The sequence below is a fragment of the Homalodisca vitripennis genome, chromosome 1, assembly GCF_021130785.1.
Source record: "Homalodisca vitripennis isolate AUS2020 chromosome 1, UT_GWSS_2.1, whole genome shotgun sequence".
NCBI lineage: Eukaryota > Metazoa > Arthropoda > Insecta > Hemiptera > Cicadellidae > Homalodisca > Homalodisca vitripennis.
This window is the reverse complement of record NC_060207.1, coordinates 135,861,168-135,984,503: the sequence shown is the minus strand read 5'-3', so window position 1 is coordinate 135,984,503 and position 123,336 is coordinate 135,861,168. Positions and strand designations below refer to the sequence as shown.

General features: G+C 33.6%; 3 protein-coding genes across 10 annotated transcripts in view; 2 read left to right on the top strand and 1 right to left on the bottom strand.

The window, feature by feature from the left end:
- LOC124371848 (zinc transporter 7) overlaps positions 1–7,950 on the top strand; it is an 11,980-nt gene extending 4,030 nt beyond the window's left edge. The window contains exon 2 of the mRNA XM_046830211.1: positions 6,453–7,950. Within this exon, the coding sequence (XP_046686167.1) occupies positions 6,480–7,541 (1,062 nt within the window). The 5' untranslated portion in view covers positions 6,453–6,479 and the 3' untranslated portion in view covers positions 7,542–7,950. The remainder of the gene's footprint in view (positions 1–6,452) is intronic.
- Positions 7,951–29,789: 21,839 nt separating this feature from the next.
- LOC124371808 (ribosome-binding protein 1) lies at positions 29,790–109,818 on the bottom strand. 8 transcript variants are annotated; one of them, XM_046830169.1, is made up of 18 exons: positions 109,662–109,818; positions 95,345–95,674; positions 90,733–90,894; positions 83,807–84,365; positions 78,043–78,188; positions 77,288–77,542; positions 76,840–76,989; positions 69,481–69,624; positions 68,262–68,435; positions 61,503–61,660; positions 60,146–60,854; positions 59,118–59,213; positions 57,383–57,475; positions 53,867–54,145; positions 52,988–53,152; positions 46,895–46,927; positions 45,328–45,367; positions 29,790–33,652 (listed from the first exon to the last, which is right to left on the bottom strand). In XM_046830169.1, exons 2-18 carry the CDS (start codon positions 95,669–95,671, stop codon positions 33,555–33,557), a joined length of 3,588 nt encoding a protein of 1,195 aa, XP_046686125.1. In that variant the 5' UTR covers positions 95,672–95,674; positions 109,662–109,818; the 3' UTR covers positions 29,790–33,554. The 8 variants fall into 8 exon arrangements, with proteins under 8 accessions (XP_046686125.1, XP_046686132.1, XP_046686120.1 ...); XM_046830176.1 differs by having other exon boundaries at positions 109,574–109,808; XM_046830164.1 differs by having other exon boundaries at positions 109,638–109,808.
- On the top strand, positions 104,865–105,761 carry LOC124353320 (tigger transposable element-derived protein 6-like). The gene has a single exon (XM_046803202.1). It carries the CDS (start codon positions 105,045–105,047, stop codon positions 105,759–105,761), a length of 717 nt encoding a protein of 238 aa, XP_046659158.1. The 5' UTR covers positions 104,865–105,044.
- Positions 109,819–123,336: the final 13,518 nt, after the last annotated feature.

The window sequence follows — 123,336 nt, the reverse complement described above, 5'->3', positions numbered from 1 at the left end:
GAGATTGCTTTGATAACTGAAGAAATGTTAGGCAACTCTGTCGAATCTATTTTACACAAGATTGGCTCATTTTCAAACCGTAGAAGGAACACAGTTCGAACAATTGCTTTGACACCAAATGCAGGTAAAAACGTTTGTTGTAAGACTTTTCTAACAGCATACATTATTTTTTATTTTGTAATAAGAAATCAATAACATAAGTATTTCCATAATTGTACTGTAATAAAAACTGGCAAATTTGTGCTAATAGAACCAGCTTAAAATGAAATTTTTGTTTTATTTAATTGAACATTTAAAAAAATGCTAAAAAATTAGTGTAACACATTTTGTGGCAAGAACCATGTTAAAATTACATTGCTGAACATCAGTAAATTTTCAATACTAAAAATGCTTATTTTCTGATAGAATAATTCCCTTGAGATGCGGTTTGTGGCATTCAATTCAGTAAGCTATTACCTTTAAAATTATATATCACAAGGTATAGGCTTCCATTAAGAATATTCACGATACCCTCGGCAGGACGTCCCCCCGTTGGTTGTGACATAACAAAACATTGTTCCAAAAAGTAGTATGCCCAATCTCTATCACGATTGTAAGAGGTTTTCAAATTTATATTTAAATTATTAAAGGATATATTTGGGTGTTTCCAGACATAATATACACCCTGTATTATATATATATATATATATATATATATATATATATATAGGCCAAAAGTATTTATAATCGATAGTTTAGATATTAATAGTTGATTCGATTGTCGTGGTGGCTCTTGATTATACTGCAGCCCAAAATATAGTTGGAAATTAAGTTATAGAGTAAAAAAAATGCAAATTAATACTTCGGTAACATAAAACCTCTATTCATCTTTATGCGAAGTAGTACTTATTCAACAATCTTCTGACACAAACCAACCTATATAAAAATAGAATATGAAACAGAATCTAGGAATAATATCTAATTACCCACTTTACCCATCTTTAATGATCTAGAACTACTGTTAATATTTTTTTTTATAGTGAAGCCTACTTTCAAAGACTGTCTAAAACTTCCATCTACAGATAACGATGTTATGGCGGGAAGGGATATTCTTGATTATCTAGAATTCTTTTTCCTTCACAATCCTTCCATCGTCAAAAATAAACTTTAAACAAAGAAGGGATATTCAATATGAATGTTTAAGTTCAGCTCTAGTTCATCTTCTGCTTAGTACATCTGAAATTGTATACTGCCACAACTTGGCTTGTGAAATCTGGAGTCAGTGTTTGAAGAGATCCAAAAAAAGTCCATGATGAAGAAAGCTGAAAATGAACTCTTTGCATTATTTTCATATCAGAGACATCTAGACTACAAAATCAAGTGTAATCTAGATTAAGAAGTGTTCTCATTATCTTTATCTTGTTTGCAGATGAAATGGAGCCAAACTCAACATTCACATAAAATTTCTTTGTCGATTTAAGTTAACTCAGACATTGCTTTGAGAGTTAAAAGAATCATATCAAACAAGGTTACAGATTTTTTAGTAGACGATGATCTGCCAGTGCATGTGTTATCACCATACATTTGTTGTAACATTACAAAAGTTTTACTTGTAGATTTTCTAAGTTTGAAAAGAAATTTGGCTGCAGTTCTGAATTGGGCCACTATAACAATTGAATATAATATACAGGGTGTCCTGTAACTCTGTGGACAAAGGTATACAACGTTATTGCTCAGGTCGACAAACATATTTCACCATATGAACATGGGTCTCCAATGCTTATTTTCCCGTCTGTCTATGTTTTTATTAAAACAATAGTATCTCGAAAACCAATGAATTAAATATTACCAAATTTGGCTAAAATGTTTATGATAACAGGACCAATTACCAAAAAATATCATGAAATTATCTTTGGTATTTTAAAAATGGCGGCAATAAGAAATTTTAAACTTTGAATTTCCTAAAATTCAGCATTTTTTCAAGAACTAAAAGAATAACAATTTTTAGAGGATATTATCCCAAATCTAATGACACCAAAATTATTTAAATTTAATTATAAATAATTAATTTAGAGCAGATTTACAGTACCAAAACATAGCCCACATTGAGAGCTGCCATTTATTCACTTTTTTATATTGTTGGCTATTCACTGAGAACCTCAATGTGGGTCTTGTCTTGTTGCAGTAAAATTTCTCTAAATCAGTTATTTAGTATTCGATTTAAATGATGTTAGTATCATTAGATTTGTGATAATATCCTCTAAAAACTGTTATTCTTGTAATTATTGAGAAAAACTGCTGGTTTTTAAGATACTAAAAGTTTTAATGGCTACCATTTTGAAATACTAAAGATAATTTAATGATTTTTTTTGTAATTGGTCTTGTTATCATAAAAATTTGAACCAAATTTGGTATAATTAAACTTATTAGTTTTTAAGATATTAAGTTTTTGTTAAAAAAACATATAGACAAACAGACTGGAAACTAAACATCAGAGGCCCATGTTAATATGGTGAAGTATGTTTGTCTTGACCTTAGCAATAACATGATATACCTTTGTCCAGAGAATTAGGGGACATCCTATATATCAAACTACATCAGGATCATTCCATATCAAATCAATCAATCAATGGTCTGGACCTTGACCTCTCAGATTTTGATGATTTTGTTGTATGGAAGTTGAACCTTAAAGAAGACAAATATGCAAAAATGTTGTACCTTGATTAAAATGCAAGTAGATATTGTATACAAAATTAGCCTATTGCAATATTATCCTCAAGGTACCACTTAAGGAAAATTTTTGCATAACTTTACTGAACATGACCTCCAGAGTCCTTGTTCTATGCTACATAACATGGCTTGTGGGTGGAAACGATAACTGTCCTAATAAAGCCCCAGAAAGGAGTCATTCTGTGTGAAATCAACACACTTAAAATGTTGTGAATTTTTTAATGTTCAAGGGGTCTTCAAAGGGCCTTTTTTTAATCTTCAATGGAATTGCATACAAACTGGCCACCGAACCTAGCCAAGACGTTTATAAGATAATTTTTTTTGTCACTCCCTATCAAGTCAACACAGGGTATAAACATGACCACCTCAGAATTTGATGAAATTTGGTATTAAGGTAGTCCTTATACATATTAGGAAAATTACCATTTTCCCTGAAATCCTTAAAAGTTACGGCTATGTCAAGTTTCTCAAAATCCACGAATACCTAGTATGACATTTTTACAAAAACTTGTAAACACCCTTTCTTAAATTGTTATTTAACTATGAACCCATTAGCCTCCCACTTTGAAATTTTGAGAATCACTTGCCAAAACTATAAACTATTTATAGACATTTTTTTAAACATTTTCAAAAATACACTTTTTGAGAAAATTGAAATAAACAATTTGATTTTTCAAAAATACTTTTTATGACAAGGTATGTGTTGTGTTGTTAAAATAAAGAAAATTAAACAGCAAGTAAAATGACATCACTCCCATCTGTCTAGCTCAATTAGGAGAAAAGGTATGGTGTTTCAAAATATGTTGGTTGTGGTTTTTTGGTGCATTTTGAGAAACTTGACATAGCCGTGACTTTTAAGGATTTCAGGGAAAATGGTAATTTTCCAAAAACGAGGTGTGTTCAAAAAGTATTGCGAATTTCGTGTATTTTCAAAAATTATTTATTTATTCGTGAATATCTATTTTGTCCCCTTCAAAGTAATCCCCCTGGGATATTATACACTTGTGCCAACGTTTTTTCCAATCTCCAAAGCACTTCAAAGAATCATTTTTTTGTATCTTGTCCAGCTCCTCCTTTGATGCCGTCTCTATCTCGTCAATCGTGGCGTAGTGTCGTCCTTTCATGGGCCTCTTCAGTTTCGGGAACAAGAAAAAGTCATAGGGGGCCAGATCTGGGGAATACGGTGGCTGCGGTATCATTAGTGTGTTGTTTTTGGCCAAGAAGTCGCGTACAAGCAGCGATTTGTGAGCAGGGGCGTTATCGTGGTGCAAAAGCCAATTTTTGTTTTTCCACAAATTCGGGCGTATCTGGCGGATTGCGCATAACTTGCAGGTAATATTCCTTATTCACCGTTCTACCTTGTGGCAAGAACTCATGATGCACCATGCCCCTGCAATCGAAGAAAACTGTAAGCAAAACTTTCACATTCGATGAACTTGGCATGCTTTTTTCGGTCTTGGTTGGTGCGGCAGCTTCCATTGAGATGATTGAGCTTTGGTTTCCACGTCATAACCATAAACCAATGATCCGTCACCAGTTTGACTCTCTGGAGCAAATTCAGGTTGTCGTGGACAGATTCCAACATCTCATTAGCAATGTTCATGCGATGCTGTTTTTGATCGAAATTGAGCAATTTTGGTACGAATTTTGCGGCGACCCGTCTCATGACCAAATAATCGATTAAAATGGAGTGGCATGAGCCAATCGATATGCCTAGGTCCTCAGCAATTTCTCTAACGGTGATTCGACGATTGGCCAATACCATTTTCTTCACTTCATAAATTTTTTCGTCTGTTGTTGAAGTGCTCGGGCGTCCGGCACACTCTTCGTCGTTCACATCTTCTCGGCCTTCTGAAAACATTTTGTACCACCGATAAACGTTGCTTTTGTCCAAAGTAGCTTCTCCGTATGCCACAGTCAACATTCGGAATGCATCCGCGCACTTAATTTCGTTTTTCACACAAAATTTGATACAGGTTCTTTTGTTCCATTTTTTTGAATCGGTAAAAATTGAAGACGAACCAAAACACATGTAAGCAAAGCAGCTGTCAACAATTAACTGAACATTCAAAACGGCCGAAATTGTCAACATAAGTGAGAGACATATGTACCAACATAACGCCACAAAAAAAATCAAAATTCGAATATACGTAACCCGTGAAAATTCAAAATTCGCGATACATTTTTGAACACACCTTGTATGTATAAGGACTACATTAATAACAAATTTCATCACATTCTGAGGTGGTCATGTTTATACCCTTCGTTGATTTGATGTGGAATGACCAAAAAAATGATCTTATAAACGTCTTGGCTAGGTTCGGTGGCCAGCTTGGTATGCAATTCCATTTCAATATCGCAACCGTTAAAACTTTTTAAAAATTCACAACTCCATTAATTATAAACATGAGAAACAAAAACAAAATAGTGTTGTGGAATTCTTATAAGATTTACTAAGTATGTAATAAGCAATTTTTATTATCTCAAACGGTTTTTGTGACATTGAGTACATATTAATCCTATAAGAACTTTTCTATCACCCACAATTGGCAATAAAAATGCTGAAACAAGTTTAAAGTTGGTACAAAAATTGACTTTGACTAAGATTGTTGGCCAGCTTGGTACGCAATTTCTTTCCATTATGGTGGACTCTGGAACAATAAAACAATTCACAACTGTATTTTTCAAATTAACCAATTTACTTTTTCAGTTACAAAACCTACTCTAATTGAAACAGAAAGACATTTTATTATAACAGTAAAAAGGAAAATTGGTATATTTGTTCTCACATTTTTATTATTATGCTATTTCCTGTAAATATTTCATACAAAATTATGTACAGCACAACCATATTGAAACAACATAAGTATCATTGTACAATTGAGTAATTTTGACAATTTTCCTACTTTTCACTAAATTAATAACAATAACTATTGTGAGTAAATTCTCCCTCTCATTCTCCTGCTTCTTGTTAATATCTAAGGGAGTTCTTGAAAGTCTTGATTAGTCTGTGAGCCTATCTGTACAGGCATATTTGTGATCCTAATGGACAGAAATAATCAGGCCAGAAAGTATCTTTTTCTTAAAAACAATACTCAAAACGTTCTATAACAATTTTTTTTAATATTTGTGAAGTAGCTTGTTTCCCAACTGTAGTAAGAACACTAGGTTGAACTATAAATCAAACAGAAGAAATAATCAAAATGCATTGAGTGAACAAGTAAATTGTGTTCAAAATAATAATGTCAGGAAGAACTTGCGAGATTGAGAAACTCAAATTTTATTTTACCGAATAAAAACTCCCAGTGAATAACTTTGAATGTGGCTAAACGTAAACAGTCACAAAAAGAAAGAACGGGTATTAGATACCAAGCAGAAGGCGTAGGCCTAAAACATATGTGTTTTTAATTTACTAATCAAAAGTATTGAATTTACTAAACATGTGGCTAAAATTTGATTTATTTGTTGAACAATTCCACTTTGTTAAAAATTACAAAATACTAATTGTTCCATATTACTTTAAATTACAAATGGTCTAGCCTAGCTTAGTTAACAAAATTAATGTTCAGAAGCATAATTCCATTATTTAGTAAGTTATTTCTTTCTTTTTTGTGCTTACAAAACATCCAGAGCTATACTAGAATATTTATTTTGGCATTCATTTTATGTTTATTTAAAAAATAAGAATAACTAAAGATCCAAATTTAAATGTTACAACTAAATTATTTGTATTGTTTTTACAGTTGAGCTTCACCTCACGGATAGATAAGATGCTACCTCTTACCCACAAGGATGCTTCACGTTCAATAGGCTACAAAGTGAAAGAAAAAGTGCAAGGATGGATGAGACTCATATTTTCAGATAGAAATTCAAGGAACCTATTTTTATTTCTCATATTAAATTTATCGTTTGCCTTTGTGGAACTGTGTTATGGCGTGTGGACAAATAGTTTAGGTTTAATATCAGACTCGTTTCATATGTTTTTTGACTGCACAGGGTTATTAGCTGGTCTTGCAGCATCTGTTATAACTAAATGGAAAGCCAACGACAAGTACTCATACGGTTATGTCAGGGCAGAAGTGTTAGCTGGATTCGTGAATGGCTTGTTTCTCCTTTTCATTGCGTTTTTCATAATGTCAGAAGCGGTAGAGCGAGCAATAGAACCACCCGAGGTGAAACACGAGAGGTTGTTTGTGGTTTCAGTGCTAGGTCTTCTTGTAAATTTGGTGGGGATCTACGCCTTCCAACACGGGCATGGCCACTCGCATGGAGGAGGTTCACACGGACACTCTCATGGAAGCTCGAGTCATGGCCACTCGCACGGTAGCCACTCTGTGCTCCTGGGGAACTCACACGGACACGAACACTCACATGAGCTGAGTAGCGGAAACTCCCAGATCATGAAAGGAGTGTTCCTCCATATTTTGGCCGACACTCTCGGCAGTGTGGGGGTTATCGTATCTGCAGTTCTCATGCAGATGTTCGGCTGGATGATCGCTGACCCAATTTGTTCCATGTTCATCGCCATCCTGATAGCTATAAGTGTGTTAGCACTCATCAAGGAGTCTGTACAGATCCTGATGCAGAGACAGCCTCCAGCACTGGACCACGTGTTGCCACAATGCTACCAGAAGGTGATGCAGTTGGCTGGAGTCTACAGTATTCAAGAGCCACACTTTTGGACTCTCTGCAGTGAAGTGTATGTTGGCGCTCTAAAGCTGGAGGTTTCCAAGGCAGCTGATCCAAAGCATGTGGTTAGCCACACTCACATGATCTTTGCAGCGGCTGGGGTTCGTCAACTTTATGTCCAACTCGACTATTCTCCCATGTGATCTTCCAAGCCAAACCTGACGTCACCACCACAGTGTCCGGAATGTATGCACAAGCTTCTCCATAGGAAAGCCTCCAAGTATTTGTGTACTACTCTGGTCAAATCTTTCTTCAACAACAACAGTAAATCTTGTAACCTTCAAGATATTTAAGTACAGTGTTTATGTATAAAAACGCTACACATTTCTGTAGCAGTTTAAGTGTGTGACACATTTAACATTAAATTGTATATGGGTTATGTTCAGATTTTAAACAGTATGCTAAAATGTGGATTAACTGTGATAGAAAATGTTACAAATATTTCAACTCATTATGCTGCATCATTCCTATTAACTATAAGCATTTCTGGTAGTGAAGCTAATTAGTATAATGGTTCTACTGCTAACTTTTCAATAAAGAATTACTAGTATATATTTCATAGTGTTTTACAGCCCTCCATTATTTTGTATGCTCGTGTAGCAAAATCAGTCTTTCTTCAAGAATATGAAAACATGAAAAAATGTTATATGATATTAAAATAGTTTTTATGGAATAATATTTAATTCTGTAAATAGAAATTAATAAAAAATATTAATTAGTAATCAGAGTCCAATACTTAATCATAGAAAACTATTTCATATGAATAAGATGATTATATAAGTACAAAATACATTTTTCTGTACTAATAATTTACTTTTACAGTGATGTAACATAGAACATAAAAAATATAAATTATTCTATATTTTTATTGTTTTAGTCTGTTCAAAATAATGAATTAGCTTCGTGTGCCAAAAAACAAAGCTAATGTGTAATTTTTTCTGGCATATTTTAAATTTTCTCATATTTAACCTCAATATTAGAAATTACAGATTACAATATGTCTACTTTAACCAAAACCAAATTAAAGCAACTTATAGTTAAAATTATAAAAATGTAATCCATTAACCCTTAGCGAGCCACAAATAAATAACCAAAACTACTCCTAAGAGCCATACGCCTTAAAAATAAAAAAATTCCCACATACCATAACCAATTTTTTTTTATAATTCTTATAACATAAGAGGTCAAAAAAAATCAACAAAATATTTTTTTTCACTCTTTATTGGTAATTTACAGCTAAAAAATGGGAAAATCATAATTTCACTGAAATATTTAATTTTGACATTCTATGTGTTCATGTATAAAATTAACAATAGTTGAACACAATAATTGTTATATTTTACAAAAAACAAGCATATAGTAATTTGTATTTAGAGAAAATATAAAGAATATAGTAAAAATTTATATATATACAAATTAAATAAAAGCAATGAACTAAAAAAAAAAACTTGACAATAAAGCCCTACATCACGATAATAATACATAAACTACACTGCAAATTGATCAAAAATATTGATTAACATCAAAATTGAAAAGATAAATACGCGGATCGAAAATGGAAGGGCGAATAAACATCTAACCTCACGGAAGGCTACAGGCGGACTGAGCGTGCGTCAGTAGACGTCGTTGGCTCTGCAGGAGACTATGAACATCCGGCCGCCCGCTATTTTGTCGATCGAACAAGAGCCGTGACCTTCAAAATAGACACGAACGGTTGTCTCTTGTTTAGATAAACCTTGTTTAACAGTTTTACTAAGTTTGTTACCCAGAAATGCTTTTAAATAATATTAAAATAAAAAATTGATTTTGCGTCAGTGGACGTCGTTGGCTTTTAGCGCTAGTTTAGGCATGACGTCTAGTAACGTCATGGGCTCGGTAAGGGTTAAGTTTTTAAATTAATATTCTAATTTAAATCGAGTATTGTAATCAAAGGAGATTTAAAAATATGTTAAGGATTAAATTTATAATTTAAAATACTATGTTCTGATTTTTTATGAGAAAATAACTTTCATACCTTAATCTTTGTACAATGAATTGAATTTTTTAACCATCATAATCTGTATAGAAACAGCATCTAATTGATAACATTGTCAGTCAGCCCACAGAGGGATTTGTAACTTCAATTTATGATAATTAAACTAATTCTTGAATGGTTTAAGCTTGACAATTAGCAATTAAATAAACCATTCCAAAATGTGGCAAAAACTTCTATCTGAAAATGCTACACAGTATTGTGTATTGCTAATGGTTAACTGGATAAATTTGTGGTCAGCATGAAGATCATTCCGTTTGACCTTCTTAGGTGGATCTGTCTCCTAAATTCACAGAAGCACCATGCAGTCAATGAGTGGATGGTAATTGCTAAGTCACTTGTATTTTGGTCATCATTAATTAAATCATACTGGACCTGTTACTGCAATAGTCTTGCAGTTTAAATTTATTGTATTTTGGCCTGAAAAGTAATTTATGTTTCATAAATTTATATGAGTTACAATGCTTCATGAAAATAAATAATTATTACTTTACAATTGACGCTAAAGAATTAATAAGTGTTTGTATTTACAACCAAAAGTAGCAAATTTTTAAAGTGATGCAGAGTTAAAATAGTTTCAGGATATTAGCTGTATGTTGATTTCTGACACAAATGTATAATACAAGTAAACAAATACTTTTATTCGACATTTAGTAAATCTTTTTAAATTAACAATAAAATAAGTTTGTACTATATATCAAATATGTGATAAGACAATTCTCAGTTTATTTTGTTAAGTTTTAAAATAATATGTACGAGTATTTGTTTTTGAGTCATTGCATTTAATATTGTTACAGTTGAATATAAACTTGATAGGATTATAGAGGCATTTTTGTTTGACTTTTCTTTTTGGCAGTCCTAACTAGAGGTGTGCCAGGTTCGGAGATAGTTCCGCGAGATAGTTCCAGTTCCATGCGTTCTGTTCCGACTGTGCTTATCTACTTATTTCAGTTTCTGTCCGACTTTGTTCCGGTACAATATAATACTACATTCCGATATTTGAATTTTATACACAGTCTCACTGCTCATGTGGTTTTCATGCATCATAGATACACAGTTCCATAAAATTAAACTTTGTGAAAGCTTAAATTCGCAAATATCAATTTGAATTCTAAATCCACTCATAAAAACTACTATCAGTGTAGGTGATAAAAGTAAACTACCCAATTTAATCAAAGACGATTAATTCAAACAACATCAAACATATTAAGACATTTTTTTATTGGTAGAGAGAGCCTTAAACTATACTTGTGTGAAAATGCAGTTTGGTAAAGTTCATTCCTTAAGTCCAGGGACACTAAAAGTTACATATGTATTAGTTGTTAACGTATAAAATAATAATGATTTGAATTTACCAATAAAAATAATTAAGTACCGCAATTACAACAAATTGTATTTACTAAGAAATACTAAAAAGAAACCAAAATTTATTCAATAGTTTAAAATTACACTTAATTTGAATCTTAGCAACGTCGAATTCCGTCACAAAATCCTATTTAATATTTAACACCACTAACAAAACGCCACTGACCAAAGTGTTCAATCAAGAGACTGTACAGACTGATAGAATAAATGACACAACAAAGTCTAAACAGTCTGGTTCAGCGATAGGTTGATACATGAAAATATTGTGGTTGCCTGGAATCCAGAGCGGAACTGGAACATTTACCAGCGTAGTCGTTCCGCCGGAACGCCCTGAACTATTTGGCACACCTAGTAAACCGTCCAGACGGGACATAGAGTCCCGAGTTTAATAGACCCGGAACACCAGGAACTACTAGGAACTAAACCTGTTCCAACGGGACATGGGAGTTCTGAAGAAATGAACTGTTCCAGGTCAGTTCCAGTTGCAGAACATTCCGATGGAAATGTTCCAGTTCTGTTGGCACATCTCTATTCCTAACAGTGAGCCTAGCAATTGGAGTTTAGGTTTGTAAAAAACTGAGTTGAAAATTAATCTTATGTCTGAAGTTTTAAAGATAAATCAGACATTATTAGAACAATTTGACAAATGTTTGTGATAATATTCCATGTTGCTATGAAGTATAATGGTTCCATTTATATGATTGAGTGGTGTTATGTCAATAACTTGCAATTTTATAAGTAATATACATACTTGTATTATTATTACATTAAATGCTTAAAGATCGCAACATAATAATAACAATATTTTCTTTGAGTGTAGAAACTGTTATACTATGTTTATTGTTATTTGCACATCTGGTGAAATAAAAGAGAAAAAACAAAGATTTAGGTTATTGTAAAATTGTTTAATCAAACAATTTGAAGTAAATTGTAAATGATAGTATTTGCAAAATGAAGATAAGAATGATTCCTGTTTGTGGAAATGGCAGGGATAATTAATTGGGTTTTAAAATAAGCCACCAATATTAACTTTCCTTCATCATGTGGATATTTATTATCCAGCACATTGACTTGAATGTTCTTATTATATTTTAATTCATAATACATTTACATCCATAATATATTATAATTTGAAGTTCTCATTGCAGGTTTTATACAGAATAAAATAATAATATGTGTTTACTTAAGTTTGTTATTTATTTTTTCTAGAGAATATTTTTTGTAAAATAAGTGTTGTTTTGTGTTTATAATTTACATAACTTCTTGTCATACACTATTAAATAATATAGAATCAAAACCGCCAAGTGTAAATGAAAGAACTTAAATATTTTTACCTATTTATTTTGATAGAGGACCTTCAGGTGGTGCAATTGATTTTCAGTTGGAATTATTTTGTCTTTAAATTTTAACAAAATTTGTGGCCACAGTTCCTTAAGATACCTTTTCTGAAAACAACAAAATATAAGAATTTGTTGATCATTCCATAAGGAGTTGTAGGCATTAATGCATAATTTAGGGGGTTTTGAAACAGTATCAGGCTGAAATAAAATTTGTTGAAGGCAAGGATATGAAATATTTAGTATGTATGTACAAAAATATTAGAGGGAATTACATGTTTTTAAAAATATTTAATTATGTTTCATTAAAAACAATTAATTTCCTTGTGTTCACTACCAAGGGTTACTGTAGCACTGTGTGGGTGTCAAACAATATCAGTTACTATGTTACTTGGTAGTGAAAGTGTTAATATTGTATACTATTGCTAGAACAGTGTTGAAATTATCTACCAAACCTTACAATAGCATTGTCTAGTGTGTGACACATTAGTCACGTGTTGCTCGATAATCAAAGTGGGTAGAAATATTTTGAATTATCACAATTCAAAACCATTTGCATCACCTTAAAACAGGTTTTGTATAAGTTTTATTTAAAGTTTTGTTAAATATATGTTTGTTTTTCTTTTAAATTTTATTTTAGTGGTATTTTATTTTTGATGTACACTACTTTTTATGTATATGTATAATTTATAAACAATATGTTTCTGTGCCAGTAACATTCCTTTTGGTATAATGAAAAAAGATGTTTTAAGATTTTGGTTGTATTGTGATTTTTAAGTAAAAGATATTAAATGTTAGTGTTTTGTTTAATTTGTATCCAATGTTTTTAAGCTGCTTTGTCTTCATCTGAACTGCGAAACCTTAATTCATAGTAAATTGATTGTACAGGTTAAAACCTCAGTGAACAAAATTCTGAAAAGAAGATGGTTGTCAGTTATATAGTTCACACTTGATGAGTCTGGTATGTAAAATTTTTAAACATGACTTGTGTTGATGTTAGTTTACTTGGAACTGATGAGACAGGAGACTAAACTAAGTCAAGACACCGGTCAGTAAAACCAGAACTTAGATTCAATCAGTACTTGTGAATTAACGTCAGAACTTGAACATATATGGTATTCGGAACAGTTAAGCTACGAAAAGAGCATTAAGGCACTTATAAGACATATATTATCGCTAGGTAAAAACAGTCCAAAATTTTAGTATTATTAACTCCTTAACAGGACCTTCTTGGAATTATGTTGTCTGTCTGTGTGATAACTCTAGATATAAAGTTTCTAGAGACTAAACTTTGTTTCCTCTTGATCCAAGAGAGAGCACTATTTATTTTGGAGACAAAAGTCAGTCAGTCTATCTGCCTGCTTCTCTGTGCCTTTGAACCAGTATCAGGGCCTAAACATATGTTTAAGATGAGAGTATGAAAATTTTACAGTATGTGTATACAACGTGTGGATAATAATGTCACCGGATTGTTTACAGAGTGCGTTGATAGCAAATTTAAAGTCAGTCGGCTGATTGTTTGTGTAGTTTGCGAACAATGGCTCTTCACACATGGTTGATCGTCTGATCTCATGTTAGAACAAAGAGAGTTAAAAATTATATGGTTTAAAATCACGGTTACATCCAAACCTCGACTGAACTAATATTGTATGCAGACGGCTGATATCCTTTTACACGTCACTTCATCGTCAGTAGCATTAGTAGAACGACGGCTGGTGGAAATCGCATAAGGTTTTTTAATCTCTTTTAAGCTTTAGTTCTTGGCTATGCCGGCTAGTATGGGTCACATAGTTGCTATTCTGGCCATATGATTGGACCTCCTCGGTATTTGAATCAGTTATATCTTAGACAGCCATGATTATATATACTAGTCAACGGAAGAGGACTATTTCACCAGTTATCCGATCAACTAATCGATCAGTGACTTCCCTGCACACATGATTGGTTGGACAATTCAAACTGCCCAATCCAAATCGTCCATCTAAACGTTACGTGTTTGATGCATGCAATTAAAGGCAAGTTTAAAGGATTGTTGAATTGAAAAACACACATGTGTAGATATATTTAGGCAATATTTTATAAGTCCTCTCACACTTAATAAAATGAAGGTTATACTTTAGGATTGGCATGACAAAGGGATTATTAAACCAAGCATCTCGGAAAACTCATCTCGAGCTTTTTAACATAAAAAGCTATTAGTGAATTATACTAAAATTAACAAGATATTCAAAACATTAACTTTCCTTTAGGCGACTGATAAAATTATTATCTAGATCTAAACGATGATCAGTATATTAAATCGTTAATGTTAATAAATATTTTGCAGTACCGTACCATATATTGAGGGATTTTCTTCTCTCTGGAAAGTATGTTTACATGTTCTTTTTTATATATATATTTAGGTAGTGCTGTCTTCAAATGTTTTAAATACGCTGTGACAAAAAGAGGAAAACTTAAAACAATAATTGTGCGATTTGTTGTGATATTAACAGAATGGCACATGTTGAAAATTTTATTGTTAAAGGCAAATAACAAAAAAATTTCATTGTTATAAAAAATGTACAAAAGATTAACTATTTTAAAATACTATTCCAACCTAACTTTTTTCAATGCAATTTGTCAATATACAAGTACTTTAAAGATTTCTTGTATAAGCCGAGAGTGACATACAGTATTGTCAGTTGAGAGGCATCAGCTGTTTGGACAATTTTGTTGCTCCTGGATTTTATGACTACTGGTTTTTTGTTATTTGACTGTAAAAATGTTCAACATGCACCATGTTATTAATATTACAGCAAATCACACAATTATTCTGTTTAGTTTTCCTGTTATTAGTCATAACATACCTACGTGCAAAGTTTAGTATCTATAGGTTTTTAATAGTTCTAGAGATATTTTTTATAACAAATAGAAAACTACGTCTAACGGCTAAAATACACATTTCTTGACGTATTGTTATAGGACATTTATTGATTGAAATTATGGTTACTATCTGCCACAGTTTTCTTTACCCTTTTCTGAACACCCTGCATATGGACGAGTGAATACAAAAATTCTTTTCAAAGATTAAAGGAACTGTAACGAATCCCTAATATAGAAGTTGGCAGGTCTTATATAACAGTTTATTGTATAATGTCATATGCTAGCGGAATATAGGAGGTTGCGTATTACAGAAAAATTATGAAAAAGAATTGTTACCTATAGCCTATATTCTAGGAAGTTTACTGAGGCCAAGCTAAAATATACTGTTTATGAAAAAGAAGCATTAGCAGCCATATTATGAATTGAGAAATGATGTGAGTTTTAGAAGTACAAAGTTTTAACTCATCGCCAATTAATCAAGGTTTGTCTATGTTCTTGAACATAAACGCAAATTTGGTAGATTCGCCCGTTGGATTCGAAGCATGGGTATCACCATGATGGTATAAGCCATAATAATATAACAGGAAAAAAATATGTTAGTTACATGCAACGATTTTATAGCAGTAAATAATCTGATTTACTGTCCACATTTATCAAATTTCAATGTTTTTGTACCATCTTTAGAACAATTTATATAAGTGTTATTTACGTTCAACATGAAGTATTAGAAGAGGAAATCATATCAGAAACAAACTCTGATAGGGACTTTCCAATCATTAGTGCCCAAAGAATATAAAGATCAATAAATGGTGTTTTAACTGACACTCAGTATATTAAAATAACATTTGATTCTGACAGTTTACACGAAAAATTATTGCTGAATTATGTTAGGATGAGAGTAGAACCATACATGATTCAGGTAAAGCAATGTTATCGGTGCTTGTTGCTAATTCACCCTGCAATAACACTAGAATATGCAGATATTGAATTGAAGCTCGCCATGCAGATGCTTGTGTACTCCCCAGAGATGCGTCCTCTGTAGTGGTCCTCATAGCAGCAACTCAAAACAATGATCAGAATTCATTAGGCAAAAAACATCAAGGAAAGAATGAGTACACCTGTGATGTCACTGTCATTGACACACTGCTAGTCAATTATTCCCCATTACATATAAGAAACATTTCTCAGCCAAGAAAAGAACATAAGCACAGGTGGCCTTTTACAACACCTCAGCAAATAGTGAATCTGCTTTCCCAAGCCTGCCCACACCAATTCATACCTCTTACAGTCTTAGTAATCAATTCATAGAAATGATAAACCGATACTTGCCCTTACAAGGTCAAGAAGAGCTAGATAGTTCTCTTCACCCTAGTTACTCCAATGTTTATAGTGTAGGTACTAAACCCAGGGGTAACAAGCCCTAGACTACAGAAACCTAGAAGTTTAAATATAACACTTCCTAAAGAAAACTTTACTAACCCAGGTAACCCCTTAAGTAAACCAAAAGAGATTACCATTAACGAGGAGGACAAAACAAGACTAAAAAATTTATTAAATTTTCAACTTGATGAAATAAGGCAAACATTAAAAGCTGTACTTTTACAAACAAAAAGCAATTATATATATTCATAATGTCTTGTATTAATAAAAGTGAAACTTTTCAAAACAACAAATCAATTATAACTATCTTCATCAGTTTTAAACTAACAAAACTAATTAATTTAGTAGAGTATATGTTTTAAATAACTAACAATGGAAATACACGATTTGAAAGTATTTCAGTAGAATGGCAGGTCATTGAAACCTAAATTAATTAATTTGTTACTTTTCAAAGCAGGGCATTCATGTTGGTGCTATACAAGAAACTTGGCTAACTGATCAAGATAAGTTGATTGGTAATAATTATTATATTTTAAGACTAGACAGATTTGACAGATAAGGTGGCATAGCTCTTATCTACTCATTAAGGGGACCTGTCAGTGCCTATCTCGCCCATGTTAAATTACACATTATTGTGGTACACTTTTCTCAGCAACTAATGCATAAAACCTCATGAAATTTTAACCTGATGTCGTATAGTTCTTTAAAAATAATAATAAGGAATATAAATAGTTTTGGTAGCATGGGTTTTTTTTAATGTCATGTATTTTATATCAAATAAATAAATCAATACAATTAAATTGAAAACTCTTTATAAAAACTTCATATTTATTCAAATCTTCTAGAAAAAGCTTATTATTGTTGCTAATAATACTATAAATAACTTGTGAAAAGTTTCATAAAAAAAACCAATAAATATTTTAGGAAATATTGGTACCTAAGTAATAAAATACACAACTTTCGGAAATTCAAAAATAAAAAAAATTATTGATTATAACTCACAATAATCGCACTTATATCCACTAATGAGCACCATATCCATAGTCTGGATCATCGGATACTTGTTCATTGTCTTGAAGTCTTCTTTTTACATTTAGTCTTGCCGCACGAGCCCTCTTTTTTCAATTTCTTTCATAGCCTGTTCAGCTTCGTAGACCCGTTTCAAATCTTGACGTTTTAGTCCCACAATACAGTTTGCACCAGATTTTCCACATACCTTTTCCATAACTTTTGCCTTTCCTAAAACTCCCTCATTATAAGATATAACAGCATCATACACTCCATTTTTCAATGTTTCTAATCCAACAAAATTATTTTTTGAAACTCGCGTCCAAATCATATTATTGAATGATTCATTCTGATTTTGTGTTTTTCCATGGACACATTTTTTTAGCAAGGTAGGATTAGCTAAGTCTTGATAGATGGGCTTGATTACTTCCATGATTGTAGATGGTATATTGTTCTTGGTAATGGTGGTTCAACATTCAATTCTTTACTTCGATTATACTTACACCACGAAGTTGTGCCTGCTGGGCATAGGCCGTGCTGAGGTTTGTCTGCAGTAGACAACTTATGAAAAAAAGTAGCCCATACTGCTTGTTTCATCTTATCTACATCATCACAGTTCTGTCTAATGGCTGTTCCATAATAAGTTTGTAGCTCTGTTATTATATTATCAGTCAACCTCCCTTTTCCTGATAAAGGCTTGCCATCGGGTAATGTTAACACCCTTGTACTCTTCGGAGCCTACCACCCATACGTTTCTGGATATGTCCAATACATTCAAGTTTCTGTATTGTAATATCAGGTCCATACGGTTTACTATTGTTTACAACCTCAAAGGCTTTTACTGTCTCCGTCGCCTAAGTAATTCACATAACGTGTAGGAATATTACCTTTGTCAGAGCGCTCATATATTTTGACAACACCATTTATTTCCATCCCTCCACTGGGTTCCTCTATAATTAGCAAGGACATCCTTCATGGCTAAGAACTTGCTTACCCCTTACAAATATTGCAATACTTAGACATACACTCAACATCAAGTACCTTACTCGTATCTACACTTGTCACGGTGACCACACCATTCAATGATGAGTGACCTCTCTTCTGCCAGGTTCCGTCGAATATTACGCTAAGATCACTGTTATCGTCATTTTCATTTACAGCTTCTCTTTTTGCAATTTGCATGCTTTCTTTAGCTACTTCAGAAATACATTTACTCAGTTCTTTATTGTAACTATCAAATCTCAAGGGGGGTTGGGGTAAGTTCATTACCGAACAAAATGTCTGTGCCGCTGAACGTCCTTTGCCGATACTTCTCATCGCATACACTAACCTAATGTTGTTTTCAAAACAACCACTTTCAATTTTTTCAGAAGTCATAAAATCTACATTAGCATCACAGTTATTGCATATGAGTGATAATCTAGGACACTATTCCTTTCCGTTTTTCTGGATATTCAAACAGTTCTAATGAAAGTTCAGAGAAAACACTGATTACAAACCGCAAATTTTTGACAGTTGTTTGTTTAGTATTGAAATATTTACTAAAACATTACCATCCTTGAAATTATGTCCATAATACTCAGGCTCTTCTGCACATAGTTTTAATATTCTTGAGCTTCTTTGCTGAAGAACTTGGTATACTAGGCCTACCTTCATTGACAGGCATAGGCCTATTGCTATGAAAAGATTCACTGCTAGTAGAGCTACTTACATTATTTGAAGAAGAACAACTTTTTACACTATTATTTACAACACTACTATTTACACTATTATTTACAATACTACTATTTGTTTTAGTTTTTGAAATATTACGCCTTTTTCCAAACTTTTTTAGTCTAGCCATCTCTCAAAAAACACTAAGACAATAAACAGTAAATATTATTCAAAACAACAATTTGACTTACAATTTTGAGGTTATGTTTGCTAACTGGATTGTAGCTGAAATAAAAACAGCTGATTGCAATGATCCAAAAAATGCTTTATGTAGATTTCATCCATAACACTGTATACTATATGAAGTGGCCAACATATGTCATTTTCGGCTTCGTGTACTCTTAGTAATAAAAACTAATTTTTAATGTGAATAAGTGCACAGAATAACATGTTTTTGGTATCAATGTATTCAGGAAGAGCTACTGAATTAAAATAAGTAAAAAAAATTTTTTTGTTTTAAATTTGTTTTTTCACTGACAGGTCCCCTTAAGCAATATCTACTCAATTAATTAGAGAAATAAATACAGAATCTACCCAACCCCTTAGTATAATTACTACGAATTTGATATATACAATTAAAATCATAAACTTGTATATCACCAATAAGCAAATAAACCAGCATTTTTTTGTTTGAAAATATATTCATGATGGCAAGGAATATACTATTCTTTGCGGAGATTTCAATGTCCATCACCCCTTTTGGGGTTGCAGTAAAGCTAACACTATGGGTAATGATATACACAACTATTACAATAATTATTTATTCATACTTGCAAACTCAAATGTCCCACCACAACTCCAGCTTTACACCAACAACAATCTGTTGTAAATTTAACGTTTGTTACTCCTAAATTGTATACAATCATGCTTAGTACAGGATCCAGTAGAAAGTGATCATTTTCCAATTACAATGAGCTTCCAAATTAATCATATATATTCTTATATAAATCCACTGAGGTCAACTAGAAATGTACGTAAAGCTGATTGGGAAATGTATACAAAATACATAGAAACGGTTTTAAGTTAATATCCTAGACCATTTATCTTTACAAATAACAGAATTATACAACTTGATGAATGGGGCAATAAGAATTGCTACTCCTTATGAAAAGAACTCCACGTTACAGGAAAATTGAATTTTGTTACCAAAAACGCTGGACTGAACAATGTTCAAAGCAGTGGCTCATCGAAAGCTGTCTTAAAAAAAATTAAACATAATATGACTGAACTTAACTATAGAAGTTACCAAATTGCTTAACTCAAGGCTAATGCTAGCGAAAAACAAGGATTGGCTAATCTATGCAACTGTGGCAGTCCGAAATTAGTGCGTAATGCACGCTTTTCCTAATTCTCATCGTTGGCGGTAGCCCTGGTTAGAGTCCCGCGAAAGTATCGTGACTCTCAATGTATATCCCACTGACGGCCAATATATGAAGAATGCATCAGAAAGCTATCTGCTACGGAAGTGCAGTTAGTCCGCGATCTGTAGAATAAGTACATAGACACCAGCACCTTCACCTACAGTACCTAGTACAGAATACGAGCACAATTGGTGTTATCAATTACTGGCTCCTAAATATTTTGTTGCAGCCTTTAATATAAGCAAGAATCAAGCAAGCATCACGACAAAACACTACGGAGTAAATAAACGCACGAAAGGCTGTGGTTCTTCACGTGTTCGTTAGATTATAATCAGTTTTGATCTCCAATTCTTGCAAACAACTATCCGACACTGATTGCGGCAGCGCTCGCGTGAGCTCTTGTACCCGTTGAGACACGATTTTTCAGTCAGACACAAAACTTGCAATTTTTGCTGGTGTAAACGCAGTTCAGTTGAGGTTTGGATGTGACCGCGATATCAAAACGTAACATCACTCTCTTTGTTTTAACCTATATAATCTGATGACCAATCAAAACGTGTGCGAGGAGCAATCAATCATTCATAGAACAACCGAGGTCTCGACCGCGATACAAGTGGTAAGTGGTGGGCGGTGAGCGCTGGATCGAGCAGCGACTTAAAGTTTATTGTTTGTGTTGTACATATGGGGAACACTCACGACAGACATGAGTGGCACCACACGTTTCTGTCGAATGTTTCTCCTGCCGCTCAGCCCTCAGCTCATTCTGACATTGCTGTGCAACGTGACGGACGCTCACGAGCGTTTCTTGGCTTTACTTGTTATAGCTTACCCACTATTTTCTTCAAAAGGCATTTAATCAGGCCTGGTAAAAATCGAACTGTAATTCCGATATACTAAAAACGGGTATGTCAATCCGTCAAACATATATTATTCAACAAACCGAACTATTAAGCCTGTTTATAACTCCACTTCGAGGACTGAATAATACTTAAATATATAAAACCCGTTCGTATAGAAATCACTACCGATCTGCCGTTTAATGCGTATCGCTCGTTTAGTTACCGTAGTACGGAACGGTTGGGCGATTTTAAATTGTACAATGCATTGTTACGTGTTTTTTTTTTTTTTTTTTTTTTTTTTTTTTTTTTTTTTTTTTTTTTTTTTTTTTTTTTTTTTGAGGGGGCTTGTCACGGCACAGGAGTAGAACTAACCAAGACAAACTCCACTACACTAGTAGAGGCAACCCTAAGACAAAGTTAGCGAACATATGTCGATCTTCATTCATAATTTCATGTCACATATAATACGATTTTTCGAGATTAATAAATTCTTGATTCACGAAGCTGTCAAATTATGATTTTACAAGTTCTTGGAGACGGAAAATTTGTTTTTGTAACTTTCCCGGTTCTCAGAAAAATTCTCGGTCCGTTAAATTCCAGGTTTCTCAGTCGGGTGGCCACCCTGAACTTACAATTTTAATCCCTGTCATAGAAAGCCCTGATATTTTACCCTTACAAATCCAAGGTTTCTGTATCAGGGCCACATGAAAATCTTCTGACAGAAAGCGTCTGTAGAACACAGCTGAAGCAGCTTTATTGTGCTGCAGATTGAACTGAAGGAACTTGACCCCCCATGATCAGCCTCCCCACCCCGCGTCCTCAGCTGGACCTGCTCTATACCAACGAACACCTTCCAGTTCCTCCCTTTAAGAGTAGCTGAAGACTGCTCATCAACCAGAATCACCATAGTTCTGGAACCTCCAATGTGGACATCTCCAACAACCTTCCAGTCAGACACGGAGATCCCAACATTCTGCATACCAATGGCCCCAAGAATGGTCGCAGAGTCCTTCCCAGCCATAGGATCGTCGACCCTGAGAAAGACCTTGATAGATCTTATGAGTTCTTTATAGTGCCCACAAACTACAATAGCTCAAACCCCTTTTCTCATAAGGAATTGGGGCTGTATTTTATTAACTTTTTGGCAGCACAAATGGCAGGTACAAACGATAAGGATAAACTACCCCAGGAGGGTAGGTTACTCGGGACTGAATCCCTCCCTTCAGCTTCGGCTGTTGGCCGCTCCATGGATTCTGGGGGGAGCAAACCTGCGAGGAGTGATAAGAGAAAGCAAGAATTAGAACGCAGGAAGAAGGAGGAGGAGAAAAGAAGGGCAGAGATGGAACGAAAGAGGAAATAGAGAAGGAGAAATATGAAAGAGAATTGTTGGAAGAACAGAGAAGAAGAAAAAGTATAGTTAGATCACCAATTCAGGTGGAAAGGTTGCAAGCACCTGAGAGAATGGAAGGAGTTGAGCATAGTATAATACCAAGTGAAGAAGGAGAAGGAAATAAAGGAGAGGATGAGGGAGAGTCGGAGGCTGAGAGAGAGAAAAGAACTCCAAGTGAAGCGGAGATAAGAGAAATAGAGAGAAGAGCAAGAGAAAGAAGAAGATTAAAGGAAGGAGGAGGATTGACTCAGACAGAGTCGGAAACAGCAGATTCAGATAAAGAATTCAATAGAAGAAGGAAAAGAAGAGAGGGAGTGGATAGCCTGATAGGAGGAGAAAGTAAAGATAACTTGGTGGCCATTGAAGAGACAATAGACAGATGGTTTAAAGCTACCAGAGCAAAAACCAAGGGCATAAGTATGGCCGTAGAAACTAAGTTAATTGGATACTTAAGAGTGATAAAGAATAGTGTGGAGAAAGAAAAAATGGAGAGAGAGAGAATCAGAGGAAGAATTGAAGGAAGAGAAGAAGTAATAAAGATGATTAGAGAAGCGAGTTTGGAAAAGAGAAGAGAAATCAGAGAAGGAAGCATAATGGGAGAAACAGATGTGAAACAGAAGGAGGGAGAATGAAATATGCGGGAAAGTTGAAAGAAGGACTAAAGAAAGAAAAGATACCGAAAGTAAGTGGAGTAAAGAGAGTGGTAAATGAAGCACGGATTGTACTGATAAGGAAGGACGGTGTTGAAAGTGAAGCCGTAAAGGAGGATGTTAAAACAGCAGTTGATCCAAGACAACTGGGACTAAGAGTGAAAAGAGTAGGTAAGGTAAGAAATGGGATAATGGTGGAAGTGGAGAGTGAGAAAGATAAAGAAATACTGATGACTAACAAGAATTTAAGAAGCAAAGGATTAAAGATCGAAGAGCCAAAGAGTAAACTACCACTTTTGATGATATATGATGTGGAGCAGGGGATGAAAGATGAAGAGATAGTGGAGACCATATACAGGAGTAACATGGAAGAAAGCAACATAAGATAGGAAGAGTTGGTGAATGGATTTAAAATCAAGCACAGGATGAGAAGGAAAGGAGGAGAGGGCAAAGGAGTGAGGCGGTTGGAGAACTTAATAGTGGAGTGCACGGGAAAGATAAGAAACTTCTTAAGACAGAGAGACAGGATTTATATCAATTGGAGCAGTTGCAGAGTAAAGGATTATATTGATATAGTAAGATGTTTCCAGTGTCAGAGGTACGGACATGTTGCCAAATATTGTAAAGACACGGAACCTACTTGTGGGCACTGCAGTGGTAAACACAGCACGAGAGAGTGCAAGGAGGGAAGAGATAAAATGAGATGTTGTAATTGTGAAAGAGAGGGAAGAGGAGGTGATGGACATACGGTAAGATGGAAGGAGTGTGGAGTCTATGAGAGAGTCTTAAGAAACTACTTGAGTGGTATCAGTTATGAGAGTTAAAATAGGGCAAATTAATGTTGGAAGAAGCCTGAAGTGGTCGGAAGGAGTAGAAAAACAAGTGGCTGAAAAGGATTTGGACATTATATGCATACAAGAACCATACACGGTGAGAGGCAAGGCAAAGTTTGGCGGAGGAGGGATGATATATCAAGATGAGAGAGAAGGAGTGACAAAAGCTGCTATAGTGGTAAGAAGCAGGACATTGGAAGTTGATGAACCGGGGTGAAATAGAAAAAGATTGTGTAAGTATAAATGTGGAAGATGGAGAGACAAAGATGACAGTGGTAAGCCTTTACTGTAGTCCGGATATATTGAAGAGAAATTGAGGAAGTTAGAAAGGATAAAGAGAGGAGGGAGAAAGATTATATGCTGTGCTGACATAAATGCGAAATCGGAGAAGTGGTTTAGTGGGAGGACTGATGGGAGAAGAGAAAAAGTGGAAGAATACATGGAAATGATGCAGATGGACAGCTGTAATAGAGAGATGGAATGGAGGACCTTTGAGGATAGTAGAGGGAGGAGCTCAAATATTGATATTACGATGGTGACAAATAACGTGATTGATAAGGTGAATTAATGGGAGGTAGTGGAGGAGTTGGTGGCTGATCATAGAATGATAGTCATGAAGTATGAAGATATAATGAGAGTAATAGAAGGAGACAGAGGAGAAAATAACATGAGGCCGAAAATATATAATCTAAGAAAGGCGAGATGGGGAATGCTGACAAGAGATCTAAGAATCATGAATGAATCCCTGATGGATAATACTATGGATGGGAAAGATGTAAATGAATATGTTGATATAATGCAAAAGGAGATTGTAAGAGCTTGTGACAGGGCAATACCGTTAAGTACGGGGAAGGAAAAGATGGTAGAATGGTGGACGGAGGAGATTGGAAGAAGATAGAAGGATGTATAATAGAGAAAGGAATAAATATATAGAAGAAATAAGAAAGGAAAAGATGAAGCTATGGGAGAAGATGGTGGAAGAAGGGGAAGACGACCCATGGGGAAGGATGTATAAAATAATTATGAAGAAAGAGAAAGTGGCAACGAAATTGATAAGTTTGAAAAAGGAAGATGGCAAATATACGAAGGATGTGAGAGACACAATGGAATATATGCTGGAGAAGTTAATTCCAGAAGATGATGAAGAGGCAGATACAGAAGGACAAAAGGAACTAAGGAGGAGATATGAGGAGGATGGTGAAGGAGAGGATGAAAGAGAATTTGTGATGGAGGAGCTAAATGTAGCAGTTAAAAGAATAAAGAACAAAAAAGCACCAGGTATAGATGGAATTAAAGGTGAGATAATAAAGAGAGAATACGAGACAATAAAAGAGTGTGTGCTAAGAGCTATGAACAAGATGATGAGGCAAGAGATCTTTCCGGATGCTTGGAAAGAGGGAAATCTAAAAGTGTTCATAAAAGGTAAAGGTCAAGACGAAGCTGAGGTGAGATCTTATAGACCCGTGACGCTGCTGCCCGTCCGTACTGGGCAAAGTGGCAGAAAGGATGATTGCGAATAGATTGGGGAGAAGATTGAGAGAGGAGGGGAAACTGAGCTTGGAACAATATGGATACAGAGAAGGAGTGGGGACAATAGATGTGCTGAGAAGGCTGAGAGAAGAGATTGAGGAGACGGAGGAGAAGATAGCGTTAGGAGTATTTATGGATATAACGGGGGCCTTTGATGGTGCGTGGTGGCCCAGTATAATAGAACAGCTCAGGGTATGGAATTGCCCAAGAAATATAATAAGAATGATAAGAAGTTATTTCTCTGAAAGAAGGCTGAGTTTTGTGCAATTGAAGACGAAGGTGGGAAAGGTGTTGAAGAGAGGGTCCCCCCAGGGATCGGTTCTCGGACCACTCCTATGGGCGGTACTTTTTGATAGCTTACTCAAACTTGATCTGGGTGAGGGGGTGAACATCTTAGCGTATGCGGATGATGCTCTTGTGCTGGTAAGAGGAAATAGCAGGAGGAAGGTGGAAGCAGACGAAGACAACAATAGAGAACTTTGGAATGGTTAAAAGAAAGTAAACTGATGTTATCGGAACAAAAGACTGTGGCAGTTGCGTTGAAAGGGAAGATGGAAAGAAGACCGGTGATTGAGGTAGATGGAAAAAGAATAAAAACGGAAACAAAGACGAAGTATCTGGGAGTGGTGATTGAAGAAGGAATGAGATATAAAGAGCACTTAACACAGACAAGACAAAAAGTAATAAATATGATGGGAGTACGAGACAATAAAAGAGTGTGTGCTAAGAGCTATGAACAAGATGATGAGGCAAGAGATCTTTCCGGATGCTTGGAAAGAGGGAAATTTAAAAAGTGTTCATAAAAGGTAAAGGTAAAGACGAAGACAGCAATGGATGGCAGCTGAGATGGCACCTAAAGGCGGATAAGGGTCTACCTAATTCGCAAATGATGACTATATATAAAGGTGTGTTTGAACCCGTAATGCTGTATGGTTGCGAACTGTGGGGGGAAAAGATGAAAAAGAAAGATTTAGCAAGAATCAGATCAATGCAAAGGTCGATGATCTTGAGAGCGATCAAGAGGTACTCCACAGTATCGCATGAGGCAGCAAGGGTTGTAGCAGGAATAATGCCGATTGATTTAACAATTAAGATCAGAACAGAAACAAGAAGAGTAAAAGAAGAAGGAGGTGATGTGGAAAGAGCGAAGAAAGAGTGGAAAGAAGTGGTGATAGGTGAGTGGCAACAAAGATGGGAGAGAACGGAGAAGGGAAGAGAGACATATAGATATTTCCCGGAGGTAAGAGAAAGACTAAGTATGAAGATAAGTCTCAATCACTATTTGGTGCAAAGTGTGACAGGACATGGAAATTACAAGGAAAAATTGTTGAAGTTTAGATTGAGCGAGACAGATAGATGTAGATGTGGGGAGATAGAGAATGCCTGGCATGTTATAAAAGATTGTGAAAGATACAGAGAGGAAAGGCAGGAACTAGTAAGAAAATTGCAAGAAAGAAGATTGGATTTTGAGAGAGAGAATTTGGTAAAAGAAGAAGAAGAAGTGAGGAAGTATTTTAAAGAGATGGTAACAAGAATCGGAAGAAGGAGGGAGAAAGAAGATGATAAAGGAAGATGAATGAAAGAAAGATGAGAGAGAGCAATTGAAACAATTGGAAAGAAATTCTAAATTAAAGAAGCAAAATTTCGATGATCTCAGGCACAAAGGGTGTCAGGGGGAGGGGACACGGGGTAGGAGGAAAATGAAGGAAAACTGGGAGAAAATGAGGAAGAATAAAACGGGTCCGCGTGAAAAGCAGCGCCTCTCGAAATAGGCCTTAGGCCTCGCGGAGAGGGGTGGTGGTGAGGCTGCTGGGCTACGCCCAATAAACCCGTGCCCACAGACTACACCTATCACCCTTGGGCCACCGACCCCCAGCTTCGGAGCCAGACCCCGCAGCCAATCTCTGGTCTCATCTTTGTCACTCAGCATAACGATAGGTCCCCTTTCAGGAAAGTACATCTTAAACTGCAGGCACACACCCTCTGCTGAGAGTACCTCTTCAAGGATGCGCCCCCACCACCAGTTCTATCTGCTCTGGAGGTGCGGTAGGGCGCCTCTTCGGCAGGGGTTTCTCCGCCGATGAACCGCCCAAGCACCCTCTCTTCCCACTCGGAGCAGAGTCAGTACCTACAATTATCCCCGGTGTTAACTCCCTCTGCTTCCTCAGTCTTTTCCTTTCGTTGGCTGACTTCTTGCCCTTTTGTCTCCTCCATTCACTATCCGGAAGTCAGGTGCCATCAGCTTTCTTTTGCTCCATTGCCCACCGCTTATGCAATTTGAAAGGAGCTTGAGGTTGTAATCCAGTTCACATGCTTCAGGAACTGTGGCCGTGGATTCGACCTCCGCATCTGCACCACCAACTGTTAAATCGTCGTCGATGGTAGTTGTGCATGATGAACAAGCAGACATCCAAAGCCATGTTGCCGAATGCTACTGCCTGTTACAAACATTCCAGATCAAGATCTGTTGGGGCTCGCCCAGTCAGAGCACCGCATGACCAGGTAAGCCTATTTACATTTGGGGGTCACCCAACTCCCAAGGGCACTGTTCGTGACGCACAACTCCTTGCGCCCCCTTAGGCACGGGTCACTTCACACTGTAGGATTGGGGGCCTCGAGTCAAAATAATTTGTTTGGTACGATTCCGGACAGACCAGCAAAAACTGGTCATACCTGGCCTAGCACCACTACTGCGCGGTGCGGAGAGCCGTCACCACGCAGAGTGCACATTCAGGGTACTAACCTGGATCCTGGGGTCTAGTTAATGCAGTGCCCAACCGTTGCAACGGTTCGGATCTCCCATTGGTCTTCAACTTTAATACGTTAAAAAATATAAAATGATTCGTTCATTGTTATCCATTCCACATTTTAAATGTTTAAATATTTTTCTACTGGATTTGCTAATTTATTAAAATATATTTAAACAGTGAGGAGAGAAACCATGCAGGTTTGGCAGCAAAAGTGGGTTGAGGGTACAGACGGTCATTGGACCTTTTATCTCATCAGAGACCTGAATGCCTAAATGAACCGCGGTGGTGTGCGTACAATTCATTCTTCGAGTGCAGGTATTTCACAGAGCACAAGAGAACGCTTGTCTCCATTAACGGTGATGTCTCTGCAGAAATCGTTGTGGGGTAATTCTGCAAAGCGAGGACGCATGAACCGTACTGAGATGCTGTATTATAATTTTGTATGTACTGAGAATTTATCTACCACGAATATCGCTGAGTTTATGTACTTACAGTGTTTAGGAAACATGTCTTAAAATCTGAAAACATCCTTTATGGCAAAACAAAGTTCCCAAATCATTTTCCTAATAAAACTACTTCCCTTTAAATTGTCCTTAATCTTGGCTCCACGAGGTAAGTATGATTACTATGAATGTTGATGAACCCGTCATGATAACGAGACATTAATAAAATAAAACTGCTTCACCAGAAGGATTAAGCTTGTGTAACTTCATTGGTGGCTTTATCATCAAAAACAAAAACTTAATTACATTAATTAATTACTGTACAATACGTTAGTTTTAATATTAATAAGAAGTTCTCAGCTTGATAACTATCACAATATACCAAATTAATATTTATGGACACAGCTCGTGTGATGGCTTTGTGGCTGAGACAAGGCAATTTGCCGAACGGATATCACCACACTTGTAATAGAAATCGGGCACATATAAAAAAAAAAAATCAGAAGTGTTCATTTACAATTGTTTTATCGTAATATTCTATATTACTATTGGTACAGTATAGCGAAACAAATGTACATGACATTTTGTGTTTAATGCATTATGAGGGACCATGACATTTTCATAACCCATCATTGAGTACTAGTCTTAATAATAAAAGTCTTTGTGACATCTAACGGTGATTTTTTTTAACTTTTTCATTCACCTTGATAGTATTAATACAATATATTATCTAGCGGCAATGCATATATACATTTTTAGTACATATGTTTGATGTGTTTCTTCTTCTTGGTCAAGTACTGTCCAAGTACGCACTTGGGTACAACAGTCAAATGTATGGAATACGATAGGCACAATCAATAAAGGGTTTAACAGGTGTGTCTTAATAAATAAACCACAATTTTTATAAATAATTACTTTTTATTTACGAAGTTCATTACAAATGTATTCTATTATTGGATAAAAACATTGTATTGTATAAATTTTACTAAAAGGAACATTACGATGTGCATACAGACTAAATAATAACATTGCATATTAATATGATACGTAACTGTACTGAATTAAAACCGATGTTACATGTAAATATTTCAATTTAATGATAAAACCACTGTTTGGTTACGAAAAACAGGAATATGTCAGCGGATGCTGTTAACAGAAATGTAAATTTTTTCAAATCACAGTAATATCTTGTGGCAGTGTATATTACATCACTGCGTTTACTGCCTTTTTCTTTAATATTCACTAATGGTTATTTCTATAAGTTCCTGAATTATAAAAGCTTACTATTGGAATAAATGTTATAAGATAATGGGCAAAAATACAAAAAGCTGTTATAAAAGTTGCTTTTCATTACAACCATTCACATTACAGAGGAAACCCCCAGGTTCAAAACTACAACTCAAATACGAACAGAAGTTCAAAATTCATAAAATAGGTATTGTTGTTAGTTGATCAGTAGCCACAATGTTGTTGAGAGAATCCACAACCAAATTTGAACTAGAGTTTAGATGCAAATAAATTGTAAACATCACAAATCTTCATATCTATTAAACAAATATTTATATATATATAAATCTAAAACCAAAATAATTTACAACAATGAATTTATAAATATAGATTTTAAATAAAACTGGTAATAATAATAATAACACAAAAAATATTGACTGCACCATAAATAATCCCTTTCTGATTTTTTAAACAATAATATTGCTATAAAATATTTATTACTACAATTATATATCTAAAGATGAGTATGTTACAGTTTGACAATCACAAAAAATATAATTTTAAAATTTGATAGTTAAAAAAAAACAATATAGATTAGTGTAATAGTAAAACAATAAATAAATATAAAATTACACGAGTTTAACTTGATTAATATTTCTCAATAGATGAGTAACAACGAAGCTACCTTGCTTTCACTTTACATATTCAAGACTAAAACGTGTTTCCTTATAAACAAAATAAATCAACTGAAATAGTAAATCTATAATAAAATTTGTTCACAAAAAGTTTATGTTGCCTAAGTAAAAACTATTACAGTATTATCATTAACATAAATAAATAAATTTAAAAGCAAAACTTCAATGAGTAAAATATAAAACTGCACTATTTCTTAATAACTAAACTTATGGCTTCAAAAAGCATTCATACAACAGCATAACTAAACTTATGGCTTCAAAAAGCATTCATACAACAGCATAGCTCTGAAATGCATCTGTCTAACTAAAAAAGATATAAAATATTGTAATTAGCGCAATAGCATCATGAAAAAAATATAATGTATACAAATTCAACTGATTTAATTTTAATTAATAAATTACAACAGTTCTAGCTTTAATTAATATAACAGTGATAAAAAATTAGAAAATATCATTACATTTTAAATTGGAATACAGTGATTAATCAATGTTTTTGTGGTTTTTGTGGTGAAAAGTGGAAATACATTCATAGTGAATGCATCCAATAAAGCAAATAAGCTACAAATTAACTATGAATAATTTCACCCCCATTTTGAAGTGTTTAATTGGACTCTAGACGATCAATCAGTTAGGTAATATCAGTAGTGAAATTGACAATAATGTCAATGTCAATAATACTGTGAGGCATCATGTAATAAACCATAAGCATGCTCAACTTTCCCTAGTTGTATGATGAATGGTACAAGCTACTCCAGCCTTATTCTAGTTTCCAATGATATTAACTACTGAGTTTTCTTTAGCTATTAGTGTCCCATTGTTGTCAGATAAATTTGTTTCTATTCACCTCACAGTAAAACTACAAAATTACTTAAAGTCAATATAAATATTCCGAAAATTCTTTCACTAAAAATTTTTTTTGCACCACTGTGTAAAATAAAATACAGCAGCCTGAATAAATCAATCACATTAATGCGCACATGCATACACATACATTTACCAACTCTCACTCAATAAAATTTGGACAGAAACGTTTTGGCTCATTCAACTTTCACAGATTTGTTCTTCAGTATAACAGTTTAACCACCACATAGTCAGTATTATTTATGATATTTTGAAAAAAAAAGTCTGATTGAGGATCATCTAAGGTCCACTCAGCCATGTTATACAGCTCCAACTGAAAACAATTAATCCAAATGTAACTACCATTACTCAGAATATTTCAATTACCATCTCATACACTAACAAATTTGTAACACAATTTATTTGCCTACCACATTTAGGTTATAATACAATTTATTGTTAGCTCTATTTTTTGAGCAAATCAGTATTTGGCAGGATCATAATGCATATAATAAATTGGTTCAACTGAAAGAATTACCATTATAAATATAGCCTTAAACCCTTGCAAGACAAGATTTTATGTTTTTCAAGAGACACTAAGCTGAATTAATGTGTTATTGCAGTCACTTAAGGAATCTGACACAAAATGTCATACATTAGTTAAAATTCCACGAAAACATTTTTTATCTTAACATTTACTAAAAAGAAGGAAAAATTATAATTTTTAGAAACAAAATTTAAACCAGGAATTTAAATTAAAGATTAAATTATATGAAATAAATAGAGAATAAGAGTGTTTTAAAATGTCATGATACAGTCTCTGGTTGATTATTAATAAATCTGTAGATATAAAACATTAAGGAGCCGAATCAAACCTAAAGAATTGTTATTATTAACAGAATCTGAAGCAATAGATTTTCAATCCTTTAACAATTCTCAAAATACTTTTACTGTATTATTTTATAATTTTAAACAGTTAAAAGTAATAATTAAAAAGGTGCTGTTTGGAATACACTGTTATAAAATCTCCATGATTTATAGAATGTGAAGAAAAACTACAAATTTAAGGAACTTCCCATACACAACATAGTTAAAAAAAATGAAGATAGGCAATATTGATACAATTTTGTTATTAAAAAAATGCCAAGATTAATGAAGAAACCATTTGTATATTATATATATTAAAAGTTAAGTTTTAATCTTTACAGGTTTTCAAAATTAACTAGCATTTTAATGGGGCTCAAGATTTACTGAGCATTTTGATTATAAATAGTGAAATAGAAAAATATTTCCACACAGTCTTTTCAAGTTATAACCGATTTTATCAGTTAAGTCTTTTATTGCATTAAATATAATTTTAATACTAATATTTTCTTCACGATTCTGTCTTTTAAAGAAAATACAGACTGATAAAAAAAAACATGCAACCCTCAAATTTAGCGATTGATGAGATTTTGAAAGGCAAATTCTGAAAAGAATTATAGGTTAATACTACCAAGTTTAAGAAATTAAAATATTATGAAGCAGTTAAACCATTTCATACAAATTATTTATGTAACTAACATTTATTGCACTTAAAAATGTATAAATTTATAAAACTTTAAATTATTTGTAAATTTTTACGTTTGGAAATAGAAAGAGAGGAATGGAATATTTAATAAAATAATATATACTATAATATTGCTTTAATCAGTTATGGAGAATTTCATTAGATGTAGCACAATAAATATGAAACATTCCTAATTCTTTTGCTTACACATAAATAATATACAAAATATATAACAATAATGATCACTTAGCGTTCTATGATTCAGCACCTAGACATGAATGTTATACGACTGTACATACACAAAGTTTACCCATAAACATAACCTGAAAATAACAAGAGAAGTTAGTTTAGGTTAAGCGGACTCTCGGCTGTGGTGACTGTGTGACCGTTGCAATCGACGTGACCTTGACCGTGATCTTGATCTTGACCTCAGTTTGTGTCGGAACCAACCTGAAAATGTAATTTTGTTTTAACAGGCAGACAGAGTCAAATTTAGTTTGACTGCAAAAGGTGTAAAATAATTTATTTGACATCAATCATTAAACACAATAGTTTCATATAACATATTTTTATAAGAAACAATAACAAGTATTTTGCCATGTAACAGGTTCTCAAACTGTGGCAAGAAGTACTTAAACAGCTGTATCTCATCTCATATGACCAACTTCTAGTGGTTAAATAAATCATTTAATTCTGTAAAATATTTTACATTATACATTATTTTAACAAAAATATACAAATTTTTCGAGGAACAAATGATTCAAAAATTTAAAAAATATCAACTGTAGTTATTTTGGTTATTAGAATAATATAAAATGTCAAGTACACAATTTTAATTATGTATTTGGTGTAAATATTAGTGTTGGGCTAAAACAAACTAAAAAAATTGGTCAAGCAATACCAATCAGAAGACAAGTTGCAAAATTGCTTGTCTGTCCCATATATCACCAATGTTACCAAAGGTCAAATTAGACAATACAACTAGAAAACGTTGGAGTATCCACTTTACAGCCCTGTCTTGACCACCTGATTCTTCACATAAAGTTGCACTTGTGTGATTGATTGGTTGAGTAGTGATGTTGGTAACGAATACAATTAATCAATGAAATTTCCAAATGCAGATAATTTATTGAGAAGAATTTGTTTAAGAATGTTTATTGATACATTTTAAAAGACCAATAATCATACAAAAAATAATAATTTTAAGTTGTAGGCCTTCTTTTTGAAAAAGTAACATTACTACTTGCAACCCTATTTAAAGTAATCTTTCAAATTTGCCTTGTAAAAAAATTCAACTTATCCAAATCATGTACAGTAACATCAACAACACTGGACATGGCTTATGAGGAATTTATTGAGATAATATTTATTGAGACTGATTGTAAAACATTCTTAGATATTTAACTAGCATCACACAGTATAAACAAATATTACTTAAACAAAATAGATTGTCTATATTTGTACAGTTCAAAGTAATTAATTAATTGATAACTATTAAAGGCTTAATACAAAAACATCAGTTTTTTGCATTTACAAAAACTCCAATACCAACATCTCCAAACCAAAAGCTACCAATAGCTAGCTCATAAGCATACCACGCACCACAGGAACAAGCAAAACAAGAGAAAATATCGAAGTTTTAAGAGGTGTACATTAAGAAATCATTATCTTCTGAGACAAGAGGCAAATTCATAGCTGCAACAGATCTCACGTTAGATTATTTAAACTCACATAATACAGGGTGTATCAAAAAGAACCATCCGATTTAATAAAATCATAACTATTCTGTTTGTTGAGCTAAATGCGCCAACAACGTACTGTTGAAAAGAGTAGGCTACCTTTTACATGGTTAGAGTAAGTTTTACATGGTTCCCGCTAGGTTGCAGCAGCGCGCTTGAGTGAACGCCTACTTCATTTCTAGTGAAAATGGAGTCTGCACCACAAAAAGCGTTTTGTGTTCTACGTTACGTAACTTCATTCTTGATAAGATGATGGACGATGAAAATTTTGTATTGCGCATAGTGTTTAGCGACGAGGCAACATTTCATTTAAATGGAAAGGTAAACCGTCATAATGTTAGAATATGGGGCACAGAAAAACCACTTGAAATTGTGCAACATGAGAGACTCTCCAAAATTTAATGTGATTTGCGCGGTTTCACGAGAAAAGGTGTACGGTCCATTTTTCTTTGCTGAGAACACTGTTACAGGAATAACATATGTCGATATGCTTGAGAATGATCTTTTCCCCCAATTGGAGACTGATTCGAACGACTTCATTTACCAACAGGACGGGGCACCGCCACATTGGCATCTGGCAGTCCGGCAATTTTTAAATCAAAGAATTAATGACCGGTGGATCGGCCGCACTGGACAAAATGACACATCCTAACATTTCTGACCTTACTGTATGTGATTTTTTCTTGTGAGGTTTCATCAAAGACTGTATATGTGTCTCCGCTACCAACAACAATGGATGAGCTGAGGAATCGCATTACAACAGCAGTGGAATCAGTAACTCAGGACATGCTCGCTGCAGTGTGGGATGAACTTGAATACTGCATAGACATATGCTGTGTATCTAAAGGTTGACATATTGAACACCTTTGAAAAGGTAAGAAAAACAACTTTTTGAGTTTCCCTTTCAACCAAACAAATTAGTAATTGTATATGTTTACTACTGTTCGAAATATAGACATGCCAAATCAGATGATTCTTTTTGATACACCCTGTACATTATGAATTTTTGGCACGTTAAATAAAATTTTACTTATTTCTCTTAAATGTCAAACTAACTTTAAAAATATTTTTATTTTTCGTAGTTAATTTTTGAGATGTAGGCTTAAAAATCAACACAACAAAAATGTAATTACCTTGTTTAATTTATTTTTATAATAGTTATTTGATAAATACTGCACACAATGGGTAGACATATTTGTTTTAAAACACCACATTAACTAAAAATCATGTTTTATTTTTCAAAAGAAATTTTTATTTTAAGCGTTACCTTAAAAGGGAACAAAAATACTATAACTATCATGTTTACTTTATATTCAAAGTTTGCTGATTAGCAAAATGCGACAAATGGATTTGTTTGGTTTTAGCCCTTTAGAAGACGTATGGTGAGTCAGCAGCAGTACTACACATGACAAGGTTTACACGACAACTGTGGAATAGAGGTAAACTAAAAACACTTCTGGGCCATGAATGATTGAGGGAAACATGCATTTTTGGATTACAAGATTCTCAAGGAGATGAACTGATATTAGTTTTTGGTGTTTGGGGTAGAGTTTACTGTATCAATATGGCCGTCTATGGCTTTCTAGGTTTAACTTGACCCACTCACCACATTATACACTTTTTATCAATAGTAGTGGCTATTTAAAAGAATTTGTGTTTGTTATGCAAACAAACTTCAAGGTATAGGTTTTAACCACAGAGAATGTCTACAAAGATACCTGTGTAAGGTTAAAAATTATCATAATATAATTTAGAATTAGAATTTAGATTCAAGTAGAACCTTGAATCTCAATAGTACCAATTTATATAAATCCGTAAGAATTTCTCGTACGATTCAATATAAAATATAACTATACAACATGCCGTACACTGGTTAGTAACCTCAATAACATGAATTTTTATGATATTAAACCTTTATAACACAATTTCAATCTTAACAAGACCAATTTCCCACATGAGTAAACTAAAAATGCTGAATTTGTCCAACATAAACCAACAAGAGGAATATCCAGTGTGGTTTAATACAGGGTGATTCATGAAGATATATGCAGAAACTATGGTAACTCCTTCTACATGTAAAAATAATGAAAAAGGTTTAAATAAACATGGGTCCGGAAATGCTTCGTTAGTGAGTTACGTCTAGCAAAAGATTTCACCCGGATTTCACCTCACCATGAAAAACAAGGTCTTCCTAAAATTATGGTAAGGTAGATTTAAGGGTGAATACAATTGTTTCTAATGGTTTTTGACCTGATAAATTTAATAAAACGGGTCTCAGAACTGTAAGTTAAGTAATTTTTGAGAAAAACAGTATCAAATTAAAAAAAATAGTGAAAAACACATTTTCTTCATCTTTGGACAACAATAACTTTGTTATTCACAAGGAACCATATCATAATGTTTTATTAATCTTGTAGAACATTTTATTCAGAACAAAACGGTGCAAAGAAAGCAAATAGATATTAGATTAAATGAATTTTTGTTCATTAAACAGTACAAAGTAAAATTAACCGGAAAATATTAATTTAAACTATTCAACTAAATTTCAGTATAATAAATTATTGTCAAAAGTGCCTCTGCCGACTTCAATGTATTTTTATGCTCATTTAAGGATGACTCCGTATAATTGGTTGCTTTCCAATAGTATTACCGGTTGCTTTCCATATAATTCAACACGGTTTTCCTTTAACTGCGTAAAAGCTTCACAATACATCCTAAGTAACACATTACAGGAATTAACTTTCTACTTCATCCATCCCCCTATGTAAAAATCCAACGGCGTATGATCTGGTGACCTGAGTGGCCAGTATATAGAACCTCCACGACCGATTAATTTATCTGAATGTTGATTCAAGTAGATGAAACAATTTTTGTAAATGAGCAACATCTTCAAACAATTTCAATATTCTTCTTGAAGAAACTGTAAGTTTGTCTGGCCTGTTAAGGTGCTCTTGAAAAATAAATGGTCCAATCAGCTGGTCATGAATAACACCACCGCAACATACGTTGATGCTAAAATGCTGTTGAAATTTACATTCAATTGCTGCATGAGTTAACTGTGACTCGTCTGTAAATAAAATAATACTTAAAAAGTCGACGATGAGCGTTTAACCAAATGCAGTACTCCAAGCGATGAGCATTGTCTTCTGCATGTAAATGCTGTATTTTTTGTATATGGTAGGGATAGAGACTGTTATTATCGAGTGTTCTTTATATTTTACTTTGATATCTATGAACCGTTTAGAAATACATCTTGCACTAATACCTGAACTATGTTCAACAGCAACAACGATTTCCTCTACAATAACATCATGTTGGCTAGGAAGTGATCCTGTTACCCGTAATGTAAGAAAGAGCTAATTGTTCTAGCATTTGGAATTCTGCGGTAAGGGTACCGTTGTGTGCATTCTTCAACAGTGGCCGTAATACTGCCTTCACATACACCATAAATAAACCATATAGATATATTCTTCACTTGTAAATAAATGTGACATTACTACTCCAATAATTTTTACAGACAAAACAATACTTACACGGACTGAAACTCAATTACTACAAACAGAACAACACGCACATGGACTAAAACTCAATTGTTAGTTCTCAAAATTAATTGAATTCTACAATTCAAATCATATTATTATTATTGAACAGCTGCTTATTGTATCACCAACATGAAATAAACATTTCTCGCAAAACATCATTCTGTGTTTTTAAATTAAATTAAATCAACCTGTACAATATGTCAGCAACACCTGAAAACACTGCTAAAATCAATCGACTCTATTAAATAGTTTTTCATTTAAGAACTAAAATTTACAATTTCCTAGTATGAATTTAACTTGTTTAATGGGTAATTAACAAATTTATTATCAGTAAAATTTAAGACATGTTGAACTGTTATGAATAAAAATTTATTTAATCAACATATATTTGCTTTCTGCATACTTTATACAGTTTTGTTCAGAATAAAAGTTTCTACAAGTTTTGTTAAAATTATTGATATGTTTCTTGATTAAAGTTATTCTCGCCCAAAGATAAAAACATGTTTTTAACTACATGTTTTTCATTTGACACTGGTTTCGTCAAAAACCATAAGTACAACTAAATTCACCCTTTAACACGATCAATGCGGATGACGCGCTTGTGCTAGTGATGACGATAATATTTCAAGTGATGGTGGTCTGGAGGAAAGTGATCAGGCTGATGTTGCCTCGAACAATACTGAAACAGGTGAGTTGTCAGCTAACACACTCCAATCAGAAAGTGTATGAGTTGATTCCCCAGATTCCATGCTTACTCATTTGTTCACACAACAACAAGGATTATGTGTTCCTATACCAGGAAACAATGAACCATTTGATTATTTTAGTTTGTTAGTTGACGATGTTTTCCTAGAGGGAATTGTTCGTGAAACAAATGTTTAAGCAGAGGAATTGTTCTTATCGGAAAGGTCAGCAGAGCGATCCCGAATAAGTGAATGGAAGGATTTGACTCTTCAAGAGTTCAAAACCTTTTAAGGTCTTCTACTTCACACAGGTAATGTAAAAATGCCAAGACTACAAGATTATTGGAGAAAAGACAAACTTTTCAAAACTTGTTTCAGTGAGTACATGTCACGTGATAGGTTTCTGCTAATACTACGGTGCGGTGCGTTCATTTTATCGACAACAAAACTAACGATACTGACAAACTAATGAAAATTAGGCCCATTATCGAATATTTTAACAACAAAATGTTATGTGTTTACAATCCCGGCAAAGAGTTATCACTTGATGAATCAATGATGTTGTGGAGGGGACGTCTTATATTTAAACAATACATAAAAAACAAACGCCATAAGTATGGCATTAAATTTTACACACTTGCTGAGCCTGATGGTTTAGTAATTAAGTTTTGTATATATGCTGGGGCAAATGACATTTTATCAGGCGAGGGGCACAAAACCAAAGTGGTCATGCATTTGATGTCAGAACGATTAGGTAGAGGACATTCATTATACATGGACAATTTTTATAACAGTGTTGAGTTGTCAAAAAGACTTTTAGATGAAAAGACCTACGTAACAGGAACATTAAGAGCTGATTTGAAAGGTAATCCAAAAGAAGTAACTAAAAAAAATCTCCAAAAAGGCGAAAGTTGCCTACTATCCATGCGAGAAAAAAACATTAAGATGGTATAAGAAGGTATTTATACACATATTGGAAATGAGTATGGTCAATGCATTCATACTGTGTAACAAACACACAATTGGCAAAAAAATTGCGTTATTTGATTTTAGAATGACAACAATAAAATGTCTGCTGACGCCCGTCCGAAATGTTCGGCACCAAGACTTGGCACGACTTCAGCCAGCGATAGTTGAGCATCTCCCTGTCAAATCACCTTTGGGAAAAACAATAAAACACAAAGAAGACGTTGCAATGTGTGTTATAAAAAAGGAAAAAGGAAGGACACAATTTATCAATGTGAGGCATGTCCTGGAAAACCTGCATTGTGTCTCGAAGATTGTTTTAGAATACACCATAGTATGTGAACCCAACATTTGTGGAAAGATCTGACTAAAACAATGACATTTTTGTTTTTTATATAAATATTTTATTCTTTTTATACTTGACGATGTATATTTTAAGCTAATAAATCATTTACAAATACGAAATGTGATATTTTTAACCTGAAACAAGGATAAAAGAATGTTGACGCGCCGGCGCGTCATCCGCACACGGGAACATTAGTTATGCCATGTGCGGATGACGCACTTGTGCGTCATAATTTTTTTTATCTATTTAATTAAAATTTAAGGTTACGTACACTTCATAATATCGAATAAGTTACAAAAATACTAATTCTGTTGTGTTTAGTTATTCTTTATTTTGCCGCACGGGGACAGCACTTGCTGATCAAACACGCAGTGAATGTGTTAACCAGAATTTGAATTTGATTGTCAGTCAGAACGCAAGGCACAAACTTGGCAGAGATCTTTCTCATTCCCAAATCTTCAGATAAAATTTGCTGAACTAAACTCCAAGATAACCCACTAATCTCTGTAATTTAATCCATGTCTGTTGACAATCTGAAAGCACAATTTTTTCAATATTAAATTTTCATCTGTTCAGACAGTTGATGGATGTCCGAAACAAGGCTTGTCATCAATGAATATGTCATCATTTTTAAACCGAGAAAACCACTTGAGTTTTTTTCCCATAGCGGCATCTTATAATAATAAAATAAAAATAAAGTTAGCTTTAGTAATTAACCTTTTAACTGCCACGTTCAAGATACATCGGGTAACACTAGTTTTTAGAAGAACTGCAATTGCATGAGTTACTTATTTTTATATTTATTAGCTGTGTTTCTTTCAAAATAACCACTTCAAAGTAACCTTCTGTTATCTGGGTCATTTGGGGCAGAAAATGTGGAAGAAATTGCTGTCCTGTTCATGCTGCAATCAAAGTTACTTGGAGGCCAAGTACTGTACATGAAATGAAAAAGTTATCTTAAGCTCAGCGACTACCGCTCCGATCGCCGTAATTTTTTGCATTCTAACACAGGTTAACGTAATTTCACCGAAAAAAATAGTCCCGATTATCGCCGTAGCCGTTTACTCCCCCCCCCCAAAAAAAAAAAAAAAATTTTGGAAAAAATAAAATTAAAAAAACCTGACTGACTGTGCATTTATTCGTTTTTTTGGTGTTATTAGTTCGTAGGGCACGTAATTTCACCGAAAAAAGTAGTCCCGATTATCGCCGTAGCCGTTTACTCCCCCCCCAAAAAAAATTTTGGAAAAAATAAAATTTGAAAAACCTGACTGACAATGCATTTATTTGTTTTTTTGGTGTTATTAGTTCGTAGGGTAGTAGTCCATGTACTAATTCTAGTATAAACTCGTCTTATCTTATCAGTAATAAACGCGCGCCGCTTATCTTTTGCCTGTAATGAAACCTGCGTTAGTTCTGTCTGAGTGTTGTGTGTGTAAGCAGTCATGCGTGATCTGGGCTTGGACTTTGCAAGCTCGAGTTAATTTTTTTTCTAAAAGAGCAAGCAGCGCGAAGCGCTGCGCAGCGGGCAAGCATCGCGTGATCTGAATTTTGAATAGGCAAGCTAGTGTCTTTTTAGCGTGTGACAAGAACCATCGCAAGCCATGTCAATAACTTCACTAATTATTCCTTGTCCATGTGGGTTTGTTTGTGTACGTCTGGCGGTCAATCGAAGCCGTCCTATAGGTCACGTGACCCGTCCCCAATCGTAAACCTTCCTGTTTGTCACGTGGCTACTGTCAATTCATCAAAACGTCCATGGTCGGCCATTGTTTTTAGTTTGATAGTCGAAAATCTTGTTATTTATGTGTTTTGTACTGCCAACATTGTACTGCCGTAAAACTGGTTTTTAAATGTTAGCGATAATCGGGACTATTTTTTTTCGGTGAAATTACGTTAACCTGTGTTAGAATGCAAAAAATTACGGCGATCGGAGCGGTAGTCGCTGATCTTAATATTTACCCTTTTTTACTCATTTTATGACGTTTATTTATTCATATTGTTTGTTACGGTGAGCATATAAATTGCAATGATAATAAACAAAGAGGAATTACCACTGATTTTGAACTTTCCAGTTTACATTTGTTTGTATTGTTCCCCATTAAGTCCTATGAATGAAGACTGAAGGATTGTTACATAGCAGTGCTTGAGAAATACACCATGCCTAGACTCGCGATGGCTTAAGTTAAAACTGATTAAACTTTAAAATTGGATTGATGAAAAAATGTCTATTAGTGTGAAACAAAAACAGAAGAATTAATCAAAAGAAAATACAGAGTATTCACAAAAGAGTGTCATAAACTTCTGTGGCTGATAGTACTCATCATTTCACACACAAAATGTCATATAGACATAGGTCGAGAAACGTCTTGTTTACCCACTTGCTGCCATTTTGTATATTTTATAAAAACATTTTCATCTCTAAAACTAGTTAAGCTAATGAAACCAAATTTGGCAGATAGGGTTGAATAAATAAAATATATATTTTAAAACATAGTTGTGTTATTTTCTCTAATATTAACTAAATGGTGTCTGGTGACAATTTTAAAAGAAAAAAAAAATCCAGTATAGCTATGTATAAAATTTACTATACACCAACTATTTGAACAATTTTATTACAATTCCAATGGCACTTGTTTAAAAAAAATCCATCAATGCAAACACGTCCACTTTAAAGGTACGCTTGCACAAGCCAAGAATAACAAGCTTTTTGTTTATTGATAAGCATTAGCTGAATTACATAGGTTATAAAAATGTTACAATATATATAAACTATTTTACAATTTTTATAACAATTGCAACGTTAACGTTTTCAACGAAATCAGTCAACGCGAGGGATCAGTATTTGTTACAAATTGTGGCTAGTGGCTAAATGAGACATTTCTCAACCTATATATCTTATATATATAAAAATCTTGAGTCACGATGTATGTTGCCAATAAACTCCAAAACGACTGAACCAATTTCAATCAAATTTCACATGTATCCGTAATTTAGTCTAACTTAGAAGATAGGATAGTTATTATCTGAATTATTCGCTTATGTCGTGAATATAAACGAATAAAATGAAGAAAAGTTTTCAAAGCGCCTGCACATTATAACCTGCAATTACGAGATAGATACGTATATTAAACAGTGAAACACTATTTGAAGGCGCTAAGTTATGATGTATAATTGTCTAAACTAAATTTTTGGTTGAACTTAAAGGTTGAGTGGTAGACCACTTTGTAATAAAATACATTATGCATGTACAATACATTTTTGACATATTTTCTTGATCGTGACATCAAGGTAAAATCTACATCGGGGTTGGAAATATAATTTACTTCAACCAGAAATGCTCATACGCGGGCAAAACTTACGAAAAGCGTGCGAAGCCGCGGGAAACAGCTAGTAATTATATATATATATATATAGGTAATTTTTTGTTTAAAATGATGGATACTATCATCCAAAGAACTTTGTGACTCCCTTTTGTGAACATCATGTATATAATGTAATAAAATGAGACCACTTGATAGAGAACTTATAGGTTTTTCACCAAGTAGTTAGAAAAAAGTATGGAATATCATAAAAAAAATAAATGGACTAATTCAAAACTAAAAAATACAACAGCATTTGACAACACGTGACTTATTTGAGCTTGGAAATTGTACCAACAGATGCATTGTATAGCAAGATATAGTATCTCAATTATACAACCAACCTTAAAATTTTAAAACACATAATAGAAAAAAAAAAACACAAGATTTTAGAGTATTCTCCAAATCAAACAGGTTTATTAAATTAATCTTGTTAATATTAAATATATGTATAATATATTTAATAAAATAAAATTTGATTTTATAGTTCTTAAACCTTTCTATGAATTTGTAGTAGAAAGCAAATAATTCTTTTTATTGTAACAATTATAATAAAGTAATACCGTACAAAAGATAGGATTTATTACTTTTGTTTTGATTGTATTTATGCAATTTTGTACATTGAAACCCTCTTTTAATCTTAAAGTAATAATCAACACAAAGCATTTTCTGGGAGATTCAATAAGAGACCTACTTCATAATAGATCTTCTTACTTCATGGAAAAAATAGGGTAATATGCTATAAAGTGGAACATTTTTGGAAAAAATGGTTTTGTATTCTAAAACATCAGTAGTTGCACCTGAAACAGCTGAGGCATTCCTTGCACCTCTTATGCACTGATACAAAGCTGCACCAGGAATATTTGAAGGTGGGAGAGGATAAGGAAAGACTAAATGGTTTGCTGCCCTACTCCTCATCCATGACATACCAGAATTTCTGAGTGACTTGGAAAATATATATATATATATATATATATATATATTATATATATATATATATATATATATAAGGCAGCAGCTAATCTGTATGCTCTCCTAATATTCTAATACAACTTTTACTGCATGCCTGAAAATGTAACTATTAGCTCCCTATATGTTATGGTATGGGTTACAGTAGTGGCATTTCACTTGACTATAATAATAACCCCAATCTAGTTCCTTCACCCATCTGGGCAGGTCGGTTTCGTCAAACAGGGGTTTCCGTTTCCATCAATAAAAAACCTGGTTTTTGTTTGTGTGTGTGTAAATGATCTGAGCCTTGTTAAAAATCATTCATTAAAAAAGGTCTGCCAGTAAGATTGAAAATTATGCCTAATCTGGTAATGCAGGTTAAATTCTAGAAGGAAGAAATACGGTTTGGGTTATCGATGATAGAAAATTGGGCAAGGAGGTTTGAATTCTGGACACAACTTTGTATTAATACATAAACCGCAGCCCGAGTATATGCGCGCACACTAATTTGCCCAGCAAACAACGAGACAACAAGTTACCTGCGAGACTGCGGCGTTTACGCAGAGTCTGACTACCAGTCTGTGGGCAACAACAAGTGAAATTTACAATACCCAACATTCTTAAGGTTAACTTATATTCATATGTTTCCTGCTTGAACCCACTGCGGATTGGTTCTTTGCTCACCCATCATGTTTTCATCAATTTTATCTTTGACCCATTGTCACTGGAATTTTGTCACAGCAAATAAAATGGTATCTACTGCTTTATTTTTTAAAATGGCTGTTGCTTGACACTCATCTCTAAAACAATTTTAATTGAATTTTACGCAATTACCAAATGAAAAATAAATAAATTGAGAATTATCTGGATTCAAATTCTTAACAATTTCTATCAGTGTATCTATAAAATTCTGTGGTCACGTAGTCTTGAGATGTCATGCCAATATGATAACCATATTTAATTTACTTTTTATTCCATGTAGACAGTCAAACACACCAGAAGATAAAATTGGCAGTTTCTTCTTGTTTCTTATTGCACAATAAAACCAATTTATGATTAGGCTTTTTTTCTAGTCAATCTGTTCTTAATTCTTTTAGTTTGTTAATGCGTTTAATAATTCAATAAATTATAAGATAAATATTAATTATAAGATTGGATTAGGTTTTTGGGGGCTTTATGTGGTTTTGAAATGTAACAAAACATCAAAGAAAGTTTAATATTGCTTTAATTTGTGACAGATTTCTTTAACACATTACCTTCAGTTTCAATAAAGCTTTAAATACATTCTATCCCATAGACCGCTTACAGTGTGCTTTTATATTGATTTTATTCAGTCCGACCTGTCTCGGACTACTCCTAGTAAGGCATACCATTAAGTAAGGCATTGTTATTAGATCCGCAATGGGTTATCTATTTATATTTACAGTTAACAATGTAACTTATTAATTTTTAATTAGAGGAAATGAATTGTTAGCCTACACTTTAAAGCTAACATACTTAATTTGTATCATATTTCATAAGTACTAATTAATACATTATTTTATGTAAGCTTTTTAAAAATAAAAATTTGTTAAGTAACAAAATTGATGAAAAGTGTTAATTTACTACAATACCAAGTGGTTATGGGGATTATTAATGATTAAAGCAATCATAGTAGGTCTTTCTCAATTATTTATTTTTTAATTTTGCAAACTGCTGTAGATAAAAAAATGTTTATCATGGTTGATTTTACAGCAAAAACAAATTTGATACAGTATTGTTTACATATTAATGTTAGTGATAAAAATAGCAGAATTTCAAATAAAGATTAAATATATAATATTTTAAAAAGCAATAACGAATTTAATATAAAATTTAATTATTCAATGTCAGAATAATTTTTCTTACAGTTCTCAAAATTTAGATTTATAAATATATCAATATTTACAGGCAACCACAAGCTTAATAGATTAAAATTGATCCTAATTACTATTATTGGTAGTACTTTAACAAATAGCTGATCTATCTAAAATATTAATGAATGCATGCTCTAAATAAATTGTTTCTATAACAGACAATAACACAAATCTCATGCACGATAAAATCATGCATTTTGGTGCTACTTACATCAACAGTAGAGAGGCCATTCTTTGTCCCAGCCTGAAAACATTCAGACATTTCACTATTTATCAAACATAGATATAAAATTAGGGTTAAATCAGTTGCCATGTACAGTACTGGAATCACTTGATTATTGGCGGTACTGATGATTCTTGATACATTTTTATTGATTCCAAATATTTATTTCCTTAGATGTTTAGAAATATATCAATTCTAAGTTCCCCAGTTCTCAGCAGTAAGTATTAAAAACAACAGAAGTAAAATTATCAGTCTCCTTAACTATCTGGAAAACAACAATTTATAATAATGGAATCATATCAGGGCTATTCATTTGCCCCCAAAGCCAGCTTCCTACAAAATAATCCCACACTTGCGACACTAACTTGTTGTAGTGCTCCACTGTGAGCAGAGTGATACAGCGAATCTATTACACATTGAGGTTCAAATAAATACAGTACATGTTATCAAATTTCTGTAAACTTTACTCATATTGAAAACCAATTAGCCAATCACTTAATAGACTTATCTAAAATGTTAGTAAGTATTTTAAGAGAGCCTGAGAGAAGGATCTGAGATGTGTAGGGTTGGGGACAGATACGTTCTCATCAATTTATCTAAACTTATATAGCCAGAGCACTTAAGCCATCTGTTATAAAACTTACAAGAATAATTATGTAATTAAAATTAAAACATAAAAATTACTACATTAACAATTTTGAAAATATTTTTGAAAATATAATAATTATCGACTTATTGTACTATCCGTAAAAATAACATTTTTCTAGGCAAAAACATTAGAATAATAATTCATTAATGGATCACAAATCTCATATATTATTATCAACTGGTTTTCTGACTTTCTAGGCACCTTAGTTTATAGTTGGTAGTACGCGTTCTCGTTGTCCTCAATATTAAGTTCTTCATTCATTCTTCATATTTTAAAATCTTACAGCAGTCTTATTAATGTATGAAACAATTATAGTGCAATTAATTAATAGCGACTCTTCCCACGGAAGAAAAACGTTTCGTATATCAGCAGAAGCAGTAGTACTTTTCATAGATATTGTGGATGACGACCACTAAAAGAGTCTTATCAAACAGATGTGAGAGTGCAGGGAAATTAACATTTGAACAAGGAATTTAATTTTTGAGATTTGTATGTCAAGGTTGAATTGCACAACTTAAAAAGAATACAAAATATTTCATAGCATTTTAACCCTCCGAGTGGTGAAAGACGCTGCAGCGTCTATTAAATCTCGTTCGCGAGTGGCAAAGACGCTCTAGCGTCTATTAACGCAAGCCTTTCTTGTTCCGGTATTTCCGATGTTATGCCGCGACTTAAACGCTATATATTAGGTATCGTTAGAAAGACCAGATTCTAAACTTTAATTTGATATAGTATTTAGATATGCTGGTACTAATGGAACTCTTACAAACGGTTCATCCACCTACTGTACTACCTCCTGGACCAAGTGTAGGTCTTCTTCACGGGATTGCTTATTTACCAGACTTTGTGCAGTGTGTGTACACACCAAAAAAGGGGGTAAAAGTCACTTCTGGTGCCCAACTTGTAATTTTGGGGTTCATAGGGAGTGTTTCCCTTACCTGCAACATTATTGGAGGCCTCTCAAACCAGGAAGAATGATGAGGAATGAGGTTGGCTCTGATACTGACTAAAATGCAGTAAAAAACGTGTACATAAAAGTTTCGATCAGCAAATAGTGCGTTGTTTTTAGGAATAATACATATAACGGATACATATTTTTGTTCAGAATTAAATTTTTAACAAAATGGCTATTTTGGATTTGTGTTAAAAAAATTAAGTTTAGGAACATTTACTCAGCCTAATATAAAACAAAAAAATTTGTATTTTTATTTTTGGAATCAACCCATTGGTTTTTTACACCAATCCAAGGTAAGTGTTTCATATTATTACCATTCTACTCTGTGTGTTATGAAGTTTAAATCGATGTATGATATGTCATACTTATATAATATACAGGATTTTATATACATTTTCTTTTGCGAACATACAAAATCAGTAAAAATGTCCCGCCACTTGGAGAAAAAAGTACCACCACTCGGAGGGTTAAAAGCTTTAGTTTAAAAACATAGCACAAGCTATGATTATGCGGGAAGTACATTTAATTAAATACCTTATTATAACAGAAGTTAATATATTAGATAAATATACGTAAAGTAGCCACTATCAATGTTACATGTGTTGTATATAATCTATGAAATAAATTTTTTTTATTTTTGTTATAGAACTCTTATTGGAAAGTAATTGATCAATGACAATGAACATTATAAAATTACATCACAACGTTGATTTGGGACATTGATATCCAATTATTTAAGATTATTGTTATATTATTGACAAAGAAAGTTGACCAGCTGTAAATATACCCTTAAAAATATGTCTCCATTCAAGAATTGTGGTGGATGCCAATAGTAATTTCAAATTCGACTAATGTTTTTTGAGAATTTACAAAAAGGTGAAGAAAGATAATATAATTTTTATCCATGAGGTAACTAAAGAAACTGATGGGAGAGAAAGTGTGAAGAAACTACAACTCTAAAGTTTATCAATGTATCAGTGCAAGTTAAGGCAAAATTATTTGTTGTAATTTATGAAAATATCTATGTTAGTACCTCTAATTGTAATACAGCAGTTACAGACTACAACTTAAGCATTGTAAATTCTAAATCGATCAATAATAACTACACAGGGTGGTCCGGGAGGAAATTTTAATAGGTGATTGTAGACCTAAAAACAGGACAAAAAGTTAATATAAAAATGTCTGGAAATTTCATTACTGAGATAATGCTAGCAAAAATTTCGCCCCGATTTCCACGCCAAGGATTAAATAAACCTGGACTGAAACCATTAGAATGGTAATTAAGACACACAATTTATTGTTCCGTATGAATTTTGACATTAAACAATTTTATAAACCAGATCCCAGAACTGTAAGTCCTTTAGTTTGTAAATTAACTTGCTTTAAAAAAAATTACTGTAAAAAACATTTTTCGTTATGTTTGAGGCACTATAATCTCATTACATTGCTAGCAAATGCATACAATCCATGAACAGACACTGTAGAGAATTCAATTTTGAGAAAATTGTTGAAAAGAAAAACCAATAGCAAACAAATTCTAAATTAATCAATTCAAATTTAGTTGAAAAACAAACACTGAATTAAATGCACTTTGAACAGTATGAATGGAATAACAACAGCTGTTACTGTAACATGTCAACTGATCAGTTTCAATTAAATTTTATTACTAACTAGCTGTTTCCCACGGCTTTGCACGCTTTTCATAAGCTTTGCCCGTGTATGTGAACTTCTGGTTTAATCGAATTATATTTACAACGCCGATGTAGAGTTTGCCTTGTTGCCACAATCAAAAAAATCTGTTTATGTTTATAGCCATTGTGCACGTACATGTACTTTATTATAAAGTGGTCTAACACTCAAACTTTAAGTTCAATCAGAAATGTATATTAAAAACAAATATACATAATAACTTAGCGCCTTCAAATAGTGTTTGGCTATGTAATATACGTAACTGTCTCGTAATTGCAGTTTATAGTGTGCAGGCGCTTTTAAACCTTTTATCTTTTGCAGCGCCGCTTGGTGGTGAGTTACATCAATGGGCATAGCTTATAAACCTTCTCTGTGGAAAAATTTGTATACATACAACAAATTTTCATAATGGTCTGTCTAATATTTTGTGATTCCATAAAGGACAAACACACAAACATTCATTTATATATATATATATATATATATATATATATATATATATATATATATATATATAGATTATTAATATAATCTGGTAACACTGATCATTGTTACTGTTGTTAGTTGCTTAAACACAGTATGATGTATTTGTAGGCACTTGGTTACTTTAGTTGTGATTAGTGTTATTGCAGTTTTATTTTTTAGAAAAACTAATTTCAAATTCCATTTACTATTTACTTTGTTTATCAATAAATTTAATTTAATTTAAATTAGTATTTAAAAATTTGTTGGAGTTGTTTCACATTTATTTTAATAATACCTCATGTATTTTCTCACACTGAGTGTGCAGATATGGTTTATGTTCATTTTGTAATGGGAATGCTACAGAGCTTCAGTTGCAGAATATCAATATCAATTTCCTGAATGTAGAGTACCAAATCATGAAGTATTAACCAGGATTTTTATTAATCTTCTTGAGACTGGTTGTTTTCCTAGCGCAAGAATTTCATCTGATTGAGGGCTTCAACATGAAGTTGCTGAAAGTATTCTTCAAGCAGTTGAACATAGCCCCACTACAAGTTTGTGGAGAATATCTATGCAACTTAATATCCCAAAAACTTGTGTGTTGTGTACTTTACGTTTAGATGGATTATATCCATTCATATACAAAAAGTGCAACATCTTCAGTCAGGAGATAATGTTGCGTGTCTGCAATTCTGTGAATGCATTAAAACACATTGTTGTATTGTTTCAAGAATACTTTTTACTAGCACAGCTATATTTACTCGTGATGGTGATAACAAAACCAGGAATTTCCGTCAGTGGTCAAATGAAAATCCTCATACTACAACAGACAATAAGTTTCAGCGTAGATTTTCAGTCAATGCGTGGTGTGGTATGTAGATGATGTATCTCCCTCCCTTTCATATTAGAGAACCGACTTGTAGCAGAAACATACATGGAATTTTACGTAATAAATTGTTTATTTCTCTGAAAATACACCACTTTTAACATGAATGAATATGTATTTTCAACGTGTTGGGGCTCCTCCGCATGCTTCTCATCAAGTTAGAGAATTTTAAAATGATCATTGCAGTTAAACTGATTGGTGCTGGATGAGTTATTAACTGGCCGCGAAGGTCTCCAGACCTTACCCCACTGGACTATTGCATATAGGGTTGGATGAAAAATTAAGTTTACAAAGTGAAATGTATTACTTAAAGAGATGAACTGAATAAAATTTTTTATGCAGATACCTTCAAAAAGGAAAAGAAAGATATTCTTTGCAACAGCGACACATAATATTCGGAAGCGTGTTAAGAATTGCACGGTAAATTTTAATGGTAGCTTTTCTAAACCATATAATATAATGAAATTAGTTAAATTTTATTTAGAACAGTATTATGGTATTAAATTAAATATGTAATTTTTTTTATGTTTAGTTTGATAATACAGTATTGTTACTTTTTTGGAGGATAATACAAGTTACATTAAATTTTAATTGGTTAATTTACAATTTTTTTTTGCTATTTACTTTATTTACAACAATTTTTAGAATTAAATTCTCTACAATTCTTGTTCTTCATGAATTTTTTTCATTTGTTAGCTATTTCATGAAATTATAGCACCTTAAACGTCAAAAATGTCGTTTTTGACAGTAAATTTTTGTTTTTAAAACAAGTTATTTTACAAACTAAGGGACTTACAATTCGGGACAACTAAGGGACCTAGTGTACGGTTAAAATTCAAAAGAAACGATAAAATGTTTGTCTTAATTACAATTCTAATAGTTTCAATCAATCCACGGAGTAGAAATCTGGGCGAAATCTTTCACTAGCCTTGTCTCGCTTACAAAGCATTTTCTGACATATGTTATATGAAGTTGTTGTATTTTTTAAGGTTTACAATCACCTGTTAAGTTTTTTCTTTTCCTTCTGAACCACCCTGTATCTACTTAAAGAACATTTTATTCATAATTACAAAATTCAAGAGCAAATCTTCAAACTTAATGAATTTGTACGTGTAACCTGGCAGAGTGCATCGTGAGAGGAACATCACCAACTACAACCCTCCCATGAGCATTTTAAGTTTCTTCACTCTCCTATTGGGCCAGGGCTTGCATGCTTAAAATTAAACCCAAATTAAACGTTTACACTAGGCAATAAAAATTAGGTTACAAAATTATCTAAGAGCCCCTGCCAGTAGACCATGTGGGAGCACTATTGTAAAACAGTCTGAAAGTAAAAAGTACATGTCGAATTACTTGGTCAATTGTATTTTATGACAACTGAATTTAAAGTATGTTAGCAACGGACAATCTCCACCACCAAACAGGACAAGCCAGTACCTTGAGCGTCTCTAGCTCCTCCTTCAGCTGTAGGGTTTGGTCGACCTGGTCACTAACAGATTTCTCACCAATCCGGATCAGAGCTTGTAACCGAGTCATTTCATGGCTCAGCTCTTTATTTCTGGTCAGAGCAGACTCTAACTGTGTGGCTAGTTCCGAATTTTCCTGTTCAATTGCACATGTAGTGTAAGTTGCCTAATTATTACAATAATGTGCTAAAAATTAATACAAAAAAGCAACTAATCTGTAAGTACATTGAAGAATTGTGTGATTATTATTAGTTTCACTGAATTTAAAATTTTTCCAATTGCTCCAAGAATTTTTATAAAGCAACTGAACCTGTAGGGCACAGTTTATAAGACATGAAGTCTGTGAAATTGACACAGCTGAATAATCAACTAGTTATTGATAAAATTGGTAATTATCCTTTCAGCAGTATGACAGTCTAAGAGAAATTACAAAATGTATGCAGAACAGGTCTCAATATAAGATAAATTAAAATTTTGAGCTGCTTAATATCACATTATTTTGCATTAAATATTAAAGTAACTGATCATTCAGAGACATACATTTATTTTAGTGTTTGCCATAAACATAACAAATATATTGGATACAACGCAAAATTTGAGGTTTCCAATCACACAAAAGTGCATGTTGCAGTTTTGGAACATACATTTTTTAATCTTAGTCCACGGTTACATGTAAATTGATACCTCTTCAGCTATCACTAGGTGAAGGGATTTTTCAATGGAGTAGAATCACGTCCCTGCGTTAAAATTCAGAGTTTCTAATAAAAACTATTGATGTGATCCAATGTTATTGACATGGTTACATTTTCCCCCCATACTTAATGTATATGAATGTTGAGTGACAACTGACCTCTAGCCTGTCTCTCTCCAGTCGCACAGCCTCCAGCTGTGACTCCAGTGTCTGTATCTGCTGTCCCCACCGGCCTTCTTCCTGCTCTACATGGCTCTGAAGCCGGTTGAGCATCTCTTCTGTATCAGCGATGATGGTCTTGTAATGTGTCACCATTGCCTGCAGCTGGCAGTTCTGTTGCTCCAACTCGCCCAGCACGTTGTCACCTGACTGATCGGCAGATGCTGATGCATTCTGACATGCCTCCATCACAAACTGCTCCAGCCAGACATCATAGTCCTGTGCCAACAGTCTTCATTAAGATTTTGAGAGAGTTAATAATAATAGGCTGGGAAGAGGTGGGGAGCAAGGTCAGAGCGATGTCACCAATGAGGAGTGGAAACAAAATGCATGGGTCATCAACAACCGAGTTTGGTATCTGACTATTTTATATTTACATAACTGTAAAATTTAACACTTTACTAATATTACGTACACTTCAACACAATATTAGTTCATTTGAAAAATATAATAACAAATTTGCATAACAGACATTACAAATTACTTTTAAGGCTTTTTTGTTATAAACATTTGAAAGAACAACTATGGTTTAAACAAATATAACATTTACATTAAAGCTCTTATCACATCTAGGTACCACCTTTTCAATACTAATTGAATACAATTCTGTCACCTTCATATGTAACCCAATCATGGCAATGTGACCCCACTCCATTGATTGTCTTATATGTTCGCAATTGACATAACAAAACCCATGTTTCATCACCAGTGACTGTATCAAAATTTTCATCACTCTCTTCATGGTACTGGATAAGAAACTTTACAACTGCTCCCATAACACAAAATTTACAATTTTTCTCAGTCATATAAAGAGTGATTCAAAAAGAGTGCCGGTTTTGATATATCAAATTAAGAGATTTATTTTAATGAAAATCTGAAATCAAATACATAAATATGTTCATCTAACCTTCCGATTTCATGTATGAAAAATAGTGTCATGCATGTGTCCTCCTCTGCTACGCTGGCACGCAACAACTCTGTACATGAAATTAGCCATGACTGCACGACAAGTTTCCACTTCAATTTGGCCGACAACCCGTCGAATTTCCTCCTTTAACTCATTGATGGTTCGGGGTTTATTGGCATAAACTAATGACTTTAGATAACCCCAAAGATGAGTCACAAGGTGTTAAGTCACACGACCTTGGTGGCCATTGATGGTCGGAATTACGAGAAATGACGCGATCCTGAAAGCGGTCATGGAGCAACAAATTGTTTCACGGGCAGCGTGGCAGGTGGCACCACCCTGCTGAAACCACAACTGGTCAATGTCTATGTTATCCAAATGAGGCCACAAAAACTCCCTAAACATCGTACGGTATCGTTCTCCATTCACTGTCACAGCTTGCCCTTCCTGATCTTCAAAAAAATAAGGGCAGATGACGCAGCCCGACCAAAAGCCGTACCAAACTGTCACTCGTTGTGGATACATTTCCCTTTCGTTAATCATGCGAGGGTTTTCTGAACCCCAGATACGGCAGTTCTGTTTATTAACAAATCCATTCAATTGGAAGTGCGCTTCATCACTGAAGATGATATTCATCGCAAAGTTTTCTTCCTCCTGCGAATTTCTCAATACCCAATCAACAAACTGTCGTCTCTTCTGGTGATCTGCCACTTTCAATTGTTGCGTCAGCTGAATTTTAAAGGGGTGATATTTGAGATCGTACCGAAGAATTCTCCGTACAGAAGAACATCTTAAACCCCATTGTTGAGAACGGCGACGTATTGATTTCGCTGGGCTAACAGCCACACTGTCACGAACCATCTCAATGTTCTGTTCAGTTCGGGCACAACGACGACGTCCAGAACTTTTGAGGTCGACTGTTGAACCCGTTTCTTGAAACTTTTTCACGAGTCTGCAAACTATTGATACATTCGGTGCTTCATTACGTCCTAGAGTACCGCAAAGTCGCCTAACAGTAGCCGCATAACTCTCTCCACTCTGATAAAACGTTTTCACTATTAACACTCGTTGCGCACAAGTAAACTTCTCCATGGTTAGACACAGAATGCACTAATGAAAGAAATATCAGCTGCGTCAACAATCGGAATGTAGTCAGAAATAGAATCAAGGTCAAACATTGTTGCCAACCAATAAAATAAAATTTACTGGTCTTTTCAAAACCGGCGGTCTTTTTGAATCACCCATTACTAGATCTCTAATTGTGGTTGGCCAAATACAGATTGGCCTTTTTGCTTTTCGTCATGAACATCAGTTTGTTCTTCACTAAACAATTCGCACAATTTTTAACTGTGATATAGCTCATAATGTCTTCATCATACACAGAATTTCATGACGAATTTCCACTGGTTGCAATGTGTTTCCCAAAAGAAATCTAATGACGCTATATACTTTAGATCTGGGTAGGAAAATTTACTGCAAAAGACTTAATGGGCTAGTTTGGAAACAATTTCATAGACATACAATACTGAGAAGGTTATGTCACGCCATGACCCTGGTTACTGGCCACTTTCTACCTATTTATAGCCAAACTATATAGTTTATGAAAAATGTAAAGAACAAAAATGTTTTTATTCAGAGGTCTATCATCCAACAACTTTCCCACTGACAAAATCATCAGACTAAATAAATAAAACTTTCTCAAAGAAGGAATTTGATATTTTGTAGCTAAGAAAAGCTTTGTTACTAATGTTTATAATTGAATATGATAAAAATGTAAAACATAATTTAATATGATAAAAATCAAAAACAAACTATAAAAATGCTTACTTATCATGCTATTATAATCTTATACACACAAGTACAAAATTTAAGAATTTTGTAGCATAGAATTGTAACTATGCTTTATGACTAAGTTTTAGACATCGATTCAATGAAATCATCAATAAAGGGAGTGTAATTTGGATACAAATTTCAGTAATAGTTCTTGAATGGCAATGCCCAGTCTATTTTTTCTTTTGGTCTGTGCACAATAATTAAATTAATTAGGTAAAATATTTCACCTCACAACACATCCCACACCTTATATGGTTGTATAACATGATTATACTTTGTTCCTAGCACCAAAATGGGTTTTGGTACTCAATAATGCTTACTGTAAAAATGTAAAAGTTATGGAGAATCACTATAATATCTATCAAGAGCCAAATAAGAAATACTTGCAAATCATAACTCCACGATGATTTTTTTTAAAGTAAAATAGAACCTGGTGTTACTATACTCTATATATAAATCTTGTTTTAACAGTTTATAGCCTTTACTTGCTAAGAGTATTGTATGTGATTTGCATCTTGAAACACAGTAGGTAAAGAAATATAAAATACAATTTTGATCACAATCTGAGGTCAATGTCTACTATAATTAGTAACACTTGGCATTATATTGGCCACAAAAATACTTTAAACAACAACTTTGAACCAAACAAAGGATACAAAGGACACCTGAATGTTTACACTGAAAGAAACATCCACATAGCTGATATTGTACTCTACCTGTTTGATGTCAACTGTAACATGTGGAAATAATCTCTGCAGAAATTGCTTGGTCCTCTCTCGTTCCTCATGTTTGGTGCTCTCCTCAGCTTCCTGGAACATAAACATATCTGTAACAAGTTGAACATTTCCTCCCTCACCCTTTTGGATTGGAGCTGTGAGTTCTTATTTCATACATAAGAACTTGTGTATGTGTACGTTTATATGTGATTTATATGCGATATTTCCGAAATTTTTGGTATGAGAATATAAAAAAAACTGTTATTAATTTAATACAAGCAAATATAAAAATGTTAACTCTTTCAGTGCTGTGACCATATAATAAGTTAAAGGTTAACATTACATCTTACGATTTGACACCTAAGTAAGAGGGCAGGTACTAATTCTCACAATGTCATGTTTCTTTGTTGTAACACAACAATGGAAATACCTGTAATTATATTAACAGTTTCATCAGAAATTTCAAAATTTCATGAACTGCATTAAAAAAATTAATTTAGTAAAAAAACTGTTCAAAAATGTCTTAAAGAATCTGGAGGTTCCAAATGCATGTCAAAAAACCAACACTAATGATCAGTAAAAGAATTATGCAAGTCTATAGTAATATAGTCACTATGTAATATAGTGCAATGACAAGGACAGTTCCAGTTCTGCCATCTTAGTTGCATAACTAGATTCCCCTACTATTGAGCAGAAAAAGTTAAGGGATAACAACCCTTCTGAAGATATTCAAACAATTATCCAGTTGAGTAAAGGAGTAATCAAAATTATCTTTACAATGTTGTCTACAGTATTGCATTTGGATCAATTTAGAACAATTTTTCTAGTAACTTCTATATAGAAAACAGATGTTCACATATTAATTAAAATAAACGAGATAATAGTATTATATTTGATTTAGAAGTCACTTTTAGTATTTGCTAATTTTTTATGATTTCAAATGCATTTATAATTTTGCCTTACATTTATGAAACTGTAATACATAAAATGTGATTAATTAATTGTAAGTGTATGCCTAAGAATGTTAAAAAAAAACTACCAAAATAAAAAAAAGCAGTACCTATTGATAATTTGGATAAATCATATTAAAAATTACTGATAAAAATATAATTTAAACTTGGTTCAAAAAATCTTAAACTTATGACGTTTTTGTACAAAAGCTTTGCCCAAACTAATAATGCTACCTAGTTTAAAAAATGTATTATAATTGTTTATATCTGGGGACCTTTTTAGGTTTTTCTGTAGCCAATTGGTCAATATTACATAGTTGGCTGAAGTGATCAGAAATGCTGGAATGGACTTTCGTTATGTAATTTGACAACATTAAAGACATGCACTGTATAAAAACACGTGTACAACAAGCAAAATAAAATATTGACCTAAAACAACTACAAATGAACATTGGAACAAAATATTAGGAAAAATGCGTTATATATTACAAAAATTGTTGTAAAATGTTACCATATACTTTTTTTAAAGAAGAATAAATCATCTATAATAAAGAAAATACATTCCAAAAATAAAATGTATTTGTACCTCTGGTGATTTAAAAAGAGAAATTAATTTTTAAAGTTCTGGGAGAGAACTGAGAAAAAATTAGTATCCAGTTATTTATTAGCCACTGAATCAAAACTTGTCCCAACAAATAACAAACCGAAAATGAAGAAAAAGTTGACAAAATAACGATGTAAAAGAGGAAAGCCAAGAATTACACGAATGAAATCACAAAACTTACACTGACTAATCTTTGTGACTCTTTCACTTTTGTTTCCAAAGTCTTTTCGGTGCGTGAGAGGGCTTCCATGGCTTTCCAGTTCTTTGAACGCAATTCCTAAATCAAAAAACATTATACATTCTAATGTAGAGTGGGACTTTTGAACTCCTGGTATCTGTAAATCCATAAATAATTCTATTCTATCGCTTACCTTGGTTTCAGTACTAATGAATGGGGTTTGTCCAGAGTAAAAACACACTTTGTACAAAAATCACACAACACAAGAGAGGTATGTTATTTTATTACTTTGCAGATTTAAGTGTACGGCATATCTATAAAACCATTTAACACCCGGTCCATATTCTAAGAATTAAAATAACAACCATTTTTCTAATGAAAATAGTTTAAAAATGCTCCATTTTGTAGAGAACATCAAAGTTAATCTATAAATATATGTTTTTAAATACTGCGGCCAAAATAATTATTGAAACATTATCACATTTCCGAGTGCATTTTTACTAGCAAAACTAAATTTAAACCATAACAAAGTGTGGTTATCTTTTCGGGATGAATTTATGTAATGTTGGTAATATTTTGGAAGAATATAAAAATTGAAAAATAAAGTTTATACTGTAGTGTTATGAAAAAAGAAATTAATAAATTTAGTCTCTAGGAGCCAAAATTTAAAAATCAATTATAAAGAATAGAATTGTCTCTAAGAATAAGTTTGCCCCAAATCACATTCAAGTATCTGAAATAATTAAATATTTGGACAAGTGTTACTTTTCAGCACTTCTGTATAAAAGAGACAAATTTTACAAAATTGCTGTATTCCACTGTAAAAGACTAAATCTTTGCATTATATTTGATCACATATGTTAGTTGTAAGTGTTATAATCTAAACTAAAGAAGGCAATTAAAAAGTAAGGTGAAAACATTCCTATTTGAGCTTCAAATATGTTTAAGAAATACCACTTTGATATTATAAAACACTGTGTAAAACACATATTCACAAAAAATATTACAAAACCTCACAAAAAATAACTCACATCATTTTTGCGTTTCTGTGTCTCCAGATCTCTCGAGAATGTTGCTTGTCTATCTACGTAGTCCTTAATTTCCTGTGTCAGTTTACAGACAGTCTCCTTGGAATTTGTAAGCTCCTCGGTCAGCCGATTGACCTCTGTTCGATACTTGTCGGCTTGCATCGTCAGCGACTCAATCAGTGCCTCTTTCTTGGCTAGGTCAGTCTTGTAGGTGTCACAGAGAGTCTTGCTCTTGTTATACACTTCTTCAAGGCTTGTAACACTTGCCTTGTACCTCTCCACCTCCTGCTGCAGTGTCTGGATCAGTGCCGCCTGGTCGGCCAACTTGGTCTTGTGGGTATTTAGTTCACTTGTCAACTTCTCTATCGCACTCTCCCTACTTTCCACTGTCGCACAGTCCTTGCTGAGCCGCACGATCTCTGCCTTGTTCTTTGTGATGTCTTCACGCAGCGTGTTCACCAATTTGTGGGCCGAGTCACCGTCGTCACGAAGGGCATTGATGACGGACTCCTGTTCCTGGAGAAGACATTTATAGGAGCTGATCTCATTGAGCATTTTCTCGGCATTGGAATGAGCAACATCCAGTTCACCTTGCAATGACTTTGTCAGAAGCTCCTGTTGTGCCAAGTCAGTCTTAAAATGGTTTATTTCCCTCTCCTTTGAAACAATGTCACCTTTCAACTTCTCAACAAGTAGTTCCTTTTCATGCATTCTGAAAAGAACAGATCACATTGATTAGTGCCAATAACCAGTTCTTATAACAATTATAATCATAAAGTGTAATGTAGAAGCCAACCATTTTAGACAATTTAATCAAATAGTCTATATTGTCACACATAAAAATTAATATCATACTCAAATATTTCATTGAATACATATGGTTGCTTAACTCTGTTATGGGGAACAAATGTAGGCAGAGGGGATGTTACACATTGTAGGCAAATTCTACCAGTATTAGAATGAATAAATAAATGTGATTGTACAAGATTATCCAATCAGTTAGACATTATATTAGAGATCGTGTTCACTGCTGTTATCAGTATTTCATTGAAATTGGTATTATACGCAGGAATAAAAGTAATTGAAACTGTTTACTGTTTCTAGGAACGTTTGATCTTAACCTGTACAGTGCAGTCATATGTTTATTCAAGAACATAAGTTTTTAATAAGATTTTTTGGAAAGTAAGAGGAGTCATGATCAATGAAGATGTGGAAAATACTTACAGAAATTCTGTTATGAGGTAATTGGTATTGGCTAATTTCAATGAAACCTACCTAATATGATAAAATGTTGTTTTCTTTTAATCGATAAAAGGATTCCCTAATCAATGTGCTCTAATCATGTCAGAGTGTGACTTACTTGTCAGAGTTGCTATCTATGTGTTTATTTTCCGGGTAGCTGAGGTCACCATTCTCACGACCCTCAGTTGCTGGTCGCTCCATGGAGGCAGTGACCTGTGCTGCCAAAGTCTCATTCTCATCCCTCAACTGCTTGGCCTCCACACAGGCTGTTGACACCTAGTAGACAAAAGTGTATGTGAAACATCTATTAAAATTTACATTAATCCATAGCCACGTATCATTTAACCTTGAAAATGCTATTGTCACACTGTGTGATATATTTGAACCACTTTACCCTAGAACTGGCGGTCATTTCATCCTGTAGTGTCGGGCTGTTTTGGAGCTTCGCGCAAGGTTTTTTTTAAAAAAATTATTAAAAATATAAAATAAAAGCAATATAAATAAGAGTATATATTTTTGTGTTCAGAATTAAACGTAGAATTGCACTATATTGTAAAATTAACCATCAAAAATTTTCTAATAAACACTTTTTTTAATCAAATATAAAATTTACGAAAAATATTTCTTAAATTTGGGGGGGACCATACCTAGCAAATGAAGTTATAGTGAGAAATATTTATAAGTGAGATAGCCATTCTGTGTCAAATTTTATCTAGTTTCAGAAAAACATAAACATTATACACATTTATGAAAGCATCATAAAGCTATAGAACAAAAAGCAGCGATGCGTATAAATTCTGAAAATTGGGTGTACACGTAAGACTTTGGTAAAACAAGTTTTTCAAATACATTTATCTATGAATACATGTTATTTTGCATATTTTATTACTTAGAATAAAATAGAATATACAGTAGTAATGAAATAATTACCATAAATTATTTTTTGAAAAGTAAAAAAAGTTAAATTTTGCCATTATTCAAAAATTTTGCGAAAAATTTTCATTCAGCAAAATATAAAATAGTTTCTAAAGCTTGTACTATATCAAAATTTATAAATTTATGGTTTATAAGTAATAGGAAATATTATGTAGTTAGAAAACTATAAATATAACTAAAGATATTAAAAAAATAGAGAATAACCCAAACAGTTATTATATATAACCAAAGAAATTACAGGAAATATATATTTTATTGTGAAAACTATCTATTTACCAAAAATAAATAGTTACTTCAGAGCTAAAAGAGTGCTATAAATAACGTTTAGTAAGTGAAAACAATAACAAACTATGTGAAATGAATTTTAGCCAAGTCATTTTGCCATAGCCTACACAAAGCCGGTAATTTCTCAAACATATTTCAGTAAATAGACATTGATTTATTCTAAAATATATATGTTTACACTACTACGACATCAAACAACACACTACACATTAAATACGACACTAAAACACGCGTAAAACTATTAAAACTTACAAATATCCACAGCTCGGCACGAAAGTGATACAGAACGACAGCGGCAATATGGCGGTCACAACAAACGGCGTCGCGTTTTCTTTTACGTTCAAAATAACAAGCTTGCTACGTTATAACCATAATACAAAGAGGAATAAAACTCATCTGTTCCTTAGCATTTTTCTTCCCGAATCCAATGGTGCATGAATTATATCGATACGTTACCGGAGTATATTATAAAAAGTAATTATAGGAGGGAATGTTTGATCGACAAAATTTTGACGGTTAACACCACAAAAGCGGCATTAACCGACATAATTATGTCGATTAACAGTTCTAGGGTTAAAGTGGCATTGTTACACTGTGATAGTTTTTCATTTTGCTGTGCTACAAACAAATGATTTATTTAATACGTTCTTTGAAAGTAAAACATAGGAAAGATTCCTCTGTGCACTGACAAAAATGAAGGTACTAATTTGGAAGATGAGAAATACAAATCAACTGAATCAGTCGGTGTGGGATGTGTTAGCTGACTGTCACTTTGGTTTTTTGTTCAAAAAGCTTTTGGTGCAACATTTATCTTATCCAAAAATAAAATTTGAAACAATTTGTATCTAGTATATTGCAATTTTTATTATTAATAAAAAATCATACCTTATCATTCATGAAATGCCAGGCATTCTCATTATGTGAATAACTCATAATTGTTATTCAATAATATGAGCCAAATTTCATCACATTACTTAATTTTGTTCATTGATATTGTCAAGCATTTGAATAAATATGAAAGATGATGAAGGAAAGTATTCATTTGGCAAACTAAATTTCAATTTGTGTTGTTGGTGTTGCTGCAGTTACAGTAGACTCCCTCTGGTTCGGCTGCCAGATTAACTGATCGTCTTCTTGGAAATGATAAACCGTCTGTGGGACAGTCTTCCACGGCAGAAATCAACGGGAATCAACTTGATTATTAAGTTTCTGAACAAAACGTAAACAAATATCATCTCAGTTCAGTTAAGGATCGATTTCATTTGTTATGTGTCTAATATGTTTCGTGTTTAACTGTGTTAAGTGTATGCAGGAAAACATATTTACGAAAATGAGTAATAAAGGTAAACATACAACGGTGACACATTCAAGGTAGACTTAATATTTTACAGTGCCTAGATAAAGGTAAATGTAGGGATTTCAATGTAGATAAAAGACAGGTGAGACAGGTTTGGGTTAATGACTGGTGTCGTAACAGACAATCAATCCATTGAGGCTTTTGTAAGCAAATTAAAACAGAAAAAGTCCTGACTACTACATCTCCATAAAGAAACCAAACACAAACTGATTGATGATGCATTGTGGCTGTGGTTTATGCAAAAGCGTAGAAGAGGCACTCCAATAAATGGACATGTTTTAAAGTAAAAGGCAATTATTTTTCACACTAAACTTGGTGAAAAAGGAACATTTTCTGCTAGTGATGGTTGGTTGACATGAGGGAAAAACGCCATGGAGTATGTTTCCTAGGAGTGTGTGGGGAGAAGCTATCAGCAGATCAACAGTCTGATAGTGAATTTTCAAAAAACTGTAGCATGTAATTGCTTGTGAAAAACTGAGCCTTGAATAACTTTTCAATATTGACTAGGCGGGTTTAAACTACAAAATTTTGATTCAGAAAACCTTTACTATGACTCAAGAAACTTCAGCGTCAGTATTTAAGGTCAATAAAGAGAGAATCACTGTCGCTTTACGCTCAAACACAACTGAATCACACAAGTTGACTCTGTTTGTCATAGGGAAGGTGGCCAATCCCAGAGCATAGAACTTAAATATGTCCGTCTTCTCTTCCAGTGTACTATAAAGCCAAAAAGTCTGCCTGGATAGACATATATTTTGCAAAGAGTGTTTTGTGATCGAATTCATTCCAAAAGTTAAAAAGCACTTGACATCCTTGAAGTTGTCGGATTAAAGTACTTCTTGGCATTATAATGCACCTACGCGACCTGTTGAGGACCTTGAATAAGATGGTTACAGTGACGTGAAACTATTGTGTATGCCACAAGTATCTCTCAATTAATGGATCAAGGAGTCATCGAATGTTTTAAGAGAAAGTACTGCTGGATGCTTCTTTCTGAAATCCTGGGTAAAATGGATGGTGATAGCAGCACACGTCTTATTCAGACTCTTAAAACAACTAAGATTAAGGATGTTATTTATATGGTGTCTAGGCCTTATGATGAGATACAATCATCTACATTCACCAAGTTCTGGAGAAAGGTCTGGCCGGACGTAGAAGATATCATAGAGATGAGCAAAGGAAGAAACCAGAGAGCAGGAGAACCAATTCTCCATTTTTCTGAATCAGACGATAATCAGTCCATGTTGAATTATCTACTACTCCTGTCCAATTCTATAGATCTGGTTGAGAATGATGTGGAATATTGTTCATACAATGATGAGAAACTTGGGAATGAGATACTTAATAACGATGACATAGTTGAAGCAGTCACAACTCAAGAAAAAGAATCGGAAGAGGAAGACAAAGTTAACAAAGAGGGGAAACGGCTAGGGAATTTTAAGAGGGAATGGCTGCACTACAGTGTGCAATAATTTATATCAGAGCAACAGGCCGTCACATCAGCTGTCGACATAATGTTTATGAAAAAGTGGCTTGATTATGCCTTTAAAAATAATGGACAAGAAGAAGTAGACAGAAATAACAGATTTCTTTTACTATTGTTTGATTTACGTATCCTGTCAAGTTCACTGGCCATGTTAATTATTCATTTATACCAGATTTAAGAGCTAGCGATGTGTGTTGATAAATTAAAAAAATAATTTCTTAAGTTCAGAATTCATGATGAGTTTGATTTATTAAATATTATTCCTGTTATCTGATGTATTTTATGTGACTGGAACACCAAGACAGTACAACACTACTGTTTGGGTGAGTATGCTGTATTTGGTTATTAAAATCATCTCAGAGTTCATATTTGGTTTTGAGGTTTTGATTTGATTCTATAGGTTATTAAAAAAAATACTCCTGGGTAGTCCAATTTCCGATTGGTACTTTCATGACCTCCGATCACATGCCAAATTGTTCAATGTCAATTGATATCGGAAAAGTTGGATGTTCTGGCACGTTATCTGAGGTCGGGAAAGTACCAATCATAAATGCCCCTGGGTATCAGTGCAGGCTTTGGTGGCGCCTAGTGGCAAAACTTCCCAGTAGTTTTTATACACTATGTGCATTTGCCATTAGGGACAAAGAATGCCAGGTAAATTTTACATTTTAGACTACTTTAAAAACAAATCACAGCTTTTTTATTTATTGTTGGAAATTAACAAACAAGATCTTGTTTTTTGCCTAACAATGTGCTTGTTTTAATAAAACTAGAGACCAATGTGTATCATTGACAGTATGATCAATAAGGCGTAGTTTCTCTACGCTAGTCAGCTGTAAGCGACCACCCACTGCATAGTTTGTAACCAAATGGTTGTTGCGGTTCTTTGGCTCTTACTACAATTTTTGTTTGATATATTTGTAGTGCATTGTGTTTACAAGTATTGTGAGTTTTCTTCGAAAAATGAAGTGTGCAAGGTCGCCTCTAAGCGAGAATACTCTTTGCCGAATCGTAGAGGACGACAGTTTTAATAGCAGACCGAGACTCAGGTACTGACAACGAAAATAGTATTTATGTACATGACACTAATGAAGAACCTCCACATATGATCTGATTGGTGACTTGAATACACCACCCACAAGCACCCAGCCCAATTTAGAACGGCCTTTGTTATTTACTGATTTAGACATATGACATGTACAATTATTATAAATTCAAATGGGTATGTACAGTTTGTTTACCAAATATAGACAACTGAATAAATGATATGTGGTAGAAAGCTTCAATGACAGGAAGTTTCTCATGACATCAAAAGGGTTAAATCTCTTGTTATGTATGTGATTAGGCTTTTACAAAAGGATTCCTAATGTGAATGTTGAGTTTAGCTGTAGTTCACCTTCTTTTTAGTGCAAACGTCAAATTTTACGCCGTCATAGACTTGACTCCTAGAATCTGGAGTCATGTTTGTCTGAAGAAATAAAAAAAGTCAATGCTGAAGAAACTCAAATGAACTCTTTACATCGTTTTGATATCAGACACCTAGACTAAAAAATGTAGTGTAATCTAAATGAAAAAGGTATTCTCATTGTCTCATCAGGTGCACAATTGAATGCAATAAACTATTTTAAACACGACTTCTAAGCACAATGGAGTAACCGAGTTTTCTACATATTCTGAATTTCAGATGTTGCACTAAGAGGAAGGTGAACTGGAGCTAAATTCAACATTCACATCGAATCAACCTTTCCCACCATAGCTACGTTATGTGTAGAAAACTAGGTTGCTCCATTGTGCTTAGAGATCGTGTCCAAAACATTATAATCACCTGATGAGAATACCTCTTCATCGAGATTACACTTGATTTTGTAGTCTAGGAGTCTTTGATTTCAAAACAATGTAAGCATTTGAGCTTCTTTGTTGCAGAATTTTTTTATCCCTTCAGACGAACATTCCAGAGTCAAGTCAGTGACAGCAACAGATTCCAAATGGACTAAGAGAAAGGTGAATGGAGTTAAACTCAGCATTCACACTGAACCAAACCTTCCCCCCATAGCTATGTTATATGTAATCCACAATTGTTCTGTTATCTCTCTAAGCAGGAAATGGATGACCACATAACTCCTGACTACTTTGCCTACAACTTAATAAATTTACTTGACAATATCAATTTAATCTTTTATTTCGCTGAATTTCTTTTATACTTTGATATTTGTAGCAACTGTTTCTTATTCATCAATGTTTTGATATTCAATACAGAATACAAAACAACAAATTGTGGTAAAATCTATGTGTTTAAAATGAGTCTTAAAAGAGTACATTACAATAAAGATTTCTTATTAGTATGGGGATATTTTTTCCCTTACAATTATTTATATCTGGATTTACTGTATACAAGTACACATTACATAGAGGTAAGTTATAAATGGACTTCATAACGTATACAAAGCACAGAAACTGAAGTCCATAATGAGAAATTATCTGGATGACATTTAATTATTAATATTTTAGATTGTATAAATTAAGTAGTTCTATCATCAGAAAATTAATGTTGACGGTTGGTGATTATTTTTAAACCTTATCACTTTTCTACTCAACAGTTTAGAGAAGTGAACCAACAATGTTTTCCCTACCTTTACAATAAAAAAAAGTAACATGTTTGTTTATAAGTTGATAAAAACTCCAGACTTCAAAACATAAAATATTGCTGTACATCTTATTTGAATGGGAATAAAAATAACCCATGATTTTAAAAAATGGATACATACATTGATCTTTTACAGTTGAAATCTTATAAAAAGTCTGATGCTTAGTACCTTTTGGGTAAGCCTGTTGTTTTCAGCTTGCAAACTCTGCACTAAAGAACTAAGCTTGTCGCTCTCTGCTCGCTTGAGGCTGAGCTGTTCAGTGAGCGAGTTCACTTCACTCTGCAGGCGACCCGTCTCATACTGGGATTTAGACATCACCCGTTCAATCTCCGAGTGAAGTTCCTGAAAACAGTTTTTCATCAAGTGATCAACTGATATAATCTTGCCAATATCTGTAATTTTCAATTTCAGAAACTGATAACTTTGATAACATTTGATGGTTATTTGAATGTTTAGTGATATTCTGGCTCATTACACTGTAGTTAAGATATGTTCTTAAAAGAGTGATTTTGGAAATTTCTAGAGTTCAATTATCTCCCATTTTTTTTATTTGTGGAGAAAGATAGTTCATTGTACCTATTACTTGAACCACAGACTTGTTAGAGGATGTTATCTAACAAAATAAGAAGAAAAGTAATACAGTAATAGGAAGTGATAATGTGTGAAGTGAATAAAAAGTGACAACTTTGATCCATTACGCTAATTTTGAAACAATTCAAAATAAAATTGTAAGTGAATAAAAATGAGAACGCTTTTTGATGATAGTACTTGCTTCACATTTCCTGAACTCCATAATATTTGCTCCAAAATTAAGTGAATATTTTGGAGCATCAACGACTACCTTGCTGCAGTATCTGCATCGTATTTATGGGTTCTGGCGTAGGTCAGACTTTGTTTCAGTTTAGTTGGCATCGTAGTTATTTTCATGCAAGTTCGCAAGTTTAAGTGATTTATTCATTTTGTTTTCTTAAAATGCTACTACTTCTTAGTAGGTCCCCATCTACATACTTACTTTTATTTATTTCACTCAATAAAATCCCCAATTTGTATTTGGGAATTTGCAAATAGTTTAAGAATTTTTGTATTTAGGAAAAGAAAATTATGAATTTTGCTTTTAGTTTATTTTATTGACCTGCAGATTAGTGTTAAATAAACATAAACATTTCCCACGATAAATTTACTTCACAACAAAAAAATAAACAGTACTTCTATTTAAAGTTCAATAAATTAAAATACCTTAGTTGCCTTCACTCAACTATCAATGCACACAAGACTCACTTTAACTTGCCGAGCCAGGTCTTGAGACTGGGCTAAATAAATTTGTTTGAGAGTTCAATAAATTAAAATACCTTAGTTGCCTTCACTCATCAATGCACACAAGACTCACCTTAACTTGCCGAGCCAGGTCTTGAGACTGGGCGCCCCTGTCTCGAATCATTGCTAACTCCCCAGTTAGAGTGTTGTTAACAGCCTCTCGCTCCTGGAGCTGAGATGCCATTTGCCCCAGTTGAGCCTCCATTGCCGCCAGATTCTACAACACATAACCAGTTATTGGATGACAAACACAGAGAAACTGTTTGGTGCACTGCAAGAACCACCAAATATTGAAACACTCATTATACAGGGTATTGAGACATTGTACACTCAGTATGCACCCATCTGTGACATGTAAAAATGTGCACTTTAAGATGTGTATAGAAAAGAAATAATGAGTAAAATATGAGTGAGGCAATTATATTGATTTTAAAATTGACTGTATTAATGTTTACAAAGAGTATCTCAGAGGTAAGTATAGCAGTGGACTGATGAATTGGAGTTGAATATCAATGAAAACATTTGTCATTTTATGGTTATGAAAATTTTAGAACACACTCTCTAAATTTTATGGAAGTTTGTAAATCTAATTGTGGTTTTGTACTAACTGAGTTCTGAAAATCTGAATGGAAGACCACAAGAACAAGAAACTGGCTGTAGCAATGACCTTCTTCAAAGATAATGACAAAAATTGTAACAAAGATATTGTAACATAACTGAGGATAAGACTACAGTGAAGAATGTCAGTTGCAAAACAAAAAGGTGATCGATACCAGCTACTAAAGAATAATATATATTGAATATAGTGAGCTCAGGTTCAAGTAGTGAATCAGCTGATTGGTGGGGATGACACTGCACGACTAATCCATCCACTACAAGTACTGTCTCACTCTTAAGATTCATATTTGGTATTAATAAAACTTTTTCTCTCTAGGTTATTGTGCAATTGACTCTAAAGAACATGTTCTCATTAAACAAAACTAGTTAGTAACAAATTAATATATAGTTAGTAAACAAACATTTTTGTTTAATATAACTAAATCTACAACTGGAGAAAACTATATAAATGTACCTTTTCCTGGTCGTCGTTTTTGCAATAAAGACAGGAAAACATTTAGGAGGCCAAGGAATTGATGTATTTTACTCAACAAACTCAATTAGTGTAAACAGTATTACAGTCAATGTAGTGGAGTATATTTATTGCCCAGTTAATAATATAGTTTAGCTGGCTACTTACATGGGACCACGGAACAGTAACAAAAACAATGTAATGAATTAAAAATAACATTCCAAACAATTCTCTTGCATTCAGAACTTTTTGAAAGTTCACCAGGAAACATGTTAGTGTTTGATACAACTGTTTTGTTTAGATAATGTTTACATTAGCAACGATTTAAAACCACTTTTATCAATTTCTTAAAATGGTATGTTTTAATTTCTAGAAAGAGTTTTTAGGTGGTCGTGATCGAAATATTTCACAATAATTGATAGTATGTTTCATGTTTAGGTTATATCCCAACTAGTCCATCAATCAGAAGACAGAGGAGAATCAGGGTTTCTGGGTGGGGGGGATAACAAGCTAGAGAGGGGTACGAATGGTGGAGGAAATAATTGTGGTAACAATATTCACACGAGAAAAGTATAAGGAATTTAAGTATAATTTAAGAGTTTTTCAGTACTTTTCCTATTTTTTGTCACTTGTAGTGACCTCTATGATGAAGTTTGATTGTCATTTCTCCTCTGTGCTCTCGGTCTTGTTTGCTAATACACATCTGGTTATTGAATTATTTTTTCCCGTTTTGTGATTGGTCAGATCATGCCGTGTTGTTGTACTTTTCAAAATAAAGATGTTGATCTTTGTGTTTTCTCGTCGCCATTGGCCATTTAAGTAGTGTCGTGTTTGTTCGATAGTAAGCTTCTAGAACAATGAATTTACCTTATAAAAGTGAAGAAAATGTTTTACCTATGGACAATATGTGTAGTTGGTGCTGTATCAAGTTTGTGATCGTGTTCGAATGACATTTTGATATTGTGTAATTTTTAGTTTGACATGGAATTTTATATTCTTTTTCTTTGTGCGACAAATGAGGCGACCATGGTCCTCTAGTTGAGGATATGCTGTTGTTTCAGACAGGTTTAATATTGTAAGGTGATTTAATAATATTTAGTAAACATTAGTAATTAGCATATTGGAATTTTATATTTTACTTATCAGTACTATCTCGAGGAATGTTTTTCATTTGTTGCCATCAGCACCTTGGCAGGAGGTATAACTTTCAGCCCATCTAACTACTAGTACCTTTTACAAAATTAAAAGAAATGTTTTGGTCTTTCCTAAATTTAATTGATATCTGTTGGTTTTTAAATTCAATTTTAAAGCATTTTCCTTTGAAAAAAACAACAAATATATTGTGAAGTGGCTAAAGTAAACAAACCTTTTAACCCTTTTTGTTTAATACAGGGTGATTCATGAAGTTCTCCCCCCACTTCTACAGCACATTGTACTAGTAAAAATAATGAAAAAATGTTATATAAACATAGGTCCGAAAACGCTTCGTTAGCGAGTTACAGCTAGCGAAAGATTTCGCCTGAATTCCTGGGTAAAGAGTAAAATAAAGCCATACTGAACTTTTGGAAAGGTTAATTAAGTAAGAAATATCGTGGATTCTTATGTATTTTTACCTGATAAAGCTAATAAAATAGGTTTCAGAACTGTACCTGTAGTAGTTTTTGAGGGATTCAGGGTTAAATGCAAAAAATTGGGGCACGAAACAATGTTTTTTTAAGTTTGATGTACAATAACTTTGTTAAATTGGTAATAAATACATAAAATCAACAAACATTAATTTGTAGAGAATTTAATTCTGAGAAAATTGATATAATCAAAGTCTAAAATAAAACAGAAATAAGTACCAAAAAATCGATTTTATTCAGTATAATACATTACTAGCTGTAAAGAAATACCGTACGGTATTTAGTTAAAATATAACAAAAACAAAATGTTTGTTCCTTAATGATGAGATAAATTGAGAAAACAAGATTAACTGTTAAATAAATTTGTTTGTAAATAAAAATATCATGTTTTATTATGTTGTATTTTTTTTTTAAATACAAATTTACATCAAATGTTCGAAGATAAATGAAGCAAACATTTTCCCATTATTGTTTACTAATCATCGAAATGCAGTTTTTTGTTTTATTAATTTCTAAGTTGGTAACGCACGAATAACAGCTGATCAACAATGGTATTCTGTACTGTTACGTTAGAACTGTGTATTAGTGGTGTTTTGCAAGCTACAGCAGGAGATCGGGTTCTGTGAATCGTGTTATTAAATGCAATTTTTCTGTGAGTTATAATTCGATTGTTTATTCAGCGAAAAAATGCCTTACTTATTTACATCAGAGGAATACGCTGATATGGTTTTTATTTTGGGTTACTGTAATGGTAATGCTAGAGCTGCTGTATTAAAAAAACATTGTTTCGTGCCCCAATTTTTTGCATTTAACCCTGAATCCCTCAAAAACTACTACAGGTACAGTTCTGAAACCTATTTTATTAGCTTTATCAGGTAAAAATACATAAGAATCCACGATATTTCTTACTTAATTAATCTTTCCAAAAGTTCAGTATGGCTTTATTTTACTCTTTACCCAGGAATTCAGGCGAAATCTTTCGCTAGCTGTAACTCGCTAACGAAGCGTTTTCGGACCTATGTTTATATAACATTTTTTCATCATTTTTACTAGTACAATGTGCTGTAGAAGTGGGGGGAGAACTTCATGAATCACCCTGTATAATTACATGTACAACTGTAGAAAACTATATAAATGTACCTTTTCCTGGTCGTCCTGTTTGCAATAAGGACAGGAAAACATTTAGGAGGCCGAAGAATTGATGTATTTTACTCAATGGACTGTCAATTAGTGCAGACAGTATTACGGTCAATGTAGCAGAATATATTTATTGCCCAGTTAATAATATTTTCTTAGCTTAATTATAAAGAATGTCTAGGGTCATTAACTAAGGATATTGTTCAGCCTAGTATTTCTTTGGTTTCTTGTAAAATATGGGTAGCCTTGTATAACTCATTGATTAAATCAGAGTTTGTAAATAAAGATTTGATTAAGATGTATAAAAAAAAATTGGCCAAGATAATGTTGGAAACAATAATATTTACTTTTACAAACAAATCCTTGCTTATAAATTAATATGCAATAGATATTTTAACTGTAACAATTTTTTTACACAAAATACTTATAAACAAAATAAGTAGAAATCACTTAACATAAAAAATACACTGTTTGGGAGGAATAATTATTTTACAAAAAAATTGTTTACAACAAATCATCTAACGTATAGTTTGATAATACTATAAAAATGCTCTGAATTAAGTTTTACTCCCTTTAAAAACAGTATTACTGGTTTAGCTATCTTATTGTTGCTATTGCTAAGTATAACATTATTATTATTATTACTGTTCTGATAGTACATCTGCACATCTATTACTGAAAAGTTCTTAATAGTTAAGAAATTAAGGGTCCAAATCTATAGGTCCAGAGTCTGTCTGGATGGCTCAATGACAAGTCTATTGCACCTCACGCAATCTAAATTAAATTTCACTTCCACCTTGAATTGGAATAAACTGTTCACCAGAGAAATATTACTTTCATAAAATATGGCCTTATCGGCTCAAACTTTCTTGTGGGCAAAACTCACTATTTCATGTATGAAATTTCAACATAAGTGATTTTCTCAGTTTATTTTTTTCACAACATTAAATTACTTTTCCACTGTTCTTTGATATCAAATCTAACTGTTTTGGAACGGTTTTAATGTGAATTAAAATTTGTGCTGGACGGTGCAGAATCAGCTTTATCTCTCGTAATGTATTGCCAGATTATGATAATCCTTAGCTGCACATTGATTATGATGCCAAACTACATGCCGGTGTAAACCATTGATCGAAATCACTGGTGATGGATTTTAACAGAGACGGTATTAAAAAATTTTGTGTCACAGCATTATAGATGCCCTATTTTAATCCTTCAACGCACTATTTAATTTGAACTAAACACCCCCTAAGCGGTCCACTTAATTTCTTGTTTTTCACAGTTTTGTGACACCATTACCTATACATACATTAAATGATTTTCTGTTAAGCCTATACTTGTAAAAGTGACTGTATTGCTAAAATATAAGTATACCCATACAAACATGTACAAAATACCATTACAACGTTTTTAGGACATGTTTACTGGAAGTTATTTGCTGCACTTATATTAGAAATTTGCAACTGTGTGATATGTCTTGAAGCAGTCCTCTAGGCATAGGCCAGCCTCACATTGGGGACACCAGTAGATTGTGTCCCTTCTTCTGCCATGTTTGTAGCAAACCACACATCTCCTTTGAGGCTTTGCTTTTTTTCCCAGTTGGTAGAATCTTTTCAATAAAATGTCTTTCAGTTAGGCGCATTGGTGGAGGCTCAGTGGATGGTATGCCTTGAACTGTTCTTGGTACCTCTTGTTGAAATCTTTCCAAAATTTCTTTTACTAGGCCTAATCTAAATGTTAAGTGATCAATATTGTTGTGTTTTGACTTCCAAATGATGTATGAGTTCAGAATTGTAATGTTTAGCATACGCTTGAAGACTTTCATGTACCATTTAGTACCTCCTTTCCTTTCCAGTAGATAGTTCTCTAGCATTTGATCTCTAAGGTCCACACCCCCCATATTCTTATTATATTCTACTACAATACCAAACACCAAACAAATAAACAGCTAAACACAAACAATAACATCGTCATGCCAGCAGACAAAGTAGTTTCACAGTCAATTGCGTAGTTAGAAACAGCTGACAGCAAGCGCCACCTTGATCGATGTTTTTCGTCTACTATAAACTACATGTTGAACGGCTTTCGATACATAGGTATCGATACACCGATAGTTCATTTCATCTTCTTTCCAACGATGTATAAATCGAATGTATTACACCGAAAAAAACCAAAATATATTCGTTATAAGATCGGACTGCGCGATACGTACAGCGTACGTTGTGGGCCGAGTTCAGCGGTAAACGCTAGACATACGGCGTACGTCGCGGTGCGTTGAAGGGTTAAATTGTGATTATATAAAAATTAGTTTAAAAATATGCTGTTTATAATGTGTATATAATACATTCCTTAAAAACGTGGTTTATTTTATATTTTAAAAAGTTTGTTACTTTCCTGAACTGCCCAGTAACTTTAGAGTACTGTTAACTTTATTAACCCTTTTAGGACGAGCGGACTATTAATAGTCCGCACTAGTTTTGCCGAAGAAGACGATGCGGGCTTTCAATAGTCCGCACTAGTTTTACCGAAGAAGACGAGCGGACTTTTATGTGCCCGCCGGTTTACGTTTGCATAATACTCACGTAATATCGAAAATACGATGAACAAAATTAGTTTTCCTTGTAGAGGCACATCCTGAGACAGGAAATGGAGTATTTCGGAACTTATCTTGGCCAAACAATACAACATATGTCTATTTTTAGAACAGCTGCACGTGAGCGTCTATTGTAGTGCCAGTCGGCGGAGCGCGCCAATTCCGTCTAGTTTGTTTACATTCAGTCAGTCACAGTGCGGTCGCGTTGACTATAGTTGATTGTTTCAGATCAGTTATAAACTTAGTGTTTATAGATTTATAGTGAAATGTGTTTTGTTCAACTTCTTTTGTGAATATGGATCAATTTAACTTAGCTGATCACAGCAGTGAACTGGACCGTGAGTTACAATACTAATTAGACCATTGTTGTATATAGTGTATATATTTTTGTGAGTGTTTTATAGTGTTTCTTAGCAATACTACATATTTCAATACCTGTGGATAAATTTGACCTGTTAACCACATTATATGGTAAGTAAAACCACTTTAATTGTTTGACTTTTATTTTAGTCCGTTTTATATAATTTGGTACTTTGTAGTAATGTAAGTTTTTTTGTTGTAAAACAATTATTTCTCAACCAATGTTAATAAAATTTTGTATTTAAAACTGAAAACTATGTAAGAAACATAGTAATATTAGTTCCCACAGTAAAAAAATTTTTTTTTATCATAGTAAACTGAAGCCAAACTAATAAAATAAAAAAAAATAAAATAAAAATTCTAAAATTTTATTTAATTTTTAATTTTTCTGGTTATTGTAAATAGTAATAAATGCTACCATATTGTAGACAATTTAATTATGTACATGTGGATAAAAAATGGTGTAAGGACAATTTAAAATAATGGACTTATAATATATTTATCAAACTACTACATTTTGCCCAATTTCACCGTCGTCTTCTTTGGTATGTTCGCTATGAAATATGGTCACGTCAAAAAATGCGTACCTAAAAAATAACCAAAATTTTTGTCGTCCTAAAAGGGTTAAGTACACAAAGCATGGCATACCTCTTGATGCTGCTCTGTAAGACGGGCAATGTGCAACTCCAACTGCTGTCTTTGAGCCAACAACTCCTGCTGCATTACACTCTGGGTTTGTCCCTGGTCTTCCTGCAGTTTACACAGCATCATATGCTCATCACTCAGCTCCCCTTGTAACTATTCAACAGAACGTTTCAAGTTCAATCAAGTCAAATGGAAGTATTACACATAACTGAGCAATGAGACAGTATTCACATAAAATATCAAAATAGCCTAAGTCTAATCATAAATTCTAACTCATAAAAGTATGACTTCTACTACATTACATCATACATCATCAAGTTTTTATTGTGTTAGCAATGTTTCAACAAAGTGATCTGGAAAACATAACAGATAGTCATTATGAGCATAAATAATCATGAGTGATTTTGAACATGTGAGATTTTATAGTGCATTGTGCACTTTAATTATGTACCTGTTGTATTTGCTGTAAGAGACTCTGTTTCTCTTCAGACGAGTGCTGCAGCCGTCCGGCCAGGTTGCCCAGCTCTGATTGTCGTGCCTGTAGACTCTCCTCCAGCTGCCGGGTCGAGTGTTTCTCTGCATTCAGTTCACTCCGCAGCTCTCGTAGCTTACTTTGCAGTGCTGTTGCTGCTTCCTGCTCTGCAGCCAATGCCTTCTCTTTCTCTGCCAACTGCTTCTTAAGCTTCACTACTGGATCTTGACGACCCTTCGTATTACACATCACATAATTAGCTCACTCTTAAATTCCATTTCATATTTATACTTTGTATATGGATATACTGTACATACATTTTTGTCCCATTTAAGATTAATACACTTTAAAATTTACTATTGGTTCCAAATTATATTATTCTAAATAGTTTTATAAAATATTGTTTTAATAAAAACAGTACTTAAAAAAACAATGTGAGCTATCAGACACATTTATTTCTGCTTCAGAAGTTATTTATTGTATTTAAAAATGATTAAATTGATGCTGTATAATAGAGCAAAATAACACTAGATGCTTCATTGTAATAGTACAAGTACAAGTGCGTAAAAATAAGTAGCAGTCATGTTATTCTGTCTTAACTTAATTACTACATTCCACCTTTAAAAATAACAATACAACTCAAAAAGAACAGAGAGCACACATATTTCAGTACTGAAATATAAACTCAAGAAGTGTTGGAACTGAGTTTGGAAACACATTAAATATTCAGGTACCTCAATCCATTCTGCACTGTCAACTGATGATCCTTGCTGTTTGTTGAGGAGTAAGTCGATGAGAACCTGTATTTCAGTGCGAGACAGTTCTGCCTTGTGAACCAGTGGCATCAGCAAGTTAACATTGATAGCCTCCCTGTCACCACCTGCACAGTACAAATATAATATAAAAGTTCACAATAATGGTTGCAGACAGAATTTCACTACAGGTGTAGTGAACGTGCTCATAAAACTTAAATGTGTTTAAACTGTCTTGGATCCCATGCTGTGTATCCTCTTACACTATAAAAAAATAAGGAACAAATATTTAATATGGCAACGACAGTGACATGAGCGCCTTTCCAGTCATATAGCTTTTCAGAGCAACTTTATAAAAAATCAAGACTTCTCCTTGATCTATGAAAGTAATTTATCATCAAGCATTATTATCCATATACTGTTTAACCAGTATTTATATCTATTATATATATATATATATATATATGAGTTTCTGTATACATAGTATTACTAGCATCTGAAATGAATTTTAATACAACAGAAAACTAAAACTAAGGGGGGATAATAAACCAAATAAAAAACATCAAGTATAGTTTGGAGAAGTAATTTGTGACTCCTGTTCAACATGTAACCAATTAACACATTCACTGCGGATGACAAAATTACTGGCGACAGAAAATGCGGGAATTTTTTTGTTTTTTACCCAAAACGGAGTCAGGATAGCCGAAAGGGTTGTCCAAGGTATCCCGGAAGCTTCGTTGGCTGGAACGGGTAACATCATGTCCGTGCCGAGTCTGCTCGTCATCCGGTGCCGGTCCCCATGTTGTATATGCTCACAGCGCATTAGGTTTCGGCACAAACACTCGGGAATTACACGTATATAGTACATGAATGACACGCAGATAGTACATCAATTACACGTATTGGGGTGGGGTGGCCCACTGGGGATGGGGGACGCTGTCTTCACCGTCCCTAGAACTGTTCGAACTCGACTCATTGTCTTCATCAGATGAAAAATTATCGTCAATAACATTATCGTCTTCCTCCATTATGAGTAGACACACTTACACAGTCAACAGACACTATAATCCACTCACACAATATCGCAAAGCATACACAACAAACGAAAATGGCGAATCAGCGATGAATCGCACCAACTGACTCACCGAAACAGACACACCTCGCTATGAGTGTTACAGGCAATATGAAAGCAGCTGCCGTATGCCGAGCTCGCACGTCTACCGCGCCATTTTCGCATGACGAGCATGCTCGTCACCCGCAGTGAATGTGTTAAGTGGGATTGGTAGTTTGTATCATTTTACTTTTATACGGTCAGTTAATTTATCTTAGAGTAATTGCATAAAACTTTTCATTTGATATCATAGTAAGTAACTATGGTTTAATGTTTAAAAAATGCACTACTTAAAAATAGTAGCAATGCCTCACTTACAGCACCTATAATCTGATTATAACATAAATTTGTTTTGTAAAAATACATTAATACAAAAATGTTTAGCCTTGTCAGTTAAGAGTACATTAAAATATATATTGTAACAGTAAATTAAAATAAATCTAGTTGAGTAATTTTTAAATTGTTTTCATAAATTTCATCAACACTCAGAATGAATTGTGAAGAGGCAAGACTTTGTTGAGGTTTATCACTTAATGTGTGTGACCTCTTTGACTTATCTTTCCGACTCTTCATATTGGTATTAAGATAAAGACACTTTATAGCCCTCAGTATTAAACAGCCGGTCTCATGTTCAACAATCGGAATTAAAGACAGTGTGTCTACACGAAACTACTGAACAAATTGACATAATTTTTTTTCTGCATAACTATTATTGGTATGTTATTTATCTTGAAGGGAAGAGTTATGTTGGTTTTTAATACAAGAAAACAAAACAGGAGATGAAACATGCTTTTAGTTTGATCTGACTCAGTAACAACTGACCTTCAGACAGTGATGTTATCAAAGGTCATTCATTTATTCTTGATAAGTGACAACATTCTCAGCAGTTTTTAATGGATAATACTGTTTATTACATAACGAAAAACTATATTTGAAGGCCAATGAAACTAAATCTGGTGTTAAAAATTTCTTTGTTAATGATAAGTGATAAGAGATTTGCATCATTATGTGTATAAAAAAAATTTTAACACATGTGCTAGAACATTTTTTAAGACACACAATGTTGAAAATACACTATTATTATAATATACCCATACTTATTATATTTTATTACATATTTAATCACAAATAATGAAATAAATAGAATTGTTTGAATCATATAACTTTCAGGGAGCTTAATGAATTATAAATTTATGAAATAAAAACAGTGCTTTGAGACAAAACTTGTGTTTTTCTTTAACCCTATGAGTGCCACAGCGTCACTAATTTTGACAGCACAAAAAGTGCCAGCGTCGGTAGTTTTTACGTTTCGTATTTCGATATTTCATATAGTACAAGATTATTTTGGCCAAATAACCAGACAGCTGTATTCAATAGGTTCAAAACTATCAATAAATATGAGTTTTATGTTGTTTCAAATCAAATTAAAAATTCTTTATTTGTAATTTCAAGGAGAAATATAATGGTGTCATGGTAGTAAAGTCATATTTTATATAAATATACAAAAGTAGCTTTTAATTTTACAAATTTTGATGTTGTTGTTTTAAGTCAGTGAATTCTTTGATCGAGTAAAAGGACCACTCCAGGAGCCCGACCTATACCCGGGCTCAGGGTACAAAGTGTTAAGGACATAGATGCAAGAGTTAAGTTTTGAACAAAGGTGATCAATATGTGGTGTCCAGGTGAGTTTGTCATCAATAGTTACTCCCAAGTATTTAGCTTTATTATCAAGGTCAACTTCTGGGAGTCCTGTCAATTCAACTGTTCTTCTTCCAAAGTTTAGTTGTTGAGTCTTAAGTTCGTTTAATACTAAGTCATTCTGATTACAATATTGTTTTGCTAAATTTGCTTTTTGCTTTTGCTAAATTGACAATTGTAAATTGTTTCTCTACTATTTTATTTATGAAAATTATGTTGTTTTGGTACTTATAAATAGGCCACTATTTTTGGATGAGTTTTCCTTATCGGGGACAAAATAAATTACAATATTAAAAAGGACAGACTTTCTTTAGGCTATTTTGGAATTTAAAAATTATTACGACAATAAATGAAAACAAAAACAAAAAGAACAAAATTTTATTATCATGTGTTTATTTGGAGACGATTTGGCGATAGGAAGTATGACTCATTGAGTATTTTTCGATTAATTATGGAAAAAGGAATGTATAATGAATTTTATTTTGGTCCCTGATAAGGAAAACTTGTCCAAAAATAGTGGGCTGCGATAATACCGAAGTACCTATGTGATGATTTTGTCTTCCAGTCTCGCGACATAGCGGACAAGTACTGAGTTGCGTAACGGCCTTTATTGTTGTATATGTGCCGATAACCAAGCATTTGAGTAAATACAAACTAAAATAGTAACTTATTCAGTATTTATTTACAAAAGTAATATAGTGATTTGTGTCCAAGCGAAAAACGTGATTTTTCAGTTTAAATATATTAGGACCTCATTATTTAGTAAATGTAAACTTTTATGTAAATACTAGCGGGCCCGGCGCGCTTTGCTGCGCATTTCAATAATTTTTTGCAAAAGTTGCCCGCGGCTTCGCACGCAATTTCCCGTTGAAAACACACTATATTCACTTATTCTTTTTCTATCACATTCTAAACATTGCTGAGATAATTGATAGTCGTTCCATCGTGAGCCTCTTGGGCGTATTATGAAGGTATGTACCATATTCCTGCCTCTATCTAGCTGTTACCCACGGCTTCGCACGCAAATCTTAAGAACCGAAGTCCTTATATTACTTAGTAAATTTTTTTTTTACTATAATAAATTTTAGATTAAATTAGTTATATCTCCGATGCCACGATTGAGCTTGCTTTGTTGTCTCGATCGAGAGAATATGTACACACGGAGTTTTGAGAACCATACTTCTGTCAAAAAAAAACAACTAAGGTTGATTTTATAACATTCTTTATATTTGTAGCCAACGTAAGATAGTAATTATGATATCTGCATTACTCTTCTGATCAACCATGAGCATGGTTTATATTAAATAAATATTGCAGTTAAAGGTGAATTTTTACGTCAAATTTGAATTGTATTATCTGGATAGTAAAGTCTATGTTTAACAGTGATTGCAAAAACAGTTTAAACAAAATTTGTCGTTTCTCTTAAGCTTACTCTATGCTTTAAAACTATAAGTGTAATATATGTTTACAAAGAACAGCTGATTAAAAATTTGAAAAGACGTTAACATATGTTTGCTGCAATGCATTTCTTATGGGTATTTCTGTAACCAGTGGGGCGGAATCCTGAATCGGGAAAGGGATGGGCATAGCTTATAAACCTTCTCCGTGGAAAAATACATATACGTACAAATTTTCATCATGATCGGTCCAATAGTTCACGATTCCATAAAGGACAAACATACACAAACATTCATTTTTATATATATAGATGTTAGCAAGTATTTGTCTCTACATTTACTAATCATATTTATTTGTGTTATATTGATGTTTTATTACATTTTTTGTGAAAACTACACTATTAATATGTAATTTCGAAACTCTGATAAATGAAGCACAATTTATAAAATGTTGTACCGGGCAGCATTTTGTTTACACATATAATGCCATTTTTTTGTTTAATTCTAGAATAATATATTACACATGGCTTTTATTTAGGATTATATGGCTTTTATCATGGTATAAAGAAAAAATCTTAAAAATGCCATGTATTCTCAAATTAGGTCAAAACTTAAATTTTTATGAAAAAGTACAAACACTATTTTATATATACTAAAATTATTATACTTTTATAAATGAAATTTTGTTTGTAACAATATGTATCATATTCTGCATTTCATGAGAAAAAAAAACAACAAAAGTATGAAAATCTGTTGGGTAGTTATTTTACAACAGCTTTTTTCCCAAAAGCTTACAAATATGCAAAAAACAGCCTGGCACTTTATGCATATGCCTTAGGATAATACCTGTGGCACTCAAAGGGTTAATAATGTCATAATAACAAAATGACTGTAGAGTTATACTTATCCATTCCTATTTTATATTAGTTAGAAAGCTCAACAGATGTTTTTGCGATGAGTAAAAAATAAATTAACATAGGGGCTATAAATTAATTATCAAACCAACTATGATCTATTGATAATGGTAAACTATTTTCTATATTTTCTGATGTTGATAAAGTGTTTAAAATCTGTTCTGATCCATCCAGACATTGTTAACCCTTAAAGCGAAGCTTAGGGATATGTCCTTACCATCAGAGTAGTGGTTCGCAGAAAACAAATATCAAAATTGTATAATTTAATTTATTGTGCACATTATAACTCACGAAAATGTTAATGTGTAGGAAAGAGTAAATGCATTGATTTATGAATATCAGGAAGCAAATTAAATTATGTGCTACGTGAAAAATCAATAAAAAACCAATGAAATTCTTTAATCAACATTATGTCATATGATGTGAGGTGGGGCAAGCGGATAAAACTATATGGCGCATCCACATATATGGTGCGTCTAAATGAAAAACCGGAAGAGCTTTAAGGGTTAACAAATTTATAATAATCTCACAGCAAACTTTTAAAAATATTAATTTCTAAATAGTATTATATCTGTTTATAACAACAATGAAATAATATTCCAAATATAAATTTAAAATTTACTGACTCATTTGCTGTAAGGTGGCCAATTCACTGCGCTTCTTGCGGCTACTCTTAGTGGTAGATGGGGAGTGCTCAACGTTGACAACTGGTGCACTCTGGGCCTGCTTGGCAGAACTCTTCACCACTACAACTTCCTCCACAGGCTTCGGCTGGGCTTGTGGTTTGTCCTGCGGTTTTGGATTAGGTTTTTCTTGTTGTTTCAGTGCAACAGCAGGTTTCTCAGTAGATTTTGAAGGATTCTGAGGCTTCTCGGATTGTTTAGAAGGAAGATTAGTGGGTTTCTCTGAAGGTTTTGAGGCCGGCTTTGTTGGCTTCTCTACTGGCTTTGGAGGAACTGCTGTCTTCTCCACTTGTTTGGGATTAGTGGGCTTTTCTGTCGGTTTGGAAGGAGCTGTGACCTTTTCCTTCTCAGGTTTAGGTGGTTGTTGATTAAGTTTCTGAGGTTGAGACTTGTCCACCTTAGGTTCTTTGGGTGGAATTGCTTGTGCCTTGGTATGTTTGTTGTTGAGCTGCTTCTGAGTCGAAATCACAGAAGGTTCGACCTTCACTTCCACTTCCTCACGCTGAAACATCAAACAATCTTACAATCATATCATTTTTACAGAAAGTTGGGCTACTGATCAGATATTGTTGATTTAAATTCTACTTATCCCTTGTGTTCTATTCTGGCATAAAACATTCATTAATTCTACCTTCCATAATCTACTTCATAATCTTAAAATCAGAATCTCATCCAATGCAAAATTATTCATTATCCCTTTAAAACGTTGTACTAACCCAACACATGAGAAATGTATGTTTCTCACAGGTATTATACTAAAAATTAGATATTCGTGATGAAAATTACATTTTGCGGTTACAGTGTCTTTTTACAATATGATACATTTTAATAAACTTTTAACTAATAAAATACACAAACGTTAAATATACACAAATATAAAATTACATAAACAACTCAAAATAAAAGCACAAATATATTTAATAAAACACACCTGACTTTAAATTATGAAGCAGACCATTTAGAAAAACACAATGTAAAAACTAGCCTTTCTAAAATAACTACTTAAAATGTGAGATTTTACACAGAACAAAAAACAGCATAAAACCATTATAAAGAAGTAGTACGATTGTCACAGCAGTTTTATAGAACACAAATGGCAGTTTTCTCTCTCAAGAAGCCAATACAAAAACCAATATGTACATAAAAAGCTGACAAAATAGTTGTGACTGCTCTAGGCTATCAGAGAAGTAAGAAGAAAGCACTATCTATAATCAACATTAAAAATGTTGGGAATCTACAAAAAATTTCAAAACTGTAGTAGATTTGCGATTGTTTTTAGTGTTATATAAAGATTTTACATATTATCAATTTTTATTCAAAATTATTATTTTAAGATTACCAACACACACAGTTGTTGACAGTGTGGTTGTGGTTTCTGTTACAGCCAATTTATTCCAGATTTAATACTTTTTCCTTCAATGTAATCATATGAATATTGTAAATATATAACTCATGAAATGTTCTACTTTATAAATAAACTAGCAGTTACCAGCTGTTTGCACATGATTTTCTATTGAATGACAGGTATGTTAAATGTATAACCTTTTTAAATTTCACAATAAACACTTCTGAAGGGATGGTCACTCCAATATATTCCATTCTTCTGATCCATTTAAAAATAATTAAACTTTAATTAAACTTTAGGTTAAAAGAGTAATGTTCTGGGGTCCTGAAGTTGAAGAGTGAAACAGTTTTGAGTACCAAGGAAATGCACATATTTCTTTGCAACATTTCCTATTATTAGAATAAATTTAGCGTTTACATTGTTGCATCAATCAAGAAAAATATACATGCGCCCAAGATGTAGAAATCTGGGGATACAAAAATAGGATAACAGACTTACACACACATATATATACAGGGTGACAATTAAGTCTGGAACCTCTTTTTTAATTTTTGAACCACAATAGAAAGAAATGCCAAAGTTCACACATGCTCACTGGTGATAGTAACGCACTCATCTGCCTAATTAGCAGCATAGGTCAAGTTTGGTATCAAATTAAAGATCTTACTTAGCAGAGTACAACACCGCAAACCGGACTTCAAAAGGTGGATTCATTCAGTAGTTATAGCTATTTGAATTTTAGAACAATTGAACAATGTAAATTGTTAAGTATTACAAGTAAACACCAATTTTTAAGTACCTGTGATCAAAGTAAGTGTTCAATATGTTCCCCTCCCATCGTCTGGCAATGTCCTATGTGGTTGTAAAAGCCATCCACTGCATTTTGAAGGTAGTCACGAGGAATATCTTGAGCTTCTTGGACTATGAGATTTCTTAGGTGCGCCAAATCTCGAGGCTTAGTACGATAAACTTTATCTTTGAGGTATCCCCAAAGAAAAAATTCAGCGGAGATAAATCAGGGGAACGAGCAGGCCACTCTGCTGCACCACGTCTTCCAATCCATCTGTGAAGGAATATTGTATCCAAGTATTCTCTAACAATGACAGCAAAGTGTGGTGGCGCACCATCTTGTTGGAAATAAATTCTTTGAAATTGTCGACCAAGAGCAGCTTGTAGTGCAGGAATTATCTCATTTTGGAGCATTGCTAGATACGAGTCACCATTAAAATTACCATTGATAAATAATGAGCCCACAATTTGATTTCCTATAATACCTGCCCAAACGTTAAGTTTCTGTGGATGCTGTGTAAGACTCAATCTGCCACTTTCACATTCTAACAGTAGTTGTGTTATTGGTAAAAATTATTGCTTCTTGGCTTTGATTTCTACATTGTCAGATGATGGGAGGGGAACATTTTGAACACTTACTTTGATCACAGGTACTTAAAAATTGGTGTTTACTTGTAATACTTAACAATTTACATTGTTCAATTGTTCTAAAATTCAAATAGCTATAACTACTGAATGAATCCACCTTTTGAAGTCCGGTTTGCGGTGTTGTACTCTGCTAGGTAAGATCTTTAATTTGATACCAAACTTGACCTATGCTGCTAATTAGGCAGATGAGTGCGTTACTATCACCAGTAAGCATGTGTGAACTTTGGTATTTCTTTCTATTGTGGTTCAAAAATTAAAAAAGAGGTTCCAGACTTAATTGTCACCCTGTATATATATATATATATATATATATATATATATATATATATATATATATATATATGTGTGTGTGTGTAAGTCTGTTATCCTATCTTTGTATCCCCAGATTTCTACATCTTAGCTAAGGGTAAATTAGTCTATAATATGCTACTAACAAAACCTTGGGAGTCCAGTATTGAAGAAAGTGTGTTCAAAACAAAAACTCTGGAATTTTGCTTTTTACATACTGATTGAGTGAGATCAGTAAAATTTAAATTTTTGGTATATGTAAATTGTAAGAAATTTTATAAAAGGAGACATAAAATAAACTACTAATGAAACAGGGAAAGGGACGAGCACTATCTGTATTATTTATATGAAATTCAATTAAATTTGTTTTGTTGTTTACATTAAGACGATTTTGAAAAAAATCACCAAGTATGATATTTGATTATAATTGAGCTTTTACTTCCAAGTTCTGGAAAACTACATGATACTAGTGATAGAGAAGTATTCTCCACAAACAAAACTTATTCACCTCATTTGCTACTTGAAGGGGAAGGTCATAAATGAATAAAAGAAAGAGCACAGGTGGAACTCCTCAAAGTACATCAGCAGATGAAGGATTTAATATATATATATATATATATATATATATATATATATATATATATATATATATGTTCTCTCTGTTAGAAAAAAACATGCACCTATTCCAGTCTCCAGACTAATCATACCTACAATCTCCATATAAATAACAATATCACACTTCCATAACATAAAACCACTAAGACACATTTAGTGTGCACTGGTTCGAGGCTCTTCAACTCTCTGAAGATTGAAGGTGGTTTGCGTGTGTTTAAGAGGCATTTAAAAGACTTGTTATTGCAGGGTTGCTACTATAGCATTGAGGTTTTTTTATCCCAACAATGTTAGGTTTATGGCCATCTGTAAAAGTTTTAATTTTGTTATCACTAACTTTAAGTAGACAAGTATATCTGTATGTAAGAGTTATACATTTACTATATCAAAACTAGTATTAATGTTTAATTAAAAAAATATATATATATATATATATATATGACGCTATTATGCTTTTGTAGCTATCTGAAAAAATAATTCTCTCTTTTTAGGGGATGCAACTCCCCCCTTGGTCTTTTCCGAGTATAAGGCACATGTATTTAAAGTTTCATCGCTCTAGGCCACTGTGAATTTGATAAATACAAGTATAATTCTAGAGGTTGAAACCCGGTTTACTCCTATGGTCTGTTCGTTCATCTTCACAAAACTTTTAAGCCATGAAGCAAGTTTGTGTATCAAATATCAGCTTTATAGGACCTTGGTAAGTTGGAAAAACAAAAATATACATCTTCTAAGGGTTGCTACCCATTTCAACTCTTATGAGTGATTGATATCCAAGACAATGCTTTTATTTCTCTCTTGATAGTATAAGACACAGGTGTGTTAAATATCGATTTTCCAAATATCTATGAATTGAGGAAAAATAGTTTTTCAGGGAGTTACAACCCTATTTTAGCATCTGTGAATCATTAATTAACCTTAAAAAATGCTTTTATCTCTTGATGGTAACTAAAATGACACTCTTTTAAGTTGAATAAGGCAAATGAACACAGTGCAGACAAGTTTACACTCGGGTGGGCAAGAACTACAGTAGAGAAGAGGAGAAGTATAACAGCATATTTTTGGAATGACTAGTTCAAGGAATTCCCTCAAATCCACCCGCTCCCCCACACCCCTCGCTATACCAAACATGAGCTCCCTACAGTATTCGTCACTTGGTTTGCTTTTTCAGTTATCAATCAGCTTATATAAATTTGTTAATGTTAAACTTTACGTGTAAAGAACTCACTGAGTGAAAAAAAAAAAAAAAAAAAACAGTGTAAACTAGAGCTTTTTCTCTCAACCTATTACAAAATGGCAGTTCATTCAAATTAATTTAAAATTAATTCACGCAAAACATGAACATCCACATTCAGAAGGTAAATAACTTCAATAGACAACCACTTTCCTTACAAACTCAAACCTATTTTACAGTTATTACCTGCTGCAGGGCAGGCTTCCCTTATCTTATCAGTTTTGAGGAAGTCCAGTATAATGTTCAGTTTCTGGTTGGAATTAACAAAGTTAAGACATGATACTTTATTATACTTTACGTTGAAATGGAGTGTTTAAGTTAATAAGAGCATATTATGTACCTGATGTGATCCGAGGCTACAGAGACCGAGTGAGATCTTATGATGAAGTAATGAATTTATTTAATGATACTTATCCCAATTGAAACCCTGTATCTAAATCAGGACTTCAAAAAAACAATCCAATGTTTACAGGAAACAGGCAGCATTAAAGACCGCCCCAAATCTGGACGACCAAAATAAGCTACAAACAAAGCATTTTCACTTGATGTTTTACAGTATGTTGTAGAAGATCCTCATGCCTCAACAAAAAATGTTTCTCAAATATCAGGTATATTTCAAACATCAGTTTGTAAAGTTTTATATGAAAGTGGCTATAAAGCGTACAAAATTTATTTATATTTAGTTCATGAGCTAAATAAGAGTGATTTTTATGTTCTGCATGTTTGCTTTAAATTTATAGTTTGCAGCCTTTAGGCTGGGCCTAGCACGCCTACTGATACATTCGCCAAAACCAAATACATTTTACTGAATTTCGAATACCTCATCAGAGGCAAACTAATCTTCGATCTGGATGCTCAGATCGTATTTAATAGAGTCTGACTCACAGCCTCTTTAATTGATTATATTTTAGAGTGATCAATTGAAATTCGATACCATATCATTTTACCAGTACTAACATTTTCAAATCTAAGGGAAATTTTTAATACATTTCTAAAAGTAAAAAATAATGCTTCTACTACATTTGTCCAAAAGTCTTACAAGTTCACCCCAATCCTAGATCACAGGATAAGACAATATTCTGCTAGATAGTTCTTGAATGTGTTTGAGTTTTCAGTAACATATAATGATGGTAAATATTCATAAAACTGGTAACCTTTCAAATCATCCACTGTCAATAATGAACTTTAAATAAAGAGTTCGTCTTTGGGGTTTAAAAGTGTCTGTGGAAAACAAAATCAAATTGATCTGATTTTTTCAGATTCAGATATTACTGTTGAAAGAAATAACTAAAACATATGTTATCTGAACATTTTGGAAACACTACTTTAAGAGGGATAGATCTTATGATAACTATGGAGACAATTTTTATTTTGGCTCTTATAATATAATGTAGAATTTTCTAGAACAGGCCTGGACATGTAGTGGACCAAAAGTTAAGATTACAGCTTGACAGTTCATAAAAAATTCAAACCAGTATATAAAATAGGATTGCTTCATGAAAGTGAAGTCTCAGAACTATGTTATTGCACTATATTTATCTAAGTCCTTGGCTTGGTTCTTTCTATATTCCTGTGCTGTAATGTACAATCCTAATTCTAACCTGTTCTAATGAAAGCAACATCAGGTAAGATATAAAACAAATGAGCAACAACCATTAATAAACATCTACTATATCTGACCTAAAAACAATCATACCAAAATTAAATTTCAAAATTACGATAGATGAAATGTCAGACAAAGCATCCACTACCAAAGCATATTGTTTATTTATTTAGTTCATGCCATTCATACAGGTAGACATCAAGTTAACGGAATAGAAATGAAAATATTAATGATGAAAATATAAAAAAAGACGGTACAAAGATATAACAAACGTAGATCACACATAGACAAAAACAACCAACTGCCCTCTATAGGCAACAACAAATCGGCAATATCTCTGTCATACTTACACAAATACTATTACGTTTCAATAGGAAATCATCTTTAGGAATAATCTGTTCAAAGTGATTGATTATAAGAGGCGGGACCTCAACAACTGGTGTGATCTCATTTTTGTTCACCAATATAGGTTTCTCTTTCTTCTTGTTCTTCTTCCTCTTCTTCTCTTCAATCTATAATGTTTATATATGTATTGCATAATGTTTAACAGATTCTAATATACAGACCCCTGTGTGAAATAAACTAGCTCTGAAGGGTATGAGACATCAAATTAGGGTTGCCATTAGATAACGTATTTGAAAAAAGAAGATTTTAGATGATGACCCTCTACCATGGGAGAAAGGGAAGGTGTCTCAGACTGACCAACCTTGAATATTAAAAAACGCCTTGCAATGTAAAAAATGCTTTTTAAAATCAAATAACTTGTTAAATTATACCTGTAGTTTCAGAATGTTTCAATTATTTGATTATAAAATTAAGTTGCAAATAATACAAATACTACGAAAAAAAAAGAAAAAAATATAAAGGAATATACGTTTTATAATTTTAATTTAAAATAAATATACCATTTTCACATATAATATTTTTTAATGAAGTACAAACTTAACAATAACCACATTGATAACATAGACTATTTGGTAATTAAATTAATCCTTGAAAGTAGCAAGTGTAGAAATAAAATTTTGAATCCAAAACTAATTTTTGCTATCCTTTTTATCTTCCTTATCCACTAGCACCTAATATTTACTACTACTAGTAGTAAAATTAGCCTACAATATAAATATATTAACAAATTTTACTATCTCTGAACATCATCATAATTCTTGATCTTGATCATCAATAAAATGTTCAACTTGATGACCTCTAATTTTATCAAATTTATTACTTCCAGTGGAAAGTACATTTCTTAATTAATTTGCAATGATTAAGCCAGTACTGGAGCCATGGTGTACTTGCTTGTGGACCCTTTTTTTCAATAAACCTTTGTTAAAACAAATATTTATAGAACTATTTCTCAAGAGTATTTAATTTGACGTGTGACATGCTTTTAATGGACTCTACTAGTAGTTATCTATTCCTTTCTTTTATCCATTAAGCAAGTAATAGAAACCCCTCCCTACAGATGTAAATTAAGGAACCTTTCCTCAAGAACTAATGTTAAAAATACAGCTGTATTGTTTCATACATTTGTTACTTTGCCTGTCGTCTCAGTCATAATCTATACTAAACACTACAAAAATCAAACCTAACAAGATAAGCTAAATTTCAATCATAAACAACTTAAAGTCCACTGCCATATCGTCCTCTTACAATTCAGTTGACAGGACAGAAAAAAATGCATCTATGTTTGGTTCCTTTGGTCCTCGATTCGGTTTGGTTCACTCGTGATACTTTGGCCAGAGCGGAGCAGTAAATTTTCATATCCTCAGCATTTGACAACACTTAATAATATGTGTAAAAACTAATACACTATCCCACCAAAACAAAGCCAGAAACTAGGAATAGACTTTAAAATGTGAGTCTAGCTGGGTGAAACTTAGTGGATTTAGCATTGGCAACATTATATATTGTAATAAAGTTAGTAACATAAATAGTTTTCATCATCAACACAAAATTTTTAAGTTAGAACAGATTTTTATGAAAAACTTGAAAATAAATTTAATTTAAATTGTTTTGCAGAAATTCCCATGAGCTATATTTTTATCCATAACATGTGGTAATTTCCAGGAAAATCTGGTGATACGGCAACCCTACATTAAATTACCAAATAAATTTTATGCTATCTTTTTTGCTCGAATAAGTTGGTATTGTACCATATAATTTAGAATATTAATGATGTAAAACAATAACTTTTATAATTCAATAACTTCATTTTTATAATTATTGTTTGAAATAAGTGAATTCTTTAAAAATTCTATATTTTGATATCCCTTTAGTAACCAGGAATTAAAGCTCATCAAGACAACTATTTATCTTTTTCAAATATTTAAAAATTTAAAAAAACCACCATAAAATAAACCTTTATGACTATTAAAATGCCAGTAAAGTATATAAAATACTAATTATAAGTCTAAAAAATGTTACAGAGGTATTAGGCCTATCTAAAACTGATTTGCCATTCAGAAATCCATGTGATATATTACATTATAGTAACTGACAAAATAATGACTTTTGCTAGTATTTCAGAATTTAATGTATGTTATAGAAAATATCAATACCTTCATTTATCATGAGTTAGTATAACTACAATACTAGGTTTCAATATAATCTTGTAGCACCTCAAGTAAGTCTACCTTGGACCCATAATAGTTACAACTCCCAACAAACTAGAATATTCAAAACTACTATTAGTTATAAAAGAACTACCAATTAATAAGTTTAAACTACGTATTTCAGCTTGGTCAAGACAAAAGCTTTTTACTCTGTTGATGAGTATGTACACCATGTTTGATATGTTACAAAATACATCTGGGTAGTATACAACTATTATAATATAATATTATATAACTACTTAAGCATATACATAAATTAGTTTTTATGCCAAATGTTTTTCATGACAAAACCTCTTGTAACTGAGAATGTTTTTTAATGACCAATAATGATCTTGAATATCATAAAAAGTCCTAACTTATATATATTTTGTTTTTCAGGCACAGTACAATGTGAAAAAAAATAATTTTGGGAATTCTATGTTAAATATATATTTTCAATAAACATTGAATCACAAAAAGTACTTGCTCCGCCGGGAGTCGAACCCGGATCTCTCACTTGCTGGGTGAATGTGCTACCATTACACCACAGAGCCCTTACTTATTCCGATTCAATTATTTTGTATTTGGCCGAATCTGTCACACATGCGTTTAAATAAGCAAACTAACATATGATCGGAAGACCAAATACCTGTCAAACGACTTTTATTTACATTAAATTGTATAAATGGCAATAACCTTATTTAATTTCAATAAACAATGAATCACAAAAAGTACTCGCCCCGCCGGGACTCGAACCTGGATTTGTAACTTGCCGGGTGAATGTGCTACCATTACACCACAGAGCCCTTACTTTTTACGATTCAATTATTTTGTATTTGGCTGTATCTGTCACACATGCGTTTAAATAACCAAATTAACATATGATCAAGTTAGTCCCGGCAGAGCGAGTACTTTTTGTGACTCAATGTTTATTGAAATTAAATTCAGCTATTGCCATTTATACAAATTGAATTAATATATATATATATATATATATATATATTTATATATATATATATATATATATATATATATATATATATATATATATATATATATATATATATTTGTGATTTAATCTTTACTGAAAATTAAATCAGACTACTGCCACTTATACAATTTTAATGAATGTTAAATGTTGTTTGGTAGGTATTTGACTTTCTGATCATGTGTTAGTTTGGTTATTTAAACACACGTCACAGAAACGGTTAAATACAAAATAAAGAATTGTAAAAAGTAAGGGCTCTGTGGTGTAGTGGAGATCCGGGTTTGTGTCCTGGTGGAACAAGTACTTTTTGTGATTTAATATTTATTGAAAATTATATACGGGGGCTATCCAGAAAGTAGATTATGTTTTGATATAAACAAAAAACAAAGTACAAGAACAAATTTTTTAAATACATTTGAAAGTAAGAATAAAATACTATTTTTCAATATAGTCACCACACAATTAATTTAGGAGCTTGTGAACTAGTTTTGAAATTCCAGCATTATAAAATTCTGCTCAGACTTTAACCAGGTAGTTACACCCTCCCGTTGTTTCACATCGTTTTATGGGGGAGTGTATGTGCCCTCACTCCATAGACTGTAATTTGGTTTTACAATTCACCTATTTTCTCCAAGTCTCGACTCATGTAGTGATTCGATCGAACAGCGAGTCACCATCTTTTTCATATGTGTCCAAATTGTCAATGAAGCACCCATACGTTGACTTTTATGGGTTTCTATAAAGATTTTTTGTACCCATCTTGCAACAAAATTTATGGTAACCTAACTTCTGTGTTATAATTTCATGTAACGAATTCCTTAAAATTTGAGGAAACCTAAGTGAAAGGTTTTTCATCAACTTTAGAGACAATTTCATGGATTCAAATCTTGGCCATCCACTTTGTTTGTCATAATACACATTAGTTCGATCATTTTTAAACCTAATGCACCAGACACATTCCACCTTCAGTAATCACATAGTTCCCATAAACTTAACAGAGTTGGCGATAAATCTCAATTGGTTTATTGTGCTTAGCCAACAAAAACTATATACCAATCACACTTTACAACTCACCAGATTTTCAATTGCGCCACACATTTTAAACTACTGTTGTAAAACAACAAGGAGTGACAGTAAGCTCTCACTAGCATAGCTGAATAGCCACTGAACGGAGAAATGCCCTAACATCAAAAATACCACAATAGCCTACCCCTAGCAGCTACAGGCCTAAACATAATATACTTTCTGGGTAGCCCTTTTGTGTGTATAGTTTGATGTACAGTAGTGACCAGTAATTTATTCTCAAAAATTAAACTTACAATAAAATCAACGGCAGTTTATAATTCTTTATGCTAGGAAGAAAAATGAGATTTCAGAACTCACCACAGGGGGTTCTTCATCAACAACAGTTGGTGGTTCCACAAATGCTACATGTGCTTTACTACTGTCCACTTCCTCAGAAGACATATCTACTGATTCTGTGGTTGTCTTTTCCTTCACTTTCTTTCCAGCCTTCTTCAACTTCTTATCCTTAGCCTTCTCTTTAGCAGACCGACCTTGGGCAAAATATTCTTCAGCTTTCTTTTTCTGTTCTGCTTTCACTTCATCATAAGTTTTTTCTTTCATAGTAGAGACTAATATAAAATATATAATTAATCCAGAAAATAGCGCGACACCAACACTCAACAACAGCACTATGAGAAAATCCATTTTCTGCAACAAAAAAAATAATGCTAATTTAAAACAAGCTCTTATGTGTTTTTGTTTGTACATAGAAATCAAAATCTAATAAAAGGAACATTTCTCTTGTGTTTTAAAAGGTAAAAATTATTCATATAATATACACAAATTTACTATGAAAAATTTATATACAAATATACTAAAAAAATGTATATAAAAATTTATTAAGAAAAGTTTATATACAAATGTATTAAGAAAAATTGTGATTTCATTTTGTTTATTGTTTTTAATTTGATTACAATTTTGTGTCACAAATAATAAAGAACAGAAAATGTATTTGTTTGGCTATCAAGATGACAAATGTCACTGCAAAATATAATCTAAATGAGAAAAATTACAATTTTAACTTATCAAGTGCTTTGAAGTGCTTGATTTTTAGAAGTTTAGGATAAAAATTTCAAGGTGGTAGAATATTTGAAATGTTATTTATAATTAAAATTATCATTTTTATACCAGGGTTTAGTGTTCCGTATTTTTATTACACAAACTCCATTATTAACCTAAGATAAGATAATATGATTAAAGATTATGATCCGGTATAACAAATGTTTCATCTCTATTGATTGAAACTGATTTAGTGTGTGGTACAGGAAAGGTTAGTAAAAGCAGCTATGAAAGCATACTAAAATTAAGGCACTGGAAAATAAAAGATGGTAAAAGGCTTAACTAACATTTTGATGAAATGTATAACATGGTAATTACAATTTTGATACGTTGTAGAAAACTGAACCTGAAACTTTACATAAATGTTATATATTTGTACAGTACAAATTAAAGCCGGGCTAAATGATAAAAAATATTAACATAAAATAAGTATCTAAATTTGGAAAAAAATGGTGGCCGAAAGAAGAACAAACAACAGCTGCTAAGAGGCTACAGATTCTTCAAAGGCTAACTTGTGTAAGCATTATAGGAGCGATGAGCTCCTGCCCAACACTGGCAATTGAAACGGTCCTGGGATACACTCCTCTTGAGCAGGAGGTGATGATGACAGCCGCTCTAAGCGCAATGAAGCTTCTAGGAATGAAGGTAATAAATACTACCTCCTTAGAAGGTCACATGAATATAATGCAGGAATTTCCTGAGGCTGAAATGCTAACCAATGTGTCAGAAGCAATGATTAAGATATATGAGGTGTGTCAAAAAAAGTATCCGACCTTGACGTCTAGCAAGAACTGAAGTTACTCGGCGGCAACGGCAATCTGGTTCCCTTCAAAGTACTCCCCTCTACAAGCCACTATCTTATTCCAACACTCCTTCCAGAAACACTCCTTAAATTCATTTTGCGGAATGGCTAACAGGTCCTTCGTCGCATTTTGTTTTATTTGTTCAACATCGTCAAATTTCTTTCCTTTCATAGGAATTTTTCATTTTGGAAATAGCCAGAAGTCACAAGGAGGTATGCCAGGACTGTAGGCAGGCTGTCGTAGTTGGTTGATGTCGTGTTTGACCAAAAAACGCTGAATAAGATTTGAGGAATGAGCTGGCGCGTTGTCGTGGTGCAGGATCCAGTCACGGCTTGTCCACAGTTCAGGTTGTTTCCTGTAGCCGCCTTAGGACCTCAAGATAACACTCCTTATTCACTGTCTGGCCTCTTGGAGCATATTCATAATGAACAACACCGTCCTGGTAAAAAAAAACCATCAGCATTGTCTTGACATTGCTTCGACTTTGTCTTGCTTTTTCCGGCCGTTGCTCTTCATGAGTTTTCCACTGTGAAGATTGAGCTTTTGTTTCAGGGCTGTAGCCATAAACCCATGACTCATCACCAGTAATAACTTCTTTAAATAGCCCTGGGTCACTTTTTATCAAATCCAGATTGTCCTGTGCGATTTCAAGTCGACAGTTCTTTTGGTCTTCTGTCAGCAGCCAAGGAACAAATTTTGCCGAAACATGGTTCATTTTTAAATCTTCGTGTAAAATGTTACAAACTGATGATTTTGGTATTCCTAAATCTTCTTCCAGCTCTCGGACAGTCAATCGACGGTTTTCATTAATTGCTGCACGAACACGTTCAACATTTTCAGCGATTCTGGCCAGCCAGATCGGTCATCACTCTCCACTGATATGCAGCCATTTTTAAACCGCCTAAACCACTCTTTTATTTGTGTATCGCCCATGGACACGTCACCATAAACTTTCCGTATCATAGTAATCGTCTCTGATGCTGAATGGCTATGAATGCTGGTCGGCGGTCGGATACTTTTCGGACAGACCTCGTACTCCTTTGAAAAACCATATACTGTCTCTATCGATGGAAGAGAGAAATGGATTAAAAAGGAGGCCTAATCTACAAAAGGAGTCCTGAAGTTTTACACAGATGGTTCACGCCTTGCCTCTAGGGCGAGACACGGAATATATGGACCAGGAGTTAAAAAGTGCCCTAGCAGTGCCCCTGGGGAAAAAATGCCACGTCTTCCAAGCTGAAGTCATCACAATAGAATCATGTGCCAGAAGACTCATGCAAATGAGGAAAAAAGGAGCAAAATACTTTATACTATTTGATAGCCAGGCTGCACTAAAGACACTTGATACCTATTCGTTTGATTCGAAAGCAGTCTGGGAATGTAAGAATGCTCTAGCTGAGCTGGTTATGAATAACAGAGTAATACTTGGTTGGGTGCCGAACCATGAGAGCATTCATGGAAAAGAAAAAGCAGGCATCCTCGCCAAAAAGGGAGTGGAGTCCATAATGGTGGGGCGTGAGCCAGGTTGCGGGATAGCTTTCTCCAACAGCAAAGCTCTTGTAAAAGATTGGGAAAAGAGGATAAGAAACATTAATTGGAGTAGAGCCTCAGGATTAAGACAATGTAAAAGGTTTATCTCTCCTATTGCTAGAGGGTGGGCAGCTCTCCTAGATCAGAGTAAGAAGGATATAAGACTGATACTAGGGATGTTGACAGGACATGGCCCCCTAAGGAAACATCTTATGAGGGTGAGCCAGACTGACGAATGTAGACTGCGGAGAAGAGGGGGAATCAGCGGAGCATATTTGGTTAAATTGTCCTGCCATATAAAAAATTCGAAAAAGATTCCTGAGAGCATATCTTCTCAGCCCCAAGGACATCAAACAGCAGGAGCCCTCAAATCTGATCGGTTTCTGTAAAAGCCTCAGATTCTGAGGACAAAAATATAAGTAAGGGAGGCGCAAAGGTCCTTTTTAGGTCTAAAGCGTGAGGACTAACCGTCTTTTTACCTCAGGATAAAAAAAATGCCAAAGCCTGATACACTAAATTATGTGCTATCAGTAAATAATAGTCCTAAGAGGTTCAAATAGTAGAGACAAGAACGGTCATGAGTTAATTTGCTGAGTATTAAAATCCGGGCTGAGTGCCAAGCATATTTTAAAAATGTTTGGAGGTTATGTAGTGTTGCTAGCTGTGCTGTTAGAGATGTACACGAGATTTTTCGAAATTGAGTGACACAGAGATTGGTTTTACTTTATACAAACAAACATTTTGAAAAAAAAGGAGTAAAACTAAAAGATCTAACGCCTACATCTAACGCCAATGAATTTTTAAATAATATGAAAAAGGAGAAGAAAGAACTCAAGAAGATGATACCACTTTTGAATGAAGAGACAAATATTTTTACAGAGTTGGCTGATTAGGTGTTTTAACTTTGTACTACTATTTTTTAACAATGCTCATTATATACTTGAAATTACTAAAAGCATTGTAATTGGTCCTTTTTTATACTTTTTAATTTTATAGAATAAAATAAAACACTTATTATTATAACCTAGTTTTATATTGCCTTAACTCTAATAAATTGAAGTTTATTAACAAATCCTTATATTAATTCTTCACATAATCCATTTTATGGTTTGATCTATGTTAATTAGCACACTTTTCACAACAAAGTTTTGGGACATACTTCTTGTTTCAAAAGTGTTACATTTAACATTTTTTTAAGTAACAATTTTAAAATGGGGTTTTTATCACTGAAACAAAATTACTTACCTGACAGTTTTTAAGTAAAAATATGGGTAGTAACAATATTAAACAGTATTATTTCTTTATTATCTAGGAATAATGATCTCAGTACTTAATCCTGTTTCATTTCCACTCAACATTTATTCTACATTAATTATTATTGCACATATTGCCATACCTCCCATATCTGTCGGTGCTGGGCCCTGTTAGGCCAGCAAATATTACACAAATTGTAGTGTTTTAGATGGTTAACCGTACAAATAGTAAATATTAACATATTTACATAAAACTTTTACTAAATTGTTCAGATTTACACTGACTTTTATATAGACTCCTTTACAAATTATTTAAGAAAAAAGCTTTTTTAAATTTTTAATAAACAATTTTACAATTATATATTTTGAAACATAAATTTTCAAAGCAAATATTTTTTTCTACATTGAAAATTATTTATGTCCTTTTAACTCTTTGAGCCCCAGCCGCCGGTATATCGTCAGTAAATTTCACTGTCTAAAAACCCCAGGCCGACGATATTCCGGCGGTAAAAATAGTGTGAGAAACCCCAGCTGACGATATGTCGTCAGCATGATATAAGGTATTATAAATGGCTCTTAAGTGTTTAATTTTAGTGACACCAGTGGTTTTAGAACTTATAATGTTATTTTCATACATATACAATATGATTGCATGGTCAAAGGTTACTAAATAATATTTACACTACTCCTATAGAAAGAGTAAGAAGATCAGCTATTACTAAGAACAACATCTGCATCTGCTGTGTAATTGTTTAGTTTAGTAGACTGTGTTGTGTTGTTCCACGTCTGTGTTTATTTTGATGTTCGTTACATTTGTGTGAGTAGACAGTTATATTATTGTTTCGGTACTTTCAGTATGAAATATTGTTTTATTTTGTAAATAATGGGTGACTCAAACCTAGCAGAACATTCAAGTGAAGTTGACAGACAATTGGATATTGACTTTTCAGATGACGATTCGGTATTATCTGATATATTTGACGATGATAGTGACCTTGATCCGACGTATGATCCTAAATATGATAGTGACAATGGTAGAAATGTAGGCCTATTTAGTGCTAAAGACTTCTGAGATACCATCTACATCAGCTCAGAATAATGTTACACAACCTAGGCCTAGTACGTCACAGGTTTTGTGTCATTTAAAATATTTATTACTGAACTAATCTGCTGAAGATTTTTTGTATGTTTGCAATAAAATTATATCCCACAGGTTAATTGTTCCTTGTTTTATTTCTAAAAAAATGTTAAATGTAACTTTTTCTTTTTTTTTAGTTTGCACATATGCGTTATTTTACATATATAAAAGTACATAAAATTTTTTTAGCCCTTATTGAATTTTTTTATTTGTAAAGTACCTTATTCCAAACATTTTAATGTATTTATTTATTTATTTATTTATTTCCAACGGCAGCAGCCAATTTACAAAGACAAGCGTAGATGGTATTATTTAAGCCATTAGCTAGTATATTAGTGATAGTATGATTTTTCAAATGAAATCGTACAAAATCACTGAAAAGGCCTTGGGGTTTTTAGACAGTTATTTGCAAAACTAGACTTGGTAAAAATTTGCACAAACTATATTTTTAGGTCCGGGGCTCAAAGGGTTAAAACTAATTTATTTTATAAACTAAACATACTTTATGCAAAAATAGGGCACAAATGTTAATTTTGCATAATTTTTCGCATCACAAATATTTTCATTACTAGAATCTGATTCACAATCAATGTCACGTTTACGCCTTTCAATAACAATAGATTCTTCACTTTCCTCAAATTCACTATCTTCTAATTCACTTTCAAACAAAACATTATTAATCTCAAAATCACTTCTTATACGTTTTTGACTCATTTTGAAACTCAAAATAAAATGAACGTAAACAATAACATAACCTTGTTAGCGCGAACCGGCAACTAGAGCTACTGAATTGCGACGTAGATGGCAACACAGCTGTCCGCTGCTCTCAGCTGTTGCATTGTTTATACTTTATTGTTCTCATCAATGACATAATTTATTTCGTTTACAAAACCTTTTTTTAATAGATAAAGTAATGTAGATTAACAGACAAACATTAATTTTTATGTGTTTGTTTGTATTAATGATATATATTGGATTTTATTAACGTATCACACAACTACGAGATAATTCGAAGTTGTACATATGGGTCCTTTTTCCATACTACAAGATAACTCGTAGTTGTAGGCCAATGGGTTACAAATTTTCTATAATTTTTTAGTGTTTTTAGTTTGAAATGCCACTACCCACACATTTTATTTTTGTTTTGTAAGTTATTACAAACAACCTGTCTTCGTTGGAAGTTTAACCAGTTGAGGACTATCTCAAAGTGACTCCAGAATAGTACCGATGGTTATAGCTGTTTAATCCCAAAAGAGTAATGACAGTTTCAACCGTCTGTCATGACCTTCTTTAAATATTCAATATTACGGCTATTTACGTTCTCTAGTGGCGTTCTTACGTATTATTTTCCCTGGGAAGCGGCCAATGTAATTATTGTGTAAGATGCCGACTCCTAGTGACAGAATATAATATAATCACAGATTTGTCACCAAATTGTCCAGTCATTTTATGCACCAACTCATTTTTAGACTATTCTCAGTTATTGTACTGGAGTGAATATTTTGTGAATACTTTGATAAAATGAGTATTTATCTGTACTAAAATGATCTCATTAAGGTACATGCAATCAAAACCCTTCTTTTATGAGTGCTCTCCTTACTGTAAATTTTTGTGGCTCAGAAATTATCATGCTTTGCCAAAATTCTAAAAAAAGTACAGCTTTGAATTCATAGATGCAAATAAGAACTTATTTAGGTCTTTTATAATATTCCAATACATTTTGAATAAATATAGCTATAAAGTGTTATTTATTCTCTGGAGTACATTAACCCTCCAAGTGATGACTAAACCACTTCAAAGTGCTAGGCCATTTTCGAGCATATGACACTTCTTTTTATAAACAACTTTTTATATACAAATATATGTTCAAATTGCATGTATTACATATGGTTTTTTTTTTCACAAACATATGTTCTATAAGATCAAGTAAAAATAAAAATGCTTATCTTTTATCATAAAAAAATCTGGTACTGCTAACCGATTGTGTAGTTTTTTATATTTTTATTTTTCAAAATCCTTGACGTATAGTTTTTACAAAATGTAGTAGTACTAGTTCTAAAAATATGCAAAATGTTCCAAATGTAATGCTGAATAAGAGAAATATCACTTCTTAACCTTTTGCACAACATATCACAATACTAATTGGTAAAAAAACAAAACAATGTTTTTTCGCAAACATTTTACTAAAATGTTTACCACATCAACAAGTGGCAGTAAGTAGTTGAATAGTGATTATTGCCTCAAAATAAACACATATTTAGTTACTGATATGAGTAAAAGTAAGAAAAATGACAGATAAAGTATTAAAAATACACAAAAATGGCTTATATACATATTTACATTAGACTAAAAAAAAATTAGGCTGAGTCACTCTCTGGTGGGGGTGCTGCTTGCATCGCTATCATTTCCACTCAAATCGTCATCAAAACAGCGCCTAATGGCACTTGAATTACTAAGTTCACTCATAGCACAAATAATTACTCAATAAACAATAATATAAGTCACTTACAAATCAAAAGAACGAAGCAAAACAACAACAACGTCACAGAGCGTCGGCCGCGAGACGACCGTAACAGACAAACGCGCATCGTAATCAGCTGACTATTCTTCTTACTCTTCCTCGTAAACTTCTGAATTACATAGTTCTAATTACGTTACTAGATAGGGAATTTATTCCTACATGTAGTCTTATAAACCACGTCGTTATTGAGCAAACCGTTCGTCTGTGATATGAAAAAAAACGAACATATCGCACAGTGCGATAGTAGCACTTTGAGGGTTAATGATAATGTTGCTTACTCTAGTAGAACCTAGGTAGTTGACGGTTAGCCGTCAGTACTCCTCAACAGATTAAACAATAAATCCAGTGCATTAAATAACAATTTATTCGCAGGGTGTGCACTGCACCCCAGAAACCGATATTTTTAGTAATGGGAACAATCTAGGCAAATTAAGTAATTCAGGTGATTTTGAAAACAAGTGAACAATCGCTTGATTGTTGAATTCAATTGATTAGCCCATCACTAATTATTCTTCAGTTACAGCTGGCAACACTGTGCCACGACCCAGGCTTGCATTGATATGTCTCATACTTAGTTTAGAAATAATTTTGTTTTCCAACACCTCTAGTAAACGTAAAAAATTCGATTAAAAACGTTAACTTTGTACTATATTTCAAGAGTAAAAATAATGTAAAGGTGAGATATAATATATTTCAAATAATGATAGGGACAGAGAATTACTTATTTACTTCAAATTTATGTTATCCAACACCTATCTTCATATCAAATTTAATTAAAAACTTTCGCTGTGTAATATATTTTAATATTAAAGAAATTGAAGTTGATACAATAACTTAAAAAAAAATTACCTTTTTTCACCTGTTTTTTCCCTCAGCCCTTGGGCTATTTTTGTTAGTAAGTTCAGTGAAAGCTAAATCTGTAGCAAACTAGTGGTTATTTATAAAAGTATATATATTATTACATTTTTAATAGAGTGGAGTCCCGATATAACAATCCCCGATATGAAGAATTCTCCGATATAACAAATTTTTTTTTAATCCACTTAAAACGTCCAGAAGACTCAATGTAAAAAATATTCCTAGATAATGAACTTATTTTGGTTTTAATCCTCGATATAACGAATTTTTACGTTTTGCGGAAATAAATTAAAACCCCTGTATGGAATATTGAGTGTGTAGCAAACCCCTATATAATGCACGCAATCCCTGCAATACGAATTTCTCCATTCCAAACCTCGGTTTAGCGTTGTCGAGTATTGTGGCAACTCACGGACAAGTCCAGACATGAAAACAATGGGACCTGCTTCCCGCCTCTTCCTCTACAACCATCAGTCAGTCAGCGCAGCATTGACTTTGTGTTTGATTACACCGTGATCAGCTAGTATTGTTTCAAGTCAGTTTGTTTACATCGCCGAGCAGTTTTCAGGCGGTGCTGTTGTAACTAATTAAGGCAGTTAAAAACACAGTAAATTCCACGTGATTTTACTCTCTGTGTAATCGTTTCTTTTATTTTGTGTTCGTGTTTACTATGGCACAAAAACACAGTAGAAAATCGCTTACAGTAGAATTTAAAAGTAAAGTAATACAATTTGTAGAAGAAACTCCCAAAAAGAAGAAATTAGAGATTGCCAAGAACTTTGACATCACTCCCTCCACATTAACCACAATAATAAAAAATAAAGAAAAGTATAGAGTTGACGGTGGACTGTCCAAAATGTGCAAAAAGGCTAAGAAAGGTGAGCTACAGGATGTCGAAGAAGCTATTATTAAGTGGTTAAAACAGTGCCGGGATAAAAATGTACCCGTTGGAGGTCCTATACTCCAAGAAAAGCCTCAACAGTTTGCAGAACAATTAGGGCACGCAGACTTTCGAGCCAGTAATGGCTGGTTGGATCGGTTCAAAAAGAGGCACGAAATAAGTTTCAAAAAAATTTGTGGCGAGAGTGTTGCCGTGAATGTTGTAACTTGCGAAGATTGGAAAGCTAAATTGCCAGACTTGATACGTGGATACAATGCAGATGATATCTACAATGCTGATGAGACAGGGCTTGTTTTTAAGTGCCTGCCGGACAAAACATTAACGTTTAAAAGAGACCCTTGCAACAGGGGCAAAAACAGCCAAGATCGTTTGACAGTCTTGCTCTGCAATAGCTCATCCGGTACAGATAAACTGAAACCTCTAGTTATAGGGAAGTCAAATAAGCCCAGATGTTTCAAAAACGTATCGACCTTACCAACAGACTTTAAGGCTAATAATAAAGTGTGGATAAACAGAGAGGTCTTCGATGGCTGGCTGAAACAAACCAATGAAAAAGAAACACATTCTTTTATTTATCAACAACTGCACTGCACATGCAAATATTACGGTACTAACGAATATCAAAGTTCAGTTCCTGCCTCCAAACACAACGTCTATACTCTAACCACTTGATCAAGGAATAATACAAACCAAGTACAGAAGGGTGGTTATCCGTCAATTCTTGAACGACTTGGAATGCCAATCTCCAACCAAAATTAGTGTGTTAGATGCTATGTGGGTGGTTACAAAGGCATGGAACAATGTTGAAGACAAAACTATTGTCAACTGTTTCAAGAAAAGCGGCTTTCAAGTGAATGATCATGACAAAAACCAAGATGAGGATGATTCAGAAGTTCAACAACCAGAACCAATTGAAGGATGTTGGCCAATAGTGAGGGACGCTTTAAACGTGCACTTGGATTTCGAAGAGTTTGTCAACTTCGATGACGACGTTGCAATTTGTATTTGTACGCTCACTGATGCTGAAATCGTATCTTCCATCACAGGGGATCAAGAAACAGCAGAAGAAGCAGAAGACGACATGGATGAAGAACTCATTTGTCATCAACCAGATTTTACATCAAAGGACGCAAGAGATGTCCTAATGTGTTGAAGTGTTATTTTCTTTAAAAAAAATGCTTTAAAAGATGGTATTGTTAAATCTATTACTTTGCTGGATTGTGAAATGGATTTTATTTGTTTTTATTGTTAACACAACAAGGTTAACAATAAAAAATTACTGACTGGTAAAAGAAATCTCGGGAACTATAACACTTTTTTATAACTTCCGGCACTAAAAGAGTTAAAACAAATAGTTATTTACACCTCTTAAAACCATATATTCACAATAAGCAGAATAGTTAAAAAATCTTGATTGCAGCCATTCTTTTATAACAGACACCTCAGTATTAAAAAATGAAATAAATTTAAAGTTAGTTTTTAAGACATATTTATGTTGTAAAATACTTTAATTTACCAAATCCAAAGAAAATAGTTTAATAGAAGATGTATATTTATAGATGTATTTATTTTTATTCTAGGTTAAAGTTGCCTGTTGATGAGACAGTCTACTAATAACAATAATCTAGTTTTTTAAAACAGCTGATTTTACCTAGTGTATAAGTGTTTCTCAGATTTGAGGTTAGAGAGAGGAAGCTTGGACATTTTTACATAAACTTGAGCTGAATTTAAATAAACTTGGTAAGTAAACAAGTCCTTATTTCCAAATAATTCTGACGTATGTCACAGTGTCACATACGTAACAAGAAACATGAAAAAGTTTAAACTGCATCTCATCTAGAATGTTGACATGGATAACATTTTGTAAAAGTAAGGTCAAGTTAATGATTGTTAATATGATATTTTTTATTTTATATTTTAAATATTATTCTTTGGCAAGTAAACTGTGTTACGTATGTGACACATCAAAATGTTACGTATGTGACACATTAAGTTATGATACAAAAACTGTCAATTTGAAGAAGGAATTAACTTAGGAAGTTAGTTAACCTAGCCTATCTACCAAGTTAATCTATTTATTTGTTTATTTTAAAGCCTCCCAGACTGATTTATGTACAAAAAATAAAAGGTTGGCATAATGATAAAGTTTATAGTTTTGCTTGTGTTAGTGATGATTTGAAGCATTGTAAGAACTCTGTTTGGACATTTATAAAAGTTCTTGTAAAGAAATTAATCAAATAGCTCCAGAAGTAAAAACATTTACATATATTTTCTGATAACTGTGCTGGCCAATTTAAAAGCCGGTACACTATGTCAAATATTTGTTTTGCAGAGGAAGACTTTGGTATTGCAATGAACTGGAATTCTTTTGCTTCCAGCCATGGGAAGGGGAGGGCTGTAGATGGTATCGGAGGGATGGTAAAAGAGGATTGTATGGAGAGCAGTTAAAGGGTCGGAAAGCTTTTGTTAATACCCCAGAAGATTTTCTACAGAGTGACATTGGAAAAATGCAAAGAAATTCGGCTATTATTTGTTTCAAAGGAAGAAATAGATCATAATAGAAAAACATCTTGAGGAGAGATGGAGTAAAAATTCATCAAATAACTGGTATTCAAGCAATGCTCCACTTTCAAGCATATAGTGATCACAAAGATACTGATTAGCAGGACATCAAAATCACTCATGCTTAAAGTTGACATTAAGAATGAAGAATATGACGCTACAAAACTGTCAACCCGACGACGGCTACACTATGAAGATGCTTACAGTGATGAATCTTATGATGATAAGTATGAGAGTACTGGAAAATGCACAGATGGAGGACAGATGAAGAGCCCATTATCAAACACTGATAGAAATGTCCTACACCCAAATCCTGGTGACTTTGTATTAGTGAAATTATTAAGTAATAAAATGAAAGAATTTCGCTACGTACCAGTTTGCCAGAGCAAAGTAAATGAAGATATTGTAGTCACTTTCTTGAGAAAGTATGGGAGGATACTACACTGTTTAAAATCATTGATGAAAATGATGAAAGGCTCGTGGCTACTAAAGACATTATCCGGGTGTTGGAACAACCTAAAATTAAAACCGTTGAGTTCGTGTACTTTATCAGTTTCCAAAAACTGTACATGTTAAAGAAGTGTGACTATGTTCTGTTAGTTTTACTTAGAACAAAAGTGTACCCAACTTATTTAAAAATTAATATTGTAGAAATAGTTATAAGGAGCCTTAATATACAGTATATGGGAATTTAGTACCTAAGTTTTATTGTAACGTTTTCTATGTGAATTGATAACAGTTACCTATTTTGTTGGTTCAGTTCAGTTGTAAGGATATCACTTTTACATAGAATAAGTTGTTATTTTTATCATAAATAGTGTTCTTGGTACTCTAGTTATACTTGTCACATACGTAACAAACAACCTGTCACATACGTAACAACAAATCATAATTTTTAACAAGTATTCAAAACATGTTGGTACATTGATTAATTAAGAGTTGTACGTAAAATATTAATTAGGAATGCAATTAATTTTATTTTAAATTTTATCGAAGGAAAAATTAACAGAATTTTACCATTATGTACCTAACACTCTAAGGATGAGTGCCTTTCATGTCACAAACGTAACAGCCATAAAAAACATGTATTGCTTGGAAAATAATAAAAAATTTTTGTGCCCAATTTTTGTATACTTTTGAATTAAATCACCTTCTATACACTGAACTGTGATAAATGTATGTTATATAATTTACTTTATTTATATTTCAACCATAAATGTGTCTAAGTGTCACATAAGTAACAAAAGAATGGCTGATTGGCTACTCTGACTGTTAACCTCACTGATACCTCTAAGTATTCACCTTGAATGAAATAAAATTTCCTGTATTAACCAGTATCAAAAGGCTATATCAAAGTAATAAATACATATTTTGTAGATATAACATATTATATAATAATAATGTAATTCAGACATTTAGGTTTCGTTAGTTTGAATAATCATGAATATCAATGTAATACAGACATTTCGGTTTTGTTAGTTTGGATAATCATGAATATCAATGGTTCGGTTATGGTGCTTGCTACTTATTATACAGCAGCCAATATGTAATAAATATCATTTTAATCCATATATGCAATCAACTGGTCTCACTGAATTGAGATGTCAAGGATCAAGAGAATGGTGATAGACTATATAAAATACTAGATTTATTTCTATAGCATTTGATATAATTATTATTTAGCTATATTAGTATAAGACATTAATATAATCTTTTAAGTACTCCTAGAGGCTATTTTATGTTAGGGCCTTTATGTTGTAGTTTAGAGTTACCTATACATCATGATCATAAAACTTTATTTTCATACAAAATTAAGCGTCATGTTATTTAGAGAACGCTAAACACAACTACAACACAAATTTTTAATTTCCCACTTTAAATTATCTAATATTTCAGTTAGAACAAAATGTTATAAGACTAACCCAGACTACTGCGACTACCTACTTAACTTGACACAAAACTTAATACTGTATTTTTGTCTCTTACTCAAAGGAATGTAGTGTCACTCACAATTAACTATTCAAATTAATTCGAGAAGATTCACTGTATACAGTTCACCCGACAAATTTAATTATAATTTTGATCGACAGCATACACTTCCAAACCGCCACGTATGTATGGTTCCTGAAGTGAAATGCCACAGAGTAATTCCAAACCAAGCCGAACACCATTCCGTTCCGATTCCTATGAATTTCACGAAAAAAATACAACTTCTCAAAGACACACAAGTCACAACGAAACACAAGTCACGTACATGGAGTTTTACATATGCAAATCATAACATGTTAGATAGAAATAGTAATTTAATTGGCGTTTATTTTCAATCAACATTGAAATTGTAAATGTTTATTGAATGAATTATTTTTATTGAGAATAAGTTACTGAAACTTTACTAGACGATTTTTTACTGATGAAATATACTATTCCAACAACCATTTGAAACTTAATTAGATGAATAGTGAGATATTTATTGTTACCAAATAAAAAAATGTACACTCACTACCACAAAAGACGTTGAATGAAAGGCAAGAAGGCCTTGTAATGACTTAATGACATCTTGTAGAAACATAGTAGTACAATAAAAAGAAGGGCATAGTTCTACCGTTGAGGAAAAGGTGCTGTTGTTTGCATTAATATGTTTTATCCGTACTACGTTTTGTAATTAGAGGAAATAATAATGGCACATTGAAATCAATCATCGTTGCGTGCATGAGAAGTCATCTGAACTCTCTGCTTAAAGTGTATTATTGAAGTGTATACTTCTTTTGGTGGGCTATGGATGTACGAGTATGTTTCGCACGGCGGAAAAAATTCGTTTCGCGTGACGGAACGTCACGCATCACACATCTTCTCTCTGTAGCCGCTAGGGGGGGACTATCGTGGCCATTTTGATATCAGGGCATTTCTCCGTTCCGTTCAGTGGCTATCAAGCCGTGCTTGTAAAGCCGCGTTTACACTGAAGTTTGCAATCTCTACAAACAACAGTTGCAAATAGTAGTTTCAAATAAAAGTTTGCAATTTTTATATCATGGTTTTATTTCCATGTTTCATGAAAATGTTTGAAACACTTTTGACCTTGATCATGACTCGCCTATGTTCTGGTTACTGGAATCAGTCCTACCCAGGATGTCAAGTGTCGAGGATGTCATTTTAGCCGCAGCGGCGTGTGTCGTGTTGTCAAAGCAACGTAGGCCGAGACGATACTGGGTGAGGCCGTCTCTGCATTCCAGAGCTACGTACAGTAGAAACGACCTGTTGGACGATTTAAATAGAGATGATGTTGACCCTATATCAGGTGAACTGAGAACGGACGGAAGTTTTAAAAACTTTGTAAGAATGACCAGTGAGGATTTTGATTATCTAACTTTAATGATTGGTCACAAAATTTCGAAAATGGATACGAATTACCGAAAGGCTATTTCCGTAACGGAAAAACTAGCCGTAACCTTGCGCTTTTTAGCTACCGGAGATTCATACACAAGCTTGAGTTACCTGTTCAAGATACCAAAATCAACCATATCTTTGTTTGTACCTGAGGAAATGACACTTGAGTTGAGACAGGGTGGTACGAGTGATCACGTGAATGAGAGTGGAGGTGGCAGCGTAGGGGATGGCGGGGAAATGTTTCTGTTTCATGTTTCAACGGCACATAGTGACCGAAACCAGTGTTGCAAACAAAAGTTTGCAACTCCTTTAAATCTTTACCGACTTCAGGTGGAAACAAAAATTTCAGTTGCAAACACTGAAAAACTGTTTGCAACAGCGAAATGTTTCGTCTAAAAATTCGCGTTTTTAGAGATGTTTGCAATTTCTGTTTGCAACTCGTGTTTTAAACTCCGGTGTAAACGCGGCTTAAGAGGTTACTACCGCCCCTTGTTGAAGTGACTACGTTTATTTTTATTTATTTATTCCAACGGTACAACACTAATTTTATACATTTACGAATAAGATGGCAAAAACGTAATTCTATCAAGCACGCAAATCACTCATCTTGCATATAGACAGTTTATATAATAAAAGTAACGATATCTAGGCTATAACATCATAATCAACGAGAAACAATCATAACAAGTAGTAGAGATTTTTGAACAAATCAATTTGAAGGACTAACAATCAACAAGGTATAAGAGTAATAGTGTAACAGTATGAAAATTTGAAAGACCTAACAGTAAATACGTGAGTAGAAAAACATTACAACAATAATAAATATTTGAAAGAACTAACAATAAACATATGACATATGACTAAAATAACATCGTAACAATAATAAATACCTGAAAGAATCTACAACAGATAATAAATATACGATGAAAACAAAACATAAATCAAGCAAAGGTATTGTAATAGACAACAACTAAACTATAAAACAGAGACTATAGAACAGCAATGAACTAAAAGTGAACATCATAACGGCAACACAGCTTCCACATTACTCAACAGGAGGCGCCTAGAATCAAACACCGCCACATCCAATTTTTTATTCAAATTGTACATCCTATCCCATAGTTTCAAACATGCTAAATTTAAATAAACCATTATTTTGTAGCTAAACCCACCACATCGCACTTTAAAACAATGTTGAAAATGTGACTTAGTTTCAAAACCTGCCAGACCCAACGTCGACTAAAATCTTCAGTTTCAAATTCCGCCACTTCCATCTCAGCCAATGAGAGCGCTCGGTTCAGTCATGTGACTTCCCAACATGCTCAGCGAGTGTTCACCTCTTCACCAAAGTTTATTCTGCTTGAGGCTGACAAGGTGGATGTAAAACCGAAAAATGGAAAGGTACCAATCTCACTCCTTAGTCTTGGAAATCAAGCGAGAAAGAAGACCTCAAACAAGCAGGAATGGAAACTCGAGAAAAAACTGTTGTATTTTGTAATTTGTCAGGACGCTTTTTTGAAAAATCTGAACAGTGTGAGGAGAGCCTAGCAAACATGGCACTGTTCACAAAGTAGGAGTGACAGTACCAATCTATGATTTTTTTTAATTAATCAGAAAAGATACAAAAGAAACGAGGCAATTAGTACTTTAAGTTCAATCTCTCCAATCGAATGATTTTAAAGAAAAATAAAGACAAAACTGTTGTTGTGGTAAAAGGCGAAGTTGCTCATAGAACAGACACCGGTACGTTCAGGCAAGTAACTAAGCCAAATTACACACATCAAAATATGATGCTGATTGAGATGGATAAGAGGTAAGTCTAAAGCCCTTGAAAATTTGGGATGTTACCCAATTGTTCCCAAAACAATTTGGAGATGATTGGAGAAAACTCGAGTCTTCAATTTTACTTCTAAGTGGAGAACAATAAAAATGGAAATACAGAAAAAACACCAGAATAGGACGATGATAGTGAAGTAGTAGAGGAAATTGAAGACGACAATCTTGAAGTTGTTTAGTTAAAAATATTAATCTAAAAATAAGCTCTCTTGAATGTTTGCTCATGAGAACGTTACCTTTTGTTTAAATCTTACTTAGCTGTAATGTAATAATTACTATAATTTAACTCTAATGACACAATACAGAAATTTGCACCATCTAAAAATGTTATTACCACACACTTATGCGTTATGTGTTACCTATATTCCTGTACAATTGTTAATTTTACAACCCCTTTGGAGCAAAATCTTTAGTTAAATTCATTTTACGTTTCAAAACCCGTCACATCCTTAAGTGTATACCAAACTCGCCAAATCCGATTTTCCAAAAATAATTTTACCTCATAGTAAATTGATATTTGTTGATATGTTTTCATAATTTGTCAGTAAAATATGTTAAAATGAAGGAATTTTTTAGTAAAAGTTTTTGTGGTGGGCCTGTTTGTTACAGTTTATACCACTTTACCGAAAAAGTAAACGTGGTATAAACTGTAACAAAAAAGTGGACGTGGCTGGGTTTGATTTTAGGCGCCTCTCATCACCTCTAATCCCTCAGGAAGTCAATGACATCCGTCCGGAAAGAAGAGTTTCCGAAGAAGTTGACGGAAGAGGAAGCCACTTCGCTAATCCTCGGGAGCCTGGAGATGCCGTTTTTTTCGAGTGTAATTGGCTAGCTGAAAACGCCTACTGAAAACTGATCTCGAACGAGTCCCCCTCGGCACAGTGAAGGACACAGCTTCCAGCAAATCAGGACAGTCTATCCCACCGTTGACTAACCCTTGCAGAAAGATCTTGATCATCCGGAAGACGGATCCGATATACTTGGAGAATAGTTCACATTTTTCGTCTAGTGCTGCTGCCCTGCTTGAGTCATAAACCATAACTGGGTGTAACTTGGGGGAAATCTTCAAAGTGCTAATATGAAACTAAAAACAATTCATGTTGTGGGGAATGTTTTGCTCAACTCTGTTTATGTAGTTTGAGTAGCATGTATTCGTTATCCTTGTGCAATCCCTTCTCGCAATTTTAAAATTAACATAATCTTGTATGGACATGGTTTGTTTGTACTTCTTATGAAGAGTTTTCTATTGAAGAGTTCTTCGTAACAAGTCCCTTCAAAGTACGCATGAACCAATGAGGAACATTGCTTGAGATCTTCTTGAGAGGAGTGTTAGTTTTGATGGTAACACTTAAGTAATTGCAGAAACCCGTAAAAGAATCTTCCAAGTTTTGAACATCGTCCTTTGGGGTAGGATAACATCCTTGCGGTGTGGCTTGAACGGGCTCGCAGGGTAAAACAAAATACAAAAACCTCTGCGTGTGATTAGTAAATGGCAAAAGGGTTCGGCATTGAGTTGAAAACTCCGATGTGTTGGTTTGAAACGTATTCAAAGAGGGTCAAAAACATAAAAATCCTCTATTAGTAATTAGTAAAGGACGGATGGAGTTCGGCATTGAGTTTAGAATTCTGGCATGTTGATTTGAACGTACTCGCAGGGATAAAAATTGTATATTCTTTCGGAAGTGGCAGTTCTGTTATAGTGTGGACTCTACGTAAGTGGACGATATCTGGAGCCTATTTCTGATCAAAGGTCAACAGAGGAGTTCGGCATTAAGTTGAGAATCTCGACGTAGATACTCGCATGGAATATTACTGGTGATACTATAAATCGGAGGGGATCAGCATTAAGTTGAGAACTTCGACGTTACAGAGGAAGTCAGAGTTAAACTAAGCCTCCCAGGGGTACTCACTATAATAAAAAAAGTTTCGAGACCCTGCCTCTTGGGTGGTGTAGAAACTTGGGCCACTACAGTAAAGTGTAAAAAACCAGGATGAACATCTACCTCCAATTGTGCCAAGCGGTTGTTGTCTAAAAGTATACATTCACTGCTTTAACCAAACGAGTGTCCTTACTTTAGCTGTTTTCAGATATGCATATGAACAAATCCGAACTGAATGAGAGAAAGACAAAACATGATAGCAGATGAAATGTGACACTTACTTCCAAAACAACTAGACAAAATTCCCATAGTGGCATGTCTAAGGTGTGAGCCTTAATCTCGCTCCTTCACAATCACTTTTTACACTCGTGGTTCTTTCTATTTGCAAGGATAGTTTTGAAAATGGTAGAAAGATCTGGTATTGTTCCAGACTTCATTGTTAACTTTGTAAATGTAGTCAATTTAAAGCTGCTGCAAGACTTTTAAAAGTTATATCATACTTCGAACGGATCATACAGAAGAAGAATAACCCTGATTGCATTGCTATTGTAGAACTTTAGACTGTTGACTAATACCTCAATGTAATAATGAACCCCAAAGAAGCTCCAAAGCTGTAATTAACCAATCTATTCCATCAAGCCTAATGAGTCATCGTCAAGGTGTTGGAGAAATAGACAGTATAAAAGTCTTTACATTCTCTATACCTTCTACAGAGAAACCAACCGATATGCTCGTTTAATAGCCCAAGTTTTAGTGTGTGTTTTACTCATGACGCCCAGTATAATATTCCAAGCCATCTCCAACATAGTCTTTTTCCGATATAGGGTATCCCGTACAAGAACTTTCTTGATATTTGTTTATGTAGCATCGCCAGAGTTATTCACTAAGGAATAACGTCACCTCCAGGGCCAGCCACACTGTCCTAATGATTCCTATTTCTATTTTTGGTTTTCTCATAACAATAAGACTTCAGGTCTAAGTGTTTTGGCGAGGGATTGTTCACCTCTTCGTCATTCGACTGCTATATGTAAAATACGGAACTCGCCACCCATTATTCCATCCTAAGATTGTAGTGATAGTGAGTGATAGAACTCGCAAATATAAATGAATGCAGTTAATTAGACACCTAGACTTCTAGACGATTACCACTGGACGAGGAAGATATTTTAGATATATCATACACGTGGTGACGTGGTGTTTACCACCTTTTTTTGGTAGGAAGAGCTACGGAATGCCGCGATAGTGCAGTGAAACTATGTCTAACGCGTTATATTAGATAATGGTTATTTTAGACCGTACATGCAGGGAGACAGACACTAAAGTTGGACTTTTGACTTTATCCAGTGGTTGATACTACCACAACAAGCTGATAGTTGAGACAGTTTTTATTTACGGGCCGACCATAAAGCGGTGGATGACTGAAATGTGTCAGAGGCGGGTGTTGAGTTCGTATCTTCGGGGACTATACGTGCGCGCAGCTGCATCCGCTCCTAATCGATCACATGGGAATACGTGGCGAGAGGTGATGCTGGAGCAGTGACGACCATCTGCATTGCATTAACATATTCTTAACATGTCAAACGAGAAGATTGTAATTTGTGATTTGTAATAAGTCTTTCATGTTTCCAATTTATACATTTTCCTAACTTCAAGCTGAAAGCGTCTGTAAACACATCGATAGGTGCATCAGGCTCCCGAAGAATAAGGTCCTAAACGGTAGAATGACTGAACCACTTTCCGTTCGCTTCAGACGTGTGTGCTCTCCTCGTGCACAAATCATCTTACCTTATTGGGTCGCTCAGGACATAGATCTTCATTCATACATGATATGTACTATGTTCTTAGCAAAATTAGGCACTTTACTGCAGATTATGCCCATGTTATGAGGCAACACAACGCAGTACTGACAGTAAATGCAGGTGCACCAAAGATTAACTGATTACCCGTCCTACCGATGTAAAAATGGCACAGTAATGTCTGGAGGCGCTCCGCTCGGGAACATATGATCGGTCTACAGATATTACTGTTACCTTACCAACCATTGTAAATGAAGTTAGTGTTTTTTTAATGCGAAGAACATACTGATACCTAGAGCATCCATATTTGTATCCGTGTAGGTGGTGCTGGAATGGATGGGTTTTTTAAACATGTGATTATTTAGAGAGTATCTCTGATTAGAATTCGGAGTCTGAGTGACCATTTTGTTTTTATAGCCATAAGTTAATGTGTAAAACATACCATTGTTTCTTCTTTCAGATCTTGAACATTTTTGTCTCTAAAACGGTAACGACGTATCTATTTTTAGTTCTACGGATCCTGGACTCTGTTACATTTACTGTTGCCCCTATTTCTTTTAGTACAGATCTTTTCAAGGTTTCGAAATGTATTAACTCCGATGTCTTGAGGATCAGGCTTTTGACTTTGCATACTTCAACAATTATTTGGAATTCTTGCAAAAACTATGTAAGCGTACGTTTTAGCACCACCTGATACAAATTCTACAATATAAGGCCCCGGACCGTAGTCGACATATTCGTTGGTCATTTCAACGAGACAGTCACCTGTCGGTACTTTGTACCACTCGTTTTTGTACAAGTGTATACAACTATCGGTGTCATAAATACTTGACAACCTAACTTTTCTAGATGTTCGTAGAGTTTAAGTCTGTCTTGTGCTGCAGTGTAGGCGGCCCTCACAACGTTTACGGTTCTCAGCGACTCGCTAACCTCGTCTAGGTTTTGCCAATTAACGAGAAAAACCTCGTCACTGACTATTTGCACTGTGTTCAACTGTACCCATGAGGTAGTCATTAAATAAAAAAATATTTGGAGTCCCACACTATAAATGTTTTGGTTAGGCTCTCCCGCTGTCCGAATTTCCCCCAGAAGGATTTCAACATGAGGGTAATGAACGGAGACTTCCGTTTTTGTGGATTTTGGTAGGATTTAGTTTAATACCCTCGTGGTCGTAGCAGTGTTGTACGTAACTAGCTTTATCTTGGTCGGTGTTGCACACGAAGGGAAGCCAGAAGCCTCTTTCTTTAATTTTAAAAACCTATTGATAAAGTCAGTAAAGAGACCTCCATTTTCTAAATTATATGTTCCATCCCACAGTTCCAGCATATCAAGAATTATGTAGCCCTTGTCTTTTGCTTTCCTTAACTCGTCCATTGTCCAATTTCCTACAAGATCTCTTTCATCACTGTGATAATCACAATTTTCTAAATTTAGTGTTTTAACACACTTTTTGCATAGTACGAACATAAATTTGTCGTGCGTTTTACCGGGAGCACAGGGTGATACAGATTCTGGGGAAACAGGACTTTGCACTTCATCAAACCTTCAACACCCATTCTCCTACTTCTACAATCTCTGTCACCGATATAAATGTCTGGGTGTCCAATTGGATACGTACAGTATTTGCAACCGTACAGGTACAGGCTAAAGAAGTCCTCGTACTGGATGCTTTTGTCTTCTTAGCATTTGTGGCATCTCTTTGTATTTCCCGTTCTACCTCCGAAGAAAGTGTCTTTGGTATCGAGCGAAAGAATGTTTAGTATGGGAAGCGAGTTTTAGTTGGTCAATTTCAGATCTTTCAACTGCTTGCGGAATTCACACTCCCAAATTTTAACTACTTTGTACGAGTCTTTGGCAATTTTGGCCTTTGTTTGCCATTCATACCTGAGATGTAAGGTGTCTAAAGTGTCCTGTTTCAAAGGCTCCTTGTGTCTGTGCGCAAAACGTTTAGGGCATGTATGGAAGTAACATCCCTGAAATTCGTATACTCGCTTCTCGTCAAAACTGTTTTTTTTTTCCCTTCCTCGTCCTGTGTGTATGATTGTGATACCTCATTGTTATTCTTCCCAGCACAACCAATGTTATGCAACGGCTGACTGAGTGTCTACCATGCGGTAACCTGTTTCGGAATTAATTCGATAGTGTTTGGCTTTAAAAAGTTTCGTCTAAAAGCAAGATTACATGTGCTAGTAATTGTGACTGCTTCCAGGAATGGATTTACATTACATTGATCCAGCATAATTTCTCTGAATTTCAGACAAGACTTTGCCAATATATGTATATATGTGCAGTACTGCAGGAGTTCTGTTAGAAAATCAAATACGTAATTGTTTTGCATCATACAAATTGTCAAAGGACTATTTGTCTTTCTCAGATTTGTACTCGTAGTTTGAATCGTGACAATAATGTTCTTTAGTTGTCATCGGGCCGACGTAATTTTGGATTATTCTCTATTACGATATGATATATGGAATTATTTTAGTAGATTCTAAAACTAAACTTATTTATGACAATAGATGAAACGTCTAATTAACTTATACTGAGTACGTCTTCAAAAAAGTTAGGCGAAGAAAAAGAGGTCGTTACCTCTCAAGGATAACCACTAAAATGAGCAACCACCATAGAACTAAGCCTGCATATAAGCAAATGGTTACTACTACAACCGTACATCAGACAATAGATTTTGTAATATTTTACGCAATAGTCAAGTGCCGGCATGATAGTACTTACTTTAACACAGACGTGACTAGTGAGCACGCGACCTATTGGGCTACACATAGATCGTCACTAATTGGATGATGTGTTATTATTTTGATCAATCAAAGTGCTGTTTGTTCCGAACAATTAGAATTCAGTATTCGGAAATCGCAGCCAATCAGCGTTGAACTAATATGTCTACTTCAAGAACTTCATGAAAGCCACAACTGTAGTTATATTTTCCTCTGCCTCCTTCAGTTCAGTAAGTATGTGAGAACGCAGCAGACACCCTCTGATGCTCACCACCGCGCCCTACATTTATCACCAAAAACCAACTTATCTCCTAAGCAATAAATTCACACAATCTCTGACCCCAGAGCGACTTAACATTTTTTGCGTTGTCTTATTTGTGCCTGGTTCCAGACCATGACTGTCAACAGTGTGCGCCAATATTCCACAAAGGTGCAAACGACAGCTTGCTTGAGACAATACACTATCCACCAAGCGTGGTAGGTTGCCATACCTCAACAGATTGCGCTACTACCACTCATGCACGCAAAAAGACCGAAAAAGCCAGCGCAAGACAGTGCATTGGCTATTAAATGTGAGATGTCGTCACACCTCTAATAATCGCGGCACCAGGCACGAGACGTTGTCACCCTACAACAGGCCACGTTACTTACATGTATGCTTGCCGCCACGGCATCGTCAACAGTGCGCGCCTATAGCTCAAGGTGCCAACGACAGTTTGCTGATAGTACAAGCCAAGCGCGAACAGATATAGACCTACCTATCACAACACTGGCGGTGCAGGAAAGCTGACATTCCAACGCTAAAAATAAACCATATAAGAGGTCATGTTACTGATCGATTTGGGCTACTCCTACTTACGTAAAAACAGATTTTAATTCAAATTTTGCTGAAGAAACGTCAACACCATTAATTGACTTTTTAAAAGGTAAGTTAATTTTTTTTATGACATACATAAAATACATAAATATAACTAAGCCCAACATGAAAGCAGTGGAAAAACCCAACGAAAAGTAACGACAAAAATATATGTATAAATGAAACATATGATGATGATGTGCTTTAGCAAGCAAGTTGAAACTGAAACATGTTTCACGTCTTCATGTACTGGAGTCGCTGTTCATGGTGGATTGCTCAGTGCCCAATAGCTCTGTGCCTCCCTGAAAGCCAATAAAGAACAGTATGGAGTGGGTTGGTATGAGGAATGGATGGGTAGTTGTTTCAGTCTACTGCTTACTTTTACCTCTTTTTTTCATTTTCTGTCTCATAATCATCATGTGTATTCGAATTTTACTGTGTGCATTTCTTTTAATTTTAAAAATGTCTAGTTAATTGTTTTGTTTACTGGTATTAATTTTATCATACGGTCTTAAATAGGTTTCCCATAAAACAGTTTGCTTGATAATGTAGCTTCATCACACTTGATGAGATGTTTTTTTATCAGCAATAATGAGACATGCTTAGACAACCTTCAGATTTAAAGAAAATACGAGTTGTCACAAATAGGGTACCACCTCCTCTCCATCTATCATGCGTCTAGATGCCAACTCTTCTCAATCTAATAAGGATACATCAAACATGTTTGTTGACTTCTTGGCATAAGTATATTATCCTGAAAACACATTACGTATGTAGGAAAATGTGATTTACCTACACCTCAGGATATTGTATCTACCTGTCATATAAATAAGGAAGATGAATTAAAGGAGTTTAATACTCTTGAAACCACTGAGGGTCCAGGTTCAGATTTCATCCCGCTGTCTGTTGTCAAATATTGTATAGAACTGCTTGCTCAACTTCTCTCATTCTATATAACAAATCTCTCGAGCATCTTTAAAATCAACTATATTTTACCTGTCCAAACAATGGCCCGGCCAATAATATTAGAAATTATAGGTCAGTAACCATCTTGTCAGTCTTGGCCAAGGTATTTGAGAGGATAGTACTGAAGAAAATATTTTCAAGGTCAAGAATATGTTGCATTTGATCCAACACGGTTTTTTAGCCAACAAGTGTACAACCACAAATATTGCACGGTTCCAAACATACATAACGGAAGCCTTTCTCCGAAGACATCAGGTAGATTCGATCGAATTGGACTTTTCAAATACTTTCGACCAAGTCTGCTATGGTCCAAAAACTTAGGACTTGTTGTTTCAGGGGATTATTCCTCAACTGGATTCAGAATTATCTGTGTGGGCATAAGCTTCAAGTAAGATTCAATAACTACGGGATTCAATTATCCCGTAGTTTTCATGCTGTATCTTCCATCCCACAAGGCTCACACTTGTACAACATACAGGGTGAATGAAAAGTAAGTTGCAACCCCTCTTAACTTTTGTTGCGGAATAAGATTGCCGCAAACACATTCTGTTTCTAAAATAGTCATACACTATCTTATGTGAATGTGCAATAATATTATCTTATTTGATGACTTCGCGATTAGCGGTCTAGTAGATGTTTTATGTTACAATAAAATTGGCTAAATTAGAGATATATCCAGAGCGCGATTATACGACATCCGGCTTTGAATGGTAGGAAACAATGTCGTGTAAAGATGAGAATTAAATCAGATCACTGAGTTATTTAACAATAATTATTTTAATGCTGTTTGGAGGACCAGTCGGGGTCTTAACTTCCGACAATTTAAGGAGACAAGATAAGGATATTAGAAATTTCATAGAAAGTGCCGAGTGAAGTCACTCACCAATAGAAGTTTTATATCATGAGTCAAACCAGAAGAAGAGCCCTAGGGTGGGAGAGACCAGAGAGAATTCCAGGGAGGGGGTACCATCTTCCACACTGATGGAATAGTCCACGTTTGTAGGAGACAATAGGCTTAGACCCCGGCACAAAGGAGAATAAAAGATATATTGCTCTAAAAATAATTTAAAAGCCTAATTCTGTGCAGTTTGTATTATCAGCTCGCCAGACATTTTCAAAAACTTCCGCCACCCCCAGAAACAGAGAGGGGAGTGCATTTTGCTTTAAGGTTTAAAATAAATCAACAGCAGTGCTTAGTTAGGTGAGACAGAAGTCCTCGTATATGACTGGACATTTATAATAATATTCAAATTATTATCGACAGGATAGGCTTGAAAACATCGGAGAAATGTTTGACAAACCTTATCGTTATATCGTACTAGCGGACCCGGCGCGCTTCGCTGCGCATTTCAATAAGTTTCCCGCGGCTTCGCACGCAATTTCCCGTTGAAAACAGTACACTATATTCACTTATTCATTTTCTATCACATTCTAAACATTGCTGAGATAATTGATAGTCGTTCCTTCGTGAGCTTCTTGGGCGCATTATGAAGGTATGTACCACATTCCTGATACTTCTGTCAAAAAAAAACAACTAAGGTTGATTTTATAACATTCTTTATATTTGTAGCCAACGTAAGATAGTAATTATGATATTTGCATTGCTCTTCTGATCAAGCATGAGCATGGTTTATATTAAATAAATATTGCAGTTAAAGGTGAATTTTTACGTCAAATTTGAATTGTATTATCTGGATAGTAAAGTCTATGTTTAACAGTGATTGCAGAAACAGTTTAAACAAAATTTGTCGTTTCTCTTAAGCTTACTCCATGCTTTAAAACTATAAGTGTAGTAATTAAATTATATATAAATATATTTTTTGTCGCATTATATATGTTTACAAAGAACAGCTGATTAAAAATTTGAAAAGACTCTTTCACTTAATAACATATGTTTGCTGCAATGCATTTCTTACGGGTATTTCTGTAACCAGTGGGGCGGAATCCTGAATCGGGAAAGGGATAAAAAGTATCATATATAACCTTCTACAGATCAAGACGAACAAATTAAAAAAAAAATTAGGCGAATCCGTCCAGCCGTTTGTGAGTGATGCTGTTACACACGAACAGTTTCATTTTTATATAATAGATCTTGCCTTATTTACAGTTATAATCATCGGGCTACTGATTGGTATGGTTTATTCTCATTGGTTATATATAATTACATACTGTTATTAATTATTCGATTAGAATTCTCCTTCTTCTTACCATAAGCATGTATTGCAAATCTCATGGACA

Coding starts and splice junctions, on each gene's coding strand:
- LOC124371808 (XM_046830169.1), bottom strand. CDS start 95,671: ATGGATTTTCTCATAGTGCTGTTGTTGAGTGTTGGTGTCGCGCTATTT. Junction 77,543..78,042: donor ACAGTGCAGAATGGATTGAG/GTACCTGAATAT, acceptor TGTAATACGAAG/GGTCGTCAAGATCCAGTAGT. Junction 68,436..69,480: donor ACCTGGCTCGGCAAGTTAAG/GTGAGTCTTGTG, acceptor AACTGTTTTCAG/GAACTTCACTCGGAGATTGA.
- LOC124353320 (XM_046803202.1), top strand. CDS start 105,045: ATGTGCAAAAAGGCTAAGAAAGGTGAGCTACAGGATGTCGAAGAAGCT.